The sequence below is a fragment of the Bufo bufo genome, chromosome 1 (genome assembly GCF_905171765.1).
Source record: "Bufo bufo chromosome 1, aBufBuf1.1, whole genome shotgun sequence".
NCBI classification, from domain to species: domain Eukaryota; kingdom Metazoa; phylum Chordata; class Amphibia; order Anura; family Bufonidae; genus Bufo; species Bufo bufo.
The window spans coordinates 316,173,900-316,311,572 of NC_053389.1; the positions used below are offsets into that span (position 1 = coordinate 316,173,900).

Sequence of the window (137,673 nt, forward strand, 5' to 3'; positions counted from 1 at the left end):
AACGGCAAATATATTTTTCTTTTGCCACTAAATAGAGATGGCCTTGCGATTCGCCCAGCGGTCGTTTCGCGGCAAATTTTCTAATTCGCAATTCACCGAACATGCGAACACATGGCACATCCATCAGGTGAGACAGGACAGCCAATTGATACATTTTAGCACATGGACACACCCCCACCCTATAACAGAACCCGATCTGGCAGCCATTTTACATTCTGTGTTTTGCCAGTGTAGGGAGAGGTTGCTTTGTGGAGCAGGGACACCAAACGCTAGTTAATAGGGCCACAAAAGTCTTTTTAAGGACTGGTATAGGTGTGCTATCGATAGGTGTCATATACTGAGGGGTATTATATACCTATAATATACTTTCTAACATAGAAAGTATATTATAGTGCATTTGTATTGTGCAGCAGTTGTGTGTGGTTCTGCTGCGATACCGCAGGTATATAGAGGGACAAGTGTTATTGCAATAACTATTTGCAACGGGTGTTATATACCTGTTGCCCCGAAAAAAAATTATTGAGGGGTGCGATATACCTGCTTCCACAAAATACTGATTAAGGGGTTTGATATACCTGCTTCCACAAAATACTGATTGAGAGGTGCGATATATATGCTTGCACCAAATATTTATTCAGGGGTTCTATATACCTGTTTCCACAAAATACTGATTGAGGGGTGCGATATACCTGCTTCCACCAAATATTAATTGAGTCCTGCGATACACCGGCTTCCACAAAATACTGATTGAGGGGTGTGATATGCCTGCTTCCACCAAATATTAATTGAGGCCTGCGATACACCGGCTTCCGCAAAATACTGATTGAGGGGTGTGATATACCTGCTTCTACAAAATACTGATTAAGTGGTTCTATATACATGCTTCCACAAAAAACTGATTGAGGGGTGCGATATACCTGCTTCCAAAAATACTGCTTTTCTCTAGGGACTTTGGCACAGGGTCATTTTGAAAATGACAGGCAGAGTGTCACGGCTGGGGATGGGGGAAACCCTCAGCCGTGCGATGTCTCTCTGAGATATAGCTGTTAGGCCAGCACAGGAATCAGGGAGCAGGTCACCTCCTATCACATCCCTAATTCTGACCCTGTCTCCTAGCCATATGAGCCGACCCTGATGGTGGGAGGGCTCATACACCGGAACCTGTAATTCCTACTAGCCCTCAGGGTGGCCCTGGACCAGGAGCAGGGTAAGACGACCTGTTCCTCCTAGACACGGAGCAACAGGAGTCTCACTGGCCAAGCTATAAAGGAGAAGGGAAACATATACAGACATATGGCAATGGCAGGTAGTTGAAACTAGTATCACACCTACCTGCCACAGACACACAGCCTGGAACCCGTGCACAAGTGCTGCAGTCCACAACAACATAGACGGACACAGCACACACCAAACATCACACAGGAACCCAGGAACCATACGCTGCAATAAACATAAAGAGACACCACTAGACATAACATAACATAAGAAGATCAATGTCTAAACATAAGTTTTATGACCACAAGGGTGGCCCTCACTGGCAGATGGTATAAGAAACCAGGAGGGTGCCTCCAGCTTACAAACAAGGCTGGAGTACCCCTCAGACATCAGGTCTCAACTGAGGCTTTATAGCCCAAAGTAGCCACACCCATACTCAGACACACCCAGTGTTCACACACAGAAGGGAATTAACCCTTCTCACACCAGGGAAGGGAAGACAGCCACTTAAAGGGAAACGCACACCAACACACTCACCTGTTACCGCCGGCAACGGCATGCGTGGCAACCATGTCCTGTGGAACAGCCAGCAGGCCGAGACACTGCAACCACATGCACATAACACCAGACGTTGCCGCGGACAACCACAAGTGAAGGGAGGTGTCACCGTGTATACAAACATAATCTCGTGCACAACAAACAGACATACAAAGTGCATAGACAGAACTACAAAGTGCATACGTACACACACACCCAACCAGGTGTAACCGCATGCACTTGACAGCAGGCTGCCTAGCAACAGCTCAGACTGCTATACTGCCAAGCACCAATCATGTTGCCAGCGGCAACCACACGTGAGGCAACATATAAACACAAATTGCCATAGGCAACCGCATGCATAGACAGTGAGCAGCCCAGCAACAAGCTCAGGCTGCTACACTGCCAAGAACACCATGTTGCCAGCGGCAACCGCACGTGAGGCAAAACACTCACAGCTGCGGTGAACAACCAAACGACCGCTGACAACTGCAAGCGGACTCTAAGAGTCACGACCATGACCATGGGTCGTGACACAGAGGCAGAGGAAGAGGCAGGCCGTTATGCAGGTGTTGTAGGGGTCAGGGAGGTGCACTAGGCCAGAGCCTAAGTGGGAAGTTGAAGAAGGTGCGTGCGATTACATCAATGGACGCACCAGAGTTGGTTGAGTGGCTCACTCAGCCTTCTGCTTCTGCACCCTCCTCATCCTTTGTATATGCACCCTCCTCACTCTCTGCTGTATGCACTCCCAAAGACACTACCACCACCATAGCCCTTCCACTCGAGTCAGAGGAATTATTTTCCCATCTATTCCCAGACCTTACCGATGCGCAGCCATTCTTGGCATTGGATGAGGAAGAGGAGGTAGCAATGGCCGCCACCCAGCGGTCTGACGACAGTACCCAGATCAGCCCAAGGAAGGTGGTCTCTGCTGTTGCTGCCTACTCCGAGATCTCAAATGTCAGTGGTGGTGAAGGTGACGATGATGATGTGTCGATGAGTCACGTGGGTGCCCACAAGAGAGGAAGAGGAGGGGAGTTCAGAGGGATAGATGGAGCAGCAGATAGGGAGGAGAAGGAAGAGAAGCAGGCAGAACTTACAGTACACAGGAGGCAAAAAGCAGACTGCAAATGTTTCTGGAGCGAGCCATCTATCATACACAGTCACATCTTGCGCTCCCAGGATGCCGGCACATGGGCTCCGCAGTGTGGGCTTTTTTTAACGTGTCAGCTGCTGACAATAGTCTTGCCATCTGCAGCCTGTGCTGTCAATGCATAAGTCACGGTAAGCCCAATACTCAACTAGGGACGACCGCCTTAAGAAGACCGCCTCCCATCACTGAGCCCAGTGGGAACAACGCCGTCAGAATCCACAAAGCCACGTCCTGCCTCTTTTCCTTTTCCTCCTCGCTCATTTGTCCTCCACTCCACCTTCCACAGTGCCGTCGTCATGTTCATCTGGCAGAAGGAAGGCTTCCATGGCCCAAATGTTCGAGTGTAAAAAGTTGATGACGCAGAATAACCCTCTTGCCCGATAGCTGACTGCTGGCTTGTCGGAACTGCTAGCCCACCAACTACTGCCATATAAACTGGTGGCCTCAGAGGCCTTTAGAAAATTAGTGTCCATTGGCACACCGCAATGGAAGGTCCCCGGAAGGAAATATTTCTCCCAGAAGGGCATCCCAGAGCTATATGGCCACGTTCAGCAGCAAGTGAATATATCTCTGGCACATAGTGTTGGTGCCAAGATACATCTGACCACAGACACATGGTCTTGCAAACACGGGCAGGAAAGGTACATAACTTTTACTGCCCACTAGGAGAACCTTCTGGTGGCCATCAAGCATGTAACCTGTGGCACACGTGTGAATTTGGTGTTACCGACACAGATTGCATGCAGGCCTGCCTCTTTTACTCCTCCTCCTACTCCATTCTCCGTCTCCTTCTCGGCTGACTTCTCCTCTTCCACTGCTACCGTCTCTTACGCTGCACCCCCAAGCTCCCCAGAACCTATTTGACGTGCCAGGTGAGACGTTGCCATGCTGTGCTGCGGCTGTTGTGCCTGGAAGCCAAGAGCCACACCGGTCCTGCACTGTTTTTAGCTCTGTGGTCAAAGGCCGATCAGTGGCTAACCCCGCTCAATTTGACAGTTGGTAAAGTGGTTTTCAACAACAGTGCCAATCTGCTGAGCGTGCTGAAACAGGGCAAAATGACACACAAGCCGTGCATGGCACACGTCCTGAACTTAGTCGTGCAGCGATTCGTTCCCAAATACCCTGGGGTCCAGGAGCTCTTGCAGCAGGCCATGAAAATCTCTGGCCATTTTAAAAGAACTTACACTGCCATGGCTCGCCTTGCTGACGTTCAGCGGCGACACCACCTGCCCGTCAGATGTCTGATTTGTGACAGCCCGACGCGCTGCAACTCCACCTTGTATGTGCTTAATAGGCTGATCCAGCAGCAACGTGCCATTAACAACTACCTGTACGAACTCTGCAGCAGGACAGGTTCTGGGGAGCTTGGTTTCTTTTCACCGCGCCAGTGGCTGCCCATGCACGATGCATGCAGACTTCTGAGGATATTTAATGAGATCACTAAACTGTTCAGTCGCAGCCAGGGCACCATCAGTGACATCGTACCTTACGCCTTCTTTCTGGAGCATGCATTGCGCCGTGTCATTGATCAAGCCGTCGAGAAGCAGGAGCTGGAGGATGAGGACGTCTCAATGCTGAATGAATTCCCAGGGGGGGCTACTCCATCTGAGACAAGTCAGCAGGAGTCTGAAGAGGAGTCAGAGGAGGATGGTGGCTGGTGGGAGGAGGAGCAAGAAGAGCAGGCTTTGAGAGGGACTATAAACTTTTCGGGGATCCCTGGTGTTGTCCGTGGCTGGGGGGAGGAGACTGAGGACAACATTTCTCCTGGGTGATGAGCAGGAGCCAGAGCACTCCACCGCTTCCAATTTAGTGCAAATGGGGACCAGTACTGGGTGGCAACGTACTTAGACCCCCGGTGCAAACACAAAATGGCAGACATGTTAACAGCATCACAGAGGGCTGTCAGAATGCAGCATTTTCAGGCCTTGCTGTGAGAGATGCTGCATTCTCCTCTTGCGGGTGTTGGCAGAGGAATTTCCACCCACAGTGAAACAGGTGCGGGTACCAATCCTTCCGCCCCTGCAAGAAGAGTGCGGTTTGAAGATGTGTTGGTCACTTCAGATATGAGATCATTCTTGCAGCCAACCCATCGGCAGCCGACCTCCAGATGCAGCCTCAGGGAATGCCTAGACCGACATGTGTCCAACTACATCAGGTTAACGGCCGATGTGGACGCTCTGAGAAGCGAGGAACCCCTGGACTACTGGGTGTGCAGGCTTGACCTGTGGCTAGAACTGGCACAATTTGCCATAGAACTCTTGGCTTGCCCCTCGAGTCTCCTGTCCGAAAGGACGTTCAGCGCAGCAGGGGGGATCGTGACCAAAAAGCGCACTCGCCTAGCTCACGACCTCACATTTCTAAAAATGAATGAGCAAATAGTGGCCACAAGAGGAAAAAGGCGCTCATAGGTTGAGTATGTCAAGCACTAGTAGCCTCCAAATACAGGAAGTGTGGTTATGCTCACCTGTTTTGGTTGCACCTAAAATCGGGCGCAACCACAATGAAGGCAAATTGCAGTGGTTAAATGTAGCTGGTTGGTGCTGCCGAATTTGTCCGTATTCTCCTTTGGCGGGGGCCAGGCCGCCGTCTGGGTCAACAAATATGGTAAGCTTCCACTGGACTGAGGAAGTCGAGTGGAGGGGTGGACCATAGGTGCAAAATTGCAACCAGAGATTTTCAATACAGTAGGTTTTATTGAGACAACGCGTTTCAGGGTTCTGTGGACCCCTTTTTCAAGTCTAAAAGATATAAATACAATGACATAAAATCAGACCAAAAGGACGGGTGCAAGGAAATTGGAAAGGCGAAAATGCAATGTCTGAAAATGCCAAAAAGTGCAATAAAAGGAATAATAAATAAATAAATAATTGTACAGTCAAGTGAAAAATTGGATAGATAGATAAATAAATAAATAAATAAAGAATAAAAAGGATAAAAAAAACAGCGCCAAATTTGGATGACAAGTAAAAATTTATTATTAAAGGATAACTGTCATATTTCCTTTTTTGTTTGCTAGTTTATTAGAGCTAGGCATGTATACCTGAGTTATCAAATAAATCCCAGTAGGCGTATCGATTTTTCGATACAGTTGAGGCAGTTGAGGAAGGCTGGACGGGCTTAAACGCGTCCTGTATATGGAATAATAAAGCATTGAAGAAAAATCGATACGCCTGCTGGGATTTATTTGATTTCGTAGTGGGAGCGATCCCTTCCCGTGCAAGCGAATTTTGGGTGGTGAGCTGTCTTTCCTTTTGTATTGAACTGTATACCTGAGTTAGTCTGTCAATGATTGCCAAAATATCTGTAATTACCTTATAATAGCAGCTTTTATTAATGCCTCCTGTCCCTTTTCACTGCTCCCTTAAAAGACCGTTGCTATGGCTCATCTGTCTCCGGCTAGGAAGACAGAGGGACGGTCCTTCACACTGCATGCATGCATTAGGCTTCAGAGTGAGGAGGCGTGTCTCTCAGTAATCCAATCTGATTGGCTGGCAGGAAGCTGCTGGCTGCACCAAGTTTGTATGTGCCCTGAGGGAATGCAGTTTTGGCCTCAGAGAACTGGCAGAGGAGCCATCTTGAGAAGATCCTCATAATGTAGGATTCAAAACAGCCGTAACTAAGGGGAAAACTAAAACAGTGGTAAGTGAAGAAAGTAAAGACTGCTTTATGCATAATGCTGCTGCAGCAGTAACATATGCTAAAATTGATTTTTTTTAATGAAAATATGACAGTTATCCTTTAAATAAATAAATTATTATATACATCAATAAATACACAACACAGTTTTGGAGGGAGAGACTAGGAGAGGGATGGGCAAGGGACCCTTCATCGCCCTGAACCGACAGCGGGGGCCAAGAAGTCACTGCCGATCCAGGACCCGTTAATTTTGATAAATGTCAGTCTGTCCACTGAGTCAGTGGACAGACGAGTCCGCTTGTCGTTGACCACCCCACCTGCCGCGCTGAATGTTCGCTCAGACAGTACGCTGGAGGGGGGCAAGACAGTAACTCCAGCGCATACTGAGCGAGCTCACGGCAGGTGTCCAGCTGGCAACCTTGTACTCCATGGGGTCATCGGTGCTCATGCTGTCGGAAGCACCAACGTAGAACAACCTCAGCGCAGACTGATAGAACAACCTCATCTCACCCATTAGGTCACCTGCTCTGCTGGTGCTGCTGGGGCCAGCCACCTGCTAGGTGAGATGGGCGGGGAGAACTGGAGTGTGAGGCTGAGAGTTTGCTTGTTCCAGCCAGTTGATCAGACAGGCCCGCAGTTGATTCATCCTGGCCTCCCTCCGGCTGGCTGGGATGAACTGCTCCAGTTTCCCCTTGCAGCAAGGGTCTAAATGGGTGGCCAACCAATAATCATCCCACTCCTTAATTTTTCTGATCCGGGGGTCCCTCCTGAGGCTTCGCAGCATGTGGGCAGCTTGGGAAAGAGGACAGCCCGGTGAGACTCTGCCTGGGACCATGACCTCTTGGTCCTCCTGCTGCTGTTGCTGCTGCTCCCGGTGGGAGCTGCCCCAACCCCGGACTAATGGTTCCCCCAGCATCGGCTCTCCCTCCTGACCAGGCCCAGACTCCTGGACATCATCAAACTCGTCAACAAATTCCTCCTCGTCCTGGGCCTGGTCTTGGTGGAGCAGTGTTTCCTCTTCTTGCTCCACCAAGGCACTCTCCCCAGCCTCGAGCAGGTTATCTAGTGTCCTGACCAGCAGGAACACTATGAGGAGCACGTCATTGAGGCCGACATGCTCCCCGATGAACATCTTGGTTGCCTGCTCAAATGGGGCCAACACGTGGCAGACCTGCTGTATCTGCCCCCACTCCACATTAGTGATGTAGGGGAGTGGGTGTGATGGCCCCGGAGTGCCTATATTTAGCAGGTATTCCCTCACCGCCCATCGCTGCTCCCACAACCTCTCCAGCATGTGGAGGGTGGAGTTCCACCCTCCACGCTGTCCACAATCAGATCGTGAGGGGGCAGGCTGTTTTCCTGCTGCAGTTTGGACAGGGACGCGGTAGCTGTTGGGGAGCATCAAAAGTAGCTGGTAATCCTCCGTACCCTTTGCACAATGTCACTCAACCTTGGGAATGTGCGTAAGAACTTTTGTACCACAAGGTTGAGGATATGTGCCATGCAGAGCACGTGTGTAAGACTGCCAGCATGGAGGGCGGTGAGGAGGTTGCTGCTGTTGTCACAGACAACCTTACTTGCCTCTAGCCTGCGGTGTGTCAGCAAACTTCTAGACCTGAGCCTGTATTGTGGCCAGAACATTAGGTCCAGTGTGTCTCCGTTCCCCTAAGCTCACAAGCTGGAGCACGGCCTGGCAGCAGACGTGCCCCACACTTGCATAGCTATGGGGACGCTTGCTGGCGGGCTCAGCAGCCGTGGAGATAGTGGCTTGAGGGAAAGCAGCAGTTCTCCCCTGGACACCCTGTGGCGGCACCACAAACTCAGATGCCGCTGTTCCCTCCTCAGCGCCTCGGAGGGACACCCAATGGGCTGTAAAACTGATGTATCATCCCTGCCCATGTCTGCTGGTCCAAGCATCCATTGTCAGATGTATCCTGTCGCTGACAGCATGATCCACGTGCTGGTGTAGGGCAGGGACGCCGGTCCTGGCAAAAAAATGGCGGCTGGGGACACGCCATCTGGTTTGGGCCTGCTCCAACATCTGCCGGAATGGATTGCTGTCCACAAGATTGAAGGGCCATCAGATGTTGGGCAATAACCCTTGCCAGGAGCCCATTGAGTGGACGCATGCGCCGAAAACTGATTGCTGGCGCCGGACGGCAATGGAGGACATAGAGGAGGGTGCAGTGGAGGCAGAGATCTGACTACCCTTACCAGTACCTCTAGGAGAGGGAGCGAGGGAGTGGGAATGCATAGTTGGAAGGGGTTGGGGTGGCAGCAGTACAGTGGCAGGAGCTGCTGTCCCCTGCACTCTGCTGGTGGCACTGCTACGACCACCCTTCATCTGTTCCCACTCCCACCAGTGGTTGACTCCCAGGTGCTGGGTAAGTGAAGTCGCACCCAGCCGAGCCACAGACCTCCCTCTCCTCACCCTGGCATGGCATAGCTTACATCGTCTGCTGCCAGGGTGAAGTAAGTCCAAACAAGCGACTTACACACTGACCTCCTGTCAAATGGGGTGGTGCTGACTTGCGCCTGTTCAGGCTCGGTATGCACAGGAGAAGCTGGCTGCTGCTGCTGACTCCTCCTGCTGCCATTACCAGCGGAGCCCCTGACGCTGGGCTCCCTGGCAACCTGTCGCATTATTTGCCTCGGGTGCCTACCTTCCTCCAGATCAGTGCTGCTGATGCCTGACAAGGGAGGTGGAACCCATTCTTGGTCACCCTCCTCTTCGCCCCCCGATATGTCAGACCCAGGGCCAACCAGTGGTGGACTGAGGGGACCAGCAGACGTGGAACCCCTGACCTGGCTCCGCTGTCCCCTCGCTGACGCCTTGGTCTGACTAGGTGCTGGGGTTCGGTAGGTGAAACCACCCCCACCAGCTGGAAGAGATATATCACTGGGGTACTGACAGGCGTTACCCCCTCCTCCTCCTCCTCCTCCATCACTTCCAAAAGGTCCCGAGCATGAGGACTGAACTGCAATTCAGCCTCCTACATTACCTCCCCCAAGATGTCCCTCTTACTGTCGCTGTCAAACAGGAGCAAGGTAGATTCTTGGGGGCTAAGGGTTGGTCGTGCAGGAGGCGGAGTGCTGCTGCTGCTTGGAGCTGGGGCAGAGGACACCGTGGCACTGGCTTGTGCCATGAGAGCCACTACTTCCTCGGCATCCTGAGAGGAAATGGGGTGGCCCCTCTGTGGGTAGAGGAGCCGCCCCGTGCTGGCAGTGATATTTTTATACAGCAGGTTCTTACGGATGTGGCAATACCTAAAATGTATACTTTTTTTTATTTATTTAAGTTTTACACAGTAACAGCATTTTTTAAACAAGAAAACAATCATGTTTTAGAGTCTCCATAGTCTGAGAGCCATAGTTTTTTTATTTTTTGGGTGATTGTCTTAGGTAGGCTCTCATTTTTTGCGGGATGAGATGACGGTTTGATTGGTATGATTCTAGGGTGCGTATGACTTTTTGATCGCTTGCTATTACACTTTTTGTGATGAAATGTTACAAAAAAAGGCTTTTATTACACTGTTTTTATTTAGGTCATGTGATATTTTTATAGAGAAGGTCGTAACGGACGTGGCATTACCAAATATGTATACTTTTTCATTTATTTAAGTTTTACACAATAATATAATTTTTGTAACAAAAAAAAATCCTGTTTTAGTGTCTCCATAGTCTGAGAACCATATATTATTATTTTTTTGGGGGGCGATTGTCTTAGGTAGGGTCTCATTTTTGCGGGATGAGATGACGGTTTGATTGGCACTATTTTGGGGTGTGTATGACTTTTTAATTGCTTGCTATAACACTTTTTGTGATGTAAGGTGACAAAATGGCTTTTTTTACACCGTTTTTATTTTTATATTTTTATGATGTTCACCTGAGGGGTTATATCATGTGATATTTGTATAGAGCAGGTCGTTACGGACGTGGCAATACCTAATATGTATACTTTTTTTCATTTATTTAAGTTTTACACAACAATATCATTTTTGAAACAAAAAAAATCATGTTTTAGTGTCTGCATAGTCTGAGGGCCATAGTTGTTTTATTTTTTGGGCGATTGACTTAGGTAGGGTATAATTTTTTTGGGATGAGATGTCGGTTTGATTGGCACTATTTTGGGGTGTATATGACTTTTTGATTGCTTGCTATTACACTTTTTGTGAAGTAAGGTGACAAAATGGCTTTTTTTACACCGTTTTTATTTTTATTTTTTTATGGTGTTCACCTGAGGGGTTATATCATGTGATATTTTTATAGAGAAGATCGTTACAGATGTGGAAATACCTAATATGTATACTTTTTTTTCATTTATTTAAGTTTTACACAACAATATCATTTTTGAAATAAAAAATAATCATGTTTTAGTGTGTCCATAGTCTGAGAGCCATAGTTTTTTCAGTTTTTGGGCGATTGTCTTAGGTAGGGTATCATTTTTTCGGGATGAGATGATCGTTTGATTGGACTTATTTTGGGGTGCATATGACTTGGTATTTTTTAGAGCAGGTTGTTACGGATGTGGCAATACCTAACAGGTCTACTTTTTTTTTTTTTTTACATTTAACACAATAAAAACATTTTTGAAACAAAAAAAATCATGTTTTAGTGTCTCCATAGTCTGAGAGCCAGACTCTCTGGGCGATTGTCTTAGGTAGGAGCTAATTTTTTGCAGGATGAGGTGACGGGTAGATAGGCACTATTTTGGGGTGCATACACCATTTTGATCGCTTGGTGTTGCACTTTTAGTGATGTAAGGTGACCAAAAAATTTTTTTAACACAGTTTCTACTTTCTTTTTAAGGGGTTAAGTCATGTGATATTTTTATAAAGCTGGTCAATACGGATGCAGCGATACCTAATATGTCTACTTTTCTTTTTTTTCTCTATTTAAAAAAAAATAAATTGACTTTATTTTGGGAAAAGGAAGCTTTTTTTTTTACTTGAAACAAAAAAATTTTGTAAAACTTTATTTTTTTTAACTTCTTTTTTCACTTTATTTTTTGTCCCACTCTGGGAATTCAACTTTTGGGGGTCTGATCCCTTTTACAATGTATTACAATACTTCTGTAATGTAACGCATTGGCTGTAAGTGTATTACACAGGCATCGGACTGTCTTCCCTGCCATCGGGTCCCCGTCACAGCAGCACGGGGACCCAATGGCCACCCTGCACCCGGCAGGATCCCGCACGTGCTGCGGTGAGCGAGGGTTTTCACTGATGATGGTGCATACAGCAGGGGCCCTGCAGCTGATCAGGCGGGCGCAGCTCCTGCACCTGGCCAATCAGCCCGCCGTACATGTACGGCACTGCGATCTCAGACCTGCTTTCCAGCGCAATACATGTACAGTCATGTGAAAAAATTAGGACACCCTTTGAAAGCATGTGGTTTTTTGTAACATTTTTAATAAATGGTTATTTCATCTCCGTTTCAACAATACAGAGAGATTAAAGTAATCCAACTAAACAAAGAAAACTGAAGAAAAGTCTTTTCAAGATCTTCTGTAAATGTCATTCTACAAAAATGCCTATTCTAACTGAGGAAAAAGATAGGACACCCTTGCCCCTAATAGCGAGTGTTACCTCCTTTGGCTGAAATAACTGCAGTGAGACGGTTCTTGTAGCCATCTACCAGTCTTCGACATCGGTCTGAGGAAATTTTACCCCACTCCTCAATGCAGAACTTTTTCAGCTGTGAGATGTTTGAGGGGTTTCTTGCACGTACAGCCCTTTTCAAGTCACCCTACAGCATCTCAATGGGATTCAAATCTGGACTTTGACTTGGCCATTCCAGGACTCTCCATTTCTTCTTTTTCAGCCAATCTTTGGTTGATTTACTAGTATGTTTTGGGTCATTGTCATGTTGCATGGTCCAGTTCCGCTTCAGCTTTAATTTTCTAACTGATGGTCTCACATGTTCTTCAAGCACCTTCTGATACACAGTAGAATTCATCGTGGATTCTATGATGGTGAGCTGACCAGGTCCTGCTGCAGCAAAGCAGCCCCAAACCATGACACTTCCACCTCCATGCTTCACAGTTGGTATGAGGTTCTTTTCTTGGAATGCTGTGTTTGGTTTACGCCAAACATGTCCTCTGCTGTTGTGTCCAAATAATTCAATTTTGGACTCATCTGTCCAAAGAACATTATTCCAGAAGTCCTGGTCTTTGTCAACTTTATCTCTGGCAAATGTCAGTCTGGCCTCGATGTTTCTCTTGGAAAGCAAAGGTTTCCTCCTTGCACACCTCCCATGCAAGTTAAACTTGTACAGTCTCTTTCTGATTGTAGAGGCATGTACTTCTACATCAACAGTAGCCAGAGCCTGCTGTAGTTCTCGAGATGACACTTTAGGGTTTTTGGAGACCTCTTTTAGCATCTTGCGGTCTGCTCTTGGGGTGAACTTGCTGGGGCGACCAGTCCTGGGCATGTTGGCAGTTGTTTTGAAAGCCCTCCACTTGTAGACTATCTTCCGGACAGTGGAATGGCTGATTTCAAAATCTTTTGAGATCTTTTTAAATCCCTTCCCAGACTCATAGGCTGCTACAATCTTTTTTCTGAAGTCCTCTGACAGCTCTTTTGCTCTCACCATGGTGCTCACTCTCACTTCAACAGTCAGGAGCACACCAAACTAAATGTCTGAGGTTTAAATAGGGCAAGCCTCATTCAACATGCAGAGTAACGATCTACTAATTATGTGCACCTGGTGTGAGATCTGAGCCAATTTAAGAGGGAATACATGTGAGGGTGTCCTATCTTTTTCCTCAGTTAGAATAGGCATTTTTGTAGAATGACATTTACAGAAGATCTTGAAAAGACTTTTCTTCAGTTTTCTTTGTTTAGTTGGATTACTTTAATCTCTCTGTATTGTTGAAACGGAGATGAAATAACCATTTATTAAAAATGTTACAAAAAACCACATGCTTTCAAAGGGTGTCCTAATTTTTTCACATGACTGTATGTACGGCGCTAGAATAGCACAGGGTTAATAGCACAGGCATTTTGGGACATGGTGATGCCAATGATTTGATTTGTATTCATTTTTATTTAGAATATGGGGAAAGGAGGGTGATTTGAAATTATATATTTTTTATTTTTTTATTTTTTTTACTTTTTTTCACTTCTTTCAATTCCCCTAGGGGACTTGAACATGCGATCTTCTGGTCATTTCTTCTATAGACTAAAATGATTTAACATTGCGGTTTATAGGAGATTCAGTATGTTCCTAGCCTTGGAGCCTTCAGAAGGCCCAAGACTGCCATGACTACCGGAAGGCTCCCTTGATCTCGGCGCGAGATCTCTGGGCTCTGGGCTCCACACATCTCCACCTAGTCAACATCCTTTCATCATCTTTTTCTTCTTCTTGGTAGAATACTGCAGTTGCGACAGTGAGAAGGTAAACAATAAAGGCAGCACTTGTACCAGCGCTGCTTTCTTTTCATCCAGGGTATCGGCGCCCTGCTGATCTAATATTGATGACCTATCCTAAGGATATATAAATATAAATAAAGCGAACAACCCTTCAAGGCTCTGGAGTAATATAATACAATGCAAACATTGTAATTATCACTCCTAACCAGAAGAGGTCTCCTCCACCCTTGTGGATATCTTTTGCTAGCGTTGCAGTCATATTAATTACCTTCCCTGAGCAGTTTGTAAGATGAATATGTATCCTACATTTAAATTTACTAATCAATTTATTTAAATTGAATGTGTCCTTCGAAAATTACCTATTGCTTAAATAATGTTTTTATGTTAAACAAACTTTATTAAAAATTTTGGTGATTTTTTTTCTTTCAGTTTTCCATGTAGCTATCTATACAGTATTTAAAAAACAAACCAAATTTACACTGTTATACAAAAAAAATCATGTTTTAGTGTCTCCATAGGCCTTTCAAAATAGGTGTGTATATATAATGACAGATCATGTGACACTTAGATTGCACACAGGTGGACATCATTTTACTAATTTTGTGACTTCTGAAAGTAATAGGTAGCACAAGAGCTTTTTATGGGCTTCCGAACAAAGGGGTTGAATACATACGCACATGGCAATTTTCGGTTTTCTATTTCTAAACAATAATTTTATTTAGATATTTTTCTCATTTCACTTCACCGACTTAGACTATTGTGTTCTGATCCATCACATAAAATTCTGATTAACAAAACCTTTAACAGAAGGCTGTAATGTACCAAAATAGCAAAATAGCAAAAAGTCAAGGGGGGTGAATACATTTGGAAGGTAAATACAGTAATGCAAATAAGTATTTCATCCCTTTACAACTGATTAATTAGTAACTGGTGGGACATGCCCCAAATTAACCAAATTACATCCAACATCTCAACCTAGCTGTGGTTGTATTGTATATATATATTTAAACACACAGCGCAATAGAAATTTCGGATGTAACCAGCTGATTTTGTACAAGTGACGGACTGAACCGTCACTGGCTCTGCAGTAGAAGCCTGAGGGCTGGCCTCCTTCCTACGGGCTATGTAACCAGCACTATGGAGACCCCCACTCTGACCTATTTGGGTTAGAGTGAACTATAAACCATGATTTATTGGTTGAGTTTATAGGCCACATCTCTCCTATACCCCATTAAATTTGCATGGTGTGAATCCTTAAACGTAATAAGGATTAACGCTGCTCTGAGACTCCCAATGAATGTGTTAGTTTATTTGTCCCTTTGTTCTATTGTGTTAGTGATGGGATTAAGAAGTAGCCGACTCTGGTGTAGAGAAGTAGATCATCCTATGATACACTCAGGAGATAATCCCATCTCATGGGTCTCCTCTCTCCCTATTGTTTCATCAAGACACTGTGGAGGGGATGTCTGTTTGCATGCTGTTTTTTTATTGAGTTATGCGACATAAAGCTGGCAGCCACTGCAATTATATATAGATCCCTCCATATTGGAATTATGTTGTTTGTCTAAAATCTGAACATTCTGTGATTACAGAAGTTCCTATTCCCTCCATTCGGAGAAGGCGATCGGCGGAGGCCGTGGAGGTGGTGGAGGTTGAGGAGGAAGAGGAGGAGGATGCCGGACCCTCCCAGCCTATTGAGCCACACAAACCAGATGTCGGAGAAGTGAAGGAGGTGGAGGTGGAAAGTGTTGGACCCTCCAGCACAGCTCCATCTCAGGACTTGGAGGAAGAGGAGGCGATCACCAGCGCCCACCAGGAGGGTAAATATGTGCACATAGCAATATGATTAGGTATCCATAACATGTACATAAACATTAAAATGAGGGGACAACATACACTATAGTAATACAAAAAAAGAACACTGGTCAATAACTCTTTAATCTACATTAAAACCATTAACTTAACAAATAAATAATATTAAACTCTATTTAATTATCACAAACAAAATAAAATTATACTGTACTGAAATATCACAAACCATATAATCATCATAAATATCACTAACTAACTTATTGAGATTCAAATTGTCAATGTGTATAAAAACTTTAAAAATAAAAATAAAGGTAAAAAATAGACAAACAGACATATTTTGTACCGCCGTGTACATATCGACCGTCTCTATAAAAATATCCTATGACCTAACCCCTCAGGTGAACACTGTAAAAATAAAAAAATAGAAACAATTAAAAAATATATATAATTTTGTCACCTAACATCACTAAAAGTGCAAGCTATAAAAAAAGGCATATGCCCCCCAAAATAGTACCAACCTGTAATTTTATTCGGCCAAAAATAAGACCCTACCATTAGACAATCGCCGAATAAAAATAATAATATGGCTCTTAAACTATGGCGACATTAAAACATGAATTGTTTTTGGTTCAACAATGCTTTTATTGTGTAAAACACAAATAACAAAAAAAATAAGGAAACATATTAGGTCTTGCCGCATCTGTAACAACCAGCTGTATAAAAATATCATACGAAGTAACCCCTCAGGTGGACACCTTTCAAAACAAAAAATAAAGACTCTCCAAAAAGGCATTTTTTGGACAACTTTTATCACAAAAAGGTGAAATAGCAAGCGATCAAAAAGTCATATGCACCACAAAATAAAGGTTTAAAGGTTTAATAGGAATTGCAAATAATGTTCATAATTTTTTTTTTCCAACAGTACTGAAGAGACATTGAAGGCCAAAGTGGCAAATATGCAGAAGGAGCACCACCAGGATATGCGGGCCATATAGGAGCGGATGAAGGCCATGGAGGAGAGGCACCGCCAGGCCATGGAGATGCTCCTGCTATTGGAAAAGTTGCCTTAAAAAAAAAAAAAAATCGAATAAGTTATATAAATCGTTTATACAATTATAACGTGTATTTAGTTTTTTGTAATATTGCTCTGTTTTAGTGAAATAGCTCGGCCTAAATCAGCCAGAACTGACAGCAGCCGGTAAATACATCTCAAATACATATAGGGTCCATTCACAGGTCGGTAAAATGTGTCCGCATCCATCCGCAATTTAGCGGAACGGTTACAGACCCATTGATTTTCAATTCCAGTCAGCAAATTTAGGCATTCACAGGATAAATAAGTAAGTGTGGCCAGTACAGGCCCCAAAAATTAGCCAACAGACGTTCACCTGAAATTAAAGAACTTTGTATTCTGTGGCTGGAGGTACATTAGCCGTTCACAGGATAAATAAGTGTCGACCAGTACAGGCCCCAAAAATTTGCCAACAGGCGTTCACCTAACAGCAAAGAACTTTGTATTCTGTGCCTGGAGGTACATTACTCATTCACAGGATAAATAAGTAAGTGTCGGCCAGTACAGGCCCCAAAAATTAGCCAACAGACACCTGACAGCAAAGCCAACAGTTCCATGGCAAATTGTGCCAGCTCCTGCCACAGGTCAAGCCTGCCCACCCAGTAGTCCAGGGGTTCATCGCTTCTCAGAGCGTCCACATCGGCCGTTAACCCGATGAAGTCGGACACCTGTTGGTCTAGGTGTTCCCTGAGGCTGGATCCGGAGGACAGCTGTCGATGGGTCGGCTGAAAGAATGATCTCACATCAGAAGTGACCAACACATCTTCAAACCGCCCTCTTCTTGCAGGCGCTGTTGGATTGGTACCCGCAACTGTTTCTCTGTGAGTGGAAATTCCTCTGCCAGCGCCCGCAAAAGCAGAATGCAGCATTTCTCGAAGCAAGGCCTGGAAGTGCTGCATTCTGACAGCCCTCTGTGATGGTGGTACCATTTCTGCCATTTTTTGTTTGTACCGGGGGTCTAAGTACATTGCAACCCAGTACTGGTCCTTGCCCTTTATGCTTTTTATATGGGGTCCCTCTTAAAACACTGGAGTATGAAGGCCCCCATTTGCACTAAACTAGAAGCGGTGTAGTGGCCTGGCTCCTGCTCATCGTCCAGGATAATGTTGTCCTCGTTCTCCTCCCCCATCCACGGACAACACCAGGGATCCCAGAAAGGTTTAAAGCATGCTCTTCTTGCTCCTCCTCCTCCCCGGCACCATCCTCCTCTGACTCCTCTTCAGACTCCTGTTGTTGACTTGTCTCAGATGGAGTAGCGCCCCCCTAGGAATTCATCCAGTATTGCGACTTCCTCATCTTCCTGCTCCTGCTCCTCGATGGCTTGATCAATGACACGAAAGAAGGCGTAAGGTACGATGTCACTGATGGCGCCCTGGCTGCGACTGACCAGTTTGGTGATCTCATCAAATGGCCGCAGAAGTCTGCATGCGTCGCGCATGAGCAGCCACTGGCACGGTGAAAAAAAACAAGCTCCCCAGAACCTGTCTTGCCGCAGAGTTCGTACAGGTAATCATTAACTGCACGTTTCTGCTGGAGCAGCCTATCAAGAATATGCAAGGTGGAGTTCCATCACGTCGGGCAGTCACAAATCAGACGTCTGACGGGCAGGTTGTGTCGCCGCTGAATGTCAGCAAGGCGAGCCATGGTCGTGTAAGATCTTCTGAAAAGGCCAGAGATTTTCCTGGCCTGCCGCAAGATGTCCTGGACCCCGGGGTATTTGGCAACTAATCGTTGCACGACTAAGTTCAGGATGTGTGCCATGCATGGCACATGTGTCATTTTGCTCTGTTTCAGTGCGCTCAGCAGATTGGCACCGTTGTCGCACACCACTTTACCAACTGTCAAATTGAACGGGGTTAGCCACTGATCTGCCTGTGAACGCAAAGCTGAAAGGAGTTTCAGGACCAGTGTGGCTCTTGGCTTCCAGGCACACGCAGCACAGCATGGCAACGTCTCACCTGGCATGTCGAATAGGTTCTGGGGATCTTGGGGGGTGCAGTAGAAGAGACGGTAGCAGCGGAAAAGGAGGAGTCAGCCGAGGAGGAGAGGGAGGATGGAATAGGAGGAGAAGAAGAGGCAGGACTGCATGCAATCCGTGGCAGTAACACCAAATCTACACGGGTGCTACGGGTTGCATGCTTGACGGCCGTCAGAATGTTCACCCAGTGGGCAGTAAAAGTTATGTACCTTCCCTGCCCGTGTTTGCTAGACCAGGTGTCTGTGGTCAGATGTATCTTGGCACCAACACTGTGTGCCAGAGTTACATTCACTTGCCGCTGAACGTGGCCATATAGCTCTGGGATGCCCTTCTGGGAGAAATATTTCCTTCCTGGGACCTTCCATTGCGGTGTTCCAATGGCCACAATTTTTCTAAAGGCCTCCGAGTCCACCATTTTATATAGCAGTAGTTGGCGGGCTAGCAGTTCCGACAAGCCAGCGGTCAGCCATTGGGCAAGAGGGTTATCCGGCGTCATCATCTTTTTACGCTCGAAAATTTGGGCAACAGAAGCCTGCCTTTTGCCAGATAAATGTGAGGACGGCACGATGGAAGGTGGAATGGAGGACAAATGGGAGGAGAGAGGAGAAGGAGAAGAGGCTGGACGGTGAGCGCCTGGAGTGTGGCTTTGTGGGTTCTGACGGCGTTGCTCCCACTGGGCTTGGTGATGGGAGGCCAGGTGCCTTCTTAAGGCAGTTGTCCCGCGACTTATGCGTTGACAGCAAAGGCTGCAGATGGCAACACTATTGTCAGCAGCAGACACGTTAAAAAAATCCCACACTGCGGAGTCATGTGCCGGCATCCTGGGACCGCCAGATGTGACCGTGCATGGTAGATGGCTCGCTCCTGATACATTAGCAGTCTGCTTTTTGCCTCCTGTGCAATGTAAGTTCTGCCTGCTTCTCCTCCCTATCTGCTGGTCCATCTCTCCCTCTGAACTCCCCTCCTCTTCATCTCTTGTGGGCACCCACGTGACATCCATAGACACATCATCATCGACGTCACCTTCCCCACCACTAACATTAGAAATCTCGGAGTAGGCAGAAACAGCGGGGACCAACCTCCTTGGGCTGAACTGGGTACAGTCGTCAGTCTGCTGAGTGGCCGCTGTTGCTACCTCCTCTTCCTGATCTGATGCCAAGAATGGCTGCACATCGGAAATGTCTTGTAATGGATCGGAAAATAATTCCTGTGACTCAAGCGGAGGGTATATGGTGGTGTTGGTGGTGGTGTCTTTGGGGGTGCACATAGCAGAGAGTGAAGAGGGTACAGAAGCGGAAGGCTGAGTGAGCCACTGAACCAAGTCTGGTGCGTCCTTTGACGTAATCGCACGCACCTTCTGCAACTTACCACTTAGGCTCCGGCCAGGTGCTCCTGCCCGACCCCTACCACCCCTGCGGAAGGGCCTGCCTCTTCCTCTGCCTGTAATTTTTTATATGACCCTGTAACAAAAGACTCTAGAGAAGCGCAGTGTTTTTGTGGAAGAAGGTATATAACACCCTGCTTCATTCAGTCATTTTGGGGGGCGACTGGTATATCACACCCGTTATAATAATTTTTTTCCAGTAGCGTTTGTCACTGTGTGTAGCAGAGGGAATGCAGCCAAAACAGCAAACAAATGCTGCAGTACCCAAATGCACTATAAAGAAAGTATATTGGTATATAACACCCCGCTTCAATTTGTAATTTTGGGAGGCCACTGGTATATCACAACAGTTATTATAATTTTTTTCCAATACTGTTTGTCACTGTGTGTAGCAGAGGGAATGCAGCAAAACAGCAAACAAATGCTGCAGTACCCAAATACACTATTATGAAAGTATATTGGTATATAACACCCAGCTTCAATCTGTCGTTTTGGGGGCGACTGGTATATCACACCATTTATAATAATTTATTTCCAGTACCGTTTGTCACTGTGTGTAGCAGAGGGAACGCATCAAAACAGCAAACAAATGCTGCAGTACCCAAATACACTATTATGAAAGAATATTTATATATAACACCCCGCTTCAATCTGACGTTTTGGGGGGCGATTGGTATATCACACCAGTTATAATTATTTTTTTCTAATTGCGTTTGTCACTCTTTGTAGTTGTAGTATCGCTGCAGAACCACTCACCAGTCACTCTGCTGCACAATACAAATGCACTATCATATGCTTTCTATTTTAGAAAGTATATTATAAGTGTACTACACCCCTATGTACTGCACACCTATCAATAGTACACATATACCAGTCCTTAAAAGGACTTTTGTGGACGTATTAGCTAGCGATTTGTGTCCCTAACAGTCTGTCCCTGCTCCACACAGCAACCTCTCCTTACACTGACAAAAGACAGAATGTAAAATGGCAGCCAGATCAGGTCTATTTATAAGGTAGGAGGTATGTCCATGTGCTGAAACATCTTAATTGGCTGTCCTGTACCACCTGATGGATGTGTCATGGGTCAAAGTTCTTCACAATGTAAAAGAATATGGCGGGAGCGAATATCGCCATATGTTCGCATGTTCTGCGAATAGCGAACACGCGAAGTTCGCCGCGAACCGACCGCCGGGCGAAGCGCAAGAGGCCATCTCTAGTCTAGACAATGATAATTTACTTGCCAGAATGAATAACAGTTTCACCCGATGAACGGGCGTTTGTCCCTGGCAATCTGCCTGATTATCTGCCTGTGTAAATCCATTAGGCTAGTTTCACCCTAGAGCTAAACTGTTCTGGCAGGCTACTCTGGTATCCCCAGCAGGGATCTGGCCTGTTTCCTGCATTAGGGCTCGTTCACACAAAAGTTTTTTGCGGTCCGTATACGGGATGTTTTTTGCGCTCCGTATACGGTCTGTATACGGAACCATTCATTTCAATGGTTCCACAAAAAAAAATGGAATGTACTCCGTATGCATTCCGTTTCCGTATTTCCATTTAAAGATAGAACATGTCCTATTATTGCCAGCAAATCACGTTCCGTGGCTCCATTCAAGTCAATGGGTCCGCAAAAAAAACTGAACGTACTCCGTATGTCTTCTGTATCCGTTCCGTTTTTGCGGAACTATCTATTGAAGATTTTATGCCCAGCCCAATTTTTTCTATGTAATTACTGTATACTGTATATGCCATACGGAAAAACGGAACCGAACCGAACCGGAAACACTACTGAAACAAAAAATGGAAAAACAGATCAGTTAAAAACGGCCTGCAAAACACTGAAAAAGCCATACGGTCGTGTGAATGAGCCCTTAGTGCCGATATTCGGCTGGACAAATACCACCTCTTTTGTGCATCTGAATGCCAGAAACAGGCAGAATCCCCGCTGAATCCCAGTAGATGGGCTCTGGCGGGAAATGGCAGTATTCGGCTATGCCAGAAACAGTGGACTCCGGCAGGCAGTTCCTCTACCAGTTTAGCTCTAGTGTGATTCTGCCTATGGTGATAATTAGTGATGAATGAAGTATTCAAAGATTCAATTCGGCTGCATCGCCGACTTTTACAAAACAATTCTTTGTAAGTAGTGGGTGCAATGACAGGGAGTGGCAATTGCAACCTCCCCCTCCCCCCCCCCCCCCGTCATTGTACCCCTCAGATGCCACGTTCATAACTGATCATGGCATCTAACACTGATATTACAGTAAAACATAAAAAAAAATCATACTTAACTCATCCATTTAATAGTAAATAATCATCCGCCACCATCTTGATTGAAAATCTAGCGTGAAATCTTGGAACCGTCTGGTTTCCGTTATGCAGGACGGAAAAGAAAGTCCTTTCGACAGGACTTTCTTTTCCGGCCTGCATAACGATTGCCCATAGACCTTTATTATGACGGATCAAAACCATTTTGAATTCCGTCTTATGAATTCCATTATTTTCCATAATAACCATGTTATAATGGAAAGCAATAATGATGTGAACCAGCCCCAACTCAGTGGCTATGCTAAATTGTTAATTACATGCAATTACAAAAGTGTTCAGTTCCAGGTACCGATTTGAGAACGGTAGAATATTTTTTGTGGCACAACCCCTTTAAGTGGAATCAACGAACTGACAATAGGGGAAAATCCGTATATATTATTTATAATTTGATGGTTAATTTTTTGGTGCAAGTCTAACCAGACTGGCCAAAATGCAGACAAGGCACAATTTAGCTGATTTATAGTCACATGATACACTAAGGAACTTTTACTTTTGACCAAAATTTTTCAATTGCAAATGTACTATTGTGAAGGATTGTACCATGAGGATGATCTGAGAGTATGCATCGAATCTGAGAATCCCATTATCCTAACCTGATGACTAAAGCTGTCCACATCATCTGTCGGGCGGGAGTCTGAAGCTTCCCACACACATTAGAGTGTCAGCTGAACCCACAAGTATAATGTGTGGGGCTAGCTTTAGAATCAGGTCAGGTGGTCCAATATTGTATTAATACTAACATACCGGTATACTGCTTATCCATAGGCGCAGCCAGATATAATGGAGCAAATATAAAAAATTGTCCCAACTCTTCCATGGCAAAGATCAGAAAATGATTTCAAGAAATGGAAAGGTTTTGATCATTACTGCCTTGTGTGCTCTCCCTCCTTCCTTAGCCTCTTACCACTCGACATTACATTGTCCACTGCCACCACTCCTTCTCCAATGTCTTTTTTCCTGCTCCATCTTGCATAGTGACCACTTACACCCCCTGACCCCTGAGATTCCTTGTACAGTTTTGGGGTCCTATAGCAATTTTTTGTCCATTGGTGAGGAATGTAATTTTCTTGTGGTCCAACAGTGCTGTTAACAGCTCTCCTTTATGTAAGTGAGCAATCACAAAAAGCATTGCTAAGCCAGCTATACAGATAGGTATCAGCTGAACATTTCCCATTGCTACCATTACCGATCCCTCTTTACTTTTACATTTATCATCAGAGGATAGAGGGAAGGCCCCCATATGCATGAGATCATCATCCAAACCCACCAAAAACAATAGATTTGGATGACATTTATCTGATGTGTACTGTATGGGCTGCTTTTAGATGGCTGTATTGCTGGTGCATTTTACTGTCCATACTATGGCTGTACTGAACTGAACTTCAATCATCATAGGATCTTTTGAGGTCCAGGGGCTGCAAACACCTGAATGGACCTCAGGGTGAAGCTGATTATGCAGTTTCTTGTAGTAAAAATAAAGGCATACCTCAATGATAACAATGCAATGATGATCAAATTGAATCTATAATGTTATCTATGTATTCAAAGCCCAATCTATATGATTTAGAAAATCATATGATCATTCAAGTCTGTACTAAACTGATGGGTGCAGGGTAGTGGCATTGTGTCCAATTCTCTCTTTGTTCTCTCCCCTTCTCGCAGTGAATGCATGGATCCCTCCCCTCCTTTCTTGCCATTAACACTGTCAAAGAACAGCTACTCTACAGAAACACAGTTGCAGGTTGGAAGAGAAGTACAGGATTTAATAAGCTCTGTAAAACAATGCCAGGATCTTACTCAGGAAATTATGATCGGTTGTGGTCCTCTGAATATTTCTTCTGGATTATTATGGATATACAGTAATAATTTTCCATGCATGATTAAAATGGCAAGTATTCCTAGGTTTCGCTGGTATTAGGACTGATTAATAGATATAAGTAGTAATCTGTAATTTTGCTGGGATGAGTGAGAAGGTTTTTTCCTCTCTGTACAGCGCTGTGGAATATGTTAGTGCTATATGGACTATATTTTATGCTCATTGTATTTAGAGCCTTTTCCATTGTAATATGCCGAACTATAGAAAGACAGGTTGGTTCTAAGGTTGTCAGTCTTACTTTGAAACTGTAAGAGCAGGAAGCTTAGTGTCAATCATTGATAAATACATTGAAATTAGAGAATGTGTGGCTTTTTTATGGAAATGTTCCATATGTCTTTTTTTACTCCTTGTGCATTGTGTTAGCAAACTGTTAGCAGCAAGTAAAGAGCTGGTATTAGTCATTTAAGAGATAGTCTGTTGCATGGCTGACACTTGGAAAGTTCTTCCAATGTTATTTTAATTATCTCCGTGCAGTAGAAAGGCAGATTGTGTTGTGGGAGTAATGTTTTCTACTGTTTCCAAAACACATTATAAATGATCAAGCCCTCTCTTTCCATTCCCAGCTCCTGCCTTCCGTCACTAGCTGCAGGATTTTTTTTCTCACTTGCATGCACATACTGCTTAATAGACAATACTACATCTAAGAAATGTTCCATTCGATGCAGACTCTAGGCATTCCACGCCCCTTTCAACACAGGCAAGCCTCATGTCAGCAGACAAAGGGTTACTCTGCAATCCATTCTGACATGAATTCAACAATGCTTCATTTTTTTTAGAAATTTGAATTGCATCTTTCAACATTCACAACATGCAGCATTGAAATTTCAATTTGCTTTACTGGATCGTCCGTAACTTATTTTCATATGTAGAAAATATTTTTCCAGGCGGTGATTGGATATACTAAAACATATCTCGAGCCAATGCAGTGCTGCATACAATTCAATGGCTGCTATGTACATGCTCCTCCTTCGTTTCCTTTCTGTTGCCAGCTAGATTTTACCTTAGCCTCTCTTGTCTGATGGAAAAAGAAATTACAAAACAACCTTGACTGCATCCTTCTTTTTTTCCAAAGGATTAGCTGCTCTGTATTCAAGATGTGCTGAGGGGAAAAGGGACGGCTTTCAGACAAGGCTTTTCTGCAATGATTCATCCAGCAGGTTACCGTGTTTTGCAAGTAGGAATTCTGCATCTCCTTCCTTTGTGGCTGCTTGTAACCCTTACATATGCACAGTTCCGATACTCTATCAATGAGGAGCTAAACAGGGGTGAAATTGTTGGGAATATCGCTAAGGATCTTGGAACGGATGTGGCAAAACTAGTAGCTGCTAATCTCCAGGTACTTTCTGATTCCGATTCCCAATATTTCTCTATAAATGTAAACAATGGAGCCATATTGGTGAATGACAGAATAGACAGGGAGCTGCTTTGTGGACAGATTATTACATGTATTTTAAATCTAAAATTTGCAATAGAGAATCCAGTAGAAGTGTACAGGATTGAGGTTGAGATATTAGATATAAATGATAATTCACCCCGATTCCAGAGTGAAGAGCTGACTTTAAAAATAAATGAGTTGGCTTCCCCCGGTGCTAGGTTTTTAATTCCAAATGCACAGGATCCAGATATTGGTTCTAATGCATTGCAGGAATACCATCTTAGCCCTAGTGAAAATTTTGCTCTCATTGTTAAAAAACGCACTGATGGTAGCAAATTTCCAGAATTAGTTCTGGAAAAGGCTCTGGATAGGGAACAGACAGCCGTCCACCATCTGGTACTCAAAGCAGAGGATGGTGGGGTACCATGCAGATCGAGCACCATGAAGATCACAATTATTGTCCTAGATGCCAATGATAATCACCCAGCATTTGATCAGCCTTCCTATAATGTCCAGCTAAAAGAAAATGCCCCTAAAAACTCTATAGTCATAAAACTTAATGCCACAGATTTAGATGAAGGGCCTAATGGAGAAATTGAATACTTTTTTAGCAGCCACAACTCAGAAGCCTTAAGCAATATTTTTCAGCTTAATTCAGAAACTGGTGAAATCCGAGTACTTGGAAATTTAGATTTTGAAGAGATTTCAGTTTATGAGATTGATATTGAGGCTAGAGATAAAGGAAGCCCTATTATGGAAGAGCATTGCAGCGTAATTGTCCATATTATTGATGTAAATGACAATACTCCTGAAATGACTATAAGTGCATTTTCTAGTTCGGTCCCAGAAGACTCACCAGCTGGGACAGTAGTTGCCGTAATCACCATAAAGGACAGAGATCATGGTGATAATGGCAGGGTACAATGCCAAGTAGACAAGAATCTTCCTTTCACAGTCAGGGAAGATTTTGAGCACCAGTTTTCTTTGATTACAAGTGATAACTTAGACCGCGAAAGTGTTTCTGAATACGAAATAACCATTACCGCAAAGGATATGGGGAATCCCCCTCTTTCCACTGTGAAAATTATATCGGTTGCAGTTTCTGATGTGAACGATAACACCCCCCAGTTTGTTGAACCGGTTTATGAAGTCTTTGTGGAAGAAAATAACAAAGCTGGTGAGTTACTTTGTACTGTTTCTGCCACGGACCCAGACTTGGACCAGAATTCACGTCTTTCTTATTCCATATTACAAAATCCTAAAGAGGACTATGCCAGTTCATCTCATATATATATCAATTCCGAAAATGGACAGGTTTACCTTAAATTTCCTCTAGATTATGAAAGAATTAATTATTTCCAATTTCAAATAGAAGTTTCTGATGCTGGCTCTCCACCTCTTAGAAATAAGACTGTGGTACATGTTTTTGTTCTAGATCAAAATGATAATTCTCCAGTAGTTGTATTTCCAGTAATTGGAGCCAATTCTGTTGCTCAATGTAAGATTCCACGTTCTACTGGCCCAAATGTTATGGTAAGCAAGTTATCTGCAGTAGACCATGATTCAGGAAGGAATGCATGGCTTTCCTATAACTTACTGGAAGCAACAGATCCTACCCTATTTAGCATTGTTATGAGAACTGGTGAAATAAGAACTAAACGTGCAATCCAAGATGTTGATCCTAATGTACATGAACTCCTTCTACTTGTGAAAGATTCGGGAGAACCCTGTTTATCAACCTCAGTAACAGTGATGATGACTTTAGAAGACAAAGACCTAGAAGTTTCCCATGGTGTAAAAGACCATTCCAAAAAAAGGAATATTTCTAGTCTCACCTTGTATCTGATTGTTTGTTTGATTGTGATTTCCGTCATCTCACTAATTGGTTTGGCAGCCCTTGGAATTAAAATTCACAAATGTGAGAACAAGAATTTTCCTCTCTGTTGTCGGCAAAATCAAAAGAAAGCTGTGGTAGCCGGATCCAAGCTTCATGGAACTTTTCAGCTACACCCCAGCCTTTGCAATACCATAATAGGAGTTCGAGTGGATTGTGCTGGAAATATCCCATCAAATCGAAGGGTCAGAACATGTTTCTCCCCAGTCTCAGATATTAGTGAGTTTATGTTTATGAGGCCACCTCATGTCACTGCTAGCTCCTCCTCCCCGGGAATACTGGTTCCAGATCCTAACTTCTCCATTGCTTCCAATGAGGTGAGCTCCCAGTATTTGCCATTACTTGAAACCAAAGTCAAACAAGATGAATGTCATTAAGTTTTCTATATTTCATCGTTCATGGCATCTGTGAGCAGTGTGGTGAACATATATACAGTCCATTTTTATCATCAAAGGTCATTACGCCATAGTCTCCGCTCTAAGAAAGACAGGAAGCATACATTGACATTAAAAGAAGAAATCCAGGTCAAATCAAATTAATAATAAATTATTATCAGCATGACATAAATTAGAAGTTACTATAACTTTCATTTGGGTGACATTGTTCTTAGTAGACATCAAGGCCTATATATTGGCATTAGTTATTATCAGAACTTTTGGCATGTCAAGTGCAGCTTAATATGAGCAATTATGAAACAAACAAACATTTGTTATTAATTTATAGATATTTAGGTGATATATATATATATATATATATATATATATATACACATCTATATATATTTACAGGATGTACATAGTGTTTTGATCATTTTCACATACTTATTAAGGGTAAAGCAAAACATAAATAATTTGTACAGGACTAAGGCCTAAGGTCTAAGCCAAATTTTTGAATGCATTCCAGATATTTTACTCTAGCATCAAAGTGCCTAAACAAGACTAAGGAAATACATTTTAGGGACAAATTGAGATGGGATAAGGGTGATACTAACAATCTTTTGTTAATTTAATGGTGGATACTAACTATATTTACTAAACAAATGTAAGGCAAGGGACATTTTTAAAGGTTGAGCAACTCACATTGAGTCTTGTGCTGTAATTTACAAGCTAGAAATTCACAGAATTACATTATCTACAGGGAGTGCAGAATTATTAGGCAAGTTGTATTTTTGAGGATTAATTTTATTATTGAACAACAACCATGTTCTCAATGAACCCAAAAAACTCATTAATATCAAAGCTGAATATTTTTGGAAGTAGTTTTTAGTTTGTTTTTAGTTTTAGCTATTTTAGGGGGATATCTGTGTGTGCAGGTGACTATTACTGTGCATAATTATTAGGCAACTTAACAAAAAACAAATATATACCCATTTCAATTATTTATTTTTACCAGTGAAACCAATATAACATCTCAACATTCACAAATATACATTTCTGACATTCAAAAACAAAACAAAAACAAATCAGTGACCAATATAGCCACCTTTCTTTGCAAGGACACTCAAAAGCCTGCCATCCATGGATTCTGTCAGTGTTTTGATCTGTTCACCATCAACATTGCGTGCAGCAGCAACCACAGCCTCCCAGACACTGTTCAGAGAGGTGTACTGTTTTCCCTCCTTGTAAATCTCACATTTGATGATGGACCACAGGTTCTCAATGGGGTTCAGATCAGGTGAACAAGGAGGCCATGTCATTAGATTTTCTTCTTTTATACCCTTTCTTGCCAGCCACGCTGTGGAGTACTTGGACGCGTGTGATGGAGCATTGTCCTGCATGAAAATCATGTTTTTCTTGAAGGATGCAGACTTCTTCCTGTACCACTGCTTGAAAAAGGTGTCTTCCAGAAACTGGCAGTAGGACTGGGAGTTGAGCTTGACTCCATCCTCAACCCGAAAAGGCCCCACAAGCTCATCTTTGATGATACCAGCCCAAACCAGTACTCCACCTCCACCTTGCTGGCGTCTGAGTCAGACTGGAGCTCTCTGCCCTTTACCAATCCAGCCACGGGCTCATCCATCTGGCCCATCAAGACTCACTCTCATTTCATCAGTCCATAAAACCTTAGAAAAATCAGTCTTGAGGTATTTCTTGGCCCAGTCTGGACGTTTCAGCTTGTGTGTCTTGTTCAGTGGTGGTCGTCTTTCAGCCTTTCTTACCTTGGCCATGTCTCTGAGTATTGCACACCTTGTGCTTTTGGGCACTCCAGTGATGTTGCAGCTCTGAAATATGGCCAAACTGGTGGCAAGTGGCATCTTGGCAGCTGCACGCTTGACTTTTCTCAGTTCATGGGCAGTTATTTTGCGCCTTGGTTTTTCCACACGCTTCTTGCGACCCTGTTGACTATTTTGAATGAAACGCTTGATTGTTCGATGATCACGCTTCAGAAGCTTTGCAATTTTAAGAGTGCTGCATCCCTCTGCAAGATATCTCACTATTTTTGACTTTTCTGAGCCTGTCAAGTCCTTCTTTTGACCCATTTTGCCAAAGGAAAGGAAGTTGCCTAATAATTATGCACACCTTATATAGGGTGTTGATGTCATTAGACCACACCCCTTCTCATTACAGAGATGCACATCACCTAATATGCTTAATTGGTAGTAGGCTTTCGAGCCTATACAGCTTGGAGTAAGACAACATGCATAAAGAGGATGATGTGGTCAAAATACTCATTTGCCTAATAATTCTGCACGCAGTGTAAATAAAAGTATAGTCACTGTAGATAGATAATAATGGATCTAGTTGATAAAGGGTAAAATGATAATCTGATATGTACAGAATCAGTAGTTTAGGGACTTATTCCCACATAACTATTGCACATAAAATATTTTCTTCAATCATCCATGATAATTATTTAAGTTAGAATTACATGTGATCAGTCCCAAGAATTTTCCAAGCAATGATAATTCACAGTCCATAGTCATTTGTGTCAAGTCTGACTGCTAAATATGTTCCTTATGGACAATGATACTTGCCAAGATGAAGTCTAAAATTAGATTTTTCACTGCGGATTGTCAATCTGGAATATTGTACTTAACAAACTTCTTGCCAATAAGAAGGATGAAAGTCACCAGATCTTGTTGGGTTTTGGATCTTGATTAAACAACTGACTGACTGATGTATCTTTATCTTCTGTCTATAAACCTGCAGCACTTTTTAGAGTGCCTTATTAAAGTTGGTACTGTATTGGATAAGAAAGAGACTTTTTGAGGAATACACACCAGCAAAAATGCCATAATTACAATGTAATCAACAAGGCGTACAGAAGTACAATGTCATGTGTTTCGGTCTGTTCTCACAGACCCAGACTTGTTTGTAAAGTTTTTAGTGAGTCCAGATTAACATACAAGCATCTATTGAAGACCAAACGATGGGGTAAGAGACATCATGATTCATGAAATTCTTATTTATTTTGTCATACAAAAATCATATATGTGCTCTACATTTTCTTACATTCATAATAAAGCATTTTCATATTTCCTTTGTGTCAATTGAGTGTGTGGAACATCGTTTTTTCATCCTGTTTTACATATTTCTGATGCTCGTAAGTTGTTACAATAATGGAAATGTTTCTATATACCTGATATTTCTTAAAGTGCACCTATACACTGTAAAGGCAATCATGTTGTGGGTTTATCTAAGAGTAAAGCCTGATTAAGACCAGATTAATGGTTGTCATCAACTAATCAGGAACCTATACAGGAAATGGCACATTATGTATAGGTATTCCCTATACAGTTTCAAGGGTAAGTTATGGCAACCATTGATCAGGACCTGAACAGGCAGGCAGGTTAGGCCTGTCAAAAAACACTGACTGAGCCTCCTTGTCAGTTGAGGTCATATGGGTGAGACTTTAGGACCATGTGGCCACATCTATTCTAGGATCTAGCTGTATGACAAAGAGGTTGTACGACATTAGAAAACATAATCTACCTTTTTTTTTAAATGGCACACCATGGATTATTGACTGTGATGATGATGATGATGATGTCACTGCTTAGACTGGAGGTATATTATCATCATACTCATCCAGTATAAAACCTGTGTAAATAGATAAGAGCAAAAAAACTCTGTAATGCTAATTGTACTGTGTAATCATACATACATTTATCCATTTCAACAACAGAATCTGTCATCCATAACATAGTGGAATGTGACCACAAATTATGTCTATCTATATTTCTATCTATCTACAGTACCTATCTATCTATCTATCTATCTATCTATATTTCTATCTATCTATCTATATATCTATATTTCTATCTATCTATCTATCTAGAATCCATTTTAGAATAAATTAATATTGGATAATAAGTGTAATCAATAAGAAGGTGATGTTATATGCAGTATGTTAAATTATTCTCTTTTACAAACTATAACCTCATCTAAACATCAAACCATGTCTGCACAAGCACTAAATAACCGGCAATCAGTATTTTACACATTCTATTCGGCATTTGACTTTATTAATTAGAATTGTTTCTATGCTTGTGTTTTGAAAAGATGACAGCATAGTTGACAACTGTCCAAATTTGCTGGGACTCCCCCTGATTTTCAGAGACAGTCCTTGTAAATCTGCCCTGTCCATGGCCAAAAGGGGTGGGGTTCACACAAACCCCGCTCATAAGTGGGTGTTTCTGGTGGGCTCAGGGGGGTTCCCAGGGAGGGTATTATATGCCTCGATTTTACCAACTGAAGAGTTGGTAAGTATTCAACAGGACATAGCAACTATTATAGCTTCTAGATCCTTTTCTACAGTCCTTAATGAGAACCTATCACCATGAAATGCAGTGCAATCTGCGGGCAGCATGTTATAGAGCAGGAAAGGCTGAGCAGATTGATATAAGGTTTTGTTGGAAAAGATTTAACAAAACTTGTAATCTTATACAATTTAAATCACTGCTCTTTCTGAGCTCAAAATGTCCCATGTGGCTATTATCAGGGATTCATAGCATTTTCCATGTAAGTATGTACACAGAGATAGCTGGTAATTACTGATAAGACTGCCCCTGTGTACAACTGAACCCAGAAATGACAATCTATAAATGACAAGTAGTGAATCTTTTCCCACAAAAGCTATATATCAATCTGCTCAGCTCATTCTGCTCTATAACATGCTGCCTGTTGACTGCACTGCATTTAAAAACGTATTTTATCTACCGGTATATTCTTTTTTCACACGCATAATCTAGTGGGAGTTGTTGGCACCCATGGAAGTTGATTATAGTCACCAAAAGAAGACAATTTAAATGGACAGTTTATAGCTGGGAATTCACGTTGTAATGTATATCCTGTGTCAGCAGGGCAGACCAATAACAATATCACATAAGAAAGCAAATAGAACTGGAATGTATTCTCTTCTTTCTTCTCTTCTCTAGAAACAAATGAGATCAGGGTTGTGTCTTGTCATTCTACATCTTTAATCAAATAAAGCTGCTGAAAATGAATTATCATGCTGCATTTACACAGCCTGATAGAGCAGGCAATTATCGGGAAGGAACTGTTTCTTCCCGATAAGTGTCTGCTCCTCTGCGGAGGCGAAGAGCTGCATTTTACATGCAGTGATCAAGCATTTGTATGAACATTCGTTCCCGGCATTCTGCCTGACAATCAGGCAGTGTAAATCCAGCATAAGTTGTTCTGAATGAAAAAAAAAATTATAGATTTATTTTTTACATTTCCTGGTACCCCTGCAATCAGTTAGGGAGGTCCTACCTCTTCCTGTTGTCATGGCACAGCAATGACATGTAGTCCAGAGTCATGTGACAGCAACAATTAATGGCAAGCCACAATGGTGATGTCAAAGTAGTACTGGACTACGAAAACAGCCAAGGATTCCAGTTATTACTAACACTGGAATGGAACCAAACTTAAAATGTTAGTATATTAGAACAAGTTTTTCCCTTTTTAAATTCTATTGTTTCTGAAGGGGTCAAAAACAAACTGTCACTATCTTTTTTGCCTCAGGAAAATAGCTTTTTTAATTAATTCATTTCTTGATGTAGCTGCTGAGACAGCCACATCAGATTCCTTTATCATCAGCCAATTTCAAGGCTATTCTCACTAAAACGCCACATGAATATTTATGGTAATTTTTGGAACATACAACAGAGCTCTAGAACTACAACGCCGTGTTTCAGTTGCAACATCATACAACAATTTCTGTGCAATTCATAGATGTCACTGTATTCAATTTCCAATATAATATAACTTACACATGACATGTAGGAAAATATGCTATGTTTTAACAAAGGATGGTAAGATTGCAGTGATGTCAGATCTGTGAAAATAGCTATTGCCCAATATATGTCATGTTACAGAGGAATTATCCCCTAGTAGTATTGCTTCTAAGACATAAAGCACTGTACAGGTTACCGTAAGCTGGTACACAGAGTTGCTGCAGCTCTGGACTGCTTGTGCTGTGCTATTGCCTCCTGCGCACTGCCCTCTACTTTATGATGCCCTCACTAAGAGGAGTCACGGCATTCAAAGAAGTGTCACGTTATCCTTAAGCTCCTGTTCTCCCCATCCACCTGCAGATGATTGGCAGTTCTGTCAAATGGTGGGCAGGAAGAGGGGGAGCTCATGAATAAGTCTGACTCTTCTCTGGCAGTCCCTGAGTCCTCTCAGGCATGCTCTGCCAGCATTAAACAGCGTTAAATAGCAGTGAAATTAGCATGTCTGTCACCACGTTATTCCGCCCTCAGTGACCGCAGCAAAAAGGAGGTGACAGGTTCCCTTTAAAGGGACACTAAAGCCAGAAAAAACGCATAATCTACTAAGGAAAGTTTGTCCTTCTGCTTGGGCATCTTCAAACTGCTACAGAAATCAGTTTTGGCAGAATTCCTGCAGTCAGATAAGTGCCTCATTCCTCCCTGCCTCCCCATCTTCAGCTGGAGACAGGCTGCTATCAGGTTATGTGCACTAACATGACCTCACAGTCACAACTTAAATACACTATTCAATAGACAGAGCATTGTGAAAGTACTTCTTACAAAAACACCTCCTGTATGCAGGGATACTAGACAGTACCAGTGCACTACAGAATGTGCTATACAGCTTTCCCAGGTGTCGGAATGTCAGGTTTGCATATATAGGCAGGAAGGATTTGTCACTGTCACTGTCTGTACAGTGTGGGAAAGCTGGATTACAAGTCTTATGGATATGTACACACTACCTGGATAATGTTACCCTTACATTATGCAAATAACCCAGCTTTACCAGGACCCGGAAAGGCAAATCTGCCAAGATATGGCACTATTTAGGAGTGAGGAGAGGGATTTTTCTTGGAAAATTTTGTATTCTGCAGTCCATTACAGTTCCTCATAGTAGTTACCCAGCTCTCTCAGGACCCTGAAAGGGAAATATGCCAAACTATGACACTATTTAGGAGTGAATAGGGAAATTTATCTTGGTAGATTTGCAGTCTATTACAGCTCCACATGGTTGAAACCCAACTTTCCCAGGATCTTGAAAGGCAAAACTGCCTAGCTATGGCATTATTTGGTAGTGAGGAGTAGTGTTGAGCGAACCCGAACTGTAAAGCCGGACCCGAACCCGAACTTTGCCGGAAAAGTTTGGGTTCGAGTTCGATGTTCGGGCATTTAATAAAGCTTTTGAAAGGCTACAGGGCAGCCAATCATCAAGCTTTTAAGCTGTGGGCACTTAGAAGCCATCACAGCCATCCCTAGTAATGGCATGGCTGTGATTGGCTGGTGCATCATGTGACCCACCCTCTATACAAGCTGGATCACGTGTAGCACTGCCCATCAGCTCTGAGTAGTGCAGGGACAGGAAGCAGGCAGCTGAAGTGACGGAGAATGTTATGAAGCTGGCTTTTTGTTTTGTGCGTTACCTATAACGATTTTTGTGGATGCAATACACCAGCTTTGCAACCCTGAAACAGAAATATAATAATAAATCTGCCTGCTAATTCTGTGGGTGACCTATAGCGATTTTTTGTGGGTGCAATGCAACATCTTTGTACCCCTGACACAGAAATATAATAATTAATCTGGCTGTTAATTCTGTGGGTGACCTATAGTGATTTTTGGTGGGTGCAATGCACCATTTTTGTACCCCTGACACAAAAATAAAATAGTTAATCCATCTGTTAGTTTGATGGGTGACATATACCCATTGTTGGTGTAAGATACACATGCACTGCCTATGTGACAGGGAAATTAATATAGTTAATCCGTCTGTGAGTTCAGTGGGTGACATATACCCATTTTTGGTGTGAGGTCCACCTGCACTGCATACCTGACAGGGAAATTATTATAGTTAATCTATATGTTAGTTCGCGGGGTGACATATACCCATTTTTGGTGTGAGATACACGTGCACTTTATATGTGACAGGGACATTAATATAGTTAATCTGACTGTTAGTTGGCCGGTGACATATACCCATTTTTGGTGTGAGGTACACCTGCACTGCATACGTGACAGGGCAATCAATATAGTTACAATATATAATTAATCCGTCTGTTAGTTCGGCCGGTGACATATACTTATTTTTGGTGTGAGATACACGTGCACTACATATCTGACAGGGAAATTAATATAGTTAATCCATCTGTTAGTTTGTGGGTGACATATTCCCATTTTTGGTGTGAGGTACACCGGTACACCTGCACTGCATACGTGACAGAGAAATTAATATAGTTAATCTGTCTGTTAGTCCGGTGGGTGACATATACCCATTTTTGGTGTGAGGTACACCTGCACTGCATATGTGACAGGGAAATTAATATAGTTAATCCATCTGTTAGTTTGTCGGTGACATAGTCCCATTTTTGGTGTGAGGTACACCTGCACTGCATACGTGACAGAGAAATTAATATAGTTAATCTGTCTGTTAGTCCGGTGGGTGACATATACCCATTTTTGGTGTGAGGTACACCTGCACTGCATATGTGACAGGGAAATTAATATAGTTAATCCATCTGTTAGTTTGTCGGTGACATATACCCATTTTTGGTATGAGGTACACCTGCACTGCATACGAGAAAGAGAAATTAATATAGTTAATCTGTCTGTTAGTTCGGTGGGTGACCTCAAAGAATGAGGAGAGCATCAAATAAGGGATATAGTGCTGGTCGTGGTGCTGCTGGTGCTGGTGGAGCTCCTGTTGCAGGGAGAGGACGTGGTCGATCTGTGCTAGCTATACGCCCAAATGAAACACCTTCCTCAGGTGCACGTAGGTGACAGGACGTTTAGCGTCATCTTGTAGGCCCGAATACCGGTGTACGAATGGTGATGCCAGAACAAGTAGAGGCGGTAGTAGATTGGATGGCTGACAGTGCCTTCAGTTCCTTCACAATGTCTCCCCCACCGGTCCCCTGCTGAAACCGAAGAGTTGGCACCTGCAGCCCATGTGCATCTTTCTTTCACCTCACCCCCTTGCAAATCAGCCAAGCAGTCTGAGCCCCAAGTCATGCAGCAGTCTCTTATGATTTTTGATGACTCTGCTGGAGGGATTTCCATGGGCCATCCACCTAGCCGTGCCCCAGAAGTGGAAGAGATTGAGTGCACCGATGCCCAAACACTTATGTTTCAGGATGTGGACATGGGAGGACCACCACAGCACGTCTCTGATGATGACGAAACACAGGTGCCAACTGCTGCAGCTTTCTGCAGTGTGCAGACCGGCAAGGAGAGCAGGGGTGTAGAGTGGGTGGAAGATGATGTGGAGGATGATGAGGTCCGGGACCCCACAAGGAATCAAGGTCATGCGAGTGACGTGTGCAGTTCGGAGGAAGAGACGGTGGTCACACAGCACCAGCCGAGGGAGCAGGGTGCAAAAGCAGAGTGGCCTGCTACCACCCACCGCACCCAGGGACTGAGCAGACCAAAGCCAGCCCCAAGGAGTTCCCTGGCGTGACAGTTCTTCAGACAATGTGCTGATGACAAAACGCGAGTGGTTTGCATGCTGTGCAATCAGAGCCTGAAGAGAGGCATAAATGTTGTAAACCTGAGCACCACCTGCATGACCAGGCATCTAAATGCAAAGCACGAGCTGCAGTGAAGTAAGCACCTCAAAAACCACGAAAGATCTCAGGCTCCTCCTGGTCCCTCTTCTGCTGCGGTCTCGGCCTCTTCCTCCCCCTCTGGAGTGACAATGGCACCTGCCACCCAGCAAACAGAGGATGTGGCAGCAACCACAGTCATGTTGCGCTGTTTCGAGCACTCCACCAACATGGCCAGTGCCGATGACGCAGTCCTCAGCGTTACTATCCCACTTCTATATCTCCTTGAAAAAACGCTTCAGGCAATGATGGAAGAGGATATGGCACAGGAAGAAGAGGAGGAGGAAGAGCGATCATTTCCATGGTTATCAGGCCAGTGATTCACAAGTGGCCCTCCGGCTTCGTGCACCAACAGAGGCTAGGTACACAATTGTCCAGCCATGGCACAGTTCTGGAGGATGAGGAGACTGATGATGAGGAGGAACCGTGTTCACAGCAGGGTGGCACCCAAAGCAGCTCATGGACATCACTGGAGTGTGGCTGGGGTGATACAGAGGACACAGGCGACACACCTCCCAAAGAGGACAGCTTGTCATTGCCTCTGGGCAGCCTGGCACACATGAGCGACTACATGCTGCAGTGCCTGCTCAACGACGGCCGAGTTGCCCACATTCTAACCAGTACTGATTACTGGGTGGCCACCCTGCTGGATCCCCACTACAAGGACAACGTGCCGTCCTTAATTCCGTCACTGGAGCGCGATCGGAAGATGCGCGAGTACAAGAGCACGCTGGTAGACACGCTGCTGATGGCATTCCCACCTGACACTGGGGGCTCAGTGGAAGCACAAGGCGAAGACAGAGAAAGAGGAAGTAGTCGCCAAAGCAGCTGGGGAACCGCCAGCACCTCAGAAGAGAGGGTTAGCATGGCCGAAATGTGGAAAAGCTTTGTCAGCACGCCACAACAACCAGCACCACTATGCTGATATGGAACGTCTTAGCAGGAGGCAGCATTTCAGCAACATGGTGGAACAGTACGTGTGCACATGGCTACACATATTGACTGATGGGTCTGCCCCATTCAACTTCTGGGTCTCCAAATTGGGCACATGGCCTGAGCTTGTCCTTTACATCTTGGATGTGCTGGCCTGCCCTGCAGCCAGTGTAATGTCCGAACGTGTGTTTAGCACGGCAGGGTGCGTCATCACAGACAAGCGCAGCCGCCTGTCCACAGCCAATGTGGACAAGCTCACGTTCATTAAAATTAACCAGGCATGGATCCCACAGGACTTGGAGACAAGTATACCGGCCGCACCCAGCCATTGTTATACTCCAGCGCACTTTCTCTTTGCATTCTCTTTTCTATTTTCCAATGTTTTGGGGTCTTCCTACACCGCCACCTCCCCAGCCTCCTCAACCTTCTACTTCACTTTGACTTCCGCCTCCTAGTTCGAGATTATAATTTTTTATTTTTTTCTATTCTATGTTATTTTAAGTCATTTCCCTATCCAGATTTGTTTGCCGGGCAACTGCCCTGCTCTTACCCCCATTTTGATCCTTTTGCAGCACTCTAGCCCTTAGGCCTCATGCACACGACAGTTGTTTTTCTCAGCCTCGGTTCCGTTTTTTTTGTGGATAGGATGGGGCCCCATTCATTTCAATGGGTCAGCCAAAAAATGCTGATAGTTCATCCGTTTGTGTTCCGCGTCCGTTGTCCGTGTTTCCCTTCAGCAAAAAGGATAGGCATTTATTACAAAGGGATCTGTGAAAAAAAACTGATCCTCCCAAAAAAAACGGATGCCACATCAGTTTTTTTAGCGGACGCACAATTTGCGGACGCAAAAAACAACTGTCGTGTGCATGAGGCCTTACTATGACTATTTTACAGCCATTTTAGTGCACCAAAGTTCAGGTCCCCATTGACTTTAATGTGGGTCGGGTTCGAGTTCGGGTCAAGTTCTGGTCCCGAACCCAAACTTTGAGCCGAAGTTTGGCCAAACCGAACCCGAACATCCACGGGTCCGCTCCTCCCTGGTGAAGAGGATGATTTATTTAGAGAGTTAGTATTTATCAGTCCCTATTACAGCTGCACATAATTTGTTACGCAGCTTTCCCAGGACCCTGAATGACAAATCTGTCTAGCTAGTCTACAGTATAGAGGCTCTGTCACTGGGATTGTTACTCAACTTTTCCAGACCCCTGACTAGCAAATTCAGCTAGGTATTTTACAATACTGGAGAGTTAGCAATTGATAAATACGATGATCTGGCTTTCTGCAGTCTGGGAAAGTTGGGTAACAATGTCTGCAGGGCAGTGATAAGAAATAAATTGGTTTTATAAAATACACACAATGCTGTCCTGATACATGACATGAATCTATTATATGTAAGCAAGGAAACATAATCTGTTGTTACAAATGCAGTGCAAAAGTCTTGTCGCTTTTCCAGGACCCTGAACAGCAATCTCGTCTAGCTAAATGAAGGAAATTATTACTACATAACTAGGCAAATTTGTGAAAGCTGTACTTCTGTAATGGAGGCCATATTTGGTATATATATTAATATATATTCTGTATACACTATATCCATAAATATAATATCAAGACAACCATGTGTATAAACTATTTATGTAGTTTGGTCTCCAGTTTACAGTTGTGTGCAAAATAATAGCAGTGTGTTTAAAAAAATGAACAAAGCTCAAAATCCTTCTTATACACACAAATGCATTGGGAACACTACACATTCTATTCCAAATCAAAACATGAAGAAAAAATGTATCAAATTTGTGTTGTTCCTCTAAAAAAAAAACATTGAAGAGAAGTGAATATTAGACTGTTCAAAAAAAAATAGCAGTGTTTGTATTCTTCTTTACAAACTGAAACATTTCACTATATAAACTGAAAAATGTTTGAATATTTTGCTTTCCTTTGAACCACTTAACTAATATTTAGTTGTATAACCTCTGTTTCTGAGAACTGCTGTACATCTGTGTTGCATGGAGTCAACCAACTTCTGGCACCTGTGAGCAGGTATTCCAGCCCAGGATGATTGGACTACATTCCACAGTTCTTCTCTATTTCTTGGTTTTGCCTTAGAAACTGCTTTTTTATATGTCACCCCACAAGTTTTCTATTGGATTAAGATCCGGGGATTGGGCTGACCACTCCATAACGTCAATCTTGTTGGTCTAGAACCAAATGTTGCAAGTTTTCCTGGTGTATTTGGGGTTGTTGTCTTGTTGGAACACCCATTTCAAGGGAATTTCCTCTTCAGCATAAGGCAGCATGACCTCTTCAAGTATTCTGATGTATTCAAACTGATCCATGATCCCTGGTATGCGATAAATAGGCCCAATACCCTAGTATGAGAACATCCCCATATCATGATGCTTGTGCCACCATGCTTCACTGTCTTCACAGTGTACTGTGGCTTGAATTCAGTGTTTGGGGGTCGTCTGACAAACTGTCTCCGGCCACTAGACCCAAAAAGAACAATCTTACTTTCATCAGTCCACAAAATGTCTCTTTAGGCCAGTCAATGTGCTCTTTGGCAAATTGTAACCTCTTCGGCACATGTCTTTTTTTCAACAGTGGGACTTTGTGGGGGCTTCTTGCAGATAGCTTGGCTTCACATAGGCGTCTTCTAATTGTAACAGTACTCACAGGTAACTTTAGACCTTCTTTGATCTTCCTGGAGCTGATTGTTGGCTGAGTCCTTGCCATTTTGGCTATTCTTCTATCCATTCGAATGATAGTTTTTCACTTTCTTCCACATCTTTCAGGTTTTGGTTGCCATTTTAAAGCATTTGTGATCATTTTAGCTGAGCAGCCTATCATTTTCTGCACTTCTTTATATGTTTTCCCCTGTCCAATCAACTTTTTAATCAAGGTACGCTGTTCTTCTGAGCAATGTCTCACAGAGAGAAATTCACTGTAACCAGCATGTACAACATTTGCTGCCTTCCTTCCTTAAATAAGGGCAATAATTGCCACCTGTTTTTCAAAGAATGAATGACCTCACTAATTGAACTTCACACTGCTATTATTTTGAACATGTCCCTTTCAATTAGTGATTGAATTACAGAGAATCAGCAGCATGCATGTCATGACTGTTGGGTCTGCTGGATTTCGATTACTCTACTACACCTGCTAGTAAATTTTTTGCCATGTAGAAATATAATTTCTACCAAAAACAGTGATTGATCAGGTTAGTGATGTCTGACTGCTATTATTTTGAACACAACTGTACTTCCACATGGTACTCAACTTTCTAAAGCTGCTGAAAGGCAAATCTGCACATTTATACATTGAAGGGAATAATTACCATTGTGTAACTGGGCAGATTAGCTATTCAGCTGTATGGACTATAGCTACTACTATGTACATATACTACAGCTGGTACTATGGTTGGTGATGTTACCAAATCTATTTGGCACTATTAGTAACTAGGGGATTCCTACCAACAAAATGACCATGCTTACTGTGTGGACAAAATTTATCTAGACTAAATCTAGCCCCATCTTCTTAAACTTCCTGGGTCACGAACACTAGCATCAGAGGAGGAGAAGGAGGAGGAGAAATCATGGCTGAAGTCTGAGATAACAATGTGCTGCTTTTCTAGTTTATTTTTCATGGTCTGCAATTGTGATACCGACAAAACAAAACCAAAGGTTTTCTTTTTTCTTTGTTTGGATTCTGGGTTTAGTAGCAGTTTAAAGTTCAATAAATTACCGTATTTTTCGCCATATAAGACGCACATGCCCATAAGACGCACCTAGGTTTTTGAGGAGGAAAATAAGAAAAAAATAAATTTTAAACCAAAAGGTGTGCTTTTGATGGGTTTTGAACTAATGGTGGTCTGTGGATGACATTTTTATGGGGGATCTGTGGATGACACTGTTATGGAGGGCATCTGTGGATGACACACTGTTATGGGGATGAGTGGATGGCACTGTTATGGGGGATCTGTGGATGGCACTATTATGGGGGATCTGTGGATGACACTGTTATGGGGGATCTACGGATGGCACTGTTATGGGAGATCTGTGGATGGCACTGTTATGGGGGGATTTGTGGATGACACTGTTATGGGGAGGGATCTGTGGATGACACTGTTATGGGGGGTGATCTGTGGATGACACTGCTATGGGGGGATCTGTTTATGACACATATATAGCATCTTATGCTATATATGTGTCATCCACAGATCCCCCCATAACACTGTCCTTTTGTAAATATTGACCCCCCAATACAGAGGGTGGAGGCCGGCAACTTGTGTTGGAATCGTGGCAGGGCCCGGTGCAGTCACTGTTGTCTATTACACCCGGCCCCGCTCACAGCAGTATTTATTAAGTAAAGTCATGGGTAAAGCTTTGTTAATGTATAGCAATCCTCTGCAGCAGTAGAGCACGTAGTACTCACTATGAAACTCCCGTAGCAGGCAGGGTGGCCGGCAGTGTAACATCACTCACTCCGTCATACGCCTGCTCCGCCTGCTTCATTCATAAAGTGGGAGAAGCATGTGCATGAGGAAGTGAGTAACCGGCCAGCCTGCCTGCTACGGGAGTTTCGTAGTGAGTACTACGTGCACTACTGCTGCAGAGGATTGCTACACCTTATCAAAGCTTTACCCATGACTTCACTTAATAAATACTGCTGTGAGCGGGGCCCGGTGTAATAGAGAATAGTGACTGCACCGGGCCCCGCTGCGATTCCAACACAAGTTGCCGGCCTCCACTCCCTGTATTGGGGGGTCAATATTTACAAAAGGACAGTGTTATGGGGGGGATCTGTGGATGACACATATATAGCATAAGATCCCCCCATAGCAGTGTCATCCACAGATCACTCCCCATAACAGTGTCATCCACAGATCCCTCCCCATAACAGTGTCATCCATAGATCCCCCCCATCCGATGGTATATTCTAACCCCCAGGCGTTCCCATGGTGACGGGAACGCTTGCCTGGGGGTTAGAATATACCATTGGATCTGAGTTTTCACGATCTCAGTGAGATCATGAAAACTCAGATCCAATGGTATATTCTAACCCCCAGGCGTTCCCATGGTGATGGGAACGCTTGTTGGGGAGGAGTATGCCGAACAACTGTACAGATTGAAAAAAAAAAATGAATATTCTAAAAAACTAATATATTCGATATAGTGCTGTATATTAGTTTTTTAGAATATTCTTAATATTCTAAAACAAGAATATATAGCAATATAGCGAATATTCGAAAAAACTAATGTAGAGCAATTTAGCTAATATAGTGCTATAATCTTTTTTGTCTAATAGTTGTAATTTTTTTCTCATCTGAAGTTCAGATTTGAAAAAAATTACAACTATTTAAAAAAAAGATTATGGCACTATATTAGCTAAATTGCTGTATATTTGTTTTTTTAGAATATTCGCTTAATTGCTATACCGTATATTATTGAGTTAGAATATTACGAATATTCTAAAAAACAAATCTATTCGATATGGTGCTATATATTCGTTTTTTAGCATATTGGTAATATTCTGAAACAAGAATATATAGCAATATAGCTAATATTAAAAAAAAAAAAGAATCTAGAGCAATTTAGCTAATATAGTGCTATAATCTTCTTTGTCTAATAGTTGTAATTTTTTTCTCATCTGAAGTCCAGATTTGAAAAAAATTATGACTATTAAAAAAAAAGATTATAGCACTATATTAGCTAAACTGCTCTATATTAGTTTTTTTCTGAATATTCGCTATATTGCTATATATTCTTGTTTTAGAATATTACGAATATTCTGAAAAACAAATATAGCACTATATTAGCTATATTGCTCTATATATTAGTTTTTTAGAATATTCGTCATTTTTTTTCTATCTGAAGTCATGATTCCTCCCTGCTTAAGTAACTTAAGCAGTGAGGAATCATGACTTCAGATGGAAAAAAATGATGAATATTCTAAAAAACTAATATATAGCAGTATATTCTGTAGTGCTATATATTCGTTTTTGACCCACGCCTGTATTGATCGTGTAATATTTGCATATTACGCGATCATTACCTTGACGATTTTTTTTGTAAAAAAAAAGTAGAATATAACGAATATTCAAATTCGCGAATATTCGATGAATATTAGACAAAATATTCGCGAAATATAGCGAATTCGAATATGACCTCTGCCGCTCATCACTAGTCATAGGGCAAAAAATGCATCAAAAGCTGCACGTAAGACCATTTTCATGAGCAGTCATTTAAATTTAAGATTGAACTATACTACAGACTTTAGAGCCATGTGCAGTACATAACTTAGAAGACATTTAAGACTGGCTATACATATCTATCATAGGCGTGCACACAGGGTATGATGGGTGTGCCTGGGCAAGCCTGCTTGCCGGCGAATACTAAAGAAGCGCTTCCATTTTGAAAGCGCTCATTAGTACCAGAGGACCAGGAAGCAGTGAACTCTCTGGTCCTCGGCTGTCGGCTGTGCAGGGCTGTGCACAGCGTGAGGCGCTTTGTGATGTCACGCTGTGTGCGCCAGTTCAGAGCGCACAGCCGAGAGCCGACATCAGGAGTAATAAAATTGCGGGCGGCGAGGAGCGGCGGCGTCCAGGAGCAGAGAGGTAAGTTGTTTGTTATTTTACAAAAAATTAGGCTGCTGGGGGCATAATGGGGGCTAATGAGAGGCATACAGGGAGTGCAGAATTATTAGGCAAGTTGTATTTTTGAGGATTAATTTTATTATTGAACAACAACTATGTTCTCAATGAACCCAAAAAACTCATTAATATCAAAGCTGAATATTTTTGGAAGTAGTTTTTAGTTTGTTTTTAGTTTTAGCTATTTTAGGGGGATATCTGTGTGTGCAGGTGACTATTACTGTACATAATTATTAGGCAACTTAACAAAAAACAAATATATACACATTTCAATTATTTATTTTTACCAGTGAAACCAATATAACATCTCAACATTCACAAATATACATTTCTGACATTCAAAAAACAAAAAAAAACAAATCAGTGACCAATATAGCCACCTTTCTTTGCAAGGACACTCAAAAGCCTGCCATCCATGGATTCTGTCAGTGTTTTGATCTGTTGACCATCAACATTGCGTGCAGCAGCAACCACAGCCTCCCAGACACTGTTCAGAGAGGTGTACTGTTTTCCTTCCTTGTAAATCTCACATTTGATGATGGACCACAGGTTCTCAATGGGGTTCAGATCAGGTGAACAAGGAGGCCATGTCATTAGATTTTCTTCTTTTATACCATTTCTTGCCAGCCACACTGTGGAGTACTTGGACGCGTGTGATGGAGCATTGTCCTGCATGAAAATCATGTTTTTCTTGAAGGATGCAGACTTCTTCCTGTACCACTGCTTGAAGAAGGTGTCTTCCAGAAACTGGCAGTAGGACTGGGAGTTGAGCTTGACTCCATCCTCAACCCGAAAAGGCCCCACAAGCTCATCTTTGATGATACCAGCCCAAACCAGTACTCCACCTCCACCTTGCTGGCGTCTGAGTCGGACTGGAGCTCTCTGCCCTTTACCAATCCAGCCACGGGCCCATCCATCTGGCCCATCAAGACTCACTCTCATTTCATCAGTCAATAAAACCTTTGAAAAATCAGTCTTGAGATATTTCTTGGCCCAGTCTTGACGTTTCAGCTTGTGTGTCTTGTTCAGTGGTGGTCGTCTTTCTGCCTTTCTTACCTTGGCCATGTCTCTGAGTATTTCACACCTTGTGCTTTTGGGCACTCCAGTGATGTTGCAGCTCTGAAATATGGCCAAACTGGTGGCAAGTGGCATCTTGGCAGCTGCACGCTTGACTTTTCTCAGTTCATGGGCAGTTATTTTGCGCCTTGGTTTTTCCACACGCTTCTTGCGACCATGTTGACTATTTTGAATGAAACGCTTGATTGTTCGATGATAACGCTTCAGAAGCTTTGCAATTTTAAGAGTGCTGCATCCCTCTGCAAGATATCTCACTATTTTTGACTTTTCTGAGGCTGTCAAGTCCTTCTTTTGACCCATTTTGCCAAAGGAAAGGAAGTTGCCTAATAATTATGTACACCTGATATAGGGTGTTGATGTCATTAGACCACACTCCTTCTCATTACAGAGATGCACATCACCTAATATGCTTAATTGGTAGTAGGCTTTCGAGCCTATACAGCTTGGAGTAAGACAACATGCATAAAGAGGATAATGTGGTCAAAATACTCATTTGCCTAATAATTCTGCGCACAGTGTAATGAGGGCTAATGAGAGGCATAATGGTGGCTAATGAGGCATATGGGGGCTAATGATGCATATGGGGGCTAATGAGAGGCATATGGGGGCTAATGAGAGGCATAATGGGGGCTAATGAGAGGCATAAGGACTGATAATGGGGGCTAATGGCATAAAGGCTATATATATACAACCAGGTCCATAAATATTGGGACATCGACACAATTTTTGGCTCTATACACCACCACAATGGATTTGAAATGAAACGAACAAGATGTGCTATAACTGCAGACTGTCAGCTTTAATTTGAGGGTATTTACATCCAAATCAGGTGAACGGTGTAGGAATTACAACAGTTTGCATATGTGCCTCCCACTTGTTAAGGAACCAAAAGTAATGGGACGGAATAATAATCATAAATCAAACTTTCACTTTTTAATACTTGGTTGCAAATCCTTTGCAGTCAATAACAGCCTGAAGTCTGGAACACATAGACATCACCAGATGCTGGGTTTCATCCCTGGTGATGCTCTACCAGGCCTCTACTGCAACTGTCTTCAGTTCCTGCTTGTTCTTGGGGCATTTTCCCTTCAGTTTTGTCTTCAGCAAGTGAAATGCATGCTCAATCGGATTCAGGTCAGGTGATTGACTTGGCCATTGCATAACATTCCACTTCTTTCCCTTAAAAAACTCTTTGGTTGCTTTTGCAGTATGCTTTGGGTCATTGTCCATCTGCACTGTGAAGCAGTTCTGAAGCATTTGGCAGAATAAAAAATACAAGAGAACCAGTTCCATTGGCAGCCATACATGCCCACGCCATGACACTACCACCACCATGCTTCACTGATGAGGTGGTATGCTTATGGATCATGAGCAATTCCTTTCCTTTTCCATACTCATCTCTTCCCATCACTCTGGTACAAGTTGATCTTGGTCTCATCTGTCCATAGGATGTTGTTCCAGAACTGTGAAGGCATTTTTAGATGTCGTTTGGCAAACTCTAATCTGACCTTCCTGTTTTTGAGGCTCACCAATGGTTTACATCTTGTGGTGAACCCTCTGTATTCACTCTGGTGAAGTCTTCTCTTGATTGTTGACTTTGCCACACATACACCTACCTCCTGGAGAGTGTTCTTGATCTGGACAACTGTTGTGAAGGGTGTTTTCTTCACCAGGGAAAGAATTCTTCGGTCATCCACCACAGTTGTTTTCCGTGGTCTTCCGGGTCTTTTGGTGTTGCTGAGCTCATCGTTGCATTCCTTCTTTTTAAGATTGTTCCAAACAGTTGTTTTGTCCATGCCTAATGTTTTTGCTATCTCTCTGATGGGTTTGTTTTGTTTTTTCAGCCTTGAGATGTCTTGCTTCACTGATAGTGACAACTCTTTGGATCTCATCTTGAGAGTTGACAGCAACAGATTCCAAATGCAAACTGCGCACTTGAAATGAACTCTGGACCTTTTATCTGTAATTGGGATAATGAGGGAATAACACACACCTGGCCATGGAACAGCTGAGAAGCTAAATGTCCCATTACTTTTGGTCCCTTTGCAAGTGGGAGGCACGTATGCAAACTGTTGTAATTTCTACACCGTTCACCTGATTTGGATGTAAATACCCTCAAATTAAAGCTGACAATCTGCAGTTAAAGCACATCTTTGTTTCATTTCAAATCCATTGTGGTGGTGTATAGAGACAAAAATGTGAGAATTGTGTCAATGTCCCAAAATTTATGGACCTGACTATATATGAGCAGACCATTTGATTTGCAAACAGTTATCTCTCCTGATCTTGCTTGCCAATGCTACATGTATTGTTAATGGGAAGGGGAGAGAAAGCTTCCACCATATTTCTCTGGCAGTTATCTCCCCAATAACAAAATAGGCAGTTGAAATGCAATTGCTTGATTCCATACAATTAGATAGTTGGGGGGACCAATATTTATTGTGCATGGGCTTTTTAACTTCTTAACCAAACAATCCTAGATGTCAAAATCAAACAAATTAGAAAATTTAATGCAGGTAGTATTACCTGGCTCTTAGATTTGTTCAATCATGCTGATGTAATAATATGCAGGGCCGTCTTTAATGGTCTGCGACCGCACAGAGTGCATTACTCTAAGCTCCTAAAGGAGGCGCCAGACGGTTCCCTTTGCTGGGAAACCAATCACTGGGTCAATTACACCAGTTTCTAGGTGCTGCAACACTCTATTGTATCTGCATCCATAGAACACAGATATAATTGAACAGTATGTTCCATTTTCACCTGTATGTGTGTCCTAAGGACCCAGAAACACTTGAATGCAATCATTAGAAAGATCACACTCGTGCAGGGTAGCATGAGCTTTATTTACAGGGTTAGTCATACCATTCCTGGCAATATTCCTAGAGGGCTAATGGTAATTATGGGGGAAGACCTTATATCCCTGGAGGTCTGAGATGGGTTTACACTAGTGATGAGCGAGCATGCTCGGCCGAGTACCGGTTCGGCTCGAGCATCGCTATGCTCGGCACGTGGCAGTACTCGGCAGAATACCATGTGTGCTCGTCGCATTGCTCGAGTCTCCTCCCCGCACGTTTGGCGCCTCCTAAGCAGCCAATCAACGTTCAGGTAAGTAATTCCCTTCAGTGTAATGCCATAGCCATGTTAGCTATTAGCCTTACACTGATTGGCTGGCCGGAACACGTGATACCAGTTTATATAAGAGCCGACGTCCCGTGCTCGGATCATTCAGCGTCAAGGAGAGCAGACAGTAGGCAGGGACAGATAGCGTTTTGCTGGAAATTCACAGATTTAACTCCAAAAAAAACTATAGAAAGACCAAACAGTCCTCTTAAGGACTACAGTGTGTGTTTGACAGCAGTGCAGCAGAATTATTTTTTTTTACATGGGGTTAAATTCAGCAGGGACAGGCGTCTTCAGGAAGGGACAGATAGTGCAGGGCTGGAAAATCGTTTTTTTAAGTACCCAAAAGCTTTTAAAAGACAGAAAAGATTTGATATTAGTGAGATCTACAGTACGCCATCAGAAAGCAGTGTGTTTAGCAGACATTATAAAAAGGGGCTTATTCACTAGAGTTTGTCTGCAAGTGAGATCTACAGTACGCCATTAGAAAGCAGTGTGTTTAGCAGACATTATAAAAAGGGGCTTATTCACTAGAGTGTGCCTGCAAGTGAGATCTACAGTACGCCATCAGAAAGCAGTGTGTGACATTATAAAAAGGGGCTTATTCACTAGAGTGTGTCTGCAAGTGAGATCTACAGTACGCCATTAGAAAGAACTGTGTGACATTATAAAAAGGGGCTTATTCACTAGAGTGTGTCTGCAAGTGAGATCTACAGTACGCCATCAGAAAGCAGTGTGTGACATTATAAAAAGGGGCTTATTCACTAGAGTGTGCCTGCAAGTGAGATCTACAGTACGCCATCAGAAAGCAGTGTGTGACATTATAAAAAGGGGCTTATTCACTAGAGTGTGTCTGCAAGTGAGATCTACAGTACGCCATCAGATAAATTTTTTTTCTGGGGAAATTAACCTAATTTGTGCCACATCTGTGTGTGCGTTTAATCCACAACTATTATATTCAGTACTCTAGCAGATAATTATTTATATTTTGGGCAAATGTAACTACTTTTAGGCACATCTGTGTGTGCGTTCAATCCACAAATGTTATATACAGTATTCCAGCAGAGAATACATTTTATTTAGGACAAATTTAACTAGTTTTAGGCACATCTGTGCCGGAGTGCCGGTTCCTTGTAATATTTGGCAGCCCTTTCACTTAGTGCCTAGTCTTTAGGAGTGTAGCAGTGTACCTGAACAATTGCAGCACCATGTGAATGAGGCCCTCCTTTATGTGATATACAGGCTGTATCAGAGTGCTTCTTCCTTGTAATTTTTGGCAGCACTCACACTGTATATACAATTGAATATACAGGAAAGAATGTTTCCTAACAATTTTTCCTTAAAAAGTTTTTTTTTTGGGGGGTGGGGGGGGAAGGGGGTTTTGGCGTTTTTTGGTCGGTCTGTAAAAGTGGCATACAACATGGTTCCCAGCAGTGACATTGGAGTCCAAGATGCATCCAGACATGGTCCCTCTGCTGTTCCTGGTCGATTTCAGAGGTGTTTCTATCACTTTCAGACCTTTTCCTATGAACCAGGCACCCTCCCCTCATCCGAGCAGGGGGTGCCTGGTTGTCTCCCATTGACTTCCATTATACTCGGGGGCTCGGCCGAGCGCACGAATATCGCTATGTGTTCGGATTTTCGCTAACAAGCATTCATATGAACGAATTACCAGATGAACGAGCAGTAACCGGAATCTTTTAGCTGGATTAAAATTTGTCGTTTATCAGTGGCAGATCGCGCTGTGTAATCACAAGTGATTTAGTATGGGGACGAACAATGGCATAACGATTGCTCCTCTCAATACTGAGGAGAAGATCGCTGCATGTAATAGCAGAGGTCTCCTCTGCTAGAGAGCAGGTGATTGTCAGGAAGGAACACTTCCTTCTCGTGAATCGCCTGCTTCATCTGTAGGTGTAATAGGACCTTAAAAATGAATCTGACAGCAACATATTTAATATTTAACTAAGCGCTTATCTTTTCCAACATGTTGTCCTCAATGGTGCCCTTGCCTTGGTTTTAGGACTCATGTATACAGAGAAAATAATCTTTACTCAGTGGTACCACCATAGGCTAATTACTTCTTTCAGATGAAAAAGGCTAGCTCTTACAGCCCCTGAGTCACGCTTGCCGCTCCCAGATTCTGCTTCCTGCCCCTTCGCCTCTCGACATCTCACGCAGGTCCACTCTTTCTTCTCCATGGCGCCTCCGTAGTGGAGCTGAGTGTTCAGTTCTTGGCTTCAGCCGTTTACTGTGCATGCGCCAAATAGCTGGGACAGTATGTGCCTAAAAAGTTCAGTTCACTACATAGGCGGCATGGAGGAGAAAGACTGTGCCTGCGAAGATGTGGAAATGTCATACATAGAAGACTCTTACTTTGAACCTGCTTCAGAGTCATAGTGGTGAACTATTTACCAGCAGTGGAATGTGTTCTGGTTAACCCTGTCTATGTATTACTTGAACGACCATTTACTTGAATGGCAGGCATATAATAATATATTGTTAAGCAAAATCAGCCTTTAACAAAAGGGCCTAAATTACACACTAGCATCACAGAAACTGAAAGAAAGAACTTTTGCTAACATTCAGTGTGAGGAAGGCAATGCACCTGTGGGAGTTTCCTTAGATTCACCAATATACACTACTCACAAAAAGTTAGGGATAGTTAGCTTTCAGGGGAAATTTATGGAAAATGTAAAAAGTTCACACTATAGTGATATTATATCATGAAAGTAGGGCATTTAAGTAGAAGCAGCAATGATGATTTCCTCATCTCAACCAATGTATTGAAACAAAAGCCAACAACAGTGGTGGGTAGACCCCCACAAAAATGTCAAATTCTCAATAACTTGTCATGTGGCCTTGAGCATAGATTACAGCTTGACAAAGGTGTCTCATGCTGTGCACAAGTTGACTTATTGTCTGCTGAGGCATGGCATCCCACTCTTTTTGAAGGCCCTCAGGTCATTGAGATTCTGGGATAAAGATTTACGAGCCTCTACATGACAAATCAGCTGATTCCATAGGTTTTAAATGGGATTCAGGTCTGGAGAAAGGGCAGGCCACTCCATTTGAGGTACCCCAGTCGTCCATGAAGATTATAGCTACTTTCACACTGGCGTTTTGGTTTCCTTTTGTGAGATCAGGGATCTCCCAAGCGGTCCAAAATGCATCAGTTTTGCCCTTAAAGCATTCTGAATGGATAAGGATCCACTCAGAATGCATCAGTTTGGCTCCGTTCCGCCTCCATTCCGCTTTGGAGGCGGACACCAAAACGCTGCTTGCAGCGTTTTGGTGTCCGTCTGACGAAACTGAGCCAAACGTCCTGACACACAATGTAAGTCAATGGGGACGGATCCGTTTTCACTGACACAATATGGCAATAATAGAAAACGGATCCGTCCCCCATTGACTTTCAATGGTGTTCAAGACGGATCTGTTTTGCTATGTTTTAAAGATAATACAAACAGATCCATTCTGAACGGATGCGTTTGTGCAGATCCATGACAGATCCGCACCAAACACAAGTGTGAAAGTAGCCTAACTTATTCAAGGAGTATGGGCTTGTCACTGTACAATTCATACAGTGTAGGGCAGTTCTGTATTAACTAGACACCCCTGCCCACACTGTAGCATCACCACCAAGGCTCCTCTGGTGACAACAGTAAATGATGCATAACACTCTCCGACGTCTCCAACATCGTTGGTGACCATCATTTCTGCTCAGCCTGAATCGACTTTCATCAGTGAACAGCACTGAGGCCCACTGGTCCCTTGTCCAACATAGACGCTCCCTGGCCCATGCAAGATGATGATGCATGTGCTTAGTGGTGTGGTCAGATTCCTTTGCAAGTGTTCTAGCACACAGACCATGCTGATATAAACAGTTTTGAATGGTCTGACGTGACACTCAGCATGATGAGGAGGACTGTTTAAATACCAATTCTAATTGAACCAGGACATTTATTGGGTGATTCGTGGATCAAACACCCGTTGTGAATGTTGCTGTTAAGCTCCTTGTTAGAGAACAGCAAGTTGTGGAAAAAGTACTGAAACACTGAACAGTTGGACATTTGCATTCAAAAGTTTAGAGAAGGTCACATTAAGTTCATCTGTAAAGGTTAGAGTGCATTTTAGGTTCATCCTAAAATTTTCCTAACTTTTAGTAGTGCATAAAACAAAGCATTCAACATGCACTGGTATTCTCTGCTTTGAGTGGGACTGCCAAAGACTTCATTCAATGAGTGAAAAATTTGTAAATTAAGATAACCTTGTTACTGTATGACTTGTGATGACAATTACATTTATAGTTTATGAAAACTTTTAGATTGTCTCATTGCATTTATATAACATATCCATCACAGACTGGCAGCTTTCCCACAACTATAAAGATAAAATGTCTCAACATTATTAGTCACATAGTATTCCCACGCATACACTTCATTATGTAATATAAGAGATTACATTTTAAACTGTATTACCTGAAAATTCTAGACAAAAAGTATGAAGCATTGCTCTAATTGAAATATAGGTTGCCGTATGTACTTGGCCCCCCTCCAGAATAAGCACATTTTGAGTTAAGATATAGGGGGAGAGTTATCAAAACTGGTGTAAAGGAAATTTGGCTTAGTTATCCATAGCAACCAGATTCCACCTTTCATCAGGTCCAGTCATATATGTCCGAATAAAAGCAATCTTTGAAGCCAACTCCCTCAGTTAGCCATTAAACGGTATCAGCTATCTACTGGCAAATCTCTTAACCTGTAAATAGTCATTCTTATAATTCTATACAGTTCCAGCATATAGAGTAACCCCTAAAATAACAATTTTATTGGTATACCTTAAAAGGGGATCCCGATTGGGTCCACTCGTTATAACATAAATAATATACAAACAGAGTAGTGTATCCTATAATCACATCCAGTGTAATTGGTAACCTGTAGTACGGGGATATTTGTCCCTATATCTACCCCTATCCTAAAACCTCAGCCCAGGGAGGGCTCCTAATGGTGGAGACCCCCTGTCCACGTACCTAAACTCCTACCCCTCACAGATCCCTATGGGGGTGCAGCAGGGATGTTTCTAGATTACCTCAGGTATGAGGTGAGGATAATAATTAATCATAGATATATATATATCAACTGGATGCAAAAAGAAAAAACAATAACGTGGTTCAGACATATACAAAAATACGATTGGTCAGGGTTGACTGGATAGTCATACACCTTAACTACCTCAACGCGTTTCCCCCTAGACAGTGCTATGGGATCATCAGGAGGTATAATAAAACTATTAGTCTATACAGAGTAAATGCAACCATATAGATACTGGCATAAAGCCAGGTCACATAGAAAAGTGCCGAGCCTTATGTGATTGTATACAGTGTACGAAAATTAGACCACATGCGTAAAGCATGAAATACTATGTTATATCATTTTTTGACATTGGTGACTCAACATCTGGTCACTGTCTTGAGATTGACCACAAATTGCGGTTATTTCTTTTGTGATAATATATACATCAGGATTAAGTGTGACTATGCTGCAACGCTTTTGAGATCTTTTATTATGGTGCACCACCCTGGCATCTATATAATTGCCCACATAGTAGATGAATTATGTCCCATAATTACTGTGTTTGCATCTTTTCCACCAATAGAATCTCTCTCTATCCTATACCTTTACAAATCTCTTTCTGGGTGTGATTTAGGAGGTATTAATATATATGCCTGTGATAGGTATGCCCTCATCTATATTGATGAGAAGTGAGGGCAAATTCACTACGGTTTATTATATAACCATAGGCATGATAAAATCTACTATAAAGTCTTCCTACCTAGATAGGGCACAGCTTAATCGATATGGCCATTGTGCTGTAATTAAGGATGCAAGTATCGTGTGGAGCGTAATAATGCACCACAGGATTATACATACAGGAACCAGGAAGAGACTCAGAGATCGGAGGCCGCTATTTGGAACGCATGTGCGTTCCAGAGACCGGAAGGACAGCGCAGCATTGACTGTGCCATTCTGCTATGTGAATAACCGGAACATCCGCCTTGTGGAACTCATATGCGTTCCAACAACAGGAAGTGGGACTAACCCGGAAGCCAGGTAGACTACCAATAGGGCCTCAGGGCGCTAAGTGGCAGCACTTTAAATACAGCTGCAGCATCAGTCATAAATCGCCTACCAGGGGGAATGTGAGCACAGGGAAGGACTCCAGCATGTAAGTTAAATATACCTTGTCATTAGAACCACAAGTCTCTTGATTGTTAAGCTCTTATTCAGCATAAGCACTATTTGTGACTATGACTTTTGATTTTAGTGTGGGTCTTACTAGGACTCCATGATAGGGGGACAACAGGAATAATATCTTGTTGGGATCTTCCTTACCACCTAAACTGTGAGTCCGCACTGATCATTGTACTTATGCATATCTGGATGATAAACATCAAACTGACTTAGGTATATGATCATTTTCTGCCCCATAGGACGCGGAATATACCGTCTACCTCTGAAGGAGTCCGCTGCAGGCACGATCATCTAAATGTGCACATAACTGGCCTGATATGATGCTACCAAGCATACCTACTGGCCTGACTACATTCCCCCTTAATCAATTAATGTAGAGCGACTATCTCACTTTATATGTGCGACCTGGCTTTATGCTGGTGTATATCCTGTAGCACTTTTCTATGTGACCTGGCTTTATGCCAGTATCTATATGGTTGCATTTACTCTGTATAGACTAATAGTTTTATTATACCTCCTGATGATCCCATAGCACTGTCTAGGGGGAAACGCGTCGAGGTAGTTAAGGTGTATGACTATCCAGTCAACCCTGACCAATCGTATTATTGTATATGTCTGTACCACGTTATTGTTTTTTCTTTTTGCATCCAGTTGATATATATATATATATATATCTATGATTAATTATTATCCTCACCTCATACCTGAGGTAATCTAGAAACATCCCTGCTGCACCCCCATAGGGATCTGTGAGGGGTAGGAGTTGAGGTACGTGGACAGGGGGTCTCCACCATTAGGAGCCCTCCCTGGGCTGAGGTTTTAGGATAGGGGTAGATATAGGGACAAATATCCCCGTACCCCAGGTTACCAATTACACTGGATGTGATTATAGGATACACTACTCTGTTTGTATATTATATGTTATAACGAGTGGACCCAATCGGGATCCCCTTTTAAGGTATACCAATAAAATTGTTATTTTAGGGGTTACTCTATATGCTGGAACTGTTTACAATTATATACCCCACAATATTTATGTATATCGATTCTGCTGGAAATTTATAATTCTATAGCAGATTCCTCAGGCAGTCACTCATCGCATGACAAATTATAAATGTTGCAGAATTCCCACATGCAATTCCGCTGCCATAAATCCACAACTTATAAGGATAAAAAACAGGTGTGGTTGTACCCTTGCTGTCTGCTTCCTTATAACACATAACTATGTTTTAAGCTGAATCAGTTTTATAATAATTTGACTTAAATTAATGTTTATGTGCTGTCAGGAGACCAGAGTCAAAGGCTACAGATCCAGTCTTCAGAGCAGCTGTTTGATGAGTTTCAGTGAGAAGGAGAAAGAACAGTCTGTAGAGTCAGTAACATAGTAACATAGTTTATAAGGCTGAAAAGAGACATCTGTACCTCTAGTTCAGCCTGATATCCTGCAAGTTGATCCAGAGGAAGGCAAAAAAATACCTATGAGGTAGAAGTCAAATTTCCTCAGTTTGAGGGGGGAAAAAATTCCTTCCCGTCTCCAATCCGGCAATCAAAATAACTCCCTGGATCTACGACCCCTCTCTAGTAGCTATAGCCTGTAATATTATTACACTCCAGAAATACGTCCAGGCCCCTCTTGAATTCCTTTATTGTACTCACCATCACCACCTCCTCAGGCAGAGAGTTCCATAGTCTCACTGCTCTTACCGTAAAGAATCCTTTTCTATGTTTGTGTACAAACCTTCTTTCCTCGAGACGCAGAGGATGTCCCCTCGTCACAGTCACAGTCCTGGGGATAAAATGATGATGGGATAGATCTCTGTACTGACCCCTGATATATTTTTACATAGTTATTAGATCGCCCCTCAGTCGTCTTTTTTCTAACGTGAATAACCCTAATTTTGATAATCTTTCTGGGTACTGTAGTCCATCCATTCCAGTTATTACTTTAGTTGCCCTTCTCTGAACTCTCTCCAGCTTAGCTATGTGTGGTCTGACTAGTAATTTGTAAAGTGGCAGGACTATGTTCTCATCACGGGCATCTATGCCCCTTTTGATGCAACCCATTATCGTATTTGTCTTGGCAGCAGCTGCCTAACACTGGTTTCTACAGCTTAGTTTGCTGTCCACTAAAATTCCTTTTCCATGTCAGTGTTACCGTGTGTTTTACCATTTAGTATGTACGGGTGACTTGCATTATTCCTTCCCATGTGCTTAACCTTACATTTGTCAGTATTAAACCTCATCTGCCACTGATCTGCCCAAGCCTCCAATCTATCCAGATCCATCTGTATCAGTATACTGTATTCTGTGTTTATTACTTTGCACAGTTTATTGTCATCTGCAAAAATGTATATTGTACTGTGCAAGCCTTCTACAAGATGATTATTAAATATATTGAATAGATAAACCTGAAGAAACCTGAAGATTGTAGAAGACAAACGGTTGAACATTTTTCAAAATGACCAATTAGAAAGATGTTGTTTAACCCAAAATAGGTACAATGCAATAATTTAAAAAAATGCCTCAAAGGTGTGCATAGCCTTTAATAGTGGACTTATCCATGAGATTATTAGGTTTCCCATCACTATAATGTGTAAGTGGCAGGCAGACTGTCCCCTGGTGCCTTCGTTTGTGGTAAGAAATGGTCAGACTGGATAGTTTGTCCGTTACTTATATGTCCTGAAAATATAATGCCAGTGAGCTCACCTTCAGCATACGTGGATCAGAAGCCTGAGTTTAGAAGATTGTAAAGGGATTCAGTTGACTGCACAGGACAGAACATTAATTTGTCATACGGTACATGCATGCTTGCCTACCATATTTCCCTGCAGTCAGGTAATTCAATAGTTGCTTCCGTCAACTTTCACAGTATCAGAGGCATACAGAGTTCCTGAGCTGCATACTACATAGTCATGGGCACTTGAGATGCCGGTCTTAATAAGCTCCTGCGCTGGCAGTGGATCCCTGGACTTATGTAGAGGCGCCGGCTAGTCCTCCTGACTACAATTATGATGTAGTGACGTGGGGGTTAATGCTGTGGGGTCTCACTGTGTTTTTAAGAAACACATCTATGCATGAGATATCTCCCTGGTGGGGGGGGGGGGGCATTTTGCAACTATTCCTCAAATCAGTGAATGGGCCCTCACCTCTCAAGTTGGGTGGTTCTTTGTCCAGTCCAAAAAGTAACTTTACATCCGCCAGGATCTCAACTGGAATGCCAAAGTCACGACTTTCTTTTCGTTCTGTGTTTTAAAGTGCTTATGCCAGCGTAGCTTTCTGGCAAACAAGTTGAGATCCTTTAAAGAGATTGAAGTGAAAAGTGGGGGCACAAAAGATCGGCCCCGTTTTAGGATCAACATTTCAGAGTGGGTAAGTATACAGGAAAACAGATTCATAACCTGAGTCTCTAGGTGTGCTGGCCCTGTGTGGGCTGCAGTTGAGTGTTCCTGTTGCTGTCCTCTTTGCTGCACCTTCCTCCTTCAATGTGATGCGGTCCGGCTGTGTTGGTGACGTCAGCAGGTCACCTGGATGCAGGAGGTAAGCGCGGCTCTCATATGTATTTAAACCGGCGACTTGGTGTCCCACGCCACTGACAGACATGCGTGTACAGCCTGATCATCAGACATGCTTGCGCCATTAGGAGTAGGGCAGTCATCAAGCACTCCCTCTGAGCATCAGTAGCACCAGACTTAATACTGTGGTGACCACTATATACACTCACCTAAAGAATTATTAGGAACACCATACTAATACGGTGTTGGACCCCCTTTTGCCTTCAGAACTGCCTTAATTCTACGTGGCATTGATTCAACAAGGTGCTGATAGCATTCTTTAGAAATGTTGGCCCATATTGATAGGATAGCATCTTGCAGTTGATGGAGATTTGAGGGATGCACATCTAGGGCACGAAGCTCCCGTTCCACCACATCCCAAAGATGCTCTATTGGGTTGAGATCTGGCGACTGTGGGGGCCATTTTAGTACAGTGAACTCATTGTCATGTTCAAGAAACCAATTTGAAATGATTCGAGCTTTGTGACATGGTGCATTATCCTGCTGGAAGTAGCCATCAGAGGATGGATACATGGTCTCATTCTGTTTACGCCAAATTCGGACTCTACCATTTGAATGTCTCAACAGAAATCGAGACTCATCAGACCAGGCAACATTTTTCCAGTCTTCAACAGTCCAATTTTGGTGAGCTTGTGCAAATTGTAGCCTCTTTTTCCTATTTGTAGTGGAGATGAGTGGTACCCGGTGGGGTCTTCTGCTGTTGTAGCCCATCCGCCTCAAGGTTGTGCATGTTGTGGCTTCACAAATGCTTTGCTGCATATCTCGGTTGTAACAAGTGGTTATTTCAGTCAACGTTGCTCTTCTATCAGCTTGAATCAGTCGGCCCATTCTCCTCTGACCTCTAGCATCCACAAGGCATTTTTGCCAACGGGACTGCCGCATACTGGATGTTTTTCCCTTTTCACACCATTCTTTGTAAACCCTAGAAATGGTTGTGCGTGAAAATCCCAGTAACTGAGCAGATTGTGAAATACTCAGACCGGCCTGTCTGGCACCAACAACCATGCCACGCTCAAAATTGCTTAAATCACCTTTCTTTCTTATTCTGACATTCAGTTTGGAGTTCAGGAGATTGTCTTGACCAGGACCACCCCCCTAAATGCATTGAAGCAACTGCCATGTGATTGGTTGACTAGATAATTGCATTAATGAGAAATAGGACAGGTGTTCCTAATAATTCTTTAGGTGAGTGTATATACATCATCTTTTCTTTTGCCCCTTTTTGTCCCCTGATGAGTCTGGGGCAACCAACCTAGAGGAAACCCGTTAGGATTGCTTTTTGATACTATCTTCACTGATTTGGGCTTTGGACATACATTTTAGTTTTCCTTTCCCCTTTTTCCCTGACAGGGATTGTGCTAGGGCTTTATAACAGGGCCAGGTTCCAGACGGGGCCGCCCTTATCTGGGCGATGACTCCGTATTTATGAGGTTATCTATCGGCATACTGGTAAGACCATTCCATTATTTTATTTTTTGTTATTTTGTCTGCTTGTTTTAGATACAACCAAATTAAAAGTTCAGTTTTATTTTTATTCTTTTGTTCACACTACCCCTTTTTTGGTATATTGTATTTCTGTTTAATAAATTACCCCCTTGGTGTGCCACTGTATAGTGTTCTGTATTGTGGCGTAATCCCAAATTATTCTCACACCGAAGCAATGCTTCTAAGAGAGAATACCTTCATAATACAACATCCGACTGAAATTTTACCTGATGTTGATCTTTTATGACTTCCAGTGCAAGGAAAGCAGAAAGAACAGTGCAGACACAAGATTTCAGAAAATAATCTAGGTTCACAAGCAGGGCCGGCTCCAGGTTCATGTGGACCGTTGGGCGATAAATCTATGTGGGCCCCCTTGAGGCATTTTTTTACATTTACATGTCTCCCTGTGGCTCCCACACAGTATAATGACCCCCAGTGGCCCCTATACAGTATAATGACCACTAGTGGCCCTTCACACAGTATAATGACCCCCCAATGTCCCGCCACACTGTATAATGACCCCCAGTGGCCCCACACACAGTATAATGACCCCACAGCAGCCCTCCATTCAGAATAATAACCCCCAGTCACCCCCCATTTAGAATAATGACCCCCAGTAGCCCGCACACTGGGGAATACTGTATGGAGGGGGCACTGGTGGTCATTATACTGAATGGTGGTCACTGGGGGTCATTATATTGAATGGGGGCTCTGGGGGTCATTATACTGAATGGAGGGTCATTGGGGATCATTATACTAAATGGGAGACACTGGGGGTCATTATACTATGTAAAGAGCCCTCACAGTATAATAACCCCACAGTGGCCCTATTCAGAATAATGACCCCCAATATCCCCAACACTGGGGGAATACTGTATAGAGGGGGCACTGGGGGTCATTATATTGTATGGTGGTCACTGGGGGTCATTATATTGAATGGGCGCTCTAGGGGTCATTATACTGAACGGAGGGTCTTCGGGGATCATTATACTAAATGGGAGACACTGGGGGTCATTATACTATGTAAAGGGCCCTCACAGTATAATGACCCCAGAGTGGCCCTCCATTTAGAATAATGACCCCCAGTAGCCCCCACACTGGGGGAATACTGTATGGAGGGGGCACTGGGGGTCATTATATTGTATGGTGGTCACTGGGGGTCATTATATTGAATGGGGGCTCTGGTGGTCATTATACTAAATGGAGGGTCAATGGGGATCATTATACTAAATGGGGGGCACTGGGGGTCATTATATTGTGTAAGGGGCCCTCACAGTGTAATGACCCCCCAGTGGCCCCCTCACATACCTATCATTGCTGGAGCGCAGGGGAGCTGGCGGTCCTGTCATTCACTAACCGCAGCTCCCTGCGCTCCTTCTCTCCTCCAGCCCACTGCAGCAGTGAGACACACGTCATGACATCACCGCTGGGCCTGGAGGAGAGAAGGAGATGTGCAGTGATGTAGCTAGAACTGACAGGGCCCCACAGCAAATTTTAGTACGCCCCCCCCAGTGGGTTCACATCACGTTTTTCCTATCGGTTTGATTTATACAAATGTGCAGCACTCCAAGTTTTTGTATCCTGCAGAGTCCAGTAAAAAATGCATATATTAACGTATATGTTTTTTTTTTACAATGGAACTGTATGGTGAACGGACGCCATTGTACGGCATAAGTCTGAGTCATCTGTTAACAAATACATTTTTGGTATGCATTAAATGGATGGCACAAAATGAACCCAGTCCTAGTGTCAGAATAAGCACCCGTACACAGCGTGGCGTATACGGAACCAATCCTTTCAATGGCTGCAAAAAAAACTAATGTACTCCGTATGCATTCCGTTTCCGTATTTCTGTTTTTCCGTTCCGCTGAAAGAGAGAACATGTCCTATTATTGTCCGCAAATCACGCTCCGTGGCTCCATTCAAGTCAATGGATCTGCCAAAAAAATTGAACACATACGGAATGTACTCAGTATGTCTTCCGTATCCATTCCGTTTTTGTAGAACCATCCATTGAAAATGTTATGCCCAGCCCAATTTTTTCTATGTAATTACTGTATACTGTATATGCCATATGGAAAAACGGAACGTAATGACGGAACAGAAACGGAAACACAACGGAAACGGAACAACGGATCAGTGAAAAAGGGACCGCAAAACAATGAAAAAGCCATACGGTTGTAGTGTTTTGCGGTCCGTTTTTCACGGATCCATTGTTCAGTTTTTTTGTTTCTGTTCCGTTTTTCGTTCAGTTTTTCCGTATGGCATATACAGTATACAGTAATTACATTTAAAAAAATGGACTGGGCATAAAATTTGCAATGGATGGTTCAGCTGTTCAGTAACTGTGGAATACTGATGACACACAGAGAGCAAAAAATGGGAACACGGACCAAACACAGATCCTTCATGGACATCTTCAAGGATGAAACACAGACTGATTTTTTTCATCGACATCAAAAAAACATGGAAATACGAACGAGCCCTTAAAATGGTTTTACAAAAATTAAATACTGAGTACCTATCTTCAAGATAATCAGTATCTGATGGATGAGGGTCTGACTCCCAGGACCCCAACAATCAGTGCTCCAACTTGCAAGTGACTTCTTCCAGGTATGTATTAAGGCAGATTGCCTGGATTTGTGGGAGGGGCTGAGGTCCGCCTCCAGCCTATTTAGGGCACTCCCCTTACCTGGCTCCTGCATCATTGAGGTCTGAGCTTTTGAGAGAGGAGGTCGCTTGTGGAGTGTCTGGAGAGTTGCCTGCGAGTCGCTGAATTTCTGGGAGTTTTTCGTTGCCATCAGTTCTGGATTTGGAGCATTTCGGTTCTATTTTTCCAGCTTTACTCAGGTTCACTGTGTGTCACGTTTGCCCGTTAAACTGCGAGTCATTCATACGGTACAGCCGGGGCCTCACGGTTGCCCCCTGTACCCGTTCATTTCATTTCATCATACGCTGCACCAATGTCACTGTTTTCTCGTACAAGTCACCAGTATTTCATTTCTGTCACGCCTTGTTCATGCACAAATTTGTCTACACCGTACCACTATTCCGGTCAGCACCCCTGCGGCAAGCATGCAGTCGTTCCTGGGCAATCCCCCATTTCTGTTCATTTCATTTCACCAAACGCTGCACTAATGTCACAGCTTTCTCGCCCAGGTCACCAGCATTTCATTTCTGTCATGTCTTGTTCCTACATAAATTTATCTGCACCGTATCACCACTCCGGTCAACACCCCTGCGGCATGCAGGCAGTGGTTTTCTGAGTGATCCATGCGGTACAGCCGGGGCCTCACGGTTGCCCCTGTACCGGTTCATTCATTTCATCATACGCTGCACCAATGTCACGGTTTCTCATACAAGTCACCAGTTTTCATTTCTGTCACGCCTTGTTCATGCGCAATTTGTCCACACCGTACTACGATTCCGGTTAACACCTCTGCAACATGCGGCAATGGTTTCTGGCCTAATCCCCCATTTCTGTTTCATTTCTTTTCATGGACGCTGCGCTAATGTCACGGATTTCTCACAGTCACCAGCATCTCATTTTGTCATGTCTTGTTCAAGCAATCCCACAGAAACAACACTGCGGTCAGCACCCCTGGGGTTCCAGGCTCGTTCCCCATTTCTTTTTCAGTCCATATCACCCCACAATCACCCACATTCATGCCCCCCCCCCCTCCTCATGTTCATGTGCACGGCTGCAGGAGCACAAATGCGTATGAGTCATTCATACGGTACAGCAGGGCCTCACGGTTGCCCCTGTACCGGTTCATTTCATTTCATCAATGCGCACCAATATCACGGTTTTCATACAAGTCCCCAGTATTCATTTCTGTCACACCTGTTTCATGCGTATTTATTCACAAACCGCACCACCATTCCGGTCAACAGCTCTGGCAGCATGCGGCCAATGGTTCCTGGATTAAATCCCACTTTTCTGTTGTTCTTTTCACACACTGCACCCATGTCACGGCTTCTCGCAGCAATCACCGGCAGCTCATTGCTCATGCCTATTCTGGCGTCTCCCCACAGGACCGTCACTCCGGTCAGCTCCCTGATGGTTCCAGCCCCATTCCCCATTTCTGGTTTATTTCATTTCACCCCTCAACATCCAACATTCATGCCCTCCCTCCCCTCCTTGTATTCATGTACACAGCACAGGGGCCAGCTGCGGTACACCCGGCACACCCCCCATTCATTTCAACCTCCACTGGGCTTACCACTGCACAGACATCCCCTCCCCACCGCCTCCTGCCTGTTTTGCCGCTCCTCCTGCCGCGCGGCCGATGGCGCCCGGCCGCGTCCTGGTGCCTGGTCTGCGCATGCGCGGCCGGGGTTCTGCGCATGCGCAGCGATTTCGTCGGCGCATGCGCGGTGTCCCAGCGGCCGTGGGGGGACTCCGGACGAATGGGATCAAAACAAATGGCTTTCATTTTCATATGCTCCAAAATGTTACTCCTTACAAACAATCACAAACTTCCAAGCATGATCCACATGAGTCACTTAACTTTGCCAACAACGTTCATGGCCCCCCCCCCCCCGTGTATTTACGTGCGCAGCTACAGGGGCCAGCGGCGGTGCAACCGGCACACCCCCTATTCATTTCAACCTCCTCTGGGCTGACCGCTGCACAGACATCCCCTCCCAACCGCCTCCTGCCTGTTTTACCGCTCCTCCTGCCGCGCGGCCGATGGCGCCCGGCCGCGTCCTGGTGCCTGGTCTGCGCATGCGCGGTGTCCCGGCGGCCGTGCGCGCCGCATCTGATGCGGGGGGCCGCCGTCGGACGGCAGGGGGGACTTCCAGCACGCCCCTCCAAAGTCAAACATCACCCCAGCAGCCCTACACAATAATAATAAAAAAAAAAAAAAAAAAAACAGGGGGGAGGAGTTATTGTCTGGTTACTAATAGAGAAAAAAAAAAAAAAAAGGGGGGGGAAGAGATATCAGCTGGTCACCAAAAAAAAAAAAAAAACTAATTAAAGGACACAGACCAATACGTTCCATTGGATTGCAAAACGCATATTCCCACTTGTGCATGGCCATGAGCCACGCGCTGGTCTCTTCTCACACCAGGCGCAAGCTATCATTTCATGAACAACCGTCATGATCCTCCGGGTCATGCATATGTACCATGTACATTGTCACATTTCATCACACCATTTTATGTCTACCCTCCCCCTTTTTCAGGCGGTCAACCCATATTGTATTTTGCACTACCGTGTATCCGGAGAATTTTTTCTTACCACCAGGTACGTTCACCTGCTCATTTAACAAAAGTCTTCCTTACATTTCGAATGATCCCGTTAGGGTCAGCGTGCTGGCTTTAGGGGCACCATCATCCCACTAGGTTACCCCCTTCTTGGCTTCGCCAGCAGTTAGTGGTCCCGCGAGGCCGACACCCCGCCTCAAACGTACAGAGGCACCCGCCCAACGCGCCACCTCGTTAGTAAGCCGCCTCGCGTGTTGCATAGAGAGGGCCTCACCTGTCACTCCCTTCCCCTAGTCCTGTCTTACAGTCACCGAGAGGCCAACGCTCCTGCCACTACCACAAGTGGCCTCATTAACCCCTCGCGCCAACTCATAGGTAGAGCCTCTCAAGCCGCTTGGCAAATTAGCAGGGCCTCATCTGTCACCATGCAAGTATAATTTTTTCGCCATCCGGCCTAGCTAGCTTGCCAGCACGATCCTGTGTTTCCCCAAGCTAATCAACTGTTTTGTTTTACCATGTCTCTGGAAGGGATAGAGAACTTCTCCCTACCTGGCACCCCTGCTAGATCCGTCACTGCTACCCAGGGAGACGGTCTAGCCGGTCCAGCACCCATCAGATCCTGGACAATCCCACGCATAACGACGGAGTTAAGGTGACGGCTTGTTCCCTTCCCCGCCACGGCGAGGGGAGCAGAGCTTTTCCGGCTGCTGCGCACGCCAATCGATAACAGGGAGGCAGGGGAAGGACCTAGCCAGTCCAGCACAGGGGATATACATACCATGCTGTCCTCTCTAAATGTCATCCATGTCTAAAGTCAACGCCAGGTTGGAGAGGCTGGAATCGGTCACCGCGACCCTCTCCCTGGCAGGGCCACCACCGGCAGCGTCACCGGCGCAGGCCGGATTGCCAGTGATCACGTCGACCGTTAGCCTGGAGGACCAAGAAGTCAGCCCGGCGCACATAATACCGGAGGAGGAACCTGGGGTACCCGTCGCCACCAAGAAGACAGAAGGGCCAGACACGGTCATCACCTTTCCTGGGTACCCAGTTGGATTCAGCCTCAATGCAAGCCAGTTTGCCATCCGGGAAGATCCAGGACATTCTCGCCCACATAGACAACTACCTTCAACTCAGCACCGGCAGCCGCAAAGAACGGCAGTCCCTGCTGGGCTCCCTGATCTTTGCCATGCGCATCCACCTCAAGGTCGCTCATTTATATCACGGCTCCTGCACCTCTCCCCTTTTTTCCTACACGACTCGCACAGGTTGTCCCTGGATGCCCACGCTGCGGCAGGTCTGGGCATGTGGGGGAGATTTCTGTCCACCTGGAATGGCGGGAGCTTGTTTCTCCCTCAGCCGTCTGACTCTTCCCCCTCTATCTGGTCAGATGCGGCATCTACCACAGGCTTCGCGGCCATTTTTGGGAACGATTGGCTGTGGGGCAGCTGGCCTCCTGCGGTCCGGGGTTTGGAAGGATTCTCCACTGCCTCAGCGCTTTTCAAGATCTGCCCCATCGTGGCGGCTGCTGTAGCGTGGGGTCATTCATGGGCAAACATGTCGGTCCAGTGCTATTCAGACAACCATACGACCTGCCAGTTCATCAACAGGATCGTTCCAAATCTCTCACAATCGTGAGGTTTCTGCGGAGACTTCCTTGGTTGGCCACTTGCAATAATTTCTTCTTACATTGTTTCCATGTCCCGGGGGGTGTGCATACGGCAGCTGACAATCTGTCTCGCGTCAAATTTCAGGCATTTCATCAAGCTCTCCCATCAGCGTCACCCACGGCCTCCATCACTCCATCATTTCAAACAGCTCATTCTGGATTAGAAGGCATCATGCGGCATAGCCAGTCTTTGTCCCACTTAGCACTATCAGACAATACACATAGAACATACGACAGAGCGTTCACACTATTCAACAGGTTCCTGTTGGAACACAACATCACGCACCCTTTTGTCATGACGTCTCTTCCGGGGTTGGCTTCTTTTGCCACCTCAAACTCAAATGTCATACAACACCATCAAACTATATCTCACCGGCATTTCAACATCATATGCTAATCATACACCCCAATAACATCAGCTTCATGTCCTCGCACCAGATCAAATCCATACTCAGAGGATTCAGGAAACGGAACCCGCACGTCCAGCCCAGAGGCTACCCATAATCAATCATATCTTCAAAGCATTATCCGACTTACTGGACGCCACGCCTCTTGAAACAGATACCAACTCCATCATCAAAACGGCAATTTACTTGGCCTTCTACGGATTCCTGAGTTCCGGGAAATTCACTACAGCCTCCACGACCCGAACCTCACCTTGTCTTCTTGTCGCCCACGTGTCAAAACACATGGTTCACTACATCCTGTCCTTACCTCACTCCAAGAATAGTCAGCACTTACCCGTCAACATTTCATATTACCCCACGCACAACAGATGGTGTCCAGTCAGGGTCCTGGATGCTTACAATCAGCGTCACAAGTTCTACCCTCTCAACCGCTACTTCAAATACATGGTTCGGTACTCACCACCACCTTCATGACCCATGCCGGGTCATCCCTCACACAACTAGGCCTCAACGCAGCCAACTACTCAGGGCATTCCTTTCGCATTGGAGCCACGTTCACGGCCTCCAGTGCCAACATCCTCACTCATGTCATCAGGGAATTGGGGCGCTGGGAGTCATCCGCTTACGCGCAATACATTCCCAATCCAACACAAGAGTTAAGAGTGGCTTTCCGAAACATGTCGGGTCAAGCTATTGATACATCAATTGGCTACAATAAACTGGTTTATTTCCATTTTTGCCCTCTTCTTTCTCAGGCCTACCTCATCCTCGGTTTCGGCACACCACAACCGACTGCACTCATTCCCTGCTTTCCCAGGGCTCTTCACTGTACTACCGTAAGCCCCTTACACAAGTATTAAGGCAGATTGCCTGGATTTGTGGGAGGGGCTGAGGTCCGCCTCCAGCCTATTTAGGGCACTCCCCTTACCTGGCTCCTGCATCATTGAGGTCTGAGCTTTTGACCCTCCCACCACTCCACTCATTTACAACTCATTTCTTCCATATCTTTTCCTTGGGTAGGCCCTCTTCTTTCTCAGGCCTACCTCATCCTCTGTTTCGGCACACCACAACCGACTGCACTCATTCCCTGCTTTCCCAGGGCTCTTCACTGTACTACCGTAAGCCCCTTACACAAACCAAGGACTAGTGCAGTTCATTCTCATTCAAGTGAATGGGGATGATTTGCAATATCAAACCCAACCAATGGACAAGAGTGGCCGGGAATCGGCCAGACAAAAACCACTGCATGCAGCGATATTTGTTCTGCCGATTCTCTGCATATTTGCCAGATTGTGGCCTGATCACCGGAGTGCATATTAACTAACTTATTAATTAACTACATATTAATTACACTTTTATTAACTCTTTCTTGGGGGAATGAAAAAAGAGTACTTCTCTGGTGGTTAACTATAATGGGGTCCCCATTATAGTTAACCACCAGAGAAGTACTCTTTTTTCATTCCCCCAAGAAAGAGTTAATAAAAGTTAATCAATGTGTAATTAATATGTAGTTAATTAATAAGTTAGTTAATATGCACTCCGAGACTGTGGCATTGAAAAATGCAACTCATCCTGCAAAAAAAACAAGCCTTCACACAGTTACTTCAAAGGAAAAGTCCAAAAAAAAAAAATGATGGCTCTTGGAATGCAGCACTGGAAAAAAAAATAAAAAAATTTGTCCTTTAAAAAAAATATTGTCCCCTACTATTGCACAGTACTCTGTATTTCTGCTACCTTCCGTTTCTAGGAATCTGTGCGTTGGCCTGTTATACTGTACATCTTACAGACATGGAGCACATTCTTTCAGAGTTTCGCTTGAGTACTTTTTTACCTCTAGAAATATAAATTGAATTTCCTTTCAATTACAGACTCTGTAATATATAGTATACTGGTGAAAACCTCTAAAATATGTCCTGCTGTGTCTTTTCCGCTAGCTCGCCAGGAATTCAGCTCTTTATGTAGTATTTGATGGGCAGTTTTAATGACCTGAAGTTGAATTTTTACTTTGTAGGTTCCATTACTACCACATTGGAGCAACATGGTGAATTATTTGTTTAAAAAATATGTATATGTAGAGAATGTGACGCAACAGACAAGTTACTATCATTCTATATGGAGAATGATTAGAAATTTGTGGTAGATATACTGTATTTTTTGCCAAAGTGGGGGAAAAATGTAAGTGCGTCTAATGGGGCGAATACTAATGAATGCTTCCATTATGGAAGTGCTCATTAATACAGGAGGATCGGGGACCGGTGAAGGCAGCACTCTCCGTGCGGGCTCTGTACTCACAGCTTTCCGGTCTTCTTCTGCCGGATCCCCACTGTGCTGTGACCTGTGCACAGCGTGAGGATGTTGGCGGACGTCAGGTCACAGCACGGCAGGAAAGGCCGGAAGAGCATTGGGTCCCAGGAGTGGCAGCAGCATCTGGAGCAGGAGAGGTAAGATGATTTTATTATTTTTTGTCTGATTTGAGGTCTGATTAAGGCTGGGTTCACACGAGCGTGTCCGGATTAGGTCCGGATGCGTCCCTTTTGTATTGCGGCAAACCCGCGCGAGTAGGAATGCAATTGCAGTCAGTTTTGACTGCGATTGCGTTCCGATGTTCAGTTTTTATTACGCGGGTGCAATGTGTTTTGCACGCGCGTGATAAAAAACCGACTGTAGTACCCAGACCCGAACTTCTTCACAGAAGTTCAGGTTTGGGTTCGGTGTTGTGTAGATGTTATTATTTTCCCTTATAACATGGTTATAAGGGAAAATAATAGCATTCTGAATACAGAATGCTTAGTAGGTGATCAATTGAGGGTTAAAAAAAATTAAAAAAATTAACTCACCTTCTCCTCTTGTTCGCGTAGCTGCCGGTCTCTTCTTTAATGATGAGCTGTGGGCTAAAGGACCTTTGGTGACGTCAGATCACATGCTCCAATCACATGGTCCATATATATTTTTTTATTTTCTTCCTCTAAAACCTAGGTATATATTTTTTATGGTAGATAAACAGGGTTTTATTTTATAGCATAGAGGTTAATTTAGAAAGACTATTACAGTCACCAGAAACTGGTGGAGTATGGACACCTTTCCCAGAGAGCAGGGAGCGACAGAGATGGTGTATACAGGTGTATACCGCGCTGCATAGGCTTTCTGCAGTACAAGAACTATCATTTAATGGCCCACCTTCCAAGAAATAGTTGACTGTTCTCATATTTCTCAAAATTGACAAAGTGAACTGCAGAAACTAAAATTTTTCAGAATTCTTTTACACAAATAGTTTTCAGAGGTGTACTCTTCACTATCACGTGACCACTCCTGAAGCGTTTTGAAGTCTTCTGGTCCAGCACCATCCTCTTCTTTACTTACTGACGTCACCGCCTCCTGACAGCCTTCTTCGGTCCCGTCGCTTGCACACTACTGCGCAATTGCGCATGCGCCGGGACCGCCGGCTGTCTTCTGAGTGTGAAGCCTGTACTGACTCATGTACAGCGCGATGTAAGCGCTGTACATGAGTGACAGCATAGCGATCAGCCACAGAGGCTCTACAGTGCCCCCATGTGTGGATAGCACATGGGGGCACTGTAGATAACATCTAGAGTGATCCCATAACAGTGATATCCACAGTGCTTCCATAACAGTGACACTGTTATGGGGGCGCTGTGGATGTCACTGTTATGGGGGTGCTGTGGATGTAACTATTATGGGGGGCGCTGTGGATGTCAGTTATGGGGGTACTGTGGATGCCACTGTTATGGGGCCACTGTGAATGTCACTGTTATGGGGGTGCTGTGGATGTCACTATTATGGGGGGCGCTGTGGATGTCAGTTATGGGGGTACTGTGGATGCCACTGTTATGGGGCCACTGTGAATGTCACTGTTATGGGGGCACTGTGGATGTCACTGTTATGGGGGTTCTCTAGATGTCATTGTTATGGGGCACTGTGGATATTACTGTTATGGGGGCACTGTGGATGTCACTGTTATTGAGGCACTGTGAATGTCACTGTTATGGAGGCACTGTGAATGTCACTGTTATGGAGGCACTGTGAATGTCACTGTTATGGGGGCGCTGTGAATATCACTGTTATGGGGGTTCTCTAGATGTCATTGTTATGGGGCACTGTGGATATTACTGTTATGGGGGCACTGTGGATGTCACTGTTATGGAGGCACTGTGGATGTCACTGTTATGGAGGCACTGTGGATGTCACTGTTATGGGGGCACTGTGGATGTCACTGTTATGGGGGCACTGTGGATGTCACTGTTATGGGGGCACTGTGGATGTCACTGTTATGGGGGCACTGTGGATGTCACTGTTTTGGGCGCACTGTGGATGTAATTGTTATGGGGACACTATGGATGCCACTGTTATGGGGGCCTGTAAATGTCACTGTTATGGGTACGCTGTGGATGTCACTGTTATGGGGGCACTGTGGATGTTACTGTTAAGGGGGCACTGGTAATGTCACTGTTATGGGGACACTGTGGATGTAACTGTTATGGGGGCACTGTGGATGTCACTGTTATGGGGGTGCTCTAGATGTCACTGTTATATGGACACTGTGGATGTAACTGATATGGGGGCACTGTAAATGACACTGTTATGGTGGCTCAGTATGAGTGATAGGGATCATGCAAACTACTGTGATCGGCCCAGGAATCCATGGCTCAGTCCATGTATCAGCCACAATTTCCAGGCCAACCTTGGCTCCCCGACCAGATAAGAGACTTGCTGTATCATACATTACTGTCATATCATCAGTTCGGTCAGGAGAGTGCGGTCGGTCTGGGAGATGCGGCGACACACGGACCATGTTTCCCAGGCTGACCATGGTCTTATCTCAAGTGTATCACATATGATGGCCCAAGATAAGGCCTCTTTCACACTTGCGTTGTCCGGATCCGGCGTGTACTCCACTTGCCGGAATTACACTCCGGATCCGGAAAAACGCAAGTGTACTGAAAGCATTTGAAGACGGAACCGTCTTCCAAATGCTTTCAGTGTTAGTATGGCACCCAGGACGCTATTAAAGTCCTGGTTGCCATAGTAGGAGCGGGGAGCAGGGGAGCGGTATACTTACAGTCCGTGCGGCTCCCTGATCACCCCCCTGTCATTGATCACCCCCCTGTCATTGATCACCCCCCTGTAAGGCTCCATTCAGACATTTTTTTGGCCCAAGTTAGCGGAATTTTTTTATTTTTTTCTTACAGTCTCATATTCCACTAACTTGTGTCAAAAAATAAAATCGCACATGAACTCACCATACCCCTCACGGAATCCAAATGCGTAAAATTTTTTACACATTTATATTCCAGACTTCTTCTCACGCTTTAGGGCTCCTAGAATGCCAGGGCAGTATAAATACCCCACATGTGACCCCATTTCGGAAAGAAGACACCCCAAGGTATTCGCGGAGGGGCATATTGAGTCCATGAAAGATTGAAATTTTTGTCCCAAGTTAGCGGAAAGGGAGACTTTGTGAGAAAAAAATAAAAAATATAAATTTCCGCTAACTTGTGCCAAAAAAAAAAAAATTCTATGAACTCGCCATGCCCCTCATTGAATACCTTGGGGTGTCTTCTTTCCAAAATGGGGTCACATGTGGGGTATTTATACTGCCCTGGCATTCTAGGGGCCCCAAAGCGTGAGAAGAAGTCTGGTATCCAAATGTCTAAAAATGCCCTCCTAAAAGGAATTTGGGCACCTTTGCGCATCTAGGCTGCAAAAAAGTGTCACACATCTGGTATCGCCGTACTCAGGAGAAGTTGGGGAATGTGTTTTGGTGTGTCATTTTACATATACCCATGCTGGGTGAGAGAAATATCTTGGTCAAATGCCTACTTTGTATAAAAAAATGGGAAAAGTTGTCTTTTGCCAAGATATTTCTCTCACCCAGCATGGGTATATGTAAAATGACACCCCAAAACACATTCCCCAACTTCTCCTGAGTACGGAGATACCAGATGTGTGACACTTTTTTGCAGCCTAGGTGGGCAAAGGGGCCCATATTCCAAAGAGCACCTTTCGGATTTCACAGGTCATTTACCTACTTACCACACATTAGGGCCCCTGGAAAATGCCAGAGCAGTATAACTACCCCAAAAGTGACCCCATTTTGGAAAGAAGACACCCCAAGGTATTCCGTGAGGGGCATGGCGAGTTTCTAGAAGTTCAGGGCCGCAATTCAGAAATGTGAATGCGGAGAGCACATAGTGTGCTCTCCGCATCTCTTCCGGCCCCATAGAGAATGAATTGGTCCGTACCCGTTCCCGATATTGGTTCTGACAAAAAAGTTTTGTAGTTGGGTCCAAATTGATAGAAGGCAGGACGAGCAAAACCATATTGTGGCACATTATACCACCCCAACAGAGCCAAATACCAAAAACTTCCACTGGCCAGCCCCCTGGGCATCGGCCCATTGGGAAATTTTCCTGTAAGGTCTATGGACAATCTGCCCCTGCGTCAAATACATTTTCAGAGGTCTAATTCACACCAGGGTTGTTGCTAGGGTCTCAAAAATACTGAGGTCCAAACCCGAATGTATATATGCCCGATTCTGAATCCAATAACTGCCCTTCCCTCCACCTCCTAGAGCTAAAGACATATTTTACTTGTCCATAGTGCCCCCAGTGGTAATGAGGCTCTCCCTATAAAACCCTCACTGGTAATAAGGCCCAGTGTAGTGCTTCCAGTAGTAGAAAGGATCCCCTGTAGTTCTCCCAGAATAATAATGGCTCTCTGAAGTGTCCACAGTAATACAGTAGTAATAAGCCAGCCCCCCACCAGTAGCACCCCTGTAATAATAAGGCTGCATCCTGGCTAAGGTGGCCGCCTTGACATCATCACATTGCCTGTGCCATTAATAAGTCCTCTCGTAGGCTCATAGGCCTGGGAACTTTAGCCTATGAGTGTGTATTGCCAGTGGCGTAGCTAGAAGTGACTGGGCCCCACAGCAAATTTTTGAATGGGCCCCCCCTCCCTCAGTAATTTTTTCGCAACCCCTTCCTTTCATGCCGCCCCCATTCCTATGGCTAGTGAAGATCGCTCTCTCAGACCAGGGCCGGCAGCTGTTCCATCCGTCTATACTGCCACTGTATATAATTTCATTGTGTAATACTGTTGAGGGGGCCCTGACCAAATCCTTTAGTCCTCCTCCACCTAGATGGGCCCCTTCTGGGTCAGGGCCCCAAAGAAGCCGCTTCCCCTGCTTCCCCTATAGCTACGCCCCTGTGTATTGCCATCCAGAGGATATTAATTAAAAGATTTTAGTGACCGTGTCCCATTCTGTGTAGTATACGGTTACAGAGGTATTCCCATTATACTGGATACACATTTCCACAGGAGATGCCATAACTGTGAGAAGGGAACCCCATTAGTTGACCCACAGATGCAGTGCTACCTGCGGAATGTAATAGAGAGTGTCTAGGGGAGCTATGAGAAAAGCTGAGGGCTGGGAGCTACACCTATCATGCACTTATATAGTGAGGATATACTGTAAGTGTATGTAATGAGGATGAAGAGTAGCTAATATGTAACCCGTGATGGCCTATATATGGGGGCTTCCAGATTGCTCAACTGATCAGCCATGGTGTATTCTGAAATGGATTTTATAACAGCATAGAGTTAGTAAATCCTTGCAGACATGATGTGAGGAGAGGTGGCAGCTTCTGGAGGGACGTTGGGCTGAGGCTGAAAAGACCCTGTAAAACATGTAAGTAAATTGTGAATGGGTGCACCCTTCTCTTCTTATTGCACAATGAAACATATGTGGGCACTGCATGGTGGCATGGATTTGCATTATATGACAAAATTATTTTGTGGCTACAGTATAGAAGTGTTATTTGGGTAGGGGTATGGCAATGCTATGTGACCCCTTTACTGCATGGCACTATGTGAGCACTGTATGACACTGCTATTTCAGCACAGTATGGGGGTACTGTCTGAGCACTGTGTAAGAATTATTTGTGCACTGTATTTTAGCATTATATAGGTGCTGTATGGCATTGTTATGCATGCGCTGTGTATGCTCCTAGAATTTCTCTATATAAGAGAATGCAATAAAGGTGTGGCCACGTGGTGCAGCCACGGTGAGTCAGGCCGAGCTAGTATTCAAGCAACTCACTACAAACAATTGCACATTGCAAACGCAATCAGTTTGTAAGAAGTAACTTGACTACCAGCCACTGCACAGGCCGACCCTACCCAGGCCTGTACCCTAATTGTGGGGAAGTGAGCACCTAATTAAAAGGGGTATGGTTCAATGTCTATGGGTATATTCCATGCATCAATAAACAGAGCAGACTGTATGCAGAACAAGTGTTGGACGCGATAGGTGTCCAATGGTTTCTTTGACATGTGTATGTGAATTACGTACTATGATGACATAGTGTGACAGAATATACTAGCCATCTGAGTTGCATTTTGGGAATAGCCATGGCCACAAGAGTGCACCTAATAGAGAACTGCACTTGAGCTGACTGCTAACAGCCTGGTACACAAATATCACTCTTATTAGCAGATAAGAAAAGTATAGATGAGAATCTCTATATCCCAGAAAGTGTTACGAGAGAGTTTCATGGAAAAAAAAGAGAAAAAGGTAGCAGGTAACCATATTGCTTAGTCATCTCATTTTCGATCCTCATAAAGACACCTAGCGTAATTGTTAAAGGTAACCTTTCACCAGTTTTATGCTGCCCTATGTAAGGGCTCCTTGCTCTCAGCCGCAGACTGACATATTTTTTACTATGGCAATCAGGGTAGATGGGGCAGGGAGAGCCAGGAGCTCATGAATATGGAGACCCCCCCCCCCCCCAGCACTGAAGCTGAAAATGAAGCCGGCAAAGTGGTGGTCAGCTGTGCCATGACCAGCCACCACCAAGCGTTCCCATTGACCCGCCGAAAATAGTAGAGTGGTGCGCTCGGATATTTTCAGAATCCCCATTTAAATGAATAGAAGCATACGGTGCTTGCGCGGTCACTTCTTCCATTGACTTCTATGGGGCAAATGGAAATAGCAGAGCCAGTGCTCAGCTATTTTCAGTGCCCACATAGAAATAAATGAAGGGCTGCTGCGCATGCGTGGTGCACCCTCCTTCACTTTGCAGGCGGCATTTATGAGATAGCCCCCTAGCGATATGTCCCCATTGTCTGTGATGGAAAACCCCCTTAATATAAACTGTTGAGTGCCGTGGTACTAACTATACATTACATCTTTATGATATGTCATCACTGTATAATTGGTGGGAATCCAAACTGTTGGATGAAACCTGAGAATGAAGGGGTCAAAGTGCTGATTAAGCATTGCGGTGACCCAGACTCAATTGGGTCACCGAAGTGCTTGGCCAGAAAAGTTAAAAGGGTTTTCCATGACTTTAATACTGATGACTTGTTGCTCTGTTAGATTTTCTTCAGGCTGGCAGCTCAGAGGATATGTCCATTCAGCTGCAGCTTTCTCCCTATCATAGCTCAGGGGTGTGTTCTTTCGGCTGCAGCTCAGTGGGTGTGTTCCTTCTTCTGAAGCTCTCTCTCCCTATCACAGTTCAGGGGATGTGTCCTTTCTGCTGCAGCTCTCTCCCTATCAGAGCTCAGGGGGTGTGTCATTTCTGCTGCAGGTCGCCCCCCACTGCAATTTAGGGGGAGGGTGGTCACAGCGCGATGTGGGTGGTAAACTCCACACCGAACACAGGAGGGAAGGGAAAAGGTACTAGGCCTGGAAACTAGGGAAAGGGGAAAGGTCACCACCTAGTGAATCCCTAAACCGAGCCCTGACTACTAGCAGTATGAACAAAAATCGATGTTAGGAATGTTCATATGCTGGAACCTAGAGCCCTATCTAACCCTAAAGGAACCTGGAAAAAGTGTCAGGACAGAAGATAACCTGTTCCCAGCTGAAAGAACAAGAGACTCCCTCAGGCCTAATACCAAAAGATAGGGGAATACAACAAACAAGAAATAAGAAAAAGACACTTAACTCCGAAGTACGTTGATGAGCAGGAACTCAGAGGAGAACCAAACACCAGCACTTCCACAACCAGAAAGGAGCTATCAACCGCATAGCATGATGGGTGAGACCAGACTAAATAGAGAAGTTAGAATGACCACTTAAGCTACACACAGAAACAAGTGAAACCAAAGAGGCTGTCAGATCACATCACGTGCAGCCAGTCTCTTAGATCTTCTGACCCCTGTCACAGGAGAGACTGGCACAGGTGTCCTTTCTGCTGCAGATTCCTGCCTCTAAGGCTTGGTTCACATCAGGTTTTTGTCTTGTGTTTTAGGTCATCGGTATCTAAATTGGTGGGGGTCCAACACCCGGGACCCACACCGATGTGCTGGTTGAGAGTGCCACGGCCTTCTCTCAGCTTTTCCTAGGCCAGTGACAACATGTTGATCGGTCACATGGCCTAGGAGCAGCTCAGCCCATATGCCCTTATGGAGCTAAGCTGCAGTGTAAAGCAGGACAAACAATGAATGTCTACATCAGCGCATGAAGCTGACACAGAGATGCTTAATGTAGCTGAGTGCAGAGAGCAAGGCAGCATTACACTGTGTCAGTGACTGAGAGGGTGAAGATTCAGGTTCATCTGCAGAGCTGAGAGAGTAGAACTAAGGGGTTCAGCACTGGAAATGAGGGGTTCACTTCACTTCCAAAACACATATTACTGACAACACAGTCACTTCTCACCTAAAGTCATAGTTTCCTAAGAAGTCACTCTCATCATCCTCTACACTGTCACTTGCAAGTTGCTTGCAGAGGAATGAAATCCTAACTCCCGTAGCACAGGACACTAAAGTTTCTCTGCTGGGTGCTAGACAAGCCAATTAACAGCAGGCTCTGCAAGCACTGCTAATGCTGATTGGCCAGCCCAGCACCCAGCAGCGAGACAACATAGATCACTAGTCGGGACTCCAGCAGGTGCAGGCTAGCCACTGATGATGTGCTGAGTAAAGGGGGGCCCCGAGGACAGGACAGAGGAAGCAGGGAGCTGGACAGCAGAGCCTGAGCCCCGGACAGGGACTCAAAACAGGAGCAAGAATTAAGGGTAATGAGGAGGCAGGGCCCTTTGTCCAAGACCAGGCCCCCTTAGCACCTGCGTGGTCAGCCTCCGTTGGAGGTACACTGCTGACTGTACCTGTACCAAAATATTGATGTGGTTCATGTTACATCCACATTTTTTGCGGACTCTTTGACTTCAATAGGTATGTGGTCCTCTATCCACAGAATATCTGGGACCACCACTGATCACAAGAAATGGATCCTGTGTCCCCTTATGAATTAAGTGGCAGTTCGAGTGTGCACATAGCTACTTTGTTCGCTCTCTATGGGACTGCTGGAGATAGCTGAGTACAATGCTTAGCCATTTCCAGAAGTCCCATAGACATTGAATAAAGAAGAAGGGAACATGGTTAACCTACCATTCCATTTCTTTGGGGACACAGGATCTCCATTCTCATGATCAGGGGAACCCAGCAGTCCCCACTGATCAGATACTTATCCCCTAAACTGAGCTGTAAAACCAAGAAAGTCCATCACCATCTGATCAGCAAGGGTTCCGACATCCTGTACCCCCATCCAGTTGACTATGAAGATTCATAAAGAGGCTCAGACACATCACTACTTAATATATACTAACTTCTTTACTAACTGCAAGGAATCAAATGTACAGTAGATGTTTTCATTAGAAGTCAGGACTCTGGTCTTAAATGTGGCCCTGTTGATGATGGGCCTTTGACTCATGAAGAGTCGGGCCTTCAGCACTCAGGAGAGGAAAAACCCCTAGTGGAGGAAACCTCTAGGGAACCATGGCTGAAATACTGCACTTCCCCTAGGCGGTGCCTGAAAATGATGGCATGTAGCAAGGATAGTAGATTTTAACTTGAATCAATGGTGAATGTCAAGTGTGTTGACTTCTGCAGAGACCAGGCTTGAAATCTGTCTTTTGATTCAGCAGGAAACTCACTTCTTCTGTGAATACATCTGACTGCGGAAAGACTGGTGAATGACAAGTCCAGTGGTGAATGCAGAGACCGAGCTCGGAATCTGCCTCTTAATGCAGCAGGAAACTCACTTCTTTAGTGAATACATCTGTCTGCGGAAAGTCAGTGAATGTCAAGTCCAGTGGTTATTGCAGAGACCAAGCCTGGAATCTGCCTTTGATGCAGCAGGAAACTCACTTCTTTAGTGAATACGTCTGACTGCAGAAAGTGCGGCGGGTGAGTGCAGAGACCGAGCACGGAATCTGCCTCAGGTTATCTGATCCTGACATGGTGGACACTATGTTGTTGACTTGTGGTAGAGTCATCACCTCCAGCTGTATCCCATATTCATTGCCAGGACACAGAGAGTCATGAATTATGACTGAACATTGAGCAGCGGAAAACTACATGTAAGTGACACACAATTTATTACCGATCACAGTGGGTCATTGTAATCCCTTTAACCAATGCTTATCAATGTCATTGACAGTTGTAGCTGTTATTCTTGTTCTGGGACCCACTGCTGTATCCAACATAAACAGAATACACCTTATAATCGTGGTCTCTTTTATTTTCACATATCTTTATAGGGTTTGGATTTGATACAAATCGCCAAAACCCCTGCTTTCTTACACACTTCCATAGTTAAAATTGTGGGAGCCATTTCTCAAGGTGATCTACATATCAAGGTCAATAGAAGCTCCCTCAATGTTGACTGCAGACAGTCATCAGGTGATTTGGATGATTTTCCACTAATGGCCACACTCTGGTGTCTCCAGAACTTGGCATCATGTCTGTTATTATTAGGCTACTTTCCCACTAGCATTTTTTGCGGATCCGTCATGGATCTGCAAAAACGCTTCCATTACAATAATACAACCACATGCATCAGTCATGAAAGGATACGGTTTTATTATGTCTTCTATAGCCACGACGGATCCGTGTTGAACACCATTGAAAGTTTGGCTCCACTTTTGGTGACCGCCTCCAGAGCGGAATGGTGACTGAGTAGAGGCAAACTGATGCATTCTGAGCGGATCTTTTTCCATCCAGAATGCATTAAAGCAAAACTGATCCATTTTGGACCGCTTTTGAGAGCCCTGAACGGATCTCACAAACGGAAAGCCAAAACGCTAGTGTGAAAGTAGCCTTATGAGCTCCTGTCACAAATTACATTACATTTTATGACTCCTATAACAAGGATCTTACCTTATTTAGGGAACTTTCTGGTTCTTGAGACTAATACTTTCTAGCAGGGGTCCCTGGTGAAGATCAGGAGTTGGTTTATTCTGCGCCTTGTTTGTCTCAGACCTCTGGTGATCTGATCTGCTGCAATTGCCTTCTTAACCCCAGGCTGTTTTTATTTTCAGTGGTGACCAGTGGATACCGCTGTGTCCAAGTTATACAGAAAACACCATAAATATCAAGAAGCAAAAAAATCACAAATCATGAATATACCCAATGAAGATAAATGTTCTCAGGGTACAACTGCCTGATAATCAGGTCTCTAGGACCGAGTCAAAATAATAAATTAGATTACCTCCCACATTAATAGGTATAACTATAGACACAGCAAAGTTATGGGGCCCATAGGCTAAAAGGCCAATGTTTGTGGGGTGTGATTATCCCAAACCTTTGGTGGTTGTACTTACTACACATACATATATTATTACATGAGAAGACATTATTACAATCAGTCACTGGCGTAGCTATAGGGGTAGCAGCTATCACGACCGGGCCCCTAAGTCAGGGGGGCCCATGGGGCCCCCTCAAGCCAGGAGAGCCACAGTAAAGCGGGCGGCTGATAACTAAAATCATAGGGGGCGGAGAGCAGAGGCTGAGAGGCGAGCCCTGCATCACGTGCACTGTGCAGGGCAGGCGAAGTGAGGAGGGGGAGTGGCTTCAGTTCAGGTCTCAGGAAGAGGAAGCTGTGTGCTGATCGCCGGATTGTTAGCGAACTTGCGAGGGAGTGACTCCTGTCCTGCGACTCTGCGACTGCGAGACACTGTTGATTGATATACTGAGGTGAGCCGGCGCTGGCGGCGTGATAAACTGGACCGTCTGACTGTGGTCCTGGTCCGGTCCAGTGAGTGACTGTCCCTGAGTGAGTCCCCTGACCCGCCTGGTGGCTGACCCAGAGCGCCGGTGAGATCGTAATAAACTGCCAGACCAGTCAATACCCCCTTAGGAAATCTCAGTCTCATCAGATGTGACTGCAGCAGGCCAGCAGCGATTGATCATCCAGGATTAATGTGCACAGAGGGAGACCCACATCTGATGAGAGATTTCCTAAGGGGGTATTGACTGGCATTAGGGACGGGCTGGTGGATGAGGGCAGCCATCCGGCCCTGCCTATGGATCACCCAGTTTGCACTTAGCTATGCCCAGGCCCCATGCCAGGGGGTCCCTGATGTATTAACTGACCAATAACATGGAGATCCCAGTGCCAGCTGCCTTGCTGGTGGACGATTGGCATATACTTCTGCTCTGGGCCACAGCAGAAGTATATGCCAATGCATCCACCAGCAAGGCAGCTGGCACTGGGATCTCCATGTTATTGGTCAGGTAATACCTCAGGGATGTATTAACTGGCGGCGTGATAAACTAACCCCCCCTGACTGTCCCTGCTGGCTGCTGTAGATGAGGAATCTCATCTGTCCCTGTCTCTTGACTGATAGGACTGGAGGCTGGAGTCTCTGGACATGTTGTGGGGCCCTGAAAGTCTCCCTCCTGCACTGCTGCTACAATGGTAGAAGAGCAGAGTACATGTGCTGCTACTTCTGGGTTGCAGTGAATGCACAGTCTCTGTTCCAGCAGAGCCTCTGACTCTGAGCACATGCGCCACTACTCAGAGCAGCAGCGCAGGCGTGCAATTGTCCTGGTACGGCGAGATATCCGTCCCTGTCAATCAAGTGGCAGGGGGAGATTCTTTGGCAGTGAGGACAGCCCCCCTGTAACACAGAAGTCACTATGCTGCCACAGACAGTGCCTACGGCGGGCCATGGTGACACAGTCGGAGGGTAGGGGGGCCCAAATTGAACTCTTGCACCAGGGCCCATGAGCCTATAGCTACGCCCCTGCAATCAGTACATGAAGATGATAAAACTTAGAAAAGTCACTGGTTGCTAACCGATGCCAACAAGTCTGTGGGTTCTAGACCTATACCATGGGTCAGCGGTTGTAATCTGGGGTTGGGTAGAGACTGCAGCTTTGGTGACGCAGAGGATGCAGGTCTGTTTCGGTAATATCATGCTTCTGGTCAGGGCGATCTCTTGGCCCATCATAGATTTGACATATCATGAAAGACATGGAGCCGCTAATTGACCTTTTTGGGAAAGCCTGTGAGCCTGCCATTCTGCAGGCAGGATATAAAATGGTCTCTCATGTTGTGCTGGAAGGTTGCCGTGGGTTCACCATCATCTGCCAGAAACCAAAGGCAAATGCTATGGCAAACACCCCACAGTCATAGGTGTTTCTCTGCTTATCGACATAAAGAAATTTTAGCTGTTTCAGGGGCTCATGGACCACTACACTGTAGGTGTTATTAATCTGCTGGCAAACAGATAGAGGCAAATTGCTGGTCTTGATGATGTCGGCCACTAGGATGTCGCCATTTTTGAAGCAGGTGGTCAGCCAGTGCACCCTGTCCTCAGCATAGTGGATTTGTACGGCCTTCTTTAGCACAATGGACCCTGGAAAGAGAATAGCAGTGGTGGGCTGTGGGCCATCAAAGTCCCCAAACTGATTCTGCAGGAGATCCTGGGCCTTGTTAATGATGTTATCATCCAGCATGGCTTCCTGGCCGCTGCTCTTCAGGATGGATAAGTGTTCTGGAGACAAGTTGTTCTGTTCTCTCAAGGTATAGGCCATCTCCACTTGTGGTGTTCCCAGCTCCAGGCTTCCTACATCTTTGGAGATTGAGCAGACGTGTTTTCTACCGCAGCTCTTTTGGCTTGTGGAAATGTCCCGGACTGACTGTCATTGGAGGTTGGTGATTTTCTTTAAGACTGTAGATTGGGCTGGTGGCATTAGACAGATAGATCTCAGCATGAACTGAAGTCGGTAGAGGAATAAGAAGAAGCAGAACAAACAGCAGGTGACGCTATACACATACGTTTTATTGAATAGCTCAGTGGCTATACTAAATTTTTTATTGCATACAATTACAAAAGTGTTAAGCTCCAAGTGCTGGTTTGAAAAATATAAAATAATTTTTGGGGGACAAGCCTTTTAATGAAAATATGGCACCATCATGCCCATGCCACTCCCTTATAATGGCCAAAGGTAAAGGTTTTTTGTTACATATCACTAACAGTCTCAAAAAATGGTATGACTTTTTGGCGCACCCCTCCAGTGATGGTTTTATGCACCCTTGGGGACACTAAACGATCCGTCCTAATGTGATTTCTAGATAATTTCCATACTGATCACTTGCGCTTGCTTCTTGCTGGCTTCTTCTTTTATTGTTCCATGCTCAGCTGTTATTTTTAACACCCACTTAAATTAAAAGCATAGACCCTCAGTGTTGTTACTATGCCTGAGCACCAGCACATGCAGAGCCATGTAAACAAACTGCCAATTGGTTTCCATAGCAACTGTAAAGGGGACTGCAGACAAAAGAATTGAATATGCAGCTCTTCGGGGCGGCTATGCCTTCATTCAGCAGCCTTCATTGATTTGTAAAGCGTAAAAACCTATATAAAGATGCTGACTATTTTAGTTTCAACAAATGCAGAATGAGGTCAGAGATAAATCATACAAACGGGAAGAATGTGTTAATATTCAGGAACAAGAGATCTTTTATACCAATCCTTTCATCTTAATTAGATGCTTACATTATTGGTATCTGTGTCACAGTGAGATGCATTTTAATGTGGATCGCTGTAGAAGAGGGGGTGTCGAAGGCATGTGGTAGAAATACAGTCCCTCAGTCCTCTATTATAGTCAGGGTCAGCCTTGGGGTGTGCAGCCTGTGTGATCAAATGGGGCACATTGTCCTCTTGAATGGTTGGCCTGGTATCTGACCACCACAAATCGCATAAGGATTTTAGGACTTTGTTGAAAATGTAGCTAGTGACATGTAAAATTAAACATATCATGACCACAAATTCTTAAAAATTTGATTTAAATGATAGGTTATTTTCTGATGATTCAGTCCCTGTAACAATTTGCGAAACAATTATTGGCAACAGAGAACTATCAATGACACATGCAGTATGATGTCAGTAACAGCTCTGTTTATTCTTGACCATACGGGCCTTTTTATACATCCATCCATACAGGAACAGCTGTGGCTCTCATTACAATAGTGCTGACTAGGAACAGTTCCTTATACAGACAGAAGGTCAATGCAAATATATATTCACCCTCTAGTATGATGTCACCCAACCTCCTGTCCTTCATACAGATCATATAGCTTATTCTATTTAACCCTTCAGCGATCATGGGAATTTGTTCCCGATAAATGGCCCACATAATCGTGTCAAGCAAACAGGTTGATTGGCATCATCAAAATGAAAGATGCCAACTATTGGGCAGCTCATCTCCCCGTGTAATCTTTGATGTGCTGCCAATAATCAATAGAACTGAATGACTGTGGTAGTAATTATTAGTGTTGATCACGAATTATTCGAATTTCGAATTTTTATCGCGAATATAGGTATTTCGAAAATTCGCAAATATTTTGAATATAGTATATATAATTTTTTTAATCAGTACACATGATCCCTCCCTGCTTCTAGCTTGTGGGCCAATGAGATGGCTATATTTGACTTTAGGCGTAGTGTTGTTTGCAAATTTTCAAATTTTTATTGCGATTTTTTTTCAACTTACAACTATTAGACAAAGAAGATTATAGCACTATATTAGCTAAATTGCTCTATATTCGTTTTTTTCTCCGAATATTTTCTATATTGCTATAACTTAGTTTTTTCGAATATTCGTAATATTCTAAAACAAGAATATATAGCAATATAGTGAATATTTGGAAAAAAAACAAATTTAGAGCAATTTAGCTAATATAGTGCTATAATCTTCTTTGTCTAATAGTTGTAATTTTTTTCTCATCTGAAGTTCAGATTGGAAAAAAATTACAACTATAAAAAAAAAGATTATAGCACTATATTAGCTAAATTGCTCAATTCTTTTTTTTTTCGAATATTCACTATATTGCTATATATTCTTGTTTTAGAATATTACGAATATTCGAAAAAACAAAGTTATAGCAATATAGCAAATATTCGAAAAAAAACTAATATAGAGCAATTTAGCTAATATAGTGCTATAATCTTCTTTGTCTAATAGTTGTAAGTTGAAACAAATCGCAATAAAAATTTGCATGCCGAGAATTCGCATGACAAAAATTTGCATATTACACGATCATTACCGTGCCGATTTTTCGAGTAAAAAAATCGTAGAATATAACGAATATTCAAATTTGCGAATATTCTACGAATATTCGCGAAATATCACAAATTCGAATATGACCCCTGCCGCTCATCACTAGTAATCATTCCTTCTGCATTCACTTTGCATCAGCCTGTGTAATAAGCCAATGTAGGCAAGCGCTGGCGGACGTGTTTATCATCCTTCGCCCCACGTTCTGCATAAATATTGGGCTCTTTTCTAGAACCGTAAGACACAGAATTTGCACTTTGCAATAATGCTGCTTGCCTGTATAGTAGAATGGCCATCTATGTTAAAATATAAAGTTTGTTTTAGCAAACGGCACTTTAATTAAAGGGGTTGTCTGACATACTGTAAGTTAAACCTGAATGCCAGACAGGGGTGTGTTAAATACTACCTTAATATACAGTATCTCACAAGAGTGAGTACACCCCTCATATTTCTGTAAATATTTTATTATATCTTTTCATGGGACAACACTGAAGATATGATACTTTGATACAATGTAATAGTCAATGCACAGCTTGTATAACAGTGTAAATTCGGTGTACCATCAAAATACAGTCCTGATCAAAAGACCACTTGAAAGATGGCAAAAAATCATATTTAGCATTGCTGGATCTTAACAAAGTTCCAAATAGAGCTTCAACATGCAACAAGAAGAAATGGGAGTGAGACAAAAAAAAATGTGAGCATTCAATTTAATGAAAACAACTAATAAACTGAAACAGGCTGTTTTTCAGCTGATCAAAAGTTTAGGACCACACCTCCAAAAAAAACTAAACTCCCGCAAAACAGAAATCCAACTTCCAAACATGAACTCAGTAATGAGTAGCTCCACCGTTATTGTTTATCACTTCCAAAATTCGTTTCGGCATGCTTGATGCAAGCGTTTCCATGAGGTGAGTGGGAACATTTCTCCAAGTGGTGAAGACGGCCGCACGAAGGCCATCTACTGTCTGGAACTGTTGTCCATTTTTGTAAACTTCCCTTGCCATCCATCCCCAAAGGTTCTCAATTGGATTTAGCTCAGGGGAACACGCAGGATGGGCCTAAAGAGTGATGTTATTCTCCTGGAAGAAGTCTCTTGTCCGGCGGGCATTGTGTACTGTAGCGTTGTCCTGTTGAAAAACCCAGTCATTACCACACAGACGAGGGCCCTCAGTCATGAGGAATGCTCTCTGCAACATCTGGACATAGCCAGCGGCCGTTTGACGCCCCTGCACTTCCTGAAGCTCCATTGCTCCACTGAAGGAAAAAGCACCCCAGACCATTATGGCGCCCCCTCCACTGTGGCGCGTAGAAAACATTTCAGGTGGAATCTGCTTGTCATGCCAGTAACGTTGGAAACCATCAGGACCATCAAGGTTACATTTTTTCTCATCAGAGAATAAAACTTTCTTCCACCTTTGAATGTCCCATGTTTGGTGCTCTTTTGCAAAGTCCAAACGAGCAGTTCTGTGGCGTTCAAGGAGACGAAGTCTTTAAAGACGTTTTTTTGTTTTTGAAGGCCTTCAGTCTCAGATGCCATCTGATGGTTATGGGGCTGCAGTCAGCACCAGTAAGGGCCTTAATTTGGGTCGAGGATCGTCCAGTGTCTTGACGGACAGCCAATTGGATCCTCCGGCTCATGGCTGATGACATTTTTTTGGGTCTTCCACTTGACTTTTTTGTTCCATAACCCTCAGGATCATTTAAGAAATTCCAAATTACTGTCTTACTGCGTCCCACCTCAGCAGCAATGGCACGCTGTGAGAGACCCTACTTATGCAGTTCAACAACCCGACCACGTTCAAAAAGGGAGAGTTTTTTTGCCTTTGCCATCACAATGTGTGACTACCTAACAGAAAATGACAATGAATCCACATCTTTGCACAGATTTGGCCTTTTAAAAGCATGTGGTCCTAAAATTTGGATCAGCTGAAAAACAGCCTGTTTCAGTTTAATCGTTATTTTCAATTAATTGAATGCTCAAAAAATGTTTTGTCTCATTCCCATTTCTTCTTGTTGTATGTTGAAGCTCTACTTGGAACCTTGTTAAGATCCAACAATGTAAAATATGATTTTTTGCCATTTTTCAAGTGGTCTTAAACTTTTGATCAGGACTGTAACTCAACACACAGCCATTAATTTCTAAACTGCTGGCAACAAAAGTGAGTACACCCCTAATTGTGCCCAAAGTGTCAATATTTTGTGTGGCCACCATTATTTTCCAGCACTGCCTTAACTCTCTTGGGTATGATTTCACTAGAGCTTCACAGAATGCCACTGGAATCCTCTTCCACTCCTCCATGACAAGATCACAGAGCCAGGAGAATGTTAGAGACCTTGTGCTCCTCCACCTTCCATTTGAGGAACCCCCCACAGATGATCAATAGGGTTTATGGTAGGTCTGAAGATATGCTTGGCCAGTCCGGCACCTTTACCCGCAGTTTCCTTAGCAAGGCAGTGGTCATCTTGGAGGTGTGTTTGGGTCATTATGATGTTGGAATACTGCCCTGGGGCTCAGTTTCCAAAGGGAGGGGATCATGCTCTGCTTCAGTATGTCACAGTACATATTGGCATTCATGGTTCCCTTAATGAACTGTAGCTTCCCACAGCTGGCAGCACTCATGCAGTCCGAAACCATGACACTCCCACCATGCTGGTAGACAATACACATGTCTTTGTACTCCTCACCTGATTGCCGCCACACACGCTTGACACCATCTGAACCAAATAAGTTTATCTTGGTCTCATCAGACCACAGGACATGGTTCCAGTAATCCATGTCCTTAGTCTGCTTGTCTTCAGCAAACTGTTTGTGGGCTTTCTTGTGCATCATCTTTAGAAGAGGTTTCCTTCTGGTATGACAGCCATGCAGACCAATTTGATGCAGTATGTGTTGTATGGTCTGTGCAGTGACAGACTGGCCCCAACCCCTTAAACCTCTGCAGCAATGCTGGCAGCACTCATATGTCTATTTTGAAAAGACAACTTCTGGATATGACGGTGAGGATGTGCGACCATAGCGAGGCCTGTTCTGAGTGGAACCTGTCTTGTTAAGCTGCTGTATGGTCTTCGCTACTATGCTGCAGCTCAGTTTCTGGGTGTTGGTAATCTTCTTATAGCCTAGAACATCTTTTTGTGGAGCAACAATTCTTTTTTCAGATCCTCAGTTTTTTGCCATGAGGTGCCATGTTGAACTTCCAGTGACCAGTTTGAGAGAGTGTGAGAGTGATAATACCAAATTTAACACACCTGCTCCCCATTCACACCTGAGACCTTGGGGACACTGACACTGGGGAGGGAAAATGGCTAATTGGGCACAATTTGGCCATTTTCACTTAGGGGTGTACTCACTTTTGCTGCCAGCAGTTTAAACATTAATGGCTCTGTGTTGAGTTATTTTGAGGGCACACCAAATTTACACTGTTATATACAAGCTGTACACTGACTACTATACATTGTATCGTCAGTGTTGTCCCATGAAAAGATATAAAATATTTACAGAAATATGAGGGGTGTACTCACTTTTTTGAGATACTGTAGATACTCCTACCAAGAGGAGAGGAACAGGGTGATTAACCCCGTTCCTGACAATCACACCTCCTCTGGAACATACGGCCAAAACAATAAAAGTTTATAACATTACAACTATATACAATTTCTGATACCCCAGGTCTCGGGTACGTCACCATTATCAGTGGGTGTCAAGTAACATACATTACAATAAGTATTGTAATGTATATCACCAGTGATCAGATCACTTTAAGGGTCCATTCACACGTCCGTTTTTTCCTTCCTGATCTGTTCCGGTTTTTGCTGAACAGATCTGGACCAGATCTGGACCCATTCATTTTCAATGGGTCCTGGAAAAAAACGGACAGCTCAATGTCTGATTTTTTTCAGGACCCATTGAAAATGAATGGGTCCAGATCTGGTCCAGATCTGTTCAGCAAAAAACGGAACAGATCAGGAAAGAAACAACGGATGTGTGAATGGACCCTAAGTTCAAGTCCTCTAGTGGGGCATCTGTCAGCAGATTTATACCTACGAAACTGGCTGTTGCATGTGCTTTTGGCAGCTGAAGGCATTTGTATTGGTCCCATGTCCATATGCGCCTGCATTGCTAGGAAAAATGAAGTTTTAATGTATACAAATGAGCCTCTAGGAGCCATTACACCTAGAGGCTCTGCTCTCTCTGCAACTACCACGCCCTCTCCACTTTGACAGGGCCAGGCAGGCAAGATCACATTTATACATAGTAATAGGTTTTAGAATGCAGTGATGTAAAATAGAAATTATTTTACATAAAAAGTCATTTTATGATGCAAATGTTGTAAATCATAAAAAACTATAGCATTGTCGTAAACGTATCAACCCTCAGAATATAATTATTATATTAATTTCCCTACACAGTGAACCCCATAGAAAAAAAAAAAAAACACAGACAGCATTGCTATTATATGCCCACCTTTCAAATAATGGGATTAAAAGTAACTAAAATGTCATATCTACCCAAAAATAGCACTACAACTTGCCCACAAAAAACTAATCGCTCATACAGCTCTGTCAACAGAAAATTAAAAAAGGCTCCCAGAATATGGTGACACAAACTACAAATTATTTTTTAAAGTAATTTTATAATTCAAAAGTTGGAAAAACATTTTTTTTTAAAAGGAATATAAATTTGGCATCGTCATAATCATATCAACCCAAAGAATAAAGTTAACATGTCATTTACACTGCACAGTAAACCCCATAGAAAAATGAATACAAAACCAAATAAATAAAACAATTGTATTGACCAACAAAATAAGGTTATCATTTCATTTGTAACTCAAAGTAAATCAGATAAAATAAATAAATAAAAATAAAAGGCAATCCAAAATACATTTTCTAAAGTTCTGCATAAATTTGACCTAAAACTATATCAGATTTTCAATGTCCTACAAGTAGATAAAGATAACCAAATCAAACAAATGAGTCAAAAATATTACAATTGTCCATTTATTTGTCTGTGAGTGGCAAAAGTATGTGAACCTTTATGATTAGCAGACAATTGAAGGTGAAATTAAAGTCAGGAGTTTTCAATTTATGGGATGCCAATCAGGTGTGAGTGGGCAACCTGTTTTATTTAAAGAACAGGGATCTATCAAAGTCTTTTGACTAACCTACTCAAAGTGTACCCCTCATTCTTCACAATACCTCTGACGGTGAGGATAGACTTTCCCAAGGGGTACACCAGGCCCTACCTCAGAGGGGGGGGGGGGTGATAGGTTCTATTTCGGTCCAAAACCTATTTTTATATAAGTTTATATTACATCATGTCCCATACATAAGCATAGACACGTAATGGGTCAAAGTCTATATGATAAAGCTATTACTAAGGGGTTTTTCTCGTATGTATGGATAGCCTTGGACTCTGGCAGAAGATAATTACCTGGCTAAAAACATGTGTTACTGTTTAACCTAAACATCACGCCATGTGAGTACTATAAATATGTGTCCCCAGAATAATAAAGTTTAGAGTCATTTTGAAATTACACAGCACTGTGTCAGGTCTCATTTTGACTCTCTCTGGCCAGATACAGAATCAAATCAAGCTGAATACCGAGGTCTTGCACATGGGGTACACATCAGGGGGGAAGATAAGAATAATCCCTTACATGGGGGGTATATGGAACACGTGAAAATAAGAACCTGGGTGTGGACCCACTGGACTGGCCTCCAGATGGTATGGGGACACTCAGCGCATGATCAGACGGAACAGAGTCTGAGGTGTTAAGGCAGGCAGCAATGGTGAAGTCTGTAAACGAGGTCCGAGGTCAGGGCAGACGGCAGTAAGGCAAGATAGCAAAATCCATAAGACAAGATACAAGGTCAAGGCTGGCGGCATTAAGGCAAGGTCAGTTACACAAGATACATGTAATAGTCACAAAGGAACCCAAGATAACATCTAACTAAATACCTTTTTCACATTAACTAATGTTAATGGTCATGAGTCCACTGTCAGGAGGACACTGAACAACAATGGTGTGCATGGCAGAATTGCAAAAAGAAAGAACAGTGCTGTCTCCAGTTTGCTAAAGATCACTGGGACAGGACAGAAGTATACTGGAACAACGTTTTGTGAACTGATAAGACCAAAGTAGAATTTTCTAGTTTAAATAAGAAGAGCGGTGTTTGGAGAAAGGAAAACAGCATAAAAACCTCATCCTATATGTAAGACAGGGTGATAGTAGTATCATGCTTTGTGCCTGTTTTGCTACATCTGAGCCAGGGCAACATGCTATCATTGATGGAACAATGTATTCAATGCATTGAATACTAATGAAGCTGGGTGGGATATAGGTTGGGGAGGGATCTCTTCCAGTGCATAGACTTTTACTATAGGAATTATTTAACAGGTCTTCATCAGGATTTGAGCTCCAGAACTTTTGTATGTCAGAGAGAAGTGTTACCATTACACTACAGACCTGCTTTGTTGGATGGGCTGAATTTTCGGTGATTACAAAGCCAGTTCCCTCACTGACACTAAACACTAAATAAATAGTATAAAGGAAAGGAAAAAATTGTGCCATCTACATATCGCCATTAATAATATGCTCACTATATTGTACAGCCTATTATGATTACAGGTATACCCAGGGCTGTGACAAGGGGTAGGCTGCTAGGCCTAAAGTCTATGAGGCAATAGAACAGCGCAAGAAGTCACAATGACATCACCATAACCTGCTGTGCCGGGTCTCACATGAGGGGACACAAATCTGTGTTCTACAACGCAGATGGCAGCGGCGAACATTAGTGAGGTGTTTTTGTTTTGTTTTAGTTTTTTTAAACACTAAATGTCTGCATTACTGGGGGCACAAAGAGAGGGGAGGAGCATTACAGTTGTGCTCAAAATAATAGCAGTCAGACATCACTAACCTGATCAATCACTGTTTTTGGTAGAAATTATATTTCTACATGGCAAATAATTTACTAGCAGGTGTAGTAGAGTAATAGAAATCCAACAGACCCAACAGTCATGACATGCATGCTGCTGATTCTCTGTAATTCAATCACTTATTGAAAGGGACATGTTCAAAATAATAGCAGTGTGGAGTTCATTTAGTGAGTTCATTCATTCTTTGAAAAACAGGTGCAATTATTGCCCTTATTTAAGGAAGGAAGGCAGCAAATGTTGTACATGCTGGTTACAGTGAATTTCTCTCAGAAATTCTGAGGAAAATGGGTTGTTCCAGACATTGTTCAGAAGAACAGCATACCTTGATTAAAAAGTTGATTGGAGAGGGGAAAACATATAAAGAAGTGTAGAAAATGATAGGCTGCTCAGCTAAAATGATCACAAATGCTTTAAAATGGCAACCAAAACCTGAAAGACGTGGAAGAAAGTGAAAAACTACCATTCGAATGCATAGAAGAATAGCCAAAATGGCAAGGACTCAGCCAACAATCAGCTCCAGGAAGATCAAAGAAGGTCTAAAGTTACCTGTGAGTACTGTTACAATTAGAAGACGCCTATGTGAAGCCAAGCTATCTGCAAGAAGCCCCCGCAAAGTCCCACTGTTGAAAAAAAGACATGTGCTGAAGAGGTTACAATTTGCCAAAAAGCACATTGACTGGCCTAAAGAGACATTTTGTGGACTGATGAAAGTAAGATTGTTCTTTTTGGGTCTAGTGGCCGGAGACAGTTTGTCAGACGACCCCTAAACACTGAATTCAAGCCACAGTACACTGTGAAGACAGTGAAGCATGGTGGCACAAGCATCATGATATGGGGATGTTCTCATACTACGGTGTTGGGCCTATTTATCGCATACCAGGGATCATGGATCAGTTTGAATACATCAGAATACTTGAAGAGGTCATGCTGCCTTATGCTGAAGAGGAAATGCCCTTGAAATGGGTGTTCCAACAAGACAACAACCCCAAGCACACCAGTAAACGTGCAACATCTTGGTTCCAGACCAACAAGATTGACGTCATGGAGTGGCCAGCCCAATCCCCGGATCTTAATCCAATAGAAAACTTGTGGGGGTGACATATAAAAAAGCCTTTTCTAAGGCAAAACCAAGAAATAGAGAAGAACTGTGGAATTTAGTCCAATAATCCTGGGCTGGAATACCTGCTCACAGGTGCCAGAAGTTGGTTGACTCCATGCAACACAGATGTACAGCAGTTCTCAGAAACAGAGGTTATACAACTAAATATTAGTTCAGTGATTCAAAGGAAAGCAAAATCTTCAAACATTTTTCAGTTTATATAGTGAAATGTTTCAGTTCGTAAAGAAGAATACAAACACTGCTATTTTTTTGAACAGTCTAATATTCACTTTTCTTCAATTTTTTTAGAGGAACAACACAAATTTGATATATTTTTCTTCATGCTTTGATTTGGAATAGAATGTGTAGTGTTCCCAATGCATTTGTGTGTATAGAAATAAAAGCTATTAGAAGGATTTTGAGCTTCATTCACTTTTTTAAACACACTGCTATTATTTTTAACACAACTGTATATATATACCTGGCACTACAGAGGGGGGCATTATCTACTTGGGGCACTGAGGAAGGGGGATGGAGCATTATATACTTGGCACTGGAGGCTGATCTAAGGTCTGTATAAACTTAGGGTCTAAGTTGTGAAATCTGTAACAGTCTCCATGTACCATATACTGGTGTCTTCTTATGTGGCAGAGGGGGCTGCACACCCCTAACTAAATATGTCTACCCATGGTGGTCTGGACCAAATGGAGAATATAAAGAAAGTGATAAACAACTGAAATCTGTGGAGACATCACTTGTAAATCACAGGATCTGCCGTTTACTGCTTTTTTTCAAATGTGTTTTAATATCTTTATTAGGATTAGGAAGTAGGGTCACTTTAAATTGATTGGGGGGAAGGAAGGCTGGCAATTTGCCTGCTCCGCCTAGGGCACCAAAATGTGGATAGGGGATACCTTGTACCAACTCGAATACCCCTTTGTCACCTTCAAAAACATTAAAAAGAATAGGACCAGGACAGACCCTTGAGGTACACCACTTGTAACCTGTCCCTTCTCAGAATGCACACCGTTAACAACAACACTCTGGTGTCTATTGATCAGCTAATAATTTAGTTCTTTAGTATCTGCCTCCTTTGGATCAACACAGTAAGAGTATAGATTGGACTTGATGGACCTGTCTTTTACCAATCTTACCAACTATGTAACTGATCACTTCTGCAGGGCTGAATATCACCTTTGTGTGCAGTGATTGCCTCTATTATTGTCACACTGTGTCTGTTACCGTTATGGTTGTACTGTGGCTGTTACTGATATGGGGATACTACTATTAAAACATTATTGCTGTCACTGTTATTGGGGCAATATAATTGCAATGGTATGGAATCATTGTGACTAAGGCATTGTGTTAGTCACTGTTATGGAGGCAAGGGCAGACTGGGAACTTAAAGTGGTCCTGGAAAGAAAAAAAGAAAAGTATCCAAATTGACATAAGGCAGGGTAAACAAAAGTAGGTGGAGAAAGCAATACCACATTGCGGCACATTATACCACTCCAGCAGAGCCAAATATACACAGTGCATCACAAAATACTGCCCCAGCAGTACAAAATACCACCCCAAAAAGTCACCTCTGTAGTGTCCAACGCCAGTTCTGCCCTTCTACTCCAGTTGCTTTAGGATGGCAATACAGTTGAATTCAGGAGTCAGGAGGGGATCGTCAGATCATTACTTCCCATGGCTGGTGGCCGTGAGAAGGGTTCAGGTAGCCGCCTGGGCACCAAGAAGTTTCCCTGTAGGGTCTATGGCCAGTCCACCCCTGTATGGAGGACACTTGCTGTTAGGAGGCACTATCATTGTTTTGAGGGTAATGTGACAGGAATCTTGGGGCTATCACTGGTGTCATATGGCTTTTACTGTTATGGGCACACCGAGGCCATCACTGCTATGAGGTTACTTCGGCACCCTCCACAGATGTAGTTTGCATTAGATTTATCGTGTAACAATTTTCTCTGGATCCACTTCAAATACAAAGTGATCTCTCAATTTACAATATTAATTGGTTCCAGGACAACCATTATAAGCTGGAAATACTGTAACTTGAGCACGTAACTCTATAGAAAAGAAGTAATTGGTTCCAAAGCCCAAAAAGGTCATCCTAGCATAAGAGAAAATGAAGCAGCTAACTACTACATATAAAGCAAGGGCCGACAGCTGCTGGAAGCTGGAAGTCACTTTCTATGTTGAGGACAAAGCTTCTTCAGGGTTATCTACAGTACGCACGTGCACAAGAAAAAAATAACGTAGAGCCACCTTCACCTGGTGTCCAAAGGAGAAGCTTATCCTGGTACAGGTAAAAAGCAGTACAAAGCACTCTACTGTAGAGAGGCGATCCTAGAAAACCTATACAGTTCTATTATCCTGAGGCCATTGTAACTTGGGAGACCACTGTACTAAGTAATTGTATTAGATTTTCAAACAAGGAGAAAATAGAACACTGTGGGGTTCAATTATTAAGACTGGCACTTTAGACGCCAGTCTTAATAACCCCTATATCTGGCGGTCGATCCGCCAAAGTTATGAAAGGCACAGGCCTCTCCATAACTTCGGCTCATCCAGGGCCAGTCTAAATGTAAGACAGCTTCCTTGCTAACCATTTTCTACGCCTAAAACAGGCTAATAAAATGATGAATGAGACAGGCCTTATATAGGCATATTTCTGGAAAATAAATGACCCCCTGTATATTTTAGGTCTAAAGAGTAAGAAAAACCACTGTAATAAAGGCTAATACTTCACATGATACTTACCTGTATCAATGAATCCATTTTTATTCTTGCATTAAGGAAAGTTGAAAGTTCCCATTGTAGTATGGATTGTGTATGCTACAACCACCACATACCAAATCCAACACCAGGTTATCATGTGAGATCCTAATATTGTGAAGTACGCAGCTTTCAGTTTGTCACCTGCCTGCCTAACCTTCTGAAAAAAAGTGGCATAGCATGGGGGTGGGCCAGGGGGGCAGTTGCCTCAGGCGCCAAACTGCAAGGGGGCACTCAGGCACGGTTAGACAAACAGACTAAAAGGCTAAATGATTCACTGAACTGCACTGGCAGGATGCATGCAGTGCGCTGTCTGCAACAGAGTGAATGTGTACTGGTTTGTTAAGACTCGTGGTGGTCATAGACCTATACAAGCCTGCAGCCTAGGAGAGTGCCTCATCACAACAGTGTGCCCGCCTGGCCCTGTCCTAGACTGCGCTGCCGCCTCCTCATGCCCTAAACCAGGCTGAGGGCAGACAGAGCAAAAGCAGAAGGGCACATTCTCCAAGTCTTCAAGTCTGAGCACTGCTGAATGCAGAAAGGTATTTTCTTTTTATTGAATGGGTGCACCTGGCAGGGCTGCTCAGAGGGCGGATCGTAGTGAGTTGGGGAACGGGGAGCACTGCCAGTGACCACTGCCCAGCCATGGGACTTTTACATGATAAGTAGAGATGAGCGAAGCAAGCTTTGGATACTATATCTGAAGCCTCTTCGCAAAAAAATTTGTTATAATACTGTACGGAGATTCGTCTCTGTACAGTATTAAAACGTATGGGCTCCGATGAGCCAAAGTATTTTATTAGTGAAGTCGCGTGAGAAGTTTAATAATTGATTATTATAGTGAAAAAACACTTAAAAACTTGGAACCGAACTCTGCTTCGGTTTCGAGTGGTACATTGGAACCCAAGCAGAGTTCGGTTCCATAGTTTTTCACTGTAATAATCAATTACAGAAGTTATTCAATGAAGTCTCGCGCGACTTTGTGAATAACTTACTTTGGCTCATCGGAGCCTATACATTTTAATACTCCGTACAGCATTATAACAACGTTTTTAGAGAAGCGACTTCGGATGTAGCATCCGAAGTTGCTTTGCTCATCTCTAACGATAATTATCAGTGGGGCTGGTAGGGGGCCTAAATAGAGATTGTGACTGGCTTTATTATCGAGGATTATTACTGTGGGGGCTTAAAGGAGGTTGCAAGGGTTTAATATTGATGACCTATCCTATTCCTATTAGAAGTTATACATTAATTGCTAGCGGTTTTCAATGAAGGTCCAGATGGGTGTTACCAGTTTTGGGATTTGTCCTTGCACAGTCTAATATTCTCAGTACTGCCAATGTCAGACTGTGCAGGGACACCAACTGGTAACAGCCACCTGGACCTTCATTGCAAAGTGCTAGCAATACATTCATAAGGCCTCAAGCACACATCTGTCCATTTTGCGGTCTGCAAAGTGCTCATCCCTAAAATGTGGATACTGGATGTGTGCATCCCGTACTTTCACGAAAAAAATGTCTATTTTTGTCCGCAAAGCAGACAAGAATAGGACATGTTCTATAACTTTTGTGACATGGCTGCACAGATGAGGAAAGGAAATGGATGACATCTATGTGCGGACAGCATTTTTTGCTACCCCATAGCATTGATTTGATCCGTGTGTAATCCACCAAAAAAAATGCGGATCGGACACTGACCGAAAATATAGTTGTGTGCATGAGACCTAACTTCTAGCAGGAATAACAAAAGGAATAGCACATTGTATGACTCATAAGAATAGATGCTCCGGAATTGTTATTAATCAGGAGATGCAAGCAGTTGAACAGACATGTCAGGAGAGGGTATAGGTCCCCTTTAAATCCTTATGCACACAACTGTATTACAGTTCAGTGGTCTGTTGAGCTGTAATAGGGCACCCATAGAGATTCTGGTACCGCACTATATTTTGGTACGTATGCAATCAAAGAAGCATGTCACACAAGTCACAGAGAGAGAGCTTGTACAGCTGTGTAGTATGAAGCATGGTACTCCATGTGCAGCTGTACAGCTGTGTGCATGAGACTTTACAATGTCCACTACACAGTACTTAATATGCACTTTAGGGTGCAGCCCACACAGTCAGGTTTGCTGATGCAGTTTCCGAAGCCAAAACCAGGAAAAAGAGGGGAAAAAAATCATATCTGTCCTTTATGCTTTCTCTCCTTTTATGATTCACTCCCAATTTTGACTACATCAGGAAACCCTACTGTGTGGCCGTACCCCCATCCTTCTCTTTTCTATAAGAAAATGTTAGAATCGTGTTCACCACTAAAAGATTTTTCAGCCATTGAAAATGCATGTTATCTCACCCTTTCACGTTTCATTATATTTTTTTTTATCCATTTCGATTAGACCTAGGTTACATGGATGTTTCATACTGTAGTGATCACTGTACAATAATTAGCTTTGAAGTAATTGAGATTTTGCTTGCAAGACGTGGACCCCCTGAGGTTCTGCTAAACTGAACTTAGTTCACCTGATCACTCAATGGAGATCAGACTTTGGTTCACTAGAACTACTGGGGTCTGGGTGTTGCAGCCATGATATAGTCCAGGGATGGCCAACCTGCGGCTCTCCAGCTGTTGCAAAACTACATCTCCCAGCATGCCTAGACTGCCAACAGCAGGGCATGGTGGGTTTTACAAGAGTTGGAAAGCCACAGGTTGGCCATCCCTGATATAGTCATTAAAATGCATTTATTTTACAGCCTCCCAAAAACTAAATTGATGATAAAAAACTAATGTTAACATGTATGTACCTGAAATAGTAAGTACCCCTAAAAAATGTAGAAATTATAGCCAATATTGATGTGTTGGTGAAAAAAGTTTTGAGTTGTTCTGTAGGCAAAAAAAATAGGCAGACTAAATTCACACTGCATTATTCATTACATTCATCTGGACCATTTGAAGTGGTTCAATTAGATATAAAGACAGCCATATGCAAGTGAATGTGTATGAAAATCGCATGTCTGCCATAGACCACCATTATAAAGAGAAATACATGGTGTAAAATAATGATTTATTGAAAAATGGGATTTACCCATTTAAGTCTACGGGCATGTAGGTGTATAAGTTTGCTGAGTTTTTAGGCACCACATACACAGTGTGAATTCAGCAAGTAAACATATTGCTTGTAATAGTATTTCTGATATTCTCCATATACTTTCCCTATTTTTCTTCCCTTTTTTCAGCAGGCACAAGCCAACATAGACTGGCACTTTTCACAGGCGCAGAGACCGGGGACCAGTAGGTTAGTAAATTAATATTTTCTTATACATTTCTTATACATAGAAAACTACTATAATAACCATGACAAGAAGGTGTCTGGAAATAGCTAAAATTCTTTTGTGGAGCAGGTGTGCTCAAAAGTATTACCTACTCTGCATACATTGCATCAAACCCTGAGCTGTGAGATGTATTAGGTCTGCACAGGTTCTCAGATGTTGGATGTAAACAAGAATGTTTCCATTCATTGACAGCAATCGGACATATTGAAACTGTTAAGAATATGAATTAATACATGGAAACCTCTCCAAAGGGTCACCTCTTTGTGATGGCCACTCCTTTATCCAGAGCAGATTTAGTATGGACAGATTTTCTGTTCCACTACATATTAAGGGGTACCCAGTCCCATTCATCTTCTATGCAAAGACCACCTCCTAGAAGACCTCGTTCCAGTGTCATTTTGGGTGGTTAAAAAAGGTTTCACTGTAAATTATACAATGATTAATCTTTATTCATTAGAGGCACTTCTTCAAAGGGGTTTTCAGAGATATTGATACTGATGACCTATACTCAAGATAGGTTATCAGTATCTGATTGGTGCAAGTATAGTATAGCGGCTGTACTTGTTATCGTGCTAAACCCCATTCACTTCAATGGGGCTGAGTGTGATACCAAACACAGCCGCTATACAATGTACAGTGCTGTGCTTGGTGAGCACAGAGAAGGCTGCACTGCTCACAGGAGCGCAGGTGACTTCTCAAACAGCTGATCAGCGGGGGGTCCCGGGTGTTGGACCCCCATTGATCAGATATTGATGACATATCCTTTGAATTTTTCATAGATGTATTCAAATATATTTACAAATGAATTAACATATTTTTATCTGTTTTCATCATAATAATTAACTCCCCAGCGCACAACCTTCTGAGGAGGCCGGCATCTGGCCAAACAACCCTGTAGAAACAGAAAGGCTTCAAGCAATGATTTTGGCATCAGCGACTGGTTAGTTGTTAACAGCATGCTTACGTAAACTTACAAATGTTACTGGTGCAATTTATTCCTTAAATCCTTTAAAACTTTAAATTTGGATATAGCACTTACCCTCAAACATTATTTGCTCATTCCATGGATTATATTTAGTACAAGTCTCTTCTATGCACAACAAATCTACCTGCAATATAAATACTGACATATATTTTAAAAGGACAATTTTTCAAGCACTTTGTAAGATATTACAGAAAGACCTAGATAAGCTTACTGCCTAAGGGCCCTTTACATGGGCCGAGGATCGGGTGTCCTGACCAACATCTGTCAGGACACCCTTTCTCAATAATTGGTTGTGTAAAGGATCCGCTGATGGCATTTTTTTATGTGACATCAAAATTCCTTTTATGTTAGAATATATCTGGGGATAAAAAAGCAAGAGAAATACTTGGGTAAACTAATCTAAAGCATTAAAAGTCAAGCAGCCATTGCAAAAGCACATGTCATTGTACAGTCTTCAGTCTTTTTCATAGTTTAAGTTGTGGCCTTGTGCTAAAATTAAAAAAATCGAGTTTCCTCCCATCAATCTGCACTCAATAACCTATAAAGGTAAAGTGAAAACCATGTCTGAAACTTTTGAAAATGTATTAAAGAGGAGAAACTAAAATTTCACATGGACATAAGTATTCAGATCCATTGCTACTGCACTTGAAACCAAGCTCTGGGACCTCTCTTTTCTCCTGAACATCCTTGAGAAGTTTCTACACCTTGATTGGCATCCAACTGTGCTAAATTCAATTGACTGGACATGATTTGGATATGCACATCCCTGTTTATATAAGGCCTCACAGCAGACAATGTATATCAGAGCAAAAACCAAGCCATGCAGAGGAAATAACTGACTGTAGAGCTCAGAGACAGGATTGTGTGGTGGCATAGATAGAGAAGGGTACAGAAAAAAAGTTATCAAGAGCTCAGTGACCTCCATAATTCTTAAATGAAAGAAGTTTGCAACAACCAGGACTCTTACAAGCGCCAACATATTCTGCAGGGCTTTATAATCAGAGGGTTCATGTACAAACAAAATCATACATTACATAGCAACAAATAAGTCAACAAATAAAACAAGAGGAATGAGTGCCCTGCTCACAAGAATGTACGATCTATGAGGATATAGGGGTGACACAAAATGAAAAAAGTGCTTGCTTTATACAATAGTCCAGCCATCTTAATAAAATAAGGGAGTATATATAAAGCTGCGTAAGCCAGCCACCAGCCAATATTTGTAGTGCATTTGAGTGCATGGGGTGTGGTAGTGTTTGATGAATGATGTTGAAGGGGGGGTGAAGAAGAGTTAGATTAGGGGATGTGATGATAAACCACCCTAAAAATATGCGTTTTTAGGGAACTCCTCAAACTGTGGTGGTTGCTTGGGGTAGGGCATTCCAGAGGACTGGTGCAGCTCGGGAGAAGTCTTGAAGATGGTAGTGAGAGGTGGATTATGGTGGATGTTTGTCTTAAATCAGTTGCAGAGCTTAAAGCACAGATAGTGTGGTACAGAAATGAAGGAAGATATGTAGGGGGGTGCAACACCGTGGATAGCTTTGTGGGTGAGAATGAGCAGTTTAAATTGAATGCTACCAGTATGGGCAACCAGTGCAATGACTGGCACAGGTAGAGGCATCTGAATAGCAGTTAGACAGATAGTCATACCGGCAGTCCGTGCCCACCACTGTCTTGCTGTCCCGGGCAGGCACAGATGTCGCTCTGCTCTCCCTGTGTGAATTGGGATTAGTGCTCAGTGAACTTTCCTTCAGTACTAAGTGAGTTAATGTTTTCCTCCTTCCCCTGTCCAGGTGCTGGTTAAGTTGCTGATCAGTCTCCCTATTTAGCTGGGCTGTGGTTCCACCTCCCCGCCTGAGCTTTGAGGTTCTCATGTCTCTAGTAACCAGCTAAGGAGTGATCTTTTGTCTGGCTACCCATGTACCACAACTTGCCTGTCCACCGATTCTGCTCCTTGCTGCCTGCCTCAACCTGGGAATTTTTACCTGGATTATGCACATATTCTACCTGCCCAGACCTTGGAATTGTTACTTGGAATAAGCACGTACTCAGTCTGCCCTGGCTTTGGACTGTGTTTAGACAATGCTTTTTGCCTGTGTCCTTGGTGCTTCGCATCAGTGTCTTTGACCGCCGTAGGTCAGCAGCCAACTACACCAGGACTACTCCAGGAGGTAGCAGCCTGGCTGGTTCCCTTCGGCAGAGACCAGATCCCTGTACAGGGGTTAAAGGGTGAAAACCAGCGAAGCGCCAAGACAACGCCCAAAATGAGAGTTGGTAATTCTGAGGAGAGGAAATGTGGAATCCAGGCTTAAAGTGATCCAGGTACTGGGTGAATGAGCCAGATCAGTATACAACTGCCACTCTCAAGGAGAGTGGGTTAAAGACTCTGAAGATGTGGACCACAAAAGATGGGAATGTATGTGATGGAACCGGGGGAATGACCCGGAAAGTGCATTGCGGGGAAATAAATATGTTGACTCCACAACCATGACTGTTCTCAGGTCTGGGGGTATGAAAAAAATGTAAGCCACCAAAAGATAGAGTAGCAGGGAAAGTAGTGTCAGATTACTGAATTCAAGTTTCATTGAGGACCAGCAGGTTAAGACAAGTCATCTAAGTAATCAAAGAAGAAGGGCCTTGGTAAGAGAGCTGACCAAGAATCCAATCATCATTCCAGCTTAACTCCAAAGATCACGTGTGCAGATGGGAGAAACTTCCAGGTCAACCATCACTGCAGCATTCCACTAATTTGGGCTTTATGGCAGAGTAACCAGAAAGAAGCCTCAACTCAGTAAAAGACACATGAAAACCTGCCTGGAGTTTGAAAAAATGCACCTAAAGGACTCTCAGATTGTGAGAAACAAGATTATCTGGTCTGATGAAACCAAGATTGAACATTTTGGCCTCAATTTTAATCATGACATCGTGTCATGTCAATAAATTAGCAAAGATTTCAAACATTCTGCTTTCAATTTTCTATTATGGGGTATTGACTGCAGAATTATTTTTTTATATTTTATTTTAGCACAAGGCTGCAACATAACAAAATATAAAAAGGGAAAGGGTCTGAAGACTTTTTGATTGCATTGTATGGGTTGGGAGGCTGAAAACTTGGACTTGTTTAGTTACACCTTCAAGATGATCATATTAACATGTATAAATATGTCCATAGTCAATAGAAACAACCGACATGTTTTAAATATTCGGAGAACTGTAGGAAAGACCAGTGAAGACCATTTATGCATGGAAAAAAGTTGAGTTCAACATCAGTAAATGAATTCTCTACAGTTAATGCAGTCAACGTTTCAAATACTCAATCACAAGATGTATAATTAATGGTAGATAAAATGACAGTAGTAAAAGAGCTACAAGTTTACCTCATAACTTTAAGCATTAAAATGTTTTACTCATATTGCAATGATAATGGTTTAATCTGGAGTCAGAAAAGAAACTTTGTCCTCATAAGGAAAAGTTGTCTATAATATGGTTTGGCCAGTTAGGTCTGAGAAAGACTGAGCTTGGGTAAGCATTTGCTAATCAAAGTTACTACTAGTTAACTATGAGTTTGACTTTAAATGTTCAAATTGGTTCTGGGAAAAGTAGGTGAATTAGTGACAATCTACTAAGATGATATATTTAAATGCTAACATAAAACTATGAAGTATTAATAAATATTTCATTTCATTCTACAGAAGCTGCTGAAAACTCCAATATTGGAGGAGGAACAGGGACAATGGGTCTTGGTGCCTGCTATGGACCCCAATTTACTCTGCAGCATGTACCTGACTACAGAAAAAACATATATATTCCAGGAACTGCTACTCTTAACGCTGCCATGAAACAGGAAGGAAATGTCCTTCCACCTTCAGGAGGAAACAAAAAAAAAGCAGCCAAAAAGGAGAAGAAATAACCTTCTGCACCAGCAGAACCCAATCCTCTAAGCACTTAACCCCATCCAAATCGTGTTGAATGTCATTGTTACAATGAAAGGTTAAAAAAAAGGAAGGGGAATGTTCATAGTTTATAGAAAACAAGTTGGTTATGCTAGTAGAACTTACTTTGGAGACGTTAAAGTTATTTTTCATACATGCAATGATAATTTGTATTAACCAAACTTTTAATCTTTTTGATTGTCCTGTTAAATCCCACCCTTCTAAAAATCTAACTAAAAACATACAATTCCATCAAAAAATGAATAGTCAATGACAAAAAAAGACAAAAGTCAATTGACTCAAACTTTGCACTTAATATTTACTTTTTAAAACTGTATTCTAATGATGACATTTACTATAATGATACAATATTCTTAATAGATCAGAACATTATAAGATAATGCTCTTTTGTGTTATGTAAAATAATAGTAACAATGTTACTGAGTACAGAGCACATTCTTCTTCTTTAAGGACATTTCTTTACAAAAATAATAGTCCGAGCCCTTGCTGTCTAGCCAAAGCTCCAAGCTAAACCTATGAAACAAGAATTTCATTTACTCAAAACTCAAGTTAATGGCTATCACTGTTACAGAAAAGTTTAGCAGAAAGGACATGTGTGCAGTATGTAACACACATTTATCATAAAGATAAGCTCTAACTCAGAAGGCAACAAGGAATATCCTGATCATAGATCTTGATGGAACGAGATGTCTCTTAAACAAAAAGCAACTGTAATAATGTGGATGGATCAACATAAAAGAAGGCAATGTCCAGGAAACATTATACAGACTTTATATATTTTGATATTCAATGAAGTACCGGTTGGTTTCCCAAGTCAGTACTGTGCCCAATTCTTTCTATACCTGTCAAAACATAAGCAGGCATAAACATAACAAAAAGACTGCATATAATAAAGTAGAAAAAAAACAACTATGTTTATTCAGATGTAAAGAATGTATGTTGTGATTGTAATAATGTATAAGCGATTGTGTAGCAAATAATCTAGTACTATTCATTGTGTTATCTTGATTTTTAATCTGATGGGACAATATATTTAATAGCCTATTAAATGCACCTGTCCTCACAAAATCCTGAATACAGACTTCTGAATGAACTATTGCCTAACTACACTGTAGTAAATTTATTTCATATTACATACCTTTGTGTAATCCATGTATACTTCTCTTATTGCAAATCTGTCTTGCAGTTCAGGTTGCCTAGCAACCATTAGATTTTTTTTGCCTGGTGACCACCAGATGAATACCTTTAATTCTATTTGCAAAAGTATTTAAAAGATTATCTGCTATTATCTTCCTCTCCCAATCACACAGCAGCAAACTGAAATGATTGCTCAATAAATTTAGCAGTTTAAGGTAAACAGGAAATAGGAACAGGAAGATTGGGGTGAGGATGGTGGTAGACTCTGTATTGCAAATATATTTTCATTTCTATAGTCAGCCCAGTAGGATTCCATTTCAACATAGCGTAAATGAACATTACAGTGTCATTTTTAGATATGACACATATAGGATCAGGTCAAAAATAGTAATTTCTATTGTGTAAATTAGTGTTGAGCGAGCATGCTCGGCACATCGCAGTGTTCGGCCGAATACCTCGTGTGCTCAAGCACGATGCTCGAGTCAGTTTATTTAAATCCAATTTAGCCTCTATTTCTAAAAAATTGAGTGGTTAAGGTTCTTGGCTCTAATGTAGAAGATTGTGAGTTCAAATCCCTGCAGAAACTTTTCAGAAATAGAAGCTAAATTAGATTTAAATACACTGGGTGTCCCCAAGCACTGACTCCATATATGGACATAGCTATATATGGAGTCAGAGCAGGGACCCCTAAGCTGCGGACTCACACTGGGGGATTCCTTCACTGTACAGCGATCTTCTGCATAGATCTGGGACCCGGCACCCTCCCCACTTCAGAGCAAGGGGTGCCTGGTTTAATGCTCGGTTTCTCCCATTGCTCTGTAGAGCACCCGAGCATCGCAAAGTGTTCTACTCGAGCACCTGAGCCCTTTGGTGCTCGATTACCACTAGTGTAAATGCAACAGGTCTAGGTTCAAGCGAAACCATCATCTAAGTGTTATATTGTCTTGTGTCAAGAACTTTTACTCTATTTGCAAAAATTCCTAGCTGAAAAACCACAATATGTTTGTGGCATGCCATTGCAATTTTAATTGAGCTATAGCTCCAATCCAGAGGAATACTTTGAATTGCATAAGACTTCTATAGACTACAGCTGTCACTCAAAAGTTATACTCCCAAAAATCTCCATGTAGCCCAGAGGAAGAATTTGAAAACAGAAGGGCCCAGGACAAGAACAGCATTTGGGCCCCTTGTTTTTTCACTGCCAATTTGATGGCAATTATCTGCTATTCTGCCAAATATTGTGAGACATAGATGAGAATAAGAACTTACATGTGATCTAATAGGCAGTAGGAAGCATTATTGTTTTTAAGGTAACTATGAGCCCCCTAACCTTCAGGGCCCATGTGCAGCTAATCAGGTTGCACATTTAGTCTGGCCGACAATCAGGACAATTATTAGGAAGGATTGTTCCTAGGAACACTCGTTCCCCAAAGTTTCCCTGTGTAAAGATGCTGGCCATCACCTGATGAATGAGTGAACGTTCGTTCGTAAAGGGAAAGTATTGTTGATGTGGTCACCAAAACAATGGCTTCCGGGCAGCAGAACGTTCTGAGTGAGCATCAGTCTGCTGCTCAGAAACAACAAATCTGGGGATAAGCGATAACAGTAGTGATCATTCGTCCCCATACAGAAGAAATGACTGCTTCATGTAAATGTAGCTCTCACCTCCGCTGATGATCAGGCAATTATAGGTAACAACTGAGGTGATCCTGATAATTGCTTGCATAGTCAGTCAGTGTAAAGAGACCTTAAAGGGGTTATCCACTATTTACAACAGCCCCCCATGTGCTGGGCCCCTCCGTCAGAATACATTTACGCCGCTCCCTGCGGTGCTCCTGGTCCCCGCACTGCCGGAGCTGCTTTTCCCTGTACAAGGATGAAAACAGGGACCAGGAGCGGCGGCAGGGAGCGGGGTAAGTATATTCCCACGGAATGGGGCCTATTGTTGATACTGGATAAACCCTTTAATTCAATCTTTTTAGATTTGGCAAACCTTTACAGAATGTAGCTAGAGATATAGAGCCATATAGAGGTAAAAGCCTAGTACAGATAAAAGTAGAGTTGCCGCCAGAGGCATAACATTAAATATAGGCAATTAAAGCATGCATTTTCTTCAAATAAACTACAATTGCGTTAAGTTCACATCATACCCTAAATTGCAGGCCACAAAGACAATTTACAAGCGGCTGATGTGTCTCTTTATACACCTATTGTTTGAGGTTGATAATCTTCATACAGTTGTACAGAAATTTGCATGCTAACAATCCATAAGGTATCCAGAGGTGCATTGGAATAAGATCCATATGTGCATGTCTTAATCAAGCATGGGTTTATTTTATTTTCTACATTTACAAACAGTAAAAAAAAAAAATGGAAGGATTCTATTTGCAGATATCATTGTATAAGGCAGTATTAGTGTTGGCTAAATTAATATTGAGCCTTTTGAAGCATTCGGAACTAAAGACATTACTGCCTCATATTTTACATTACTTACTAATTTTATAAAATACCGGTTAAAGGGTATGAACACCTTTGCAACCAATTTATTTTAGTTTTTTTTACTGTCCCTATGCATCTAAAATAAAAACAACTTAAAGGGAACCTGTCACCGGGATTTTGTGAATAGAGGACATGGGTTGCTAGATGGCCACTAGCACATCCGCAATACCCAGTCCCCATAGCTCTGTGTGCTTTTATTGTGTAAGAAAACCGATTTGATACATATGCAAATTAACATTAAACAGTCATATCTTACTTGTGTGACCGGAGAAGAGTCATATTTTCAAGCTCTGACTCATCTCAGGTTAATTTGCATATGTATCAAATCATTTTTTTTCCACAACAAAAGCACACAGAGCTATGGGGACTGGGTATTGCGGATGTGCTAGCGGCCATCTAGCAACCCATGTCCTCAGCTCTATACCCAAAATCCCGGTGACAGGTTCCCTTTAAGCAAATACTCTTGATTACAAATATATTACCATGTCTACAGCTCCAGTGCAGACCTATACATCTGCATAGTAACACGCTATATACAAACCCTGATCCAACAGTCATAATTCATCTGCCACCTACTTCTTCCTAACCTACAGAATGTATGTTATCAAAATGCAGGCAACATTCAGTGTAGCTTTAGAATCAGACTGTACAGGTGTGTTTGTAGTCTGTTACAATGAAGAAAAATTAAGTCTATTTGTTAATTTCATTTCTCACTTCAGATGTGCTGGGTCAATAAAAAAAGAAAATGATTGATACTGTTAAATCATGAAAACAGCTGTCCTGACTGTGTGTGGCTACCAGGTAACTGGTAATAATCACAAATCCTCTTCCTTGCAGACTGTGTCTATTAAGGAGAGTCCTATATTAGGCTCTAAATTATATGCTTATAGGTTTCAACACTGTGTATTATGTACAAAAATGAAAATTTAAGTGGTTTCTATAGGTTAGGATGCTATAACTTCATGCAGTGATGTGCAGAGGAAGCATATGAGTTGAGCTAGGCTATGTGTTTGCAGTGCATGCTCGGGCAATAAATGGTCCCCATGTATGTATAGTCTAAACAATCTATAAACCTACATCATTTTGGAATATGTGTAAATGGTAGACATCTGTAAAGCATGGTGAAATATGTTTTCCATTACAAAGGTATCCTGCAAGACAATATATATTGGCATGCAGTTGGATAAATACTTAGGAAGTATACATCAGGAAATCTTTTCTAGCATACTCCAAAAATCTGCATTGTGGAGAGAACTGAGCCTAAGGGTATGACACGATGGTGCGGCTTGCCATGTTCGGCCATGCCATTCCCATCAATGACAGCCAATAGCCACACCACTTTACTGCAAAATGGTGGTGCCATTGGCTGCTGCACATGAGCATGGTTAAGCCACATGGCTCGTTGCCTAAAAGAAAGGTAGGATTCCCATGATTGTTTGATCCAGTGTTAGGAAATGTCTACAAATTTCAGTTCCCTCTAGCTTGTATATAAAAGTTAGATAACATTGGTGGCACCACTGATACCAGTGTTTTCAGTGGGTTCTACTGTGCCTATTTTTTCTCCAAAAACCTGTCAGTCCTGCCTGAAGGAATGTTGCATGCATGCTATTTCTTGCCAGGTTCTTTTGCAACTCAGTGTACCTGATGAAGGGCTCCCTTTAAAGGGGTTCTCCGGGAATTAAGAAAATGAGAAATACTTAAAATATTACTTCATTATAAATATATTCCCAAATACCTTTCATTAGTTATAATGGCTCGTTTTGTCTGGGGAGCAATCATTAGGAGAAACAAAATGGTCGCCGTCCTGTTAGTACACACAAAATCTGTCCTAATCACATAGGAGCACAAGTTACTTCACAACACGGAGGTAAAGAGCTGCCTCATCCTCCTCTCCTACTTATCAGGGATTATGATCCTGAATACAGATGATGGGGATGATGTAGAGGGTGGGGAAGTGGTAATGAGCAGCACCATTTGTATGCAGTCTCCTTTACCACAGTCTGTCCTGTCCTTCCTCTTTTTACTTCATGTCTCCTCATGAACGCCATTCCTACAGAGATTCAGCTGAAGATCTTATCAGCTGTATATAGGATAATAATCCCTGACAAGTAGAGCAGAGAGGAGGATGAGGCAGCTCTTTACCTCAGTGTCCTGAAGTAACTTGTCCTCCTGTGTGATTAGGACAGGCTTTGTGTGGACTAATAGGACAGCGGCCATTTTGTTTCTCCTAATCATTGCTCCCCAGACAAAACAAGCCATTATAACTAATGAAATGTATTTGGGAATATATTTATAATAAAATATTATTTACGTATTTTCATTTTCTTAATTCCCGGAGAGCCCCTTTAAACACATCATTTTTCAAACAATGTCACAGCCTTAAAGATTTACTTATTGGTAAGATATTAAAGGGACTGTCCAGGTTCAGAGCTGAACCCAGACATACCTATAATTTCACCCAGGCAGCCCTCCTGATGTTAGCATTGGAGCATCTCATGCTTCGATGCGCTCCCTTGCCCTGCCCTAGATTTTGTTTACAATAACACACTGCCTAGCGGAAGCTTCCGCCCACCAGTGTGTTCAATGACATCACCAGCTCTGATGGGTGTGCATTAGCACTGCCCTAGCTGTTTTACAGGCTAGGGCAATGATAAAGCCCGCCCATCAGTGCCGGTGACGTCACCGGGCTTCCTGGCAGCCCCATGGAGAGCCCGGTTCATCACCGGAACTCTGGAAAATGCATTCGCCCTGCGCGATTTAGCGCAGGGCAAAGGAGAGCATCGGAGCATGAACTGCTCCGATGCTCCTGTAAGTGGGGCTGCCTGGGTGAAAATGGAGGTATGTCTGGGTTCAGCTCTGAACCCGGACAACCCATTTAAGATTTCAGTAACAAATCATTATATTTCAGATCTACTGTTTACGTAAATTAATTTCTTAAACCAGTTGAATATGCGATAGATCCTTATTCACATTACCTTACATGGTTAAATCTTCCATGTCTTGCTGGCAGATAGATATTTTGGCACTAGAGCTTCAAAGAATAAGGGTGAAAAACAACATGAAGGTCTGGCAAAATGGAACATCATGAAAAAGATTAAGGTGTTTATTAATAAAGAGGAACCCTGACAAATACAAATGCATATGTTTTCAATGGGAACCTGGTAATGACAGCCTGGGCCAAGAACACAAAGGATATCTAATTTACATAGTATATATACTAATGATAACTTTATCTAGTGATAAAGACTTGCACTTGTACACTTTGCAGAATAGTCACAATGATGAATGTATGGTACACAGCTACATTTGCAGTATAGAAGAAGACCTTGATACCTTCTCAATGTTATCCCTTCACAAATATGACAGACCGGCTGTATCAATATATAATAGAGCACGAAACTCCAAGGTGATATCTAATGGACTGGTTATTTACAACCTGTATTCATGGAAATTGAACTAATGGCATCACAGCTCTCCATAGACAGACATAGTTTACAAGACTAATACATTGACATCACTTATGTATTATCTACCAAGTAACACAGATAGTTTAAAGTGCCTATCTTCAGTGTGCCAGCATACAGGAAAGGTAATTAGTAAGTTTCCTAGATATACTATTGCACGTTATGTATAAGATTTATGAGAATTTATTTTGGCAATTGTAACAATATTCATTACTGTATGTCAAGTTTGCAACAATTCTACTGCATCTATGTTGCATATTTGCCAGACTGTGGCTCAGGACTGTAAGCATCCCAGCCTTTAACTGACAGGACCTAAGCATAGTGCACTTACGTACATGTTGAACTGAATGACAATTTTTATGATTCTGTCCTTGGGGAAATATGATATTCAGCAATTGCCCCTAGGGAATGTTAAAACTTATTGAAGGTCTACTCTAATACATTTTCCATATTTTTTTGTAATGCTTGTCTTGTGAAGCAACCACCATTGTGTATTAGTGATTTACTCTTCTATGCTAATAACCTGTAGATATCAGTTAACCAACCTTCCTTTCTATCCTCCTGTGTGGCTTGTGATGTACATGTCCATTCTACCAATGCACCAGTTATGTCGAGTGTGCCATACGATACATTTAACTCTGCATTATATTATACGCTATGATCCACTGAATCCATTGTTGTTGTATTACATGCAAGTTTTATACTCTAATATTTATATTGCTTTTTTTCCTCTGGGGAAAATAAAACATTTTCTTCAAAACGAGTTGGATGCTTATGTGACACATATTTTACAATTTTGTGACAAACGTGCAAGATTTGGGACATAAAATGGATGAAAGAATAGGGCCTACTCCTTAGGTTTCTATACAATGATTTCAACGTAGAGATGACCATGTATTCCCAGACATCATTTTGCTTACTTGAGTGCAAAAATCCATTTGTTTACGTCTTAGGTATATTTCTCAGGTAGATTATAGCAGTTGTAGTTTAGACACTGTGTAAATTTGCTTACCAAAATGTATCTTTCCTTAAGTCTAAAGGTAGCACACACAAAGGGTTAATATCTTGCTCCTCCCGTCTAGTACAGAAGACAAATCATTAGTAAATCAGACTAATTAACACCTCTATAAAGGAGTGCACACCCACTAAGTAGACGTGTTTTTTTCCAAGAAATGTCTTTTTCAGGGAGGGATATTTGTGCTGCCCTTGGACTCAAGGAAAGATAAATTACAGTAAGCAAATTTACACTTTCCTTGTCGTCCTTCAGGCAGCACACACAAAGGGATATGAAAAGCAGTATTAAATGTGGAGGGGAATAGAAATTGCAGCCTTAATAATCACTTATTTGTCAAAGGCTGAATCGCAAGCAACATATACATCCACCCAGGCCCGTCGCTAACGGACAGGCAAAACAAGCAATTGCCTGGGGCCCCGAGCTGGTTGGGGCCCCGAGCTGGCCCGGGGCCAAGCAGAGCCGGTGCTTGTTTTGCTTCCTTTAATAGAGAATAGAATTTACCATCGGATCTGGTTAGAATATACCATCGCATCTGAGTTTTACGAGCTCAGTGAGATCGTAAAAACTCAAATCCGATGGTATATTCTAACCCCCAGGCGTTCCCATGGTGACAGGGACGCTTGCCTGGGGGTTAGAATATACAGGGCCGCTCACAGCAGTATCTTACTTTGTCTGACGTCACGCGCCTGCTCCTCCCACTAGGCGGCGCAGGCGCGTGACGTCAGTGAGTGAGCGCCGCCCCCCCGCACTGCCTGCCATTACCGGAGCTAAGACAAAGTAAGATATCCAAATAATTAAAGTAAAGAGCTCAAAGTAGTTACTGATTAGTTTATAAATATACTGCTGTGAGCGTCAGGGAGGGGGATCTGTGGATGGCACTGTAGGGGGATCTGTGGATGGCAGTGCCATCCACAGATCCCCCTACAGTGCCATCCACAGATCCCCCCTCCCCTAAACAGTGCCATCCACAGATCCCCCTACAGTGCAATCCACAGATCCCCCCTCCCCTAAACAGTGCCATCCACAGATCTCCCCCCTAAACAGTGCCATCCACAGATCCCCCCCTAAACAGTGCCATCCACATATCCCCCTAAACAGTGCCATCCACATATCCCCCCTAAACAGTGCCATCCAGAGATCCCCCCTCCCCTAAACAGTGCCATCATGGCACTGTTTAGGGGAGGGGGGATCTGTGGATGGCACTGTTTAGGGGGGATCTGTGGATGGCACTGTTTAGGGGGGATCTGTGGATGGCACTGTTTAGGGGGGATCTGTGGATGGCACTGTTTAGGGGGGATCTGTGGATGGCACTGTTTAGGGGGAGATCTGTGGATGGCACTGTTTAGGGGAGGGGGGATCTGTGGATGGCACTGTTTAGGGGGGATCTGTGGATGGCACTGTTTAGGGGGGGATCTGTGGATGGCACTGTTTAGGGGGGAGATCTGTGGATGGCACTATTTAGGGGAGGGGGGATCTGTGGATGGCACTGTTTAGGGGGAGATCTGTGGATGGCACTGTTTAGGGGAGGGGGGATCTGTGGATGGCACTGTTTAGGGGGGATCTGTGGATGGCACTGTTTAGGGGGGGATCTGTGGATGGCACTGTTTAGGGGGGATCTGTGGATGGCACTGTTTAGGGGGGATCTGTGGATGGCACTGTTTAGGGGGGTATCTGTGGATGGCACTGTTTAGGGGGGATCTGTGGATGGCACTGTTTAGGGGAGGGGGATCTGTGGATGGCACTGTTTAGGGGAGGGGGGATCTGTGGATAGCACTGTTTAGGGGGGATCTGTGGATGGCACTGTTTAGGGGGGGATCTGTGGATGGCACTGTTTAGGGGGGATCTGTGGATGGCACTGTTTAGGGGGGGATCTGTGGATGGCACTGTTTAGGGGGGAGATCTGTGGATGGCACTGTTTAGGGGAGGGGGATCTGTGGATGGCACTGTTTAGGGGAGGGGGATCTGTGGATGGCACTGTTAAAATTTCATGCACATTAAATGCAACAGCAGTATTTGCACTGTAAACCTCCTTTTTTATTTATATAAAGTGTGGGTGAACTTAAACTGTATGGCTATACTGTGGTTCCTGTAGGCTTTGCGTGCGTAAGGTGTGGAGGGGGGGGCCTCCATGTCTATTTTGCTTGGGGCCCCCAAATTCCTTCAAACGGCCCTGCATCCACCTTGTAATGCTTTGTAAAGATGCATGGAGAAGACCATGTAGCGGCCCTGCATATTTGATCCAATGCCTCTCTTTTTTCTTTGCACAAGTGACTAAGTAGACCGAGCTGAGTGTGCTGTAAGTCCACCTGGTAACTGGAGTACTTGAGATTTAGAAGCAGACTTAATTAATTAAGTATTCTTAATCCAGGCAGTGTAGGCTTGCTGGCTTTTATACTTCTCTATAAACAGCTGGTCAGCCGACCTGAAGGATCCCAGTCCTCTAATAAATAGTAGATGAAGCTTGTCTTGTTCAGCTGATTGAGGATTCTGATAGGAGATGAATTGATTAACTTACATTCATATCAGATGAGACATTTGGTAGGATATACAGTATATAGGGCATCAACCTTAAAATCAAGTCTTCTTGATGTACTTTCAGAAATGTCTCTTTACATGATAGAACAAATTCTGACACATTGGCTGATGCAATTGCCACTATAGAAAAAACCTTCAAAGATACAAACCTTAGTGGTGCTTCTGTAAGAAGCTGAAATGGAGATTTAACCAAGGTCTTGAGGAAAACAGTCCGCTCCCAGGCTGGAATAGGAGGCGTAACCGATTAATTTAAATTGAATAAAGAACGTAAAAAAATAAATCAATGCACAAAGGCTCCATCTATGCAAGCAGTGGCAGCTGTAAAATGCACTCTCATATTGTTAGGTTTTAACCCAAACTGGAAACCTTCCTGTAAAAAAAGACTTCAGAAAGATCGGGATTCTGCAAAGTTTCCACCACCATATCTTACAGGCCTTTCCTCAGTCCTGAACCATCAGATTGCAGTCTGTTAGCTGAAACATCTCCAGCTTGGATGCTGTAGGCCTGCTTGAACCAAAAGATTCGGCTCAACTGTATCTCCAATAATTTCCTCTGGAAAGTTGTAGCCAGTGGCCCTCCTGGCCAGATGAGCACTATGACACTCAGGATATGAGGGGAAATAGATGAAAATTTGGATGAAAAATTCCTTCCCCACTGAAAGACAGGACATCTATTCTTTCTGGTTGATCCGCTGGATTGAGGCAGAAGAACTTCTTGAGCTTTGTATTGGAGGCTGTCACCATTACATCTAAATGGGGGTACACCATCTGCACACAATCTGTTTAAAAATACAGTCGTTGAGACTTCAACTGTGACCTGTTTAACATATCCATCTGAACATTCTGAATACCCTGAATGTGTATCGCTGTCTACGGTTTAACATACCACTGCCCAAGTCATAATTTGACTGTATTGACTGTTCAGTGGAGCAAAGAGAGTCCTGTGCCAATTGTCAATGTAGCTCATGGCGGAGATATTTTTCTGTTTGCTCCACAACTAATTGATTCTTGAGCCTGCCTTAAATGAAGAGCTAGATATATTGCTCCCAGGTCTCTGATATTGGATCACAGATACCAGGATCAGACACAGACAGCAGAGGGCCCCTGTGCAAGGAATGTACCTGCCCTTCCCCCCAAAAAAACACATATACAGATAGAACCATATACGTGCAATAAAAAAACATCTTGTTAATATGGGTCAATACGCTTACAATATGTATATACAGTACAGACCAAAAGTTTGGACACACCTTCTCATTCAAAGAGTTTTCTTTATTTTCATGACTATGAAAATTGTAGATTCACACTGAAGGCATCAAAACTATGAATTAACACATGTGGAATTATATACATAACAAACAAGTGTGAAACAACTGAAAATATGTCATATTCTAGGTTCTTCAAAGTACCTTTTGCTTTGATTACTGCTTTGCACACTCTTGGCATTCTCTTGATGAGCTTCAAGAGGTAGTCCCCTGAAATGGTTTTCACTTCACAGGTGTGCCCTGTCAGATTTAATAAGTGGGATTTCTTGCCTTATAAATGGGGTTGGGACCATCAGTTGCGTTGAGGAGAAGTGAGGTGGATACACAGCTGATAGTCCTACTGAATAGACTGTTAGAATTTGTATTATGGCAAGAAAAAAGCAGCTAAGTAAAGAAAAACGAGTGGCCATCATTACTTTAAGAAATAAAGGTCAGTCAGTCAGCCGAAAAATTGGGAAAACTTTGAAAGTAAGGGCTATTTGACCATGAAGGAGAGTGATGGGGTGCTGCGCCAGATGACCTGGCCTCCACAGTCACCAGACCTGAACCCAATCGAGATGGTTTGGGGTGAGCTGGACCGCAGAGTGAAGGCAAAAGGGCCAACAAGTGCTAAGCATCTCTGGGAACTCCTTCAAGACTGTTGGAAGACCATTTCAGGGGACTACCTCTTGAAGCTCATCAAGAGAATGCCAAGAGTGTGCAAAGCAGTAATCAAAGCAAAAGGTGGCTACTTTGAAGAACCTAGAATATGACATATTTTCAGTTGTTTCACACTTGTTTGTTATGTATATAATTCCACATGTGTTAATTCATAGTTTTGATGCCTTCATAGTCATGAAAATAAAGAAAACTCTTTGAATGAGAAGGTGTGTCCAAACTTTTTGTCTGTACTGTATATTTTTTCATACTAGGTCACACATCATCAGAATGGCTGGCAGAATCACTGGTACTCAGCTACAATCACTGAAGGACATCTTCACTGCTCGCTGCAGCAACAGGGCAAAAATTATCTGCGGGGATCCAACTCACCCCGGCCACAGCCTTTTCATTCCCCTACCCTCTGGTAAGCGTCTTAGAGCCCACATGCCCACACCACTAGGCTGAAGAACAGCTTTTACCCCAAAACAATCAGTCTCCTAAATGCTCGGAGATTATTGCCCTTTCCTAGGATAGAAACTACCACAGACTGAAAGTGACTGCTGCATTCATGAACCCATGATGATGTCTTGTCTGCAGTGGTGTCTGAATCAGTGTGTATATATACTCATAAGCACTTCCTACTTTGCTCTTGCTATATATATGCTGTGAACTGTGAATAGTAATGCTCTCTAGTGCAATGTTTTGTTTTTTTCTAGTGTAATGCTTTAGTTTAAATGTCAGTTCTTGTTCCTCTGTCCATGGCATCTAGGATTGTTCCAAACAACATTTCATTGTATTGTACATTGTATTACATTGTATTGTACAGTGACAATAAAGGCATCTTATCTTATCTTAACTCTGCCCAAAGCATAACTGTACACACCCAGTCCCCTTAATGCCTCCCATAGTAATTATTCCCCCTTTGTACCTGCACATAGTAATGCCCACACTGTGCCCCCTTCACAGTAGCTATGCCCAGATGTGTCCCCTTCACAGTAGTTATGCCCAGAGATGCCCACTTCACAGTAGCTATGCCCAGAGATGTGCCCACTTCACAGTAGCTATGCCAGATATGTGCCCACTTCACAGTAGCTATGCCAAGATATGTGCCACCTTCACAGTAGCTATGCCAGATATGTGCCCCCTTCACAGTAGTTATGTTCAGATATGTGCCCCCTTCACAATAGTTATGTCTAGATATGTGCCCCCTTCACAGTAGTTATGCCCAGATATGTGCCCACTTCACAGTAGTTCTGTCCAGATATGTGCCCACTTCACAGTAGCTATGCCCAGATATGTGCCCCCTTCACAGTAGCTATGCCCAGATATGTGCCTACTTCACCGTAGCTATGCCAAGATATGTGCCCCCTTCACAGTAGTTATGCCCAAATATGTGCCCCTTCACAGTAGCTATGCCAGATATGTGCCCCCTTCACAGTAGTTATGTCCAGATATGTGCCCCATTCACAGTAGTTATGCCTAGATATGTGCCCCCTTCACAGTTGTTATGTCCAGATATCTGGACATAACTACTGTGAAGGGGGACAATATCTGGGCATAGCTACTGTGAAGGGGGGGACAATATCTTGGCATAGCTACTGTGAAGGGCACATATCTGGACATAACTACTGTGAAGGGAGCACATATGTGCCCTTCACAGTAGCTATGCCCAGAAATTGTCCCCCCTTCACAGTAGCTATGCCCAGATATGTGCCTCCTTCACAGTAGCTATGCCCAGATATTGTCCCCCTTCCCCTTCACAGTAGCAGTATGATGTCTGACACATCGCGCTGCTGCTGTGTTGCCAGGGCCGTATTTCAATTTTATGCTGCCCTAGGCACTTTAGGGCCGGCTTCCTCCCCCCAATGAAGTCCATATTTTTTAGATAGCTGACAGTAAAATGCTCCCTATGCCTTAAGATATCCCTCAGGACTCCCTCATACGCTTGCACAATTAAAGGGCTTACCTGTTACATGAGAACTTGGCAGCTGAAGGCATCTGTGTTGGTCCCATGTTCATATGTGCCTGCATTGCTGAGAAAAGTGATGCTTTATTAAATGCAAACTGAGACGTTACGATTACTCCTAGAGGCTTCGCTCTCTCTGTAACTGCAGCGCCCTCTGTACTTTGACATGGCCAGTTGTGATGACATTTTCACTGCCAGGCCCTCTCAAAGTAGACAGGGATGTTGCGGAGCCTCTAGGTGTAACAGCAACGCCTCCGTTGCACTTAGAGGCTCATTTGCGTAAATTAAAACATAATTTTTTTCAGCAATGCAGGCACATATGAACATGGGACTAAGACAGATGTCTTCAGCTGCCAAGTGATCATACAACAGGTCAGCCAGTATCATAGGTTCTAAACTGCTGACAGATGCCATTTAAAGCAGTTGTCTGGGTTCAGAGCTGAACCCGGACATATCCCCTTCTCCCCCCCACTCAGCCCCTCTGACATTTCATACTCTGATGCTCTCCCTTGGCCTGCACTGTAAAGCGTAGGGCAAGGGCTGTTTTGTTTACAGCCCTAGCAGTGTTCCCAGTGATGGGTGGCTTTACAGGCTAAGGCAGCGCTAAAGCTCGTCCACTAGTGTTGGTGACGTCACCAGGCTCACTGCTAAGCGTAAGCCCCCCCATAGTACCCCTACAGTACCCTCAGTACTAATAAGGCACCCCTAATAGAAATAAGGCCAACCTTTAAGGCACTCCTATGGAGCCCTCAGTAGTAATGCCCACCACCACTGCCCACAGTATTTATAATGTTCCCTGCAGTGCCCCCAGTAATTATAATACCTCCTGCCGTACCCCCTGGAGTTATGATCTTCTCTGTAGTGCCCCCATACATTATAATGCATGTCCTCCCCCTTCAGTCTTCTATACAATACAGTCCCATGTAAATAGCATCACTCCTCTTCCTCCAGTTTTCTATACCATGCAGTCCCATGTAAATAACACCAGTCCTTTCCCACCAGTCTTCTATATGATAAAGTCCCATATAAATAACCTCTCTTCCTTAAAGTCTTCTATAACATACAGTCCCATGTAAATAACATCAGTCCTCTCCCTCCAGTCTAATGTAAATAACCTCTCTTCCTTATAGTCTTCTATAACATAGCGTCCCATGTAAATAACTTAAAGAGGACTTTTTATCTGGCTGTGACGCTCTCCGATGTGATTGGATCACGGCACAGCCAGGGAGGAGGAGACGCCTATTGAGAAACCCTGGCGTCTCCTCCTCCCTGTTCCAATGCTCAGTATTTACATACTGAGAGCGAGAACTTCAGGAGGGTGCAGCGGGGCGTAGGAGCGATGTTTAAAAAATAAAACTGGGTGGCAGCATCAGCGGGGGGTACCCCGCAAGTACAGGTATTTAGCTCCTATAAGTAAAACAGATGAAAGGTCCTCTTTAAATCCCCTCCTTCAGCCCCTCCCAACACATAGTCCCATGTAAATAACATCAATCCTCACCCTACAGTCTTCTATAATATCCAGTCCCATGTAATTAACACCAGTCATCTCCCCCCCAATCTTCTGTAACATACAGTCCAATGTAACTAACACCCATCCCCTTCCTTCAGCCCCTCTAAAATACAGTCCCAGTTAACATAATTCCCTCCCACTCCTGTAAGAGCTTAATCAACCAGCTTCTGGAGTCTAACTGGAAGCTAAGGGCTGCAGTTAGTGCCACAACTTAGGCTACTTTCACACTAGCGTTAAATTTTTCCGGTATTGAGTTCCGTCATAGGGGCTCAATACCGGAAAAAAAGAGCTTAAGTTTTGTCCTAATGCATTCTGAATGCAAAGCATTCCATTCAGTATGCAAGTTAACCAAAGGCAAGTTAACTGAAGATGAGATACCCTGGCGAGGGCCAACTGATGGCCAACCTGAGAACCTGCAATGGGTTGGTAGTAAAGTGCATATATAAGATCTTGGCCATAAAATCATCCTGCTGGCGAATGTTGATGACAGAACGAAAATTCAACATCATGAATTTCTTCCGAGAAGGTATTTGTTTAGATATATACGATCTAGCTTTGGCATTGCATTCACCCTTGAAATGACCCCTGACATTTCCTGGGAAAGAGGTAAAGATTAGGGATGAGCGAACCCGAACTGTAAAGTTCAGGTTGGTACCGAACTTTAGGATTTTTGAACCCCGTACCTGAACATTTCAGTAAAAGTTCGGGTTCGGCGAGTTAATGGCGCTTTTTGAAAGGCTGCAGAGCAGCCAATCAACAAGCGTTTAGCTCAGTGCCCTTAGAAGCCATCACAGCCATGCCTACTAATGGCATGGCTGTGATTGGCCAGTGCAGCATGTGACCCAGCCTCTATATAAGCTTGAGTCACGTAGCGCCGCACGTCACATCAGCTCTTACTAGTGTAGGGAGAGGATGCTGCTGTGAGGGAGAGAATAGGATAGAATCTTTAATCAGAAGTGCTAGTTAACTCAGCGATCTACATAGATTTAGTTGTGGTGGTGCAGTGCACAATCTTTTTACCCTGCCCTGAGCCCAGTGACACAGAAAAAAAACTTTTATCCGTCTGTTAGTTAGGTGGGCCGCAGCCATTTTATGCAAGTTCTGTGCAACAGCACAACATATGTGCATTTGTGACAGTCAAATAGAAGCTTGAACTACTGCAATTATATTCAGGGTTTTAAAAAAAATCACCCATTTTTGGCAATACCCTCCAACTGGGGCCTCTGCCGCATTAGTCAGTGTGCAATTTAAGCTAGAAATACAGCTCTAATTTTCTGGGTTTTAAAAAACACCCATTTTGGGCAAAATACTCATTTTTACAGCCCTTGCTGCATCTGTCAGTGTGAGATACACGCTTTAGATACCACTGTCATATTCTTTTATTAAAAAAACACCCTTTTTGGGCAAAGAACTTAATTTGCGGCCTTGTCTGCATCTGTCAGCGTGAGATACATGCTTTAGATACTGCTGTGCTATTCTGTTATTAAAAAAAACACCCTTTTTGGGCAAAATACTTAATTTGCGGCCTTGTCTGCATCTGATAGTGCACGATACACGCTTTAGATATGGCTGTGCTATTCTGTTATTAAAAAAACACCCTTTTTGGGCAAGATCCTAAATTTGAGAAATATAAGAGCGTCACATAAGGGACATGGCCCCGGTCGTGGTGCTGCTGGTGGAGCTCCTGTTGCAGGGAGAGGACGTGGTCGATCTGTGCCAGCTACACGCACAAGTGAAACATCTTCCTCAGGTGCGAGTAGGTGACAGAACCTTCAGCGGTATTTGGTCGGGCCTAATGCGGCTCTCCGAATGGTGAGGCCAGAACAAGTACAGGCCATAGTAGATTGGGTTGCTGACAGTGCCTCCAGTTCCTTTACATTGTCTTCCACCCAGTCTCCTGCTGAAAGATCAGAGTTGGCACCTGCAGCCGATGTCCATCAGTCTTTCACCTCACCCCCTTGCAAATCAGCCAAGCAGTCTGAGCCCCAAGTCATGCAGCAGTCTCTTCTGCTTTTTGATGACTCTGCTAGCAGGGTTTCCCAGGGCCATCCACCTAGCCCTGCCTCAGAAGTGGAAGAGATCGAGTTCACCGATGCCCAACCACTTATGTTTCAAGATGAGTACATGGAAGAACCACCGCAGCACGTCTCGGTGTCATGGTCTTACCTTCTTGCTGTTCTCCTTCGTTTGACATGTGCTGGCGGCCATCTTGGTTTCTGGGTTTCTTGTAGCCTTCCACCCTGCGGCTCCTCCTTCCCACTGGGAGGAGCTGGATGCCTAGCTCATATATATAGGAGGTCTGTGGCTTCAGTTGCTTGCTTGGTCCTCTTGTGTACACATGCTTCTAAGACTGCTGCTGCTTCTGGTTCCTGATCCTGGCTTCGTCTGACTACCCTGCTGGTTCCTGATCCTGGCTTCGTCTGACTACCCTGCTGGTTCCTGATCCTGGCTTCGTCTGACTACCCTGCTGGTTCCTGATCCTGGCTTCGTCTGACTACCCTTCTGGTTCCTGACCTCTGGCTTCGCAAAGACTCTGCTCGGTTTCACCATCCGTTTGGACTTTTGCTTTACAGCTTTATTTTCAATAAAGCCTTCTTATTTTCTCTTATCTCTTGTTGTACGTCTGGTTCATGGTTCCGTGACATTAGGACCAAGCCATGAATTCTGACGGTACAGGGCCATCCTCGCTACCCACGCTGGTTGCCAGACTTGATCAGCAGGATCACCTGTTGGGTCGGTTCGCTGTGGCGTTGCAAACCCTGCTTGAACGCACGGCTCATTTCGCTCCCGTTGCCGATGGGTCGGTTGTCGCTCCTGGGCTCGCTCCTACTGCCGCTCCGGTTGTTGCGCCAGAGTCTACCCCGACACCTGTTGTTGCGCCTGCGGTGTTTCGGGGTATGACCGGTTCTGCCCCTCTTCCACAGCGCTTTGGGGGAGAGCCAACTCAGTGCCGAGGTTTCCTTAACCAGGTGGGCATTTATTTCGAGTTGCTGCCACATGCCTTTCCTACTGAGAGATCAAAGGTGGGCTTCTTGATCTCGCTGCTCTCGGACAAGGCCTTGGCCTGGGCCAGCCCTTTATGGGAGAACAACAATCCGGTGGTTGCCGAGTTTTCCGGTTTTGTTGCTTCTCTTCGGAAGGTATTCGATGTGCCGGCTCGTGCTGCCTCTGCTGCGAAGCTCCTTATGTCCATCAGACAGGGTTCACGATCCGTAGCTGAATACGCCATTGAGTTTCGTACCCTGGCAGCAGAGGTGGGGTGGAATAATGAGGCTCTGGTCGCTGCTTTCTCTCATGGTCTCTCGGATGCCTTGAAGGATGAGGTTGCAGCTAAGGACCTACCAGTTGAGCTCGAGTCTCTTATTTCATTCCTGATTTTGATTGACACCAGACTCAGGGAGAGACCTTCCTTTAAGGAGAACCTGTGGAGGTCTTCTAACAGATTGGTGCCTACGTTTGCTGTCCCACCCGTGCCTCCCTCTCCTCCCACGCCTCCTGGGGATGACTTGTCTGGGGGTGAACCCATGCAGCTGGGGTTTGCTCGCCTGTCCGAGGGGGAGAGGGCACTCCGGAGACGCGAGGGCCGATGCATGTACTGTGGTCTCGGTGGGCATTTTCGGTTGGCATGTCCGAACCGTCCGGGAAAACGCTCGTACCTGAGATCCTGTCGGGGGCAGATCTTGGGTGGAGTCTCCTCGTCCCCGGTTTCCCGTGTTGACAAACCACTGATCACTGTTGTCCTCTCCTGGGTCGGGGGCTCGGTGACGACCCAGGCGTTGGTGGACTCTGGTGCTGGTGGTTTGTTCATTGATAGTATGTTCGCTGCCGCCAATTCCATTCCTCTGCAGGCTCGAGGTTCCCCACTGGCTCTTGAGGCGATAGACGGCAGACCCCTTCTGCCGCCACACGTGACTCATGAGACCCTTCCAGTGGGGATAGCCATTGGTGCCGTTCACAGAGAGTCGGTCTGTCTCCAGGTTATTTCGTCTCCACACTACTCGGTGGTCTTGGGGTACCCCTGGCTCCAGAAGCATAATCCGACTTTCGATTGGAGATCGGTCGAGATCCTCTCGTGGTCACCGCAGTGTGGGGCTAGTTGCATCCATGGGCCTGTCAAGTTGCTGTGTACTTCCTCGGACTCTCTGTTGCCTCCTGAATACGAGGAGTACCGGGATGTATTCGATAAGGTGCGCGCGGTTGCCCTACCTCCGCACCGCCCATACGATTGTGCCATAGAGTTACAATCTGGTGCCGTTCCTCCTCGTGGCAAAGTCTATCCACTGTCGGTAGCGGAGAATGAGGCCATGGAGGAGTACGTGAGGGAGGCGCTTTCACGCGGACACATTCGCAAATCTTCGTCCCCGGCAGGGGCTGGATTTTTCTTTGTGAAAAAGAAGGGCGGTGAGTTGAGGCCTTGCATCGATTACAGGGGTCTCAATCGCATCACGATCAAGAACGCTTACCCGATACCCTTGATTTCCGAGCTGTTCGATCGCCTTAAAGGGGCCACGGTCTTTACCAAACTCGACCTGAGGGCGGCATATAACCTGGTAAGGATCAAGGCGGGCGATGAGTGGAAGACCGCGTTTAACACCAGGACCGGTCATTACGAATCCTTGGTTATGCCCTTTGGGTTGTGCAATGCGCCCGCAGTCTTTCAGGAATTCATCAACGATGTTTTCCGTGACCTGTTGCAGCAGTGTGTGGTGGTCTATTTGGATGACATCTTGGTATATTCTGAATCCATGGAGGTCCACATTCTGGATGTCAGACGAGTGTTGCAACGGTTACGAGAGAACAAGCTGTTCGGTAAGCTTGAGAAATGCGAATTTCACCGATCCCAGGTAACCTTCTTAGGTTACATCATTTCCGCTGAGGGGTTCTCCATGGATCCTGAGAAGGTTTCGGCTGTCTTACAGTGGCCCCAGCCCAGTGGTCTTCGTTCCCTGCAGCGCTTTTTGGGCTTCGCCAATTATTATCGGAAGTTCATCAGGGACTTTTCCATGCTGGCCAAGCCTCTCACGGATCTGACCAGGAAGGGCAGTAATTCCCAGGTCTGGCCGCTCGAGGCCATCCGAGCTTTTGAGGCCCTAAAGTCCGCCTTTGTGTCGGCTCCGATTCTGTCGCATCCCAACCCTGGGTTGCCCTTTGTCCTCGAGGTGGACGCGTCTGAGACGGGAGTAGGCGCCCTTCTGTCTCAGCGTAGAACACCAGAGGGTCCTCTGCTTCCTTGTGGGTTTTACTCCCGGAAACTGTCTTCCGCGGAGTGCAACTATCAGATTGGTGACAGGGAGTTATTGGCCATCGTGCAGGCCCTTAAAGAATGGAGGCACTTGCTCGAGGGTTCGGTGGTTCCGGTTCTCATCCTGACGGACCACAAGAATCTGACCTACCTTTCTGAGGCCAAGAGATTGACACCACGTCAGGCCAGATGGGCTCTGTTCTTGTCACGTTTTAATTACGTGGTCTCCTACCTACCCGGTTCCAAGAACATCAGGGCGGATGCCTTATCACGGCAGTACTCCGAGCTGTCCAGGGAGGAGTCGATTCCGACTTCGGTCATACCTCCGAATCAGATCCTGGCCGCCATTCGCACCAGCCTGACCTCTCCCCTGGGTGAGCAGATTTTGGCGGCTCAATCTGGTGCTCCCTCTGGGAGACCCAACGGCAGATGTTTTGTGCCTGAGGAGTTGCGCACTCGGTTGTTGCGTACCTACCATAACTCCAAGACCGCGGGGCATCCTGGAAAGAATCAGCTGTCCTGGGCTGTTTCACGTCTGTTCTGGTGGCCTTCCCTACGTTCCGACATCGCCGCATATGTAGCGGCATGCTCCGTTTGTGCCCAGAGTAAGTCCCCTCGGCACCTTCCGTTGGGCCTTCTGCAACCCATAGCCACCGGGGAGCGCCCATGGTCACACCTGGGGATGGATTTCATTGTGGACCTCCCTGCATCCCGAGGCCATACGGTCATTCTCATGATTGTGGATCGGTTTTCCAAAATGTGCCACTGTGTTCCTCTCAAGAAGTTACCCTCTGCACAAGAGTTGGCCACGATTTTTGCCAGGGAGGTCTTCCGGTTGCACGGTTTGCCCAAGGAGATTGTGTCGGATCGGGGGAGTCAGTTTGTGTCCAGGTTCTGGCGCGCCTTTTGCTCCCAGTTGGGGATTCATCTCTCCTTCTCCTCGGCCTACCACCCTCAGTCCAATGGGGCCGCAGAACGATCCAATCAGGCCTTGGAGCAATTCCTTCGTTGCTATGTCTCCGACCACCAAGACAATTGGGTTGACCTCCTGCCTTGGGCTGAGTTTGCCAGGAACACGGCGGTGAACTCTTCCTCTGGGACGTCTCCCTTCATGGCCAATTATGGGTTCCAACCTGCCGTGTTACCGGAGGTATTCTCTCCCCAGGATATTCCGGCTGTGGAGGATCACCTTTCCGTCCTACGTGCTTCTTGGGTACAGATCCAGAGGTCCCTTGAGGCCTCTGCGCAGCGCCAGAAACTCCAGGCTGATCGCAGACGAGCGCCTGCTCCTTCCTACCAGGTCGGAGACCGTGTATGGTTGTCCACCCGCAACCTCAACCTTCGAGTGCCCACTCCCAAGCTGGCGCCTCGCTTTGTTGGTCCCTTCCGAGTGCTTCGCAGGGTAAACCCGGTAGCCTATGCCCTTGCGCTTCCTCCTGGTATGCGGATTTCCAACGTGTTTCATGTCTCCCTGTTGAAGCCACTGGTGTGTAATCGTTTCACTTCCTCGGTTCCTCGGCCTCGTCCGGTCCAAGTGGGCAATCGTGAGGAATATGAGGTGAGCAATATCCTGGACTCACGCCTGGTCCGCGGTCGGTTGCAGTTTTTGGTCCATTGGCGTGGTTATGGTCCAGAGGAGCGTTCCTGGGTTCCCTCCGCAGATGTCCATGCTCCTGCCTTGCTCCGAGCCTTCCACGCACGGTTCCCTCAGAAACCGTTTTGTGCTCCGCGGAGGAGGGGCCCTTGAGGGGGAGGTACTGTCATGGTCTTACCTTCTTGCTGTTCTCCTTCGTTTGACATGTGCTGGCGGCCATCTTGGTTTCTGGGTTTCTTGTAGCCTTCCACCCTGCGGCTCCTCCTTCCCACTGGGAGGAGCTGGATGCCTAGCTCATATATATAGGAGGTCTGTGGCTTCAGTTCCTTGCTTGGTCCTCTTGTGTACACATGCTTCTAAGACTGCTGCTGCTTCTGGTTCCTGATCCTGGCTTCGTCTGACTACCCTGCTGGTTCCTGATCCTGGCTTCGTCTGACTACCCTGCTGGTTCCTGATCCTGGCTTCGTCTGACTACCCTGCTGGTTCCTGATCCTGGCTTCGTCTGACTACCCTTCTGGTTCCTGACCTCTGGCTTCGCAAAGACTCTGCTCGGTTTCACCATCCGTTTGGACTTTTGCTTTACAGCTTTATTTTCAATAAAGCCTTCTTATTTTCTCTTATCTCTTGTTGTACGTCTGGTTCATGGTTCCGTGACACTCGGATGATGACGAAACACAGGTGCCAACTGCTGTGGCTTTCGAAAGTGTGCAGACCGACAAGGAGGGCAGGGGTGAAGACTGGGTGGAAGAGGATTTGGAGGACGATGAGGTCATCGACCCCACATGGAATCAAGGTCATGCGAGTGACCTGTGTAGTTCGGAGGAAGAGGTGGTGGTCGCACAGAGCCACCAGCACAGCAGAAGAGGGAGCAGGGTGCAAAAGCGGAGCGGCCATCCCCTAGACAGTATGCCTGCTACTGCCCACCGCAGCAAGGGACCGAGCACACCAAAGCCAGCTCCAAGGAGTTCCCCGGCATGGCAGTTCTTCAGACAATGTGCTGACGACAAGACACGAGTGGTTTGCACGCTGTGCAATCAGAGCCTGAAGCAAGGCATAAACGTTCTCAACCTGAGCACAACCTGCATGACCAGGCATCTAAGTGCAAAGCACGAGCTACAGTGGAGTAGACACCTCAAAAACAAAGAAAGGTCTCTGGCTACTCCTGCTTCCTCTTCTGCTGCAGTCGCGGCTTCTTCATCCACCTCTGGAGTGACAGTGGCACCTGCCACCCGGCAAACAGAGGATCTGCCAGCAACACCATCACCTGGGTCACCAAGCATCTCCACAATGTCCCACGGAAGCGTTCAGCTCTTCGTCTCCCAAACACTGGAGCAGAAGAGGAAGTACCCCCTACCCACCCGCGATCCCTGGCCCTGAAAGCATTTCAAAATTACTGGCCTTTGAAATGCTGTCATTCCGTCTGGTGGAGACGGAGAGCTTTAAAAGCCTTATGGCGGTGGCTGTCCCACAGTACGTCGGGCCCAGCCGCCACTACTTTTCCAGGCGTGCCATCCCTTCCCTGCACAACCAAGTGGGGGACAAAATCAGGTGTGCACTGCGCAACGCCATCTGTGGCAAGGTGCACCTGACTACGGATACGTGGACCAGTAAGCACGGTCAGGGACGTTATATCTCCATAACAGACAATGTACTAAACGGTCTATAGACCAAAAAATCCCTTTAGGGGTCTCTAGCTAATAATAAAATATACCTTTATTTAATCATTATTAAAACCTAAGTGTGATGAAGAAAAATTATTGTTAAAATTATCAGAAAACAGTAAGGTGTAATGTATAATATGTAATGGAGTATTCGCTGCTGATGGTTGCTAGTAGCAACTCAGGGATTTTGTCCCATTCAGCAGCTATTATTATAAACACCTATTCAGGTGAACTATTTATGGATATGCTGAGGGCAGATCAGCTAATGTGTATGAATGATTTGCCGCTAGTGTTGGCAGGGATAGTTAAACTACCTCTGTATGCTAAACCTAAATGGGGTGTTGGCAGGGATGTGGGTATATAACTTTATTCACAGTGGAAATACACGCTCAGCCCAGCAATCTATTGATGTGTGGCTGGCTTAACAGAACACACACACATCTCGACTGTTCTGAGAGCTCAGTACGCATTATATCCAGTGATTCTGAAATTGATACTACAATGTGCAACAATTTGTAGTCCTTTCAAGCTGCCCCTGATGCATTCCATTGAACTCTGCGTACTGACGCTCGATTTGCGACAGTGTGACTGAAAATTGTAACCACTATTTAACTATGTTTGCCCTTGCCTCTGCCATTCACTCCTACTGCGGCTAACTGCTTGAATACTATAGGACTAGTTGCCAAACAGACACATGCTTCTAACTTGACCTTGGCTAATCCTATTGCTCCTGTAAGACTCCTTACTGTCCTCTGTCTAAAACTTGAACGCTACCCTATAACACCCCTCCCGACATGTTTCGCCACTATGTGGTTTCGTCAGGGGAAGTGGGGTACTAGCGTACGCGCGCTCTACATGACCCATATTTATGCACTGCAAGTATCCGCCCTCTACTTACTAGTCTATCGCCTACAGCCAATGACATCACCGCTATCCCTAAATGGCAGGCCTTTCTCCCTATCAGGTGTGAGTGCATCATTCTGTGCTCTCAGCATGCGCTCACGCCCCTTCGACCAATGGCAGGGGTTTCAGCCAGTGTTCTATCTTCCCCACAGACTTCGCCGCCCTCTAATATCTTATTCCGTCGATCATTTACTGCGGTCATGTAGCTCCTCCCACCCAAGCGACAATACTCTACAGTCGCCTGTGGTGGGGTCATGGCTCAAGATTGCTGGTCACCCATGGTTCTGGTATGTATGTTAGATATATTTTAATCGCAAGATTAGTTCATTACTAAGTTATCTTTAACCCATCAGTTGCTCTTACACCAATATGCATACACCTCTATGTATCGTGTGGTCACTCCGATGGCTAGGGAACAGTTTATAGAACTCTATTACGATTCTCCACGTTCCAAGCGATGTCTAACAATTTATATGTTAGATTAAATGGACGGCATTTAGCTAATATACCTTTAGGAGAATAAGTAAATTACACTAGCCAAAATCATCTGAGTGCTTTCAAAGCACAGGTAGCATTGTTATATCCTGCATTGGGTCAATCCTGTTCTTATGGGAAAATAAATCCTCTCTTTTTATACAGGTATAACTTTAGGGTACTTTCACACTTGCGGCAGACTGATCCGGCAATCAGTTCCGCCGCCGGAATTGCCCGCCGGATCCGACAAAACGCACATCGCCGCACATTTTTAATGCAACGGATCCGTCGACGACCATAAAAGCCGGATCCGTCGCTCAGTTTCATTCCGTCGACACTTTTTGATGGATCCTTGCGCCGGATCCGTCGTAAAAGCGGATCTGTCTATTCCGTTTTCTTCCGTTTTTAAACGGAAAGACGGATCCGGTATTCAAATTTTAGAGATAAAAGATGCAATCTGTTAAAGCAAATACTACAACTGGCTATAAAAGAAAACCGAAGGTCACTTACCATTCAGAAGTTCCTTCTAAAGATTGCAAAGATGATGCCGGACCATATTCGTTTTGGATTTCAGGCTCTAATTCTGGTTTCACGCTGGAGAAGACGTCTTTGAGCCAGACGGCGTAGAAATCGTCGCTATTGGGTGCATCTAATAACCTCTGCAAGAGTAAGAAGGGGAGTTTTTGAAACTCTGTTTCCTGAATTGAGGGATTATCCTGAAAAATTCTTTAACTACTTACGGATGACGGTAGAAATTTTTGATGATCTTTTACAACGTGTGTCACCTCACATCCAAAGACAAGACACCACTTTCCGTCGCTGTGTTTCCCCAGCAGAACGCCTATTGTTGACCATAAGGTAAAGTACATACTTATCACATATAGTACCAATATTCGATCAAAGATTTTTAAAGCTGCTGTTTGGTAGTGTGAAGCCATAATTTTTTGAATCTAAATTTGCAATGTTTTTCTGGGATCACTGTACAAAGTGCCTAATTTTGGCCCCAACTGATGCTCATCATTATTATTTTTAATTGTAGATATTAAATGTAAAAGTTTTAATCAATATACTCTTCATTAAAGATGTAGAATGAACTGTGATGAATATTGTTAACAATGAAGAACAAGCATTTATCGTTGAATTTTACTAAAAATTATATCGGCCACAGAAAAAATCTTGACCAAACTAATATATTTAGGGGTGCCATACAATTGCGTCAGATTGATATACCTTGTATATTATGTTGTTTGAAAATCTTTTTAATACCCTATTTTTTTTTATTTTTTAGGTTTCTGGCAAGTGGAGAAAGTTTCAGCTCACTCCATTTTCAATTTCGCCTTGGGATATCAACTGTCTCCATAATTGTCAAGGAGACATGCCGTGTTTTGTGGGAACAACTGCATGATGAATTTATCCCACATCCAACTCAACAGCATTGGACAGAAATAGCTGAAAAATTTTGGGACGTTTGTCAGTTTCCAAACTGCATCGGTGCGGTAGACGGGAAACATATTCGGATTATCAAGCCCCAAGGAATCGGATCAGAGTTTTTCAATTACAAGAAACATTTTTCGATAATCCTAATGGCTATCGCAGATGCACAATATCGTTTTGTTGCCGTCGACGTAGGTGCCTATGGACGCACCAACGATTCTATGGTATTTAAAAATTCTAATATGGGCCGTAGTCTATATAACAGACTATTCGATTTTCCTCTCTCTCAACCACTGCCAGGTACTGATGGCCCACCCATGCCGTTTGTATTGGTTGGTGATGAGGCCTTCCAAATGTGTGGAAATCTGATTAAACCGTATTCAAGCCGCGGATTAGATTTTAAAAAAATGCACATACAACTATCGCTTGACCAGGGCTTGAAGAATGGTTGAATGGACATTTGGAATTTTGGTCGCAAAATGGCGGATTTTCACTAAACCAATTCAGATGAAGGTTGAATCGGTCGACGAGGTTGTTAAGTCTGCTGTGGTGTTACACAACTACCTCCTTAAAAAAGAACCACTCAATTTGGAACAGGTACCGGAGGACAGCGAGATCGCAAGCATTCAAAGATTTCGACATCGGTCAACTGTAGCAGTTGCACGGATGAGAGACTCTTTTGCGGAATATTTCTGCTCTGAAGCAGGAAGGGTGGACTGGCAGGACCGATTTGTATAAACATTTTGTGATTCATTTTCAAATAACCGTTAATTTCTGTTTGTTTGCCCATTTGTTGGTGGTTACAGTGTGTTATATTTGATTTCAATTGCATTTTTGGTTCAATAATTGTTTTTACGTAATTGAGATTTTATTTTAATATATTGATGTGCCCACCCTAGAGGAGCGACACATAGTTGTGTCGCTCCACATGCGCCGGTAGATTTAATCAGGCCTGTTATGAAGACTGGGGTTAAATCTGCCCACGCTAGAGGAGCGAATAGTTGTGTCGCTCTGCCAGTGCTGGGAGATTATGTCTGGCCTATTATACACCTAGCTTTTCCACAATCTCCCAACGCTGGAGGAGCGACAATTAGTTGTGTCGCTCCGCCAGTGCTGGGAGATTTACATTTTATAAAAAATATAAATATCTATCTTTTAAAAAAAAAATTGTCATTGGATTTTTTAAATAACAAATAAGATTTATTATAAATAACAATAAAATAAATAAAATAAATAATTACAAATTAAGGAAGGTATGGTGGGGGGTGGAGGGAAGTGATTGGTTTCGGTCCACTCTGTCCTGTTGTTCTTCTGCCACTGTGGACAACAAAGTGCGTGTTGGTGCAAGTGGCACAGAGGGAGTATGAAGAGTGGATTGGGCAGGAGAAGGAGTTTCCCAAGCAACAGTAGAGGGAGTGGTGAAAGAGGTAGGAGCATAGTAAGAAGGAGGAGAAGAAAAGTGTTGAGAAAAGAGCTCGGGGGTTTGGGATGGGGGTGGGTTGTGGGAAAGGGGAGGGGGAGGGGGATGGTGGGAATGCTGAGCCTGTGGAGGCTGTAAAGATGGATAGGTATGGGATGGGGGATAGATGAAAGATGGGGGATAGGTGTAGGATGGGGGATAGGGCAGGGGTGGGGGAATGGTTGTGGGGGGGAGTGCCAGTTGCCACAAAACGCTGTCCATCTGTCTTCTGGCCTCATACTGCTGGTCGGGTGATAATCGTTCCAGCGCAGGTAACAACGATACAATATAGTGATGCATCGGACTCATTTGTGTCGTTAACACCGCCCCCTCCTGAAGACGACGCAAATGATCCTCCACAGATGCAACCCTATTTGTGATCCCCACCAAGGACTCATACATGAGCCTTGTGAGTCTTCGTAGTCAGCCTGGCGGCTCCTACCTGACCTCTGGCGACGCATGAGGGCCTCAAAAAGTGGAGCCATCGTTGACATTGTTGCGTCGCCAGAGGGCACAGGTAGGGGAAAAGGTTGGGAAACCTGGTGTTACTGACCAGCAGTAGGAGCAGGACGAGAGGGACCCGCGGTGGCTTGCTCTTCAGGAACCGCCTCCTGAGGAACTTCGGGCTCCAGAGTGCTGCTTGCTGTTCTGTGAAGCAAAGAAAAAAAAAGAATTAGCATTTTTTTGGGATGCAAGAAACTGTGGAATAGAGGTGAGCAAAGAGACTTCAGAAGCTACATACAGTGGGATGCGAAAGTTTGGGCAACCTTGTTAATCGTCATGATTTTCCTGTATAAATCGTTGGTTGTTACGATAAAAAATGTCAGTTAAATATATCATATAGGAGACACACACAGTGATATTTGAGAAGTGAAATGAAGTTTATTGGATTTACAGAAAGTGTGCTATAATTGTTTAAACAAAATTAGGCAGGTGCATAAATTTGGGCACTGTTGTCATTTTATTGATTCCAAAACCTTTAGAACTAATTATTGGAACTCAAATTGGCTTGGTAAGCTCAGTGACCCCTGACCTACATACACAGGTAAATCCAATTATGAGAAAGAGTATTTAAGGGGGTCAATTGTAAGTTTCCCTCCTCTTTTAATTTTCTCTGAAGAGTAGCAACATGGGGGTCTCAAAACAACTCTCAAATGACCTGAAGACAAAGATTGTTCACCATCATGGTTTAGGGGAAGGATACAGAAAGCTGTCTCAGAGATTTCAGCTGTTTGTTTCCACAGTTAGGAACATATTGAGGAAATGGAAGACCACAGGCTCAGTTCAAGTTAAGGCTCGAAGTGGCAGACCAAGAAAAATCTCGGCTAGACGAAAGCGACGAATGGTGAGAACAGTCAGAGTCAACCCACAGACCAGAACCAAAGACCTACAACATCATCTTGCTGCAGATGGAGTCGCTGTGCATCGTTCAACCATTCGGCGCACTTTACACAAGGAGATGTTGTATGCGAGAGTGATGCAGAGGAAGCCTTTTCTCCGCCCACAGCACAAAAAGTGCCGCTTGAGGTGGGCTAAAGCACATTTGGACAAGCCAGCTTCATTTTGGAATAAGCTGCTGTGGACTGATGAAACTAAAATTGAGTTATTTGGCCATAACAAGGGGCATGGAGGAAAAAGAACACAGCATTCCAAGAAAAACACCTGCTACCTACAGTAAAATATGGTGGTGGTTCCATCATGCTGTGGGGCTGTGTGGCCAGTGCAGGGACTGGGAATCTTGTCAAAGTTGAGGGACGCATGGATTCCACTCAGTATCAGCAGATTCTGGAGACCAATGTCCAGGAATCAGTGACAAAGCTGAAGCTGTGCCGGGGCTGGATCTTTCAACAAGACAACGACCCTAAACACTGCTCAAAATCCACTAAGGCATTTATGCAGAGGAACAAGTACAACGTTCTGGAATGGCCATCTTAGTCCCCAGACCTGAATATAATTGAAAATCTGTGGTGTGACTTAAAGAGAGCTGTCCATGCTCGGAAGCCATCAAACCTGAATGAACTAAAGATGTTTTGTAAAGAGGAATAGTCCAAAATACCTTCAACCAGAATCCAGACTCTCATTGAAACCTACAGGAAGCGTTTAGAGGCTGTAATTTCTGCAAAAGGAGGATCTACTAAATATTGATTTCATTTATTTTTTGTGGTGCCCAAATTTATGCACCTGCCTAATTTTGTTTAAACAATTATAGCACACTTTCTGTAAATCTAATAAACTTCATTTCACTTCTCAAATATCACTGTGTGTGTCTCCTATATGATATATTTAACTGACATTTTTAATCGTAACAACCAACGATTTATACAGAAAAATCATGACGATTAACAAGGTTGCCCAAACTTTCGCATCCCACTGTATGTGTTGAAAGCATGGCTGGGAGTCAGCAGTGGGAGGTCGAGAGCCAAACGTGCCCAGGGTAGACCACCTGCTTCGCAGCAGCCTACCTGCCCGGGAAGTAGTGGTGTAAGGGTTCACGGAAGTAGCAGTCAGTCAGTGTGGTGGTTATATGTCTTGAAAGCGTTTTGTGGCCTATTTCAGTCCAAAAAGGAAAAATATATACGCACTTCACTGGTGCATTTATTTCTGCTAAAAGCGTTTACTGGCCTTTTTCAGTACAAAAAGAAAAATATATACACATACACAGTTATTATTTCAGTACAAAAACAAAATATATTCTATGTTCACTTTTGCAGTTATATGTGGTAAAACCTTTAGTGATGTATTTCGGTTGAAAAACTAAATATATTCAGCGTTCAGCACTGCAGAAATATTTGTGGTAAAATCTTTATTGACGTATTTTGGTGGAAAACTAAATTTATTCAGCAGTCAGCGCTGCGGTTATATGCTGTAAAATCTCCATGATGTCTCCATGATAAATCTGCAGCGTGGGGGCCCCGTGTGGCTTCTACACAATTTCAAAATAATCCTTTAGTGGGGCAAATAGATGCCGGATGCCCTTGGCCGCTCCATGACCTTCCCAGGAGCTGCTGTCGGGAGCAGCGGTTCATTTCTGAGATGTCCGTATAGTGCGGGGGAATCCGAAGACCCTCTGCATCTCCGTGCTCCATTATATGCGGTAAAATCTTTTGTGACTTATTTCGGTGGAAAAACAATTTTTTTTCCTGTGTTCAGAGCAGCAGTTATAAGCGGTAAAATCTTTTGTGACGTATTTCGGTCGAAAAACAAAATTTATTCAGCGTTCAGCGCTGAGGTTTTATGTGGTAAAATATTTATAGACTTATTGCGGTCAAAAAACTAATTTTATTCAGTGTTCAGCGCTGTAGTTATATGCGGTAAAATCTCCATGATGTCTCCATAATAAATCTGCAGCGTGGGGGCCCCATGTGGCTTCTACACACTTTCAAAATAATCCTTCAGCGGAGCGA

General features: G+C 43.8%; 1 protein-coding gene across 1 annotated transcript; it reads left to right on the forward strand.

Moving 5' to 3' along the window:
• Positions 1-25,499: 25,499 nt before the first annotated feature.
• Positions 25,500-105,430, forward strand: LOC121008763 (protocadherin gamma-C5-like). The gene is made up of 4 exons (XM_040441461.1): positions 25,500-27,944; positions 100,440-100,498; positions 101,387-101,475; positions 105,213-105,430. The coding sequence occupies exons 1-4, from the start codon at positions 25,500-25,502 to the stop codon at positions 105,428-105,430; spliced, it is 2,811 nt and encodes a 936-aa protein (XP_040297395.1).
• The last annotated feature ends 32,243 nt before the right edge of the window (positions 105,431-137,673 follow it).

Coding starts and splice junctions, on each gene's coding strand:
- LOC121008763 (XM_040441461.1), top strand. CDS start 25,500: ATGATTCATCCAGCAGGTTACCGTGTTTTGCAAGTAGGAATTCTGCAT. Junction 100,499..101,386: donor CAGAGACCGGGGACCAGTAG/GTTAGTAAATTA, acceptor TTAACTCCCCAG/CGCACAACCTTCTGAGGAGG. Junction 101,476..105,212: donor GATTTTGGCATCAGCGACTG/GTTAGTTGTTAA, acceptor TTCATTCTACAG/AAGCTGCTGAAAACTCCAAT.